Source organism: Phascolarctos cinereus, unplaced genomic scaffold (assembly GCF_003287225.1).
Source record: "Phascolarctos cinereus isolate Bilbo 61053 unplaced genomic scaffold, phaCin_HiC Scaffold_5;HRSCAF=322, whole genome shotgun sequence".
In the NCBI taxonomy this organism is placed as follows: Eukaryota; Metazoa; Chordata; class Mammalia; order Diprotodontia; family Phascolarctidae; genus Phascolarctos; species Phascolarctos cinereus.
In genome coordinates, this window is record NW_027555958.1 from 59406714 (window position 1) to 59528609 (window position 121896).

The 121896-nt window shown below is 40.2% G+C and overlaps 2 protein-coding genes across 4 annotated transcripts; both read left to right on the top strand.

Annotated features, from left to right (window-relative positions):
* The first annotated feature begins 31462 nt into the window (after positions 1-31462).
* Positions 31463-47397, top strand: PSMA5 (proteasome 20S subunit alpha 5). The gene is made up of 9 exons (XM_021000715.2): positions 31463-31611; positions 34439-34505; positions 36681-36807; positions 38678-38745; positions 39898-40005; positions 40107-40165; positions 42094-42196; positions 43562-43648; positions 47138-47397. The coding sequence occupies exons 1-9, from the start codon at positions 31583-31585 to the stop codon at positions 47213-47215; spliced, it is 726 nt and encodes a 241-aa protein (XP_020856374.1). The 5' UTR covers positions 31463-31582; the 3' UTR covers positions 47216-47397.
* Positions 47398-52512: 5115 nt separating this feature from the next.
* SORT1 (sortilin 1) lies at positions 52513-121588 on the top strand. Of its 3 annotated transcripts, none has more exons than XM_021000686.2 (20): positions 52513-52910; positions 82701-82760; positions 84035-84108; positions 88090-88192; positions 88823-88987; positions 92404-92477; positions 97905-97954; positions 100207-100337; positions 103775-103919; positions 104612-104767; positions 107670-107776; positions 109360-109462; positions 109794-109962; positions 110628-110818; positions 112408-112597; positions 114044-114160; positions 114628-114736; positions 116057-116163; positions 116801-116924; positions 117139-121588. In XM_021000686.2, the coding sequence occupies exons 1-20, from the start codon at positions 52593-52595 to the stop codon at positions 117151-117153; spliced, it is 2508 nt and encodes an 835-aa protein (XP_020856345.1). In that variant the 5' UTR covers positions 52513-52592; the 3' UTR covers positions 117154-121588. The 3 variants fall into 3 exon arrangements, with proteins under 3 accessions (XP_020856345.1, XP_020856351.1, XP_020856360.1); XM_021000692.2 differs by having other exon boundaries at positions 100210-100337; XM_021000701.2 differs by lacking the exon at positions 52513-52910 and adding an exon at positions 60080-60099.
* Positions 121589-121896: the final 308 nt, after the last annotated feature.

The window sequence follows — 121896 nt, forward strand, 5'->3', positions numbered from 1 at the left end:
TACTGCCCAGCTAAATTGGACTATTCTCTGCTCCTGAACACACCCCATGCTCTTCTACCTCTGTGCCTTGATCTACACATTGTTCTCTATGTTTGGAACGTACTCCTTCCCCATTTATGCCTGTTGAATTCTTATCCATTATTTAAAGCCAAAGCCAAATGTTTCTCCAGTGAAATCTTCCCTGATCCCATTAGTTGATAATGACTCTCACCCTCAGACTTTACAGAGCACTTTATTTTGCAACTCTTTATTTCATCTATATATAACAAATATAATTATATGGACCATAAATATATGTGTTTGTATGTTATCTCTCTGGTAAAACTATAGTTCTATGAGAGGAAGGACTATGTTTAAGATAAACTTTTTATGGCACTGAGAACTATTTTGTATATAGTAGATGATTAAGAAATGTTTGAAGACTGACTGATAAAGGCAGGAACTGTCTTATCTAAACTTTATACCTCTTCCAGAACATCAGAGGAACCAGGGTTGTTTAGCAGGGAGAAGAGAAGACTTGAGGGGACACGACAGGTGTCTTCAAGTATCTCAAGGGCTGTCACATGAAAGACGGATTAGATTTGTTCTGTTTGGCCCCAGATGGCAGACCCAGGACAGGTTGGGGGGAAGAGAGAAATATATGCTCAAAGTAAGCAAAAACTTCTTCCAACAATGAGAGCCATCTCAAAGCAGAAGGGGCTGACTCAGGAGGGGATGGATTACCATTCATTGGATGTTTTTAAGCAGAGGCCAGATGACCACTTACTGGGGATATTTTTCAGTATGGTATGGGCCAGATAGTGATCGAGGTCCCTTCCAACTCTAAAATTCTGTGATTCTATGATCTAACACAGTGTTTTGTACTTGTTTATAGACCTGTTTATAGGGAGGAGCTAGTAGAAAGGGAAAGCTGGAAGAGCCATAAGAAAGAAGGGATGATTAGTGGTACAAGGTCGTGGAGGAAACAGGATGGGAATGATGGGTTCAAGGATATAGGAGAAAACATGAGCTTTGCTGAGGTGGGGGACCCTCTCTTTCTCTGAGTCTGAAGGGGAGGAGTTAAAAACACTAGAAGGTATGGAGGAGGGGGGAATTGAAAACGTTTATATCAGTTGACCTCATTTTATTTAAGAAAGACATCTCTCTTTTTTTGTTCCCCCCCAAAATATCACCCAACTTTTTCTTCTTTGTCCATGAAACATTTTCCAAGCAGAATTTTCATTTTTGGATAATTCTACCTTGCTACTTGAGACTAAAAAACTCAAGCTTGGTAAACAATTACATTCAATTAACAGAAAGCTGGGGGAAAATTTTTACAGCCAGTGTCTCTGCTATATAGACATATATAGAGAACTGAGTCAAATTTATAAGAATACAAGTAATTCCCCAATTGATAAATGGTCAAAGGATATGAACAGGCAATTTTCAGATAAAGAAATTAAAGCCACCTATAGTCATATGGAAAAAATGTTCTAAATCACTACTGATTAAAGAAGTACAAATTAAAACAACTCTGATGTATCACATCACACCTATCAGATTGGCTAACATGACAAAACAGGAAAATGATAAATACTGGAGAAGATGTGGGAAAATTGGAACATTAATGCATTGTTGGTGGAGCTGTGAATTGATCCAACCATTCTGGAGAGCAATTTGGAACTATGCCCAAAGGACTATAAAACAGTGCATACCCTTTGACTCAGCAATACCACTTCTAGGTTTGTATCCCAAAGAGATCATAAAAATGAGGAAAGGATCCACATGTACAACAGTATTTATAGCAGCTCTTTTTGTGGTGGCCAAGAATTGGACATTGAGAGATTGCCCATCAATTCGGGAATGGCTGAGCAAGTTGTGGCATATGAATGTAATGAAGTACTATTTTTCCATAAGAAATGATGGGCAGGAGGACTTCAGAAAAATCTGGAAAGACTTACATGAACTGATGCTGAGTGAAATGAGCAGAACCAGGAAAACACTGTACACAGTAACAGCAACATTGTGAGATGACCAACTTTGATAAACTTAGTTCTTCTCAAGAATGCAATGACCTAAGACAATTCCAAGAGACTCATGATGGAAAATGTCACCCAAATCCAGAAAAAGAACTATGGGGTCTGACTGCAGATGGAAGCAGACTATTTTCTCCCTCTCTCTTTCTATTTTATTATTTTTTTAAAATTTCTTGTAGTTTTTCCCTTTCGTTCCAACTCTTCTTTACAATATAACTAATGTGGAAATAAGTTGAATATGATTGTATGTGTATAGCCTATATTAGATTGCATGCCGTCTAAGAGTAAAAGGAGGGGGAGAACATTTAAAACTCAAAATCCTATAAAAGGGAATGCTGAAAACTAAAACTAAATAAATATTAAAAAAAAAACAATTACATTCAATTCAACAGTCTATTAAGGGAACTTACCCTTTGATTCTTCACAGAACTTTGATTTCACTGGTGTGCGTAGCCCCTCCATTGTCCCATATTGCATTCTATGGACTTTGTGTCCATGATTGCTGTGGCTGAAAAAAGTCCACCATCTTTTTTGGCCATCCACCTGGAGATGATATGGCATACACAAATAACTACAATACAAAACCACATATGAGTACTATGTAAAGGAAGGAACAAAGTCTCATGTGAGATCAAAAAGGGGAAGGCCATTATTGTCTAGGGTAGAGGATCAAGGGAAATTAAGAAGACTTCATAGAGTAGGTAGCATTTGAGTTGGGCCTTAAAAGATGCATAAGAACTCAACTAAAGAGAAGAGAAGCTGATATTCCAGGTATAGAGAACAGTGTGAACAAGGGTATATAGATGGGACAAAGACAGTGGGTAGTTTACTTACAGGCTGCAGAATAGAGCAGGGACTCAATCTGGGGGCCACAGACCCCAAGGAGGTTAGTAGATAGATTTCAAGGGTTCCATGAACTTGGATATAAAACAAAATTATATCTTTATTTTCATTAACCTCTGATTTTAGCATTTCCTTTACCTATCATTATTATTTTTTAAAAATAGCATTCTTATGAGAAGAAGTCCATTGGCTTCATCAGACTACCAAAGGGGCCCATGTCAATTAAAAACGTGAAGAGCCCCTGGCACAGAGTATGTGGACATATGAGTAAAGAGGTAGGCCGGTACCAAATTACAAGAAACCCAAAATTTGAACTTTTACTTAGTAGGCAATAGGAAGACACAGAAGGTTTTTGAAACTGTAAAGAGCTTCATAGGAGATCCTATATTAAATAGTCACAGATTAATATGTTCTTATTAAATTATCATGTTGTTTAGTGGGGGAGGGGAGAGAGATTGTTTTTAACTGTGCTCTGGGTCATTGAAGCTGTTAAACATGACCTCCATACAAGTAAAGTGTTATTAGAATCTGATATCAATGAGGAATATGAGCTAAAAATTACAACTGCAGGTGCATCGTTGACAGGTGGCCTGGCTTTCCCTTATAATAATGTAGATCACTGAGGGCTGGCCATAATCAATGTTGCTCCATAACCTCATGATTCAGCTTCCCAACTGATGAAATAAGATCTGAATCATTTATTATTTTCCAAGGGAGTTATTAAAGCTGCCCAAACCTTTTAAAATACTTAAGAATATGATCCTATGATTCTATAACTTTGTTTCCTTCTTCAAATGGTTATCTCATAGAAACCTCAAGGAAATTACATAAAGTCTCCCTGTTGTATTTCACCGAAGTATTTGACAAAGCATTTCATGCCATCCTTATGGACCAAAATAGACAGATGTTGGTGAGGATAGTAACAACAACAATAACAACAACAACAACTCACTTGTGCAGTGCTTTGAGATTTGCAAAGAACTTTTCATATATTAGCTTTTTTGATCCTCACAATGATCCTGTGAATTAGGTGTTATTATTGTCTCCATTGTACAGATGAGGAAACTGAGGCTCAGAATGATTAAATTACTTGTCAATCACCATGCAGCTAGTGAGTGCCTGAGACAGGATTCACACCCAGGTCTTCCTGACTTCAAGTTCAATACCCTAGCTACTGTGCCCATGAAGCTGGTTAGATTTATTAGGAACTGTTTGAAAAAAAAAATCAGACCTAAAGAATAGTGATTAATTGGTTGATGCCAGCCTAGAGAGGTTTCTAATGGAGTGCTTCAAGGATCTATTCTTGGTCCTAATTTCTTCAAGATTTTTATCTTTGATTTGGATGAATGCATGCTTATGAAATTTGCATATAAGCTGGGAAGTCTAGTTAACACAAAGGATAATGGAACTAAGATTCAAAAAGACCTCAACAGACTAAGAATGATGGGCCAAATGAAATAAGATAAATTTTAATTAACTTAGTATAAATGTGAATAGTTCCTTATCCAGTGACCAACAAGTAGACGTACTTCTGAGGAAACTGAATCACGTTAATCATGATATTCTTCATATGAATGAAGCTAGAAGACAGAAAAAAAAGTCGTAGTTAAATGGAGGGATGGTTCACAAGTCCTCCTTAGAGGAGAAAACAGAGTAAATGGTAGCCTTGGCTTCATCATCTGTCCAGAGGTTAAAAAAAGAAATACCATTTCACTTAGTCCTCTCATATTGCAATAGTCACAATAAGCATGTGCAAAAAAACCATCAGGAATATAATTGCAGCCTCTATACCATCATCTAGTGTTAATTATAAAGACATAGAGAAATTCTAAGAATTTCTTAGAACTCAACGAAACATCCAAATTAAATCAACATACACTTTAATGCTTGGTGACTTCAATGTAAAAGCGGCATGGAGAGGATGGCCTAAAAAAATTGAAAATATGGTTCAGGAGAGAGACAGAGACAAAAACAGAGAGACATAGACAAAGACACACAGAGAGAGACAGAGAGAGGCACACACACGCATACACACACACACACACACACACACACACACACAGAGACAGAGAGATAGAGGCCAAAATCTTGCACACTATATAGAAGTCTCATGTCTATATATAAAGAACATTTCCCTTAAGAAAAGCATTGAAAAACACTGGATATGGCAAATGTCAAATAATATCACAAGTACCAACTGATTTATATTCTAAATGACAGAAAATGACCAACTATTGGCACGAGAGTAATTTCCAAATCAACTGACCTGTTGACATCTAGACCACTGACTTGTTAGAGGAAATGTCAAAAGCAATACCAAGTCAGAAGAAAGAATAAAAAATAAAGAGAATCTAATGGCTTCCAACTGTCCAACTCCAACCTGACCTAATTAAGCAAGCTGTTGTTGCAAAAATAAAAAGAGAGGGGAAATAAATAAAAGAATAGATATAAAAACAGACTAATCATCATTTCCTAAAAATGTTTAACTGATACAAATACATTACCACAATGAAGAGATAAAAACAGCTAGCAAACACTTGATCTCCTTGCTAAATGTAGAGATTTGACAGCTAAGGACAACACTAGTTTAGAATTTGTTTGTTTATGAAATCTTATAGAGAATGATGGTGGCATATTATAAGCAATATTTCTCTATAAAACAGTGCATTTGGGATCTGGAACATGCCCACACCACCCAGGACAGCCTGTCTTTATGCAGAAGATTCTAGGGAGCTGCTTCTAGTGGGGTTATGATGAGATACAAGACAGACTGTGAAGCATGTGTAGACATTCAGTAACTGATTCTGGTCAGCTAACCACATGTTGAAGAGGAAGCTCTTTGGCTGTAGAGACATTCAAAAAGACCTGTCAACATTAGCTATAGTCTCATTCACTTCTAGATCTTGGTGAGCTCTTAGTTCATGGTGTCCAGTGAAGTAATTATAGTCTCTGAAGAGAGAAAGTGGGGTTTAGGTATTTCCAGAACTCTATATTTCTCTCTTCAGGTGCTAGGATACCCCGAGGATTTGGGGCAGGATTATGCTGGTAAATGTTTAACAAGTGGTGCTCCTGAAAAGAAAAAAGTTTTCAATTTAAATCTGCTTTATTAACATTTTTCCTACCACTTTCTTAAGTCTAAAGAATCAACAAAACAATAAACAAAACAATTGACCAGGCCCTGCCTGATAATATTTACAGATGTCTGAGGCATAAATGCTCACACTGAAAATGGGTGATTTAACAATCAGCTCTTGCTCTTGAGAGCTTAACTCCAGCATGCCCCTTTTCTTTGCTGCCATTGGCTTTGACCCCCAGAGCTTACATTTCCCCCATTTGTTAGGGGACCAGGGACTAGGACTCTCAGTTCCATTTAACCACTTAATATTAGTTTTTATAAAGGGCTGTTTACATTGGATTAGCTTCTACCAAGAGATATTTACTTCAAAGATATATCAAAAACAGATATACAAACATTTCACCCAGACTTTTGGAGCATACTCTCCTTGAATGGAAGTGGAGGAAGAAGGCTCAACTTAGCTCAGTTCTTACATAGAATAGCATTGGTCCTACCAAATCCAAAGACAGCAGTCCCCTTTAATGAATCCTCATCTTGGCTTCCACTGGGCAGAGAACCTGAAGGTCTGTCCAAAGATCACTCCTTGCTCCCTGGGACATCAATACTGTGCTAGCTGAGAAACTCTGACTCCTAGATTCCCACAGCTTAGTCTCCCAACGTTCTGAAACACCTAAATTCTGAGACTCTACCCCCTTCATCAGAACCATAAGTGGAGGAATCAATAAGATCTCCCAGAAGCAAATGAGGCAAAGATCATAGCTGAAGTTTTTAACCTTTTTTGGATATTTTCTCAGTCAAATAAAATCTTCAATACGTAAAAGTAGACTGGAACCAGTAATAGAATGTCTATCCATGTTCAAAAGTCTCTCCAAGGGACTTCACAATTCTTCTAGAATCAGCTCCCTAGCAACTACACTGGAGAAATACCATCCCAGGCAGTCTGGACACACCACCATTATACTAGAAAGAAGCAGCAGAGGGCAAAACAAATTCACAGAAAAACCAAATTAAAGCATGTAATCCTGAGAGCATTTAGGGTGGAAACCAGAAGCAGGACAGCGTATCAAAAATGGATAAGACTTTGCAAAATATCTTTAACTATTTTCCCCATCAATGATGCAGTGGAAAGAGTCCTTTATTTGGATCCAGAAGATCCTAAGTTCAAATACTGACTCTGCCATTTACAACCTGTCTGATTTTGGGCAAATTATTTAACCTCTCAAGGCCTGAGTTTCCTCACCTATATCACAAATGGATCAGACCATAACAATGAAACCACTTGGACTTTAACATCACAGTACCCAATTTCTACAAACAGAAGTAGAAATGGCATGAAGCTGAACAAAATTGGTTAGCCTACAAGCATTTATTAAATTTTTCTAAGTGCTGCAAAAAATATGGTGCCTGACCTCAGGGAGCTCACCTTTTTTTTTTTTTTGGTTAGGCAATAGGGTTAAATGACTTGCTCAGGGTCACACAGCTATTAAGTGTTATGTGTCTGAGGCCAGATTTGAACTCAGGTCCTCCAGAATTCAGGACGAGTGCCCTATCCGCCGAGCCACCTAACTGCCCCAGGACCTCACCTTCTAATGAGGGAAACAACAAGCAAAGAACTAAGTACACGTGAGGCAGAGAGAAAACACCAGAAGTGGGGGCAGGGACAGAGAGCAGGAAAAAAACATTTGTATTTGACCACAGACCTGATTATTAGACTTCATGGAATTTCCTTGAAGTTTCTAAGAGATAACTTTGAAGAAGGAAACAATGTTACAGAAGCCGAGGAGGCCGGGAAGCTGAGTCAGGGAGGGAGAGGACCCCAGACAGGGGGGACAGGTAGAGTTGGAAAGAGGAGCGTTGTGTGCCGAGAACAGCCAAGAGGCCAGAACTGTAGACTAAGGGAAGTGACACGTAAGATTTGAGAGAAAGGAAGGAACCACATTGTGAAGGGCTGTAATAGCCAAGCAGATTTTATCTTTGATCCTGGATAAGGATTTGATAAGGAGCCTCTGGAGTTTATTGGGTAGAGGATGACAGGGTCAGACCTGATCTTTACAAAGATCACTTTGGCAGCCAACTGGAGGATAGACGGGAGTGGGGAAGAGACCTGACGGAGGCAGACCCACCAGCAGCTATTGCAATAGTCCAAGAAAAAAGAATTACCAACAATGAATGTTAAAGGCAGCAGAGAGATGAAGAAGGATGAAGACTGAAAAAAAGCTCATTAGATTTGGCAACTAAAAGATCATTGGTAGCTTTGGAGAGAGCAGTCTCAGTTGAATAATGAGGTTGGCAGCCAGAATGCAGAGAATAGGAAGAGTGATTCAACTGGATCAAGTATACAAAAGAAGGAAGGCCTATGCTAGAAATGATGAAATTTTGAGAGCATGGAGATATTGATTCTCAGTATCTGAAAGAGGGGAGGATATATGCTTGGGGGGAAAAAACCACCGGCCTAATTATTACTGAAAAAAGCAATTGGGTGAATATCAATAACTACCAATCAATATGCCTACTTTCCCATCTTCATAAAATCTTTAAAAAATATTAATAACTATCAACAGACAAATCCTGAAACCTACAAAGAACAAAAAAACTATATACAAAAGAGTGAACTTTTATTATGTACATGTAATGACCCCCTCTGCACCACTCCCCCAAATGTGTACAAAGGGGGGGCCATTCTAGGGATAACTCTATAGGGCTGATTTCTAACACTACCATATCTCTTTGAAGCTCCACCAAAATGCTTTTCATTAATAATCAATCAATAAGGTTAATGTATAGAACAGATAGTTCTCAAAGAAAGAAATTAAACTATCAAATGATAAAAAAATTCTCCAAATTACTAATAATTAGAGAATGCAAATTAAAGCAAGCCTGATGTTCTATCTCACATCTATCAGATAAGTAAAAATGACTCCAAAAAGGAAAATTACAAGTGTTGTAAGGAGGGGCGCAGGAAGTTGTGAATGGGTGCAGCCATTCTGAAAAGCAATTTTGAACTATACTAAAAATATCACTAAACTGTGCATACCCCATATGACCTAGAGATACCATGCTTAGGCCCATACCCCAAAGGGATCAAAGAGGAAAAGAACCCATATGTACAAACACATTTATAGCAGCACTTTATATAGCTGCAAAGAACCAGAAACTAAGAGAGTATCCATCAACTGTGGAATGGGTGAACAAGTTACAGTATACAAATTAATGGCATATTATTGCACCATAAAAATGGCAAAAGGGATGGTTTTAGACACATGTGAGATATGAACTGATACATAGCTAAATGAGCAGAACCAGAAGGGCAATTTACACAATAATGACAACAACATTGTAAAGAAAAACTACTTTGGAAAACTTAAGAACTCTGATAAATTGCAATGACCAAACATGGTTCCAGAAGACTGGTGTTAAAAAATGCCACCCATCTTCTGTCATCACATGATGAATTCAAAGTAGAGAATGAGACATGTATTTTTGGTTAGGCTCAACATGGGGATTTGTCCTGCTTGCCTATACATATTTGATACAAGGGTTTTGCTTTTCTTTCAATTTGGGGGAGTGGAGAGAGTTGGGGGAGAAAGGGGTGCAAAAAAGGAGAAAAATAAGAAAATTGAATCATTGAAACATTTTTTAAAAGAACAGAAGGAAGGTTAGTAGGAAACACAGATAAGTAGGAACAGCTCTGAAAACATGTTAAATTTGTTTATACTTGGAGGGAAAGGCAAACTATTTACATGGTGCAGATTCAGACTCATGTGCAATCCCTTTTTTTTTCATTCTGCTTTGTATGTAGAAATTTTCATCTTGTTTGATAGTTATTAAGTTCATAATTTTAAAATAGATGATTTGCTTGGGCAAAGGCATTTACTAAGATATGAGTAAGAATAATTGGTACAAAATATTCTCCTATAAACCTGGGGTGTACTCTCCTACAAATACCCAGTGTCCATGGGAAGAGTAGTGAGGTATGCATGTAAGGAATATATGAGTGGGGTACCTAGGTGGCGCAGTGGATAGAGCACTGGCCCTGAAGTCAGGAGGACCTGAGTTCAAATGTGGCCTCAGACCAAACACTTGACCCTTATTAGCTGTGTGACCCTGAGCAAGTCACTTAACCCCAATTGCCTAAAAAAATAAATGTTACCTAGGAATATATGAGGCAACTCACCACTTCTGATATTGCTTAAAGCCCTTTTTCCCTTTATGGAGTTCTCCCTCCCCTTCTTGGGTATGTCACTCTGCTAGGTAGGCCTCTCAACTAGACTGCAAGGATTGGTTCAGTTTTGGTACTTCTCTCCTCTATGGGCAGTCATATTCTCTAACTTCCCTTCATGACTCTCTCCACATCTCTCATTCCTTATTGCGCCTTTCCATGTTTGATGTAGATTTGTTCCCTGCTAGAGGATAATACAACTGCTGTCTTGCAGACCTTTCGGAATCTTTGAACCTTTTAGAACTCAAAAGATTGCCTAGAAACTCTGTTTTAAGATTCTTGTTCACCTAAAGTCAAGAAAAAAACAAACACAAAGAGACAGATGGCCATGTACTCAAAGTTGTCCTGGCTGAATAAGGAAATGGGACCAGCTGTCTCTCTCCCACCTAGCCCTTGGGAGGCAACTCAAACCAGAACTATCTTCCTTTTCTTCTTCTCATCCTCTTCCTGCCCCGCCCCCTCCCAAAAAAGAGAGAGGGGAGGGTCCAGTTGCTCTTTTTGTACATCCACTAAGTTCAGGATCAGAAGCCAATTAGGGAATTCGTTATTATCACACAGTGCAAGTCCATATACACGGCCAGAAGTAGAGTCCCCTCTGAGATTTTGCGTGGTAGATGGGAAGTAGGTAAGGAACAACTGTGCATGCTCCAAGGACTGACCCCTAGAGGCCAGTCTACCCACATTACAATTTCTTTTTCTTCTTTTTTTTAAAATCCCTATTACTTACCAGTAACTCATTATCCACACCCAAATAGAAGCCCTACCTCGTAATAAATAAGTACAGTCCAGCAAAATAAATCAACACATTGACTGTGTCTGGAAATATGTCTCATTAAACACCTCTAGTCCTTCACCTCTCTGCCAAAGAGATAGCAGGCGTGAGTGTCATCATCAGTCTTCTGAAATAATGATTGATCAGAGTTCGAAAGTCTCTCAAAATTGTTTTCCTTTTTATTTCTCTACAAAAATCTTTGTGAGAATAGTCTTCCCAGGTATTGAGTGTATGTTTGAAGAAGGGAATTGGTAGGCTTTCACAAACAATATTCTACAGCAAACCACATCTTTACAGACAGACTGAAAGGTACAGTGAACGAGGTCCCAGGGCACTTGTCATTTGCTGGCTACAAAAAAAGCAAAAAGGTAGAGCAAAATGTCTTATTAAAGGCTCTTTTCCAAGAAGGTCTCTCTCATGCAGGTACCAAAATATATAAGATTCCTTGAAAGATATGACAACAGAGATAAGTTTGTTTGGTAACTATTAATATCAAGCAAGGCATAAAACAAGGACATGTATACTTGCCAAACGTGCATGTGTGCCCCCGTTACGGAAGATGTCCAACATATTCTTAAATTAAAGAGGGATCCCTGTTGATGGTGTAGTCCTCCAGCAGCTCCTGTTGGCAAGTGACATTGCAGAGCTTTGTCAATGAGATGTGTAATTACAGAGTTTGGCTTTGAACGCCAGAGAATTTTATATCGGATCTTGGAGGTCATAGGAAACCACTGAGGTTTATTGCGTAGTGGGGCTGATACAGTCAAACATGAGGTTTACTTTGGCCAGTGATTGGGGGATGGACTGGAGCAGGGAGACCACCCAGTAGGCTGTTTCAGTAGCACAGGCATAAAGTGATGACCCGCGTTAGGATGATGGCAGCGTCAGAAGAGAAAAGGGATGTCATGAGGGTAAAACTGATAGTTCTTAGCAATAGACTGGCTATGTGGGTGAGAGGCAGTGAGGAGTTGAAGACGACACCTGGGAGGATGTGATGCCCTTAATCGTAATAGGCAAGTTTAGAAGAAGGGAAGGTTTTGAGGAAAAGATAATGATTTCAGTTTTGGATATGATGAGTTCAGGAGCAGTCTACAGAGGACATCCAGTGAGAGACATCTAATAGATAGTTGGAGATGTAAGTCTGGAGGTTAGGACCTGATAAATAGATTTGAGAATTATCAGCACAGAGACGACAATTGAACCCACGGGAACCGATGAGATCAACAAATGAAATAATAGAGAGAGAGAAAGAGAAGAGGGCCCTGGCCAGAGCCCGGTAGTACACTTACCTTTAGCAGGCATGACCTGACTGAAGAGCCAACAAAAGAAATAGCGAAGGAACAATGAGAGAGAGAGAGAAAGAGAATGAGGAGAGGAGTGTCCTGAAGATCTAAAGAGAAGAGAGCATCAAGGAGGAGAGGGTTATCAACACTGCCGAGGATTTCAGAGAGGCCAACAAGAATGACTGAGAAAAGGCCATTAGGTTTGTCAATGAAGAGGTCACTGGTAACTTTGGAGACAACAGTTTCAGTTAAAAGATGAGGTTAGGCAAAAAAAAAAAAAAGATGAGGTTAGAAGCCTCACAGAGAAGACTTGTAGAGAGTTAGGAAGAGAGTAAGAGGAAAGGAAGCAGTAGCAATGATTATGAACACTCTACTTGAGGAATTTTTAGCCACAAAAGGGAGGATTGACTTGGGATGATAGGGAGATGATAGGGTAGAGATGGATTGAGAGTTTTTTGAGGATGAAGGAGACATGTTCATATCTATAGGCAGTCAGGAAGCAGCCAGTAGACAAAGAGAGATTGAAGATAATGAGAGTGGGCACTATAGAGGGGACAATCTGCTGGAGAAGACAGGATGGAATCATTTGTGTTGGCGAGAAGGAGCGAGATGAGAAAGGGAGAAAAGAAGGCTCCCAGTGAATGGTCTCGATTTTTCAGTGACCTATGAGGCAAGGTTCTCAGTTGAGTTGGGGTGGGGGAAGAGGGAGCTATGGGAGGTTTCAGGAGAGGTGAAAAGGTTTGGAAGAGCCACTGTGGTGAATGAGATAATGAGTTAATTAGGGACATGCAAAAGTATTACCTTTCTACAGCAAGACACCAATTGAGAGTATGTAAGATGAATTTGTATTGGTCCCAGGCGGCACGGTTTTATTATTTCTCCAGCTTCATCCAATAGCATGTGAGTGAGAACGGAGGCAGCAGATGGTGGGAGTAATCCAGGGTTGCGGCTTGCCAAGGCAAGATTGGCAATAGAATAATGCAGTAATCGATAAGGGATTCGAGAGAAGAGGACAGTGTCGAGTTGAACCGGTTCACATTTTAGAAAGAAGGAATGTTGAGCCTGGAGAAGAGTGGGTTTAAGGGGAACATGAGGGCTCACTTCAAGTATCTGGAGTATTGTCATGTAGACAAGGATTACATTTCTCCTTTGGCCCCAGAGGGCACAATTAGGAGCAGTTGGAAGATCCAATTTAATTTAGTTTGGTTACTAATTAACCATTTGGTAACCGATAAGCCTCAAACTCATTGATGAGTTAGGGGGATGTTTACCCCAAGTATATGAAGACGTCCCCCATGGAGCAGGCAGATGAAAATGATTTGTTCCAACAGTGGCTGAAGCAGGTGCTGTGGAGTGCTTGGAGCTTGGTCAGACACTGAAGACACCATGTCATCCACTGCATCACAGGCCATGGCTGGTCATCCTGACTTTTGTCTTGTCACTGGATTTTAATGACTCTGGAAGAGAGAGTGAAGCTGAGGACTTTGCACAGCTCTGACTCACTTAAATCCAATTCACAAGCAAGTCAAGCCATCACTCCATGATGTAATTAGTCCTCTTCAAAAATGAAGGACAAACAACAATTACTTCAGATATATCATTCTCTCTCCCAACAGTCTTACACTGTAACAAAGGAAAAGAATTAAGCAAAACCAATTAACACAGTGATTACTTTTGATAACAAATGCACTATTCTGTACCCATAGTCCTCTGCTTCCGATGAATAACTTTTTTTTGTTTTTTTGGTTTTTGTTTTTTAGGCAATTGGGGTTAAGTGACTTGCCCAGGGTCACACAGCTAGTAAGAGAATAACTTTTTAAAAATAAGGTTTAATTGATATTTTGTTATTTACATCACCGTTTTCCCTGGCATCCCGTCCCCACCCCCAGAATATCATTTCATATAACAAATGGTATTTTTAAAAGACAAAAAAGAGGAAAAAATCAGCACAACTGATCCACACATAAAAAAGTTCTACAACATGCAATGTGAAACACCTGTGGACTTCCTACCTCTACAAAGGTATGGGTTGGGAATGTAACAAATTCTTTCTAAAATGGTTGTATCAATTCACAGTTCCACCAACAACGCATTAGTCTGTTTATCATCCCACAATTCCTCCAACATTGACTATGCCATTTTTTCCCCAATTTGCAGAATGTTGCAAAATCATATGGAATAAGCATGACTTGAAAGAAGAGATATCTTTGTGTATAAGATAGAGATATGAGTTAGGTAATGTTAGAGTCAGGTGGATTAAAAGCTGATTGAATAACTAGATTGATTAATGGATCAATGTTATCCTGGAAAAAAGTCTTTTATGAAGCGTACCAGAAAGCTGTCCTCAGCCCTATGCCGTTATATACATACATATGTTAGCAAGGATATGAATGAATTAGAGGTAATGCTTATCAAAGTTGCAAATGATACAAAAGTAGGAGGGATAGTTAACAAATTTGATGATAGTATCCAAAAAGATCTTAACATACTAGCATGATGAGCCAAATCTACTAAGATAAAAAATTTATTAAGTGCAAATGTAAAGTCCTATATTTTGGTAAACAAGATTAGAAGGAAAGCAGAAAGCTGGGAAACAATTTTTACAGCAAATATCTCTGATAAAGGCCTCATTTCTTAAATATATAGAGAAGTGAGTCAAATGTATAAGAATACAATCATTCCCTAATTGACAAATGGACAAAGATATGAACAGGCAGTTTTCAGATGAAGAAACCAAAGCTATCTATAGTCATATGAAAAATATCCTAAATCACCATTGATTAGAGAAATGCAAATTAAAACAACTCTGAGGTATTACTTCATACCTATCAGATTGGCTAATATGACAGAAAAGGAAAAGGATAAATGTTGGAGATGTGGGAAAATTGGAACACTAATGCATTGTTGGTGGAATTATGAACTCATCCAACCAACCATTCCGGAGAACAATTTGAAACTATGGCCAAAGGGCAACCAAACCACTACTGGGTCTGTATCCTAAAGAGATCATAAAAAAGGAAAAAGCACCTACATGTACAAAAATATTTATAGCAGCTATTTTTGTGGTGTCAAAGAATTAGAAATTGAGGGGATGTCCATCAATTGGTGAATGCTGAACAGTTGTGGTATATGAATATAGTGAAATACTATTGTGCTATAAGAAATGATGAGCAGGCAGATTTCAGAAAAACCTGGAAAGACTTACATGAAATGATGCTGAGTGAAGTGAGCAGAACCAGGAGAACAAGTATATAGTAACAGCAACATTGTGAGATGATTAACTATGATTGATTTAGCTCTTCCCACAATACAATGATCCAAGACAATTCCAAAGGACTATGATAGAAAATGCTATCCACATCCAGAGAAATAACTAACAGATTCTGAATACAGATCAAAACATACTATTTTCACTTTATTTTTCATAGTCTTTTTCTTTTGTTCTGTTTTTTCTTTCATAACATGACTAATATGGAAATATATTTTACATGATTGTAAAATATATTTTACATGATTGATGTTTCAAATTGCTTACCATTTTAGGGAGGGGAGAGAGAAGGGGAAAAAATTTGAAACTCAAAATTTTATTTAAAAAGGAACGTTAAAATTGTCTTCATGTGTAATTATAAAAAATTAAATGCTATTTTTAAAAAAGAAAACTCAGCATAAAAAATTTTAAAATTTGGTTAAAAAATCAAGTGGACAAAGAATAGATAGATAGATGGTGGTTTTATTAAGTGCTTATTCTGTGCCAGGCACTGTGCTAAATACTAGGGACACAAATGTAAGCAAAGAAGACAGTCCCTGTCCTCTAGGAGCTTACATTCTAATGGGAAAAGACAACACATAAAGAGGAGCTGGAAAGTACGAGGAAGTGGAGGTTACTTGGGTATGGTGTGGAAATGACCAGGAAGTGACTGGTTGATTGTTGTCCTTCATTCTTAAAGAGGACCAAAATGACATCATTATGTTGGGATCAAGGTACAGTGTGTCCAACTCTGGCTCATTAGACCAATAAAAGATCAGAAGACTCTACCACAGATCAGGCAAAAATAGTCCATATGAACATTTGGATTAGAAATGTCTTTAAATTTGCACACCTCACGTTTCTTTTGAGCTACTGCAATTCTGCATTGCTCATAGAGCACAGCACTTTCTTTGATGCAGGCACACTATTCTGGGCAGCCCTGTGCCAATGTCTCCCATGTCTCACAACCAATTCCAAAGTTCTTCAGAGAAACCTTGAGAGTGTCTTGTATTTTCTTCTGACCTCCATGTGGGCATTTACCTTGTGTAGTTTCTCTGTAAAAGTCTTTTAGGCAAAAATACATTTGCCATTCAAACCACATGGCCATTCCATCTGAGTAGTGTTCTTTGCAGTAGAGTTTGAATATTTGGCAGTTCAGGTGGAGAAAGGACCTCAGTATCTGGTATCTTATCTTGACAAGTGATCTTCAGAATCTTCCTAAGATAATTCAAATTGAAGTGATTCCATTTCCTGGCATGGTGCTAGCATACTACCCAGGTTTCACAGGCATACAACAATGAGGTCAGCACAATGGCTCTGTAGACCTTCAGTGTGGTAGGAACTCTGATACTTTTTCTCTACCCCATTTTCCCTCAGAGCCTCCCAAACACTGAGCTAGCTGTGGCAATATATGTGTCAACCTCATCATCTATGTGTACATCCCTGGAAAGTACACTACCAAGGTAAGTGAACTTATGCATGGCATTCAAAGTTTCTCTATTTGCTGTAACTAATGGTTCCATGGATGGATGGTGTGGTGTTGGTCATGGAGAAACTGTATTTTCTTGATGTTGTTAGACCAAAATCAGCACAAGCAGCAGAGAACTGATCCATACTCTTTTGTATCTCAGCGTCAGAGGCTGCATTCAGGGCATGATCATCTGCAAACAAAAAATCATGTACCAACTGTCCCTCCACTTTGTAGTCTTGGCTTGTAACCTTTTCAAGTTAAATAGTTTACCATCAGTGACGTAGCTCACCTTGATGCCATTTTAATACTCACTGAAGTGTTTGACAGCACTGCTGAAAACATGCTTACAAAGTATGTGAGTGAGCACACAACCCTGCTTCACTCTCTTGATGACTGGGAAAGTACAAGAGCATTGTACATTACCCAGAACCCGTGTAAGCATGGTATTGTGAAACTGACACAATACTGATGAACTTTTCTGGACAACCAAATTTTGCCACAATTTCCCACAAGCTCTCACAACTGATGCCATCAAAGGCTTTGCTTAGATCAACGAACATTGTGTACAGACCTCTGTTCTACTCACATTTCTCCTGCAGTTGTCAGATAACAAACACCATATTGATCATTTCTCAGCCTTTCTTGAAGTCACACTGGCTCTTGGGTAGACGACCACATTCCATATTCAGCATAATAAGTAGGCCTCTGGCCAGAATCTTGCCAGCAATGACTAAGAGAGAGGATCCCCCTCACCTTGTGATTTTCACAGGATAACCCACTTCCCTTTACTTTTTAGAAATGGACATCCTTGAACTTCTGGGGGATAATCTCCTCTTGCCATATAACCTAGAAAATTTCAGTCAGCTTTTGCATGATCAATGGACCCCTTACCTTGTAAATCTCATCTGGAACAGAATCAGCACCAGGTGCTTTGCCACACAAGAGGAGCCCAATGGCATTCAAAACCTCTTCTCCAGTTGGAAATTTAGCTAGAGGGGATTGACTTCAACCTGAGGTATATGGTCATTGACTTCGGCACTGATTGATAATGGTCTGTTGAGAACACTATATGTGTTCAGCTCATCTCTCCAGGATCATGTCCTTATCACTGATCAATGTGGTTCCACAAGGACTGGGTAGCTGAGATGCACCATAGCTCTTTGGCCCACAAATAGCCTTCAGGGAATCATAAAAGTGCTTTGGATTGTTATTGTCAGCATAACAACTGAATTCTATCTGCCTTCTTATTGAGCCAAGAATCCTGTATCTCTCTAAGCTTCAGGTGTACTTTACTTTTGATGAAGTTAAATGAAGTTAAAATCCTTCTTGGAGACAGACGAACTATCCTACTGGTAAACCCTGTGGAGTTCTCATTTTTCATTTATCAGCTTCTAAACTTCCCATCATTTTCATCAAACCAATCTTGATGTTTGCAAATGTACAGGCCCAGATGAGTAAATTTGATGCTGTACACCAAATCTCTGAAAGCTGTTCACTCCTTTTCTGCTCTACCATTGCCAATCCTATGTTGACTCAACTTTCTCTCCAAGTTAGCAATGAATTGTTCACTTTTGGAGAAGCATTCTAATCTGTTGACATTAAGTCTTCTGGAAGTCATCTTGCCTTGGAGTCAGCTGCTTTTGTTGAATCCAAATATTTAGCTTGGAGAGAAGTCTATGATTGGTCCAGCACTCTGCCCCACGTATCACCTTTGGCACTGTCACATCCTGTCTGACCCTTCTCCTTACAATGACATGGTCTATTAAACGCCAATGTTTGCTGAGAGGATGCATCCACAAAGTTTTATTGCGTTTAGGTAAACAGAAGACAGTATTGGTGATGAGAAGGTCATGAGATGCACAAGTCTTCAGTAATAAGTTGCTACTGTTGTTTCCAACTCTATTCCTCCCCAGAACTCCCTGGTACATCTGATAGTCTGTGCCTTCTCTGGAGTTAAAGTCACTCAGAATTATAAACTTGTCCTCTTTTGGCACATTGATGATAAAGGTCTCCAGGCCTTCATAAAATTTTTCGTTGATCTTATCATAATTCATCATGGTGGTGATGTGGCACTTTCCTGCAAGTGGCAATTCCATTGTCTTGAATCTGTAGTTTACTCTTTTTTGGGGAGGCATACAAGCTTGCTGAACAGATTAGGTTTTTTTTCCCCTGAGGCAATCGGGGTTAAGTGATTTGCCCAGGGTCACACAGCTAATAAGTGTCAAGTATCTGAGGCCAAATTTGAACTCAGGTCCTCCTGACTCCAAAGCCAGAGCTCTATCCGATATTCCACCTAGCTGCCCCTCAGATTAGTTTTGATTGTGAAATCTATGCCAGCTTCACAGTACTCCCCATCATTGTGGCCATTCCAGAAAAACATGTATCCAGCTCCAACTTGGGTAAACCGGCCTTCATTTGCCAGACTTGTTTCACTCAGAACTACTGTTTGGATATAATGCCTCTTGCAATAATGGTGTTCATCTTTCTGGTCTATTACATTTCATATTGTCCATAAGTGGGGGTGCATTCCACATACCAATGGTGAGTGGAATCATCTTCTCAAAAGTTTTTGTGTTTTGACCGCAGGTGGGATCTCTGCCTAACACAGAAAGCAGGCCAGGGTTGGGTGAAGCAGACAATTTTTAGAGAAACTTTTCTAGCCCCTTCCTCATGCCAGGAGGCAAGCAGTGTGGTCCTTCAAAAAGGCTGCTCAGACACCCAGGAGGCTGCCAAATCCCACTGCTCCTTCAATCATATGAGATGACCCTATTGACTGGGCCGCCTGTGTGCAGAGCTGTGACTAAAGCTCCCAGTGTATCCACACTTAATGCTTTATCACTTGCCTGCTGTCACAGGACTTTGAGGTAAGTAAAAATGGTAAAACGGTGTGGGTGGTATCTTTTGAATCAGGCATGAATTGGATTTAAGCAAGGCAGAGTTGTGGGAAGTCATTGGCCTCATTCTCTTTCAGAGTCATGGAAGTCCAGTGACAAAACAAAAGTCAAGATGGCTGGTAACAGCTCAGGACGCAGTGGATGACCTTGGTTTCTTCAGTGTCCAACCAACCTCAAAGTGCATCATAGCACCTGCTTCAGCCTCCTCCATGGCTACTGGAACAAACTGTTTTCCTCTGTCCATTTTGCTCGGGGAAGTCTTCACATGCTTTGGGTAAATAACCCCCTAACTCACTGATGGGTTTGAGACCCCTTGGGGTTACTCTCAACCTGGTATAGTTCATTTGCAGTGTGACTGCTACACATGCTATGGCTTCTTGTAGCCACAGGTGAGAGTTGGGTGAATCAGGTAGTTAGACACCAAAGGTAGAAAGTAGCCCTAAAAAGAGCTTGGCAACCCTCAGACCAGAGGTACCGGTCTTCCCTGAACATCCTACACCCAAAGATAGAATAGATAAAATGAAAGAGTGGGGAGATATAGATGGTTCTTGTGAAAAAGGTCTGGGGGTTTTGGTGGGCTACAAAGTTAATATGAATTGAAATATGAAATGACAGTCAAAAGAGCTTCCTTGATCATAAGTAGTATTGATATGGCATAATATCTGGAACAAGTGAGCTGAGAGTTTTGCTTTGTGTTAACAGTGTTGCATGGTACTTCACATCGCAAGTTTTAGGACTTTTAAAACGTGTTCCTCAGTGGCGCTGACTTTTTCCTCTTTTTTATGTAAAAGACACATAGGATGACTTTTGGGGAGATGGGGGAAAAGGGATGCTGGGATTCTGTACTCTGCTGTATTCTTTCTTAGGTTAGACCATATCTGAAGCACTGTGGTTTTTTTTTTTTTTCTGACCACCACAGTATAGAAGGATGTTTGTTAAACTGGAGTGAATCCAGAAAAGAGCAATCAATGTGGTGGGAGGACTGGAAACTATGCCATATGAGAACTGTTTGAATGAACAGGAGGTGTTTAACCTGGAGAAGATTAGACCTAAGTTGTACATTGGGCATACAGGTTTGCAAAAGGATACAACAAAATAATTGTCTTCAAGTATTTGAAAGCCTGTTAAGAAGGTGAAAGGGAGATTAGATTTGTATCTGACTGCAGAGGGCAGAACCAGGATCAATAAAAAAGAATTTGCAGAGGCAGGCTTAGGCTTGATGTAAGGAAAAACTTCCTTCAAGTTAAGAGTTGTGTAAAAAGGTGAAATGGGCTGTTTCATGAGGTAATGAGTTTCCTATCACTGTGGGTGATAGAGACTGCATGAGAATTTATAGGGAACGTTGAAGAAGGGATTGGTTTTTTTAAAAAATTCCATTATAAACTGGTACAACCATTTTGGAAAGCAATTTAAATTTTTTCTTTAAAAAAAAAGTGACTAAAATGTCCATACTCTTGGCCTAAAGATCTCACTGCTAGTCATGTAGTCCAAAGAAGTCAAAGAATGAAAGATTCCATGTATAAAAATATCCAAGGTAACTTTTTTTGTAGCAGCAAAAAACTAGAAACAAAACAGATGCCCATCAACTGGGAAATGGAAAAGCAAATTGTGGTACCTTCATATGATGGAATATTATTGTGCTGTAAGAAATGAACATGAAAAATATAGGGAGGCATGGAAAGATTTATATGAAGTGATGTAGAATGAAGTGAACAGAACCAGGAAAATAATATAAAATGACTACAATCATGTAAATGGAAAGAAAAGAATTTGAATGTTCCATAATTATAATGACCAAGAATCTTTACCATGGGAAGAAGAGTTGAGAAAATACACCCATTTCCCTTCTTTGCAAAGTGGAGCACTATGGGCATAGAATATTGCATGTATTGTCAGGCTTGGTTTTAAGTTTATAGGATCATAAATCTACAACTAGACGGGATCTCATAGGCTACCTAGTTCAGCTCTCTTATTTTACAAATAAGGAAACTGAGGTATCTGGAGTTGAGTTACTTGCCCAGAGTCATGGAGGTAGCCAATGTTAGAGGCAGGATTTGTTGGTTGGTTGGTTTTGCTGAACTCATTTTTCACTCCCTCTCTCTCCTTTATTAAAAGAGACTACTCAGTGGAAAGGGAGATGGGGAGAGAAACATTTGGAAGTGAAGGTGACATAAAAACAAAAAATATCAACATTTTTTAAAGAAATAAATTTTCATCATAATAAGACCAAAATAAAAAGCAACCCAGTCAAACTGAAAACATCCAGTTTATATAACTAATAAATCAAAATCTTGAAATAAATCTGAACAGATGGATTTGGGAAACATAATATCCAGGAAGATCAAGTGGACCTAGACTTATTTTTGGTTAATACAACATCTTATGGTTTTATTCTTCAATTGACCACCTAGATATATCTAAGGCAGCATGTTGCTGAGGTTATTACACGTGACATGGACGGCAAACCTCAGTATTTATAGGACTTTTTTGCCTATTAGGATAGCCAGATTGTTCTACCTGTTTCTGAGTTTCTTCCAACTCTAACAGTCTATAACTTTGGAAGTCAAATTGTGAAAATTCAATAGTCGATTTTGCATAGAAAATCTAAAATCAAAGTCAATCAATGGAAATGGCAAGGTGGACAATTTCTAGTTGGGAAAATGTAGTTCATTGTGATAATGGACAATACTTTGATGTTTTCTCTCTAAAATGGTTATGGCAGGAGCAGCTAGGTGGTACAGTTGATAGAGTACTGGCCCTAAAGTCAGGAGGACCTGAGTTAAATTCCAGCCTCAGACACATAATACTTATGAGCTGTTTGACTTTGAGCAAGTCACTTAACCTCAACTGCCTCACCAAAAATAAATAAATAAATAAAATGGTTAGGGCAGCTCTGTGATGAAATTAGTATGTTTCCTTTTTTTTTTTTGCAAAATTCTTTCAAAAATTATGTTTAAATTATAGCATTATAATTAAGAGGCCCAGTTCTTTAGGTAAATGTGGAATTGACTTGAATGCCAAAATGACATTTTATTCTTTCCCTTCTAATGATCTGCCCAAAAAGATTATAGTAATATAAAGGGTAAAACTTTGGGTCTGTATGATCAAATAATAATAAATAAAAATTTAAATATATTTTATGAACATATTTAAAATAAATAATAAAGTCCATAATAACCGGTATTTATATAGTGCCTTAAAGTTTATACAGTGCTTTGGAGATCACTTTTGAGCTTCATAACAACTCTACTGGGCAAGTACTACCATTATTTCTATTTTGCAACTAAGCAGCCTCAGAGTTCAAGTGACTTGTCCATGATGACACAGGTTGTAAGTATCAGAGGTAGGATTTGAACCCAGGTTTTTCTGAATTCACATTCAACACTAGATCCACCATGCTATGCTGCAGCTAGCTATTAAATATCACAATTGGGAACCTGAACTCCTGAGGTTTTTGTTGACTTTTCCCAATTGCTAATAATTTTCTTATTTCTCATGTGTGTGGCTAACCACATAACAGGCACACAACAAAACCTGTTGGTAGTTTTATCTTCAAACTGGAAGGCTCTCACTTTCACCTCTCAAAAAGGCGTCACGAAGCTTCCTAAATTAGGTTTGTGGTTCAGTATCCAGGGAAGTACAGCAGCTTTTTCATAGCTAGTTTTCTTGCCTTTGCTGCCACCACTCACAGTCCAGAGGGCTCACTTGTGGTCATGGCCTTGGGAACTAATCCACCCCACATCTTCTTTGCCATTCTGTACCGTAATCATCAAGCCAATTACCTCCACGTGGGGCACTCTCCTTGAATGTAGTAATAATTATTTTATTAGAAGTAGTGAGAATGATGCAAGGACAGACTATAAGTCTGGCAATGAAAAATTGATAGAATGGGATCAAGATCCTAGAATGGACCTTAGAGGTTATCTAATCCAAACTCCATATTTTACATGAAAATTGAAGCTTAAAGATATGTGGTGACTTGACCAAGGACATACAGACATTAACAGGCAGAGTCAAGTTCGGCACATAGGCACTCTAACTCCAAATCCAGTTCTCTTCCTCCCATACTATGAGCTGATACCTAGAGACCAAGTTTAGCTGTAGAGAAATACTTCATACTGGTTCCCTTTCTTGGGGAATACTTTCTCTAGATCCATTCCAATCCTTCCATCTAAGAATAGTATATTTTTTCAATTAAAATGTTTTTTTGAATTAACAAGAATTTTTTTTCCTCTCCCTCTCACTCTCCCCTACCACCAGAGAGGGGGAAAAAAACCCTTTACCACAAATATACATAGTCAAGCGAAACAAATTCCTACACTGGTCATGTCTGAAATATGATTCTCAGGCTGTAGATGGGATATATTTGCTGGATACTGCCAGTTTGGGAATTTGTTTTGCTTGACTGCATGTTTATTATGAGTTTTGTTTTTTCTTTTTTTTATGGAAGGGGAGTGAGAGGGAAAGAAAACTGATTTTTATTAATTGGAAAAAATAAGATTTAATTTTTAAAATGCTCCTAAAACAAAAATTGTATCTTATTGTGACTCTTGAGCCCATCACTTTTTTGTCAGGAAGTAGTCATCATTATCAGTTCTCTGGAATCATGGTTGGTTGTTACACTGATCAGAGTTCTGAAGTCTCAAAAATTTTTCATTTTACAATGTTGTTATTGTATAAATTGTTTTCTTTCTATTAATTTCACTCTGTGTCAGTTCATGTCAAGCTTCCCAGGTTTCTCTGAAATCATCCCTTTCATCATTTCTTATGGCACAACAGAATTCCATTATATTTACGTGCCATAATTTGTTTAGTGATCCTACAGTTGATGGGCACACCCTTAGTTTCCAGTGTTTTGCCACTAGAAAAGGAGCAGCTATAAATTTTTGTTCATGTAGGTCCTTTTCCTTTTATCTCTTTTTGGGATTATAGGCTTAGTGGTAGCATCTCTAGATCAAAGGGTATGTGTAGTTTGGTAACTTGGGTTCCAAGTTGCTTTCTAGAATGATCAAACCAATTCACAGCTTCACTAAGTAGCAAAACTATCTTCTGCAACCCTTCTAACATACGTCATTTTCTTTTTTTGTCAACTTTGCCAATCTGATGGACGTGAAGTGATGGTTTATTCCTGATCTAGGGTTCTTTAGCCCAGCTCTCCAAGACATCTATAGTCTATCAGTTTTTCAGTCTGACTTCTCTGGCTTGTAAAGAAATCTACCAATCATCTGCCTCATCCTAATCTTCTGGAGATCAAATAATATATGTAAAATCCTTTGCAAATCTTAAACTCCTATATAAACATATAATAATAATAATAACAGTAATCATCATCACCACCATCTCTCTTTTAAAACTATCCCACTGGCTACATTTTTGTCTTTTCTTAGTGGGATATGTGGCTTTTCTGTTCTTTATTTTGGCGGGGATTGGGAAGGTGTGCGAGGGGAGGCAATCAGGGTTAAATGACTTGCCAAGGGTCACACAGCTAGTTAAGTGTCTGAGGCCAGATTTCAATTCAGGTCCTCCTAACTCCAGGGCCAGTGCTCTATCCACTGCACCACCTAGCTGCCTTTTCTTCTTTCTTTAAATCCAAGTATCCAATCACTCTGGGGAAAGACAAAGATTCAAAATTTATTCACATATCAGACATAGAGTTGAAAAAAGTCTACCCATAAAAAATAATACCTTCAGATACATTAAATGAGGCAAACCATGAATTTTTTGTTTCCAGCATCTGTTGAGTGCCAAATTACACCCATTATGGAATGGAATTATGGAGATGAATTTCCCAATTTTTTTGTTGGTGCCATCTTCCCAGTCATATAGGCTCAAGACTTTGGAGTCACATTTGATTTTTTCTTCTCTCTTATACCTCACATCTAATTAGCTACCAAGACTAGTGAATTCATGTTATCTCTAGAACTGATTCCTTCCTTTCCATTCATACCACTATTATGCTATTTCAAGCCTTCATTTCCTCTGGCCTGAATCATTATAATAGCTTCATAACTGGTCTTCCTGACTAGTCTCGCCTCTCTCGAGTCTACCTTTCAAATAGAAGCCAAAGTAATTTTTTTAAACATACCACTAAGTTTATGTCATTCTTCTGCTCAGTAGTTCCCCCTTGTCTTCAGGATGAAATAGACTCTTTATCCTGGCATTCAAAGTCTTCTGACTCCAACTTTCTTTTCAAATCATGTGGTCCATTATTCTGTCTTTAGACAGGCAGTGTGGTATAATGAAAACAGTACTGAACCTAAAATAAGGTGAAATCCAAGTTTGAATTCTTTCTTTAACATTTACTAGAGGTGTGACCACCATGGGCAAGTAACTCAACCTCTCTGAGCTTCATTTTCCTCAACTGAAAAATGGGAGTGATAATACTTAATAATACAGATAATACAGATCTTCATAGAGTTGTTGTGAGGATCAAATGAGGATATATGTATGTAAAGTCAACCCCAAGTAAATTTTTCTTTCCTCAATCAATGAGTTCCATGCCTGACTCAGTCTCTGTCTCCATCCCAACTTCTGCTCTCATACTAGACTTCAATGCAAATATTGATGCCCTCTCAAAAATCCTAACTTTGTAGTTCCTCAATCCACTCAATTTGCACAACCTACTCTTCAAATCTTCCTCAGCTGCACAGAGACAATCATACTCTTGAACTTCTCATCACAACATGCATGAATTTAAAAATTCCTTTATCTAATCACAATCTTTCAAATGATTTTTTAAAAAATTAACAAACATTTATTTTATCTTTCATTTCCTCTCCATTGGAAAAAACCAAACCAAACCAAACCTTTTTAACAAATACATATGATCAAGCAAAACTAATTCCTACACTGACCAAGCCCAAAAATGTATGAATTGTTCTGAATATTGAGTCCACTGCTTCTCTGTTAGTAGGTGGATAATGGTCTTCATCATTAGTCCTCTGGAATCATTGTGGGTCATTGTATGGATCAATGGATCACAGCTCTTAGGTCTCTCAAAGTTGTTCATTTTATAATGTTGTTAGTATATATATATATGTATGTATATATATATATACACATATATTATATTGTTACTTTATACCCTTTATTAGTTACACTCTTTACTGTTAATACTTTTACATATATATATATATATATATGTGTGTATGTATACGTGTGTGTGTGTGTGTGTGTGTATAGTTGTCCTGATTCTGCTTACTTCTATCAATTCATACAAGTCTTTCCAGGTTTCTCTCAAATAGTCCCTTTTATAATTTCTCTCATCGCAATTGAACATAATGTTATGATTCCATCTTTCTCTATGCTTTAACCCTGATCTTCATCCTCACTATAACCTCCATTCGCAGTCTCTTCGGGTGGAAAGAGGTACCGAACCTTTCTCTGACCTCCTGTACCTCCCATATCCTTCTGAGTGCAGTCTATCTCCTGAGGGAAGATAGAAAAGGGACACATCAGGCACCTTCCATCTGTTCCAAAGCAGTGACTTTCATCTGCGCCAGCATAAGGCATCTTCCACCTCTTGTTGCCTGCCTGATCTTCTAATTAGGATGTGGAGAAGCTCAGGTGAAAGGAGGAGCAACCCTCCCTTTGATTTCAGGCTGTCCATCTCCTGTTGTGCCTGTTCTCTGAGGAAAGAGGGAAGGGAAAGTTGGTGGTGAACAGAATTTTTTTCTCCTTCCAAGCAGGTTCAACTTCCATCTCCAGCTATGCCCTGACTAATTTCCACCATTAGAGGGAAGAGTAGTGAATTGAGACCTCCCATCTGATTTTGCCATTATCCACAACTATACCACCTCTACATTCAGGAACTCTGAAATCCCCTTAACCAACCATAATCAGATGAAGCTTTTCATCTCTCCTCTGCTTTCCCTTACAAAATTCTACTCTTGATCTGCACTGTGACCTCCAATTCTTTTACCCCACCATTCTCTTTTGGGCCATTTTTTAATCTTGACCTCTTGGTGAATCAATTCAACTATGTACTGTCCTCCTTTCTTGAATCCCTAGACCCCTTATTATTTCACTGACAATTATGCCCTGCCAAGCTTTAGCCTTCATCACTCCCACCATTCTCCACCTTTACTGCTACACATGCTGCTCAACAAGGGTGACGAAAATCCTTCTGACTGGGTCGACTACAAATCTAAGTTACATAACCTTAACTGGGCCCTCATTGCTGTTAGGCAAACCTTCTAGACCTTACTTATCAACTCACTACCCTACTCTGTACAGACCTTTTCAGTCCTCCTCAAACGGTTCTCTTCTCCCTCCCCTCTCAGCTAGGAACATCTAGCAGGCAAGTTTGACTGGAAGAGGGATTGCATAAGAGGAAGTAAAAATAAAGCTGGAAATGTAAGGGGGAGCCCAGCTGTAGAGAGATTTAAATGCCAGACTGAGGATTTTGTGTTTATCCTAGAAGCATTAGGAAATCACTAAAGATTTTTCAGTTGGGGGCATGCTGGTTTGGTGGGAGGTGGGGTTGACATAGTCAGTCAGACCTGTGTTTTAAGAATATTAATTTGTCAGCTCTTTGGAGGATGGATTGGGGTAGGGAGAGACTAAAAACAGAGAGATCAGTCAGGAAACATATTAGAGTCTCAGTGAGAGGTAATGCAGAACTAAACTAGGAAAGAGGCTGCATGGGTAGAGAGACAAAGAGGTATGAACAATATTGTAGAGTTAGAATTGACAAAATTTGCAACTGACTAGGTGAGACAAGATTGAAGAATGACTCCAATATTGTGAAACTAGGCAGCTGGGAGAATGATGGTGACTTCAATAGAGAAAGAGAAATCTGGAAGAGGGATGAGTTCTATAGAAAATAAGTTCCTTTTTGGATTTGAGTTTGAGAATCTTATAGAATGGGCATCCAAGTGGAGATGCCTAGGAGGCATTTGGTAATTCAGGCCTAGAGGCTGGGAGAGATCAAGGCTAGAAGGATTTGGGAGTCATATGCACTGAGATGATAACTCAATCCTTGGGATCACCAAGTTAGGGGCAGAAAAGATGACCCAAGACAGAGCTTTCAGGGGATAGCCACACTTATTAGGCAGAAAGAGTATGGTAATCCAGTAAAAGAGACTGAGGAGCAACAGAAGAGGCAGGAAACCAAGAGAGAGCAGTGCTACAAAAGCTGAGGAGAAGAGAGTAACCAGAAACTGAAGGCAGTTAAGTGTCAAGAAGTATGTGGCCTGACAAAAGGCCACTAGATTTAGCAGTTAAAAGACTGTTGGTAACCTTCAAGAAGTTGAGGGGTATGGATGGAGGATAGATTGCAAGGGACTGAGAAGTGAGTGGAAGGTGAGGAGATGGAGGCAATAGGTGTAGACAAGCTTTCACAGGTTTGGTTGTGAAAGTAAAAGAAATAGGAGAATAGCTTGAGGGAATGTCAGGGTTTACAGTGAAGATGTTTTTGTTTATTTATTTATTTGTTTGTTTGTTTGTTTTGGTGAGGCAATTGGAGTTAAATGACTTGCCCAGAATCACACAGCTAGTCGAGTGTTATGTGTCTGAGGCCAGATTTGAATTCAGGTTCTCCTGACTTCAGGGCCAGTGCTCTATCCACTGCACCCACCTAGCTGTCCCAGATATTTTTAAAGATAGGGAAGACCTAGGTATATTTGTAAGAACCAGGGAAGGATCCAGTAGATAAGGACTGATTGATGATGAAGGGGAAAAAAGACAATTACTGAAGCTATGGAAGGGGGTAAGCTACTGAAGGAAATATAATCAAGTGAACCTGGGGGCATTAGAAAAGTCCAGTTCTTAATCAGAGACTTGAGCAAAGGAGGGGAGAATTGGGGGAGGGGGAGTTTACAATGAAGTATACATGAAGGAGAACAGACAGCTCAAAATGGATGACTTCCATCTTCTCAGTAAAGTAGGAGGTAAAATTCCCTAAGAGATATGGGTGAAGGGTGGTTTAGAAGGTCTGAGAGAAGTTTTGGAATAACCCCTCAAAGAGCTAATGAAAGAATAAAAGGATGCTAAGTATGAGTGAGGGGCTAGTCAAGATTAGATAACATGAATTTATAGTGACAAAAGTCATCGTTAGTGGATTACCAGGACCCAATCCCAGGAGGGTTCAGAAGCACATGAATGGGACCAGAGAATGCAGATGCTGGGAGTGACCAAAGTTTGGAGCATGGTAAGGCTTGATTACTGATAAGACAAGGGATTCAGGAATAACTGATAGTGTATGGTCAAACTGGTCAGCCATAGGATCAAGACTATAGAGAGAAGGGTGACTACAGCAGGGCAAAGAGGGAGTGAAAGACTGGAGGTCATGGTGAGAACAGATTTAGGAAGGCTGAGGCAGTTTTCTGAATATGACAGCGGCAGATCAAGACAGGAGAGTCACAGATAAGACATATCAGGATCTTATTTATAATAATAATAATAATTACTATTATTATTATTAATCTGGCTGCAGTGTATATGGCTCTGAGAAGGGATATCCAGTCAAAAGGCTAACGCAATGGTCTAAAACACTTCTTATCCAGTAATCTGAATACAGCAATTTTCACATTACGCCTAGGGAGTTGTTACACTATTCTCCCATTTTTCCAGGTAGGCTAAATCAAACAATCAACAAGCATTCATTAAACACACAGATATACTGGCATCTTTATCATATGTGTATGTATGAAATATGAAAATATATGTATGTGTGTATATACATAATGTATACATATATATGAAATTAAGTATTTTAATAATGTACTCAGAGCACCTGAACTGCAATCTGAAATCGGGGTGAAAGGAAAGAAAGGCAGGATATCAGCCTTAGTGGAATCTTACATAGTGGGAAAAGATATGGATTCATAGACCTAACATCTGGATTTGAGTTCAAGATCTACTACATACTTGGGGTGGGGGGAGGGGGAGACTTTGACCAAACCACTTCCTTTCTCTACCTCAGTTTCCTCACATTAATGAGAAGATTGGCGTAGATAAACCCTGAGCGTCCGGAGTACAAACTTTCCAAGCCTGTGCCCCGCGAAGTCTCTGGCCCAGGCCAAGACTGCACATGCTTTTTTCTTTAGGCTCAGGCACCCACGGGGCCCAAGCGCATGCGCCATGAGTCAGGCTGGGGCTAACGGGACTCGCCCGCCTTTAGTGACACAGCCGAGCGTCCGACTCCGTAAAGGCCCAAAGGCAGCCAGGGGCCCTTTGTCACCGCTCCCCACTGAGCCTCGTAGCCGGGAGGACCAAGGATCCCGCGGCTCGGGGAGCCTTTTCCAGGCTTCGCCGTCCAGGCCTTGTTCGACATCCCGTGGCCTGAGGAGGTGCTCCCGGAGAAGCAGAACGCAGTCGGGTTCTGGGCACGTCCCCGGGTAAGGGAGCCGCAGCAAAGCCATGGGGCCAGGAAGGCACGCGGCACTTCGCTTCTTTCCAGGCCCGGGAGTTGATCCATCTTGGGCTTCTGGGGACAGGTATCCTTCCCATCCTTCCCAGTCCGGGTGCCCCTAGCAACCACCCGCCCCTCCAAGCGGAAGAACGGTGCTTGGCCCGCCCCTCGCGTGGGCTGCTTAAGCCAATCAGAACCATGCCGGGAAGACCGGGACCCAATCACCTCTGGAAGAGCTACATTCAGCCAATGAGAGGTCGGAATTAGAGGGCGGGCTGTAGGGTTCGCAAACGCCTGCGCTGTGTGGGCCCAGGGAGCTTCGTGGGGGATTTCTCTGTACGTCCGGGGCCGGTGGAGACACGTTGGGCCCGAGGAGTGTCTGTGTGGCCGCTGACTTCTGCCCCTCACCATGTTCCTCACCCGGTCCGAATATGACAGGTTCGTGCGGGTGGAAGAGTCCCAGGGGGCAGACGGGTGGAGAGAGAGGCCCGGAGAGAGGCAGGCCCCGAGCCTGGCCGCGGTTCTGCCTTGTCATGAGGCCCTCCAGGAGCCGGCTCGGCGCGGGCCCGGGGATTTACAGGCCGCCGGCCTCGGACTCGGGGCAAGATCAGCGCATTGTGCCTACGGCCGTTGCTGAGTCATCGTAAGCGGTGCAGAAGCGAAAAGCCCGGGCTTGGGCTCTGGCACCGGGGCAGAGGGCCCGAACTTTAGCCTGTGCCCTGGAGGAGGGCATCAGGAAGTCCTCCCGGGGGCCTCGGCCCAGCGGGTAGAGCAGTGGAAGTCGAAGTGAAAATGAATGAGAACTCCATGGGGGGGGTGTCTCAAATTCCTCCTCCTTCCCTGAAAACGGCAGCGTTTTTCTTTCCTCGTAGGGTCTGAATGAGACCCTACAGCTGCAGAAGATGGAATAGTGCATTCTGGGATCTGTAGTCCTTGCAGGTTCCTAAACTTAGTCTCTCATCCGACTGATTTAATATGAGTAGTTTATTTATATAGTCTTCATTATGCCGTTCCTTCCCATTGCAACCTCTAAGAGTGGGCTTTCGTTTTAAAAAGCAATTTTTCCTATAGTGAAATTTTTCCTGTAGGTCAGATTATAAATACAACAACCAACTCACAATCCTCGTTTTTAGAATTCCACTTAACTGGGCTTGGGAAGAGGATTTTAAGAGAACAAATTACCTGGGCCACTGGAGGAAGCCAGAAATGCAACATTTATGCCACGGGCATTTTTGCTTTCGGTTTCTGGCTTTATCACTTTCGTTTTGACATAGACATGTTTTCCCTAAGTCCCTTCGAGCTTTTAAATTCTGAGTCTGTAGAGGTAGATGTTTTTCTTCTACAAGTCTGAATAACAGTAAAGTTGAGAACAAGGTTTGATGACAAATAAAGTTTGTTGTCCTGTCAGTCATAATTAAAGGAGGGTAATTTTTCCTTTCCCTTCCATATTCTATGAAAGGTTTCTGTGAATGTATAGTGTATAAATGTGAAATTTCACTGACTTAGAGGCTATCTAGACCTACTGCCTCATTTTACAGATCATGAAACTGAGACCCGGAGATGTGACCTGCCCCACGGTAGTAATAATGGTAGTGACTGGGACAAGAGTTGGACTTGGGCACTCTGGTTCCGAGGGCAGTACTCTTTCCACTGCATTTTCTTCAACTTTAAAGACTTGCCTTTGTCCAGGCTTACATCTTTTTCCCCCCAGGGTATTGAGAATGAGTGTTTCTATGGTATGACATAGCAGAGTTAGGTGAGCACATTTTAGAAAGTCATCATCTCCACTGACATTATTAAACTCCATTTGCAAATGATACATTCTTTTGTTTACTGAATATTTACTAAATGTTACGTATATCTAGGAGAATGCAATGATAAAACAATCTTATGGAAAGTAATAACTTGTGTATATACTTAACTATAATTTAGGACAGACTATTAAATGTAAGAATAGTAAGAACAAGGTGCCACTAGATTTCAAAGGGAAAAGAAACCATCTGGTTGGTAGGTTTGGGGAGAAGGTAGTATTTGACCTGGGCTTTTAAGAGTGAACATGATTTTGCTAATGGAGGTAGGAAAGTAAGGCTTTGTTTAGGAACCAAGGTAGTAGGAATTTAGGTTAGATTAAGGGAGTAATGGTGATAAAGGTAAATAAGATATTTTGAGGTGCATTCATGGAGTGCTTTCAATGCCAAATTGAGAAATTCAGGTTTTGTTTGGTAAGCAATGGAGAGCCACTGAAAGTTTTTGAGCAGGGGAATGACATGACAACAACTATGCTTTAGGAAAATTAATCTCTGGAGTGTAGGATGGATTAGGGGTAGAAAAAGACAGAAATTGGGGACATGATTTAGGAGACTATTAAAATACAGGTGAGAGGTAAATAAAAAAGTAAGGCCCTAACCTAGAATAATGGCTGTAGAAATGGAGTGAAGGTGGAGGTGAGGGGAGAGAGGGCTAAATTTAGGAAGCACATTTGTGTAATATGGTATAATAGGCCACTATTTTTAGAGTTGGGAATGCTGGTTTTTAGCTAGATTGTACCATTTATCTAACTCCTTCCATAGTTAATCTGTAAAATGGGGAGAGCAGTACTTGCAGCCTTTACCCCCACAGGGCTGTTGTGAGAAAAGTATTCTGTAACTATGAGCTACTACAAGAATGCTAGACTTAGAACTGGAGGACCTTGATTCATATCTGAGTTATGCTATTTAATATCCCTGTGAGCCTTTAGGCAAGTTATTGTTTCTCTGGGCCTCAGTTTCTCCATCCATACAGTGAAGGGGTTACTAAGATCTTTTCCATTTATAAGAATTCTGTGACCAAGATCCTGGACACAGACATATTCTTTGCCTTCTAGAAGCCTGCAATTTAAAACAAATAACATGATTGAGGCAAATAGGTAGAAGGAATAATAAAAAAGCAACATCATCAATCTATAAGGAGTAATTACAATTTAGGGAGATGGGCAAGAATAAGGTCATAACATTTGGAGATTGCCTAGAGAGATGTGGGGGCTTAGAGCAACCCAAAGAATTCTTATTCCAGTTAGGGTTAAACAGTGGAAGTCATTGGTTCAATCTGGTAAGTCTTCTCTGCTTATAGGTCCCATTCTTTTGAGAGTGTTATTTACTGTGTTGTGTGGTTGCAGTCTGTGGTAAGGTGGAAAAGAAAATAATACCATCTTAATTGAGCAACTGATGGAGAGAAAATCAACTTCATTGTCTGCTGACTCTTCTTACTGACTTATTTTTCACTGCAGGGGTGTGAATACTTTTTCTCCTGAGGGAAGATTATTCCAGGTGGAATATGCCATTGAAGCCATCAAGGTATGATAACAACTGACCTGTTTGAAACATCTCTCAGTAGTTACATTGCAGAGAATTTTGAAATTGTTCTTTGCCTAAGATCTTTTCAGAAATTCAGCTGCATGACCCAAACCCCTTATTGGAAGAGCATTTAGGATTTACTTGAGAGTCGAAGCAGCTCCCATTTATATAAATCTTTATGTCTGTTTGCCTTGATGCTTTCTCAGAATTTAGTGTTCTTTTTGTGTGCCTTGAACAACAACAAATGGGAAAAATATTTATAACCATTTCAACCCTTTAATTTTTTTTATTAGCATCAGCTTCATAATTATATTAGCATATTCTTTGTGGTATTTTGACATGTGCAATCAGGATAGATACAAGATGTTAACATTTCTGGCATTGTAATATTAGTTAACTACCTGGATGTTAGTCACTGTGGTGAGGAAAAGTACAGTTATCCCCAGACAGAAATGTCAGGATGCAGAAGAGAATGTTCTTGAACTTAGACTGGATATTTTGTGTGAAGTGAGTATTTTGTATCTATCTTTGGAGCCACCTAAGAATTGTGACTTTTTATTGAAGAGAAAACCTAGTGAAGAAACGCTATTTAGATTTTTGGCATTTTGGGGACAAAAGCACAGCCCTGTGGACTGATCATCGAATTTCTTCTCTGAAAATCAGTCATTTTGTGAGGACTTATGTCCCCAGCACTGTGCTAAGTCCTTTCAGTGGGGTGGGGAAAATAATAGGGACATGCGATACCTACAGCCTTAAAACTTAGTTGGGATTATTAATATACATTAAACAGTGAGGGGGCAGGGAAGGGGGGGTGGAGAGGGAAGGGAATAAGCATTTATTAAGCACCTGCTATATGTCAGACACTTTGCTAGGCCACTTGGATATTAAACTGTATGATGAAGACTTTTAAGTGCATTTGGAGTTGAGAAGAGAGAGAGTATAGTTAGGGAAGGCTTAATTGAAGAGATCAGACTTCAGCTGGCTTTTGAATATGAGTAGGATCTGGATAAGGTAGAATTTTCACATAGGGGAAGCAGCATTAGTGAAAACTCTTGGTACATGCAAGACAGTGAGGAAACGGCTTAGATTGGAGTTGAGCTTTTGAACTTGGGAAGAGTGGGAAAGTTTGGGTATGATACCAGAGGGAATTGAGGGTCATTGTTGGTTTTTCAGGTAGGGGAGAACATGATGAAAACAGTATTTTAGGAAGATGAGTAGAGTATCAATGTGCAGGATAGATTGAAGTGGAGAGAAACCAGAAGAATAGGCTGTTGTAGCAATCCAGTCATGAGGTGACAAGGGTCTGGACAACTATGTTTTGTTCTTGTTATCAGGTTTAAAAATCCAGTTTTAAGTGAAAAGAATTGTGTCACTATGCCCACAAACTTAGTTAATATCATTGGATCAGAATAGCAACAGCAGAGGGCAAAAACCTGTCTTAGGGAGACAGTACAGAGTTTGGCTGAGCTCTCTCGTTTGGGCTGTTTAATCCCTTTTTCTAAGCCATGTAGGGCTGGAACCTTCCAGTTCATTTTTTTAACTCAGAATCTCCCCTTAAATATTATCCTTAGAGTTGATCCCTTTTCTGGGGTTCTCCAAACAATGGTGTGGCTTTAATATATCTTAGAAATATTAAAATTAAATATAAATATAATAAATATAAATGTAATAAAATATAAATAAAAAACTAAAAAATATTTTTAAAAGTGTCCAATAATAACATAGCACTTTAGAGTTTACAAAGGGCTTTCATACATTTGCTTATTTGAGGTTCATGACAACCCTATAAGGTAGATGATTTTAGTGTTGTTCCCATTTTACGGATGAGATTTACTAAATGCAGGTTTGGTAGCATTCTTCCCATTTGACATATCTGCTTGACTTTACAAAGGTTGTGACTTGCCCAAGGCCGTCGAGCCTGTGAATGGTAGGGCCAGAACTCAGACAACAGTATCCTGATTCTAAAGTGCTCTTTTCATGACACTTATAGCAAGTATGACCAAAAGCCAGATAATCTGGAGACCTTTCCAGAGACTCTGGTTCCTGTGCGTGCAGAAGTGTATTTGGTTGAAGTGTCAGTCTTACCAGACTGTGTAAGTAGTTCTGTGCCAGCGAGTATGGTACACTGTCGGTCCTCTTTATTGTTGTTTATAACTAGAGCGTCTCTGTCCTTAGCTTGGCTCCACAGCCATTGGCATCCAGACGGCAGAGGGCGTGTGTCTCGCTGTGGAGAAGAGAATCACCTCCCCACTCATGGAACCCAGCAGCATTGAGAAAATCGTAGAGATCGATGCTCATATAGGTAAGGGATGGGGGAAGACTCTTCCATAAGATCAAGCCTGGGTTTGTCTTCCATGATGCTCCAAGGCAGATTCAGGAAATGTGGGTTCATCAGGGTAGACCTGAGAAGTATAGACATTCTCCTCTCAGAAGGCGCTGGCTTGTGATAGCTGGTTTTCCAGGCATCAGGCCAATGGGGCATAACGGGAGGAGCAGGAAGCAGCAGCTGCAGCACTCATTTGTGTTTAACGTACTCCCCAAAGTGCCCTTCCCCCTCAGATTTAGACTTGGCAGACCAGAGAGTTGTTGAAATGTGTAAAGGATTGGTTGTGGGCCAGCTCCCTACGGTGGCTGTGGCTTCATTGGTGCATAATGTTAGCCCTGGAAGGGGGCCGCCTGCTCTAAATGGAGATGATCAGATACAGGAGGCCAAGGTTGTCCCCTAGGAAAAACAGGGGCTCTTAAAACAGAACTTGTAAGTGACAAAGGTTAAGAGAGAGTATGAGCGGAGCGGAGCTTTCCACTGAAGGTGGCTTTCCTCCCTTTTCTGGTGGTTTCTCTTATTTAACCCTGTCCCTGTTACTACAGTTCCTTTTCTGTAGTTGCTGGCATCCCTGTGGCATTGCGGGGTGAACAGTGCTACTTATTTATAGCGTGGCATTTGAATTAGCTATCCAGAGTCAATTTTGTGGTGACCTCTCTATTTATTGGACTAGTGTCTCTCAGGTAGAACAGTTGGTTGCCCTGCTTGGGAAGCTTTCAGACCACAGAATGGGATTTTTCACTTGAAAAAGCTTCCCTTGAGAGATTGATACTGGGTAGTATTTATAGAAAGGGAAACTGAGCCCCAGAGAGGATGTGACCATTCAGGGTCAGCACAGTGACTCACTAACTAAATATTGTGTCCCTTTTTGTGTGGTCACCTACTTTGGAGGTGGCTCAGTGGTCACCTTTGCCTTCTATTTTGGTGTCATCTCCTGTTAGAGTTTCAGCTTATCATTTGTAACTGTTCATTTCTAATACAGACACCTGGTCTGAGTTTGGGACTGGAAAGTGGAATGAGTCTTTGCTGTAGCCATGGACAGGCCCATTTTCTCCAGTTGACATGGCAACCTTTTTTTGGGTGTAGGGAGAGAATGTTAATTAACCTCTTGTAAATGCATTGTAGTCCTCAGATTAAAAGTGCTAAAGAAATTGCTCAGGAGTGTTGTTGTATATGGAAAGTCTTCCTGATGTTTTCTATATGCACTACCACCTGGTCCCCTGTGTCATACTTGGGCAGGAACCAAGGAACCCTTCTTAGAGGGTACTCTGGCATAGTGAGTAGGTAGCATCCTGGAGTTGGAGTCAGGAAGACTTGGATTTGAATCCAGCCACTAAAACTAAATAGCTTTGTGACTATGGGCAAGTCATTTAATTTTTCTGAGCCTCAGTTTTCCTATCTGTAAAATGGGGATAAATAGTTGTTAGAGGGTTGTTGGAAGACTTACATGAAATGTCTGAAGAGCTCTTTGCAGACCCTTAAAGCATTTGATAAAATGATTGAATTATTAAAATTTGATAAAAGTAGTAATCCTTTAAGGTAGATACCATAGACGTTATTTTCAGAGCATTGTATAAATGACAACTATTACTGTTGACAGCTGTGCTTCGGTTCTCATCTCTGCTGTGGGTTTTTTCCCAGTTTTTTGCAACATGATTTCACTTGGATACAAAGTAGATAGATTGTTTATTCTCTCTGTTGGGTAGTACAGTCTGAGGGTCATTGAACAGCTGCTATTGTTCCACTCCAGAAATTGCAGCGTTTCATTAATAGATGAAATGTTATGAAGTGTCCAAGAGGGAAACCGGAGAGATTTACCCAGTGGGTCATTGTTGCTTCTGCATTGCAGGTTGTGCCATGAGTGGGTTAATTGCTGACGCAAAGACTTTGATTGATAAAGCCAGAGTGGAGACACAGGTAATGAATGCTTCTAGACATCTCTCCTCTTTAGCATGCAGCCAACATTCTTTCCCTGGTGGTGACATAGCCACCCCAGAGTGCATTGTGCTTGTTTGTGTCGATGTCAGATAACTGTGCGTGGGGGTTTTTCAGGTTTGTACCCACAGTTTTCACTGGCCTAAGGCTCAGAGCCTGACTAGCTGAACCTCCTCTCTGAAAGGGTGCCCACAGTGGAAGAGCTGATGCCTGCTTTTTGTTGGCCATGCTTTGATATGAAGCAAGAAACTGAGTTGTGTTCTGTACCGAAGGGAACTTTCTCTTGGAGTTCAACAACAGGAGGTGGTTGTGAGCTGAAGGGCTTGCTTCCTGGGAGCTAGGTGCAGGCTTAGATTCCAGTTGGGACTCTTCTATTTACTGGCTGGGTGCCCTGTGCAAAATAATGATCCTTTCTAGACTTTGGGTTTCTACATCTGTTAAATGAGTAGGATCTCCAAGGTCTCTTTCATTTCTAACACTTTTTTGTTCAGCCTTACAAATAACACTTTTCTTATGGTGAATAAAATGATTTGTATTGAGTGTCTGATTGGAAATACTGATTTTGTTGAGATTTTTTGGTTGTGTCACGAGATAATTATGTAAAATGCTGCATAGACCTTAAAGTGTTATGTGTCAGTTGCCATTATTTTCATTATTTTGTTGTTATTATCTGAAGGACGGGTTAGTAAGAAAAAAGTCATGAGCTAGAAAATTCTTTGAACTTATTTATAAGGTTGCTTTCAGTACCTTGGTAAATAAAGGTAAATTTTGATTTTAATACTAAAAGAAGGGTAATGTGAGGACCTCGAGGGAAGTTTTTGCATTCATTCTCTAAAAGTGAAGAGTTTAGTTTTCTGAGATTAGCTCTTTATAAATGGATTGGGATGAACCATCACTCATTGCTTGGAGTCTTGATACAGTTTCTTAAACTCTACTAAGATTTTTGGGACACTTCATATTGAAGGGTTATTTCCAGAACAGTTTTCTTCATTTTCACAAAATCCCAAGAAATGTATATTATCTTTCTCTTCCTGGTTCCATCGGCCAAAGGTACTTAAGTCTTCCATTTACCACCATAGCCATCCAACAGTACGGTTCAAACAAAGGTTATACTATATTTTGCTGTTTTCTTAGAACCACTGGTTCACTTACAATGAGACAATGACAGTGGAGAGTGTGACCCAGGCAGTTTCCAACCTGGCTTTGCAGTTTGGGGAAGAGGATGCAGATCCTGGTGCTATGGTAAGTATGTTGTGGGTGTTGTTTTCTTACTGTTCTATATGATTTAGGACTAGAGTCACAAATTTCTTACTTCTGTCATACCTCCTGCTCTCTCATTCTAGTCTCGTCCATTTGGAGTGGCACTATTATTTGGAGGAGTTGATGAAAAAGGACCACAGCTGTAAGTAGTTTCTTTTGGTTCCCTTTAAGGAATTCTTTTTGTTTGGCAAAGTAGCAGTGGCTTTCAATCACTAGAAAGAGACGTTTTTTAAGCCACTTACAGAAGTTATTCTGGTTTCTCAGACCACAAAAAAACCCGCTGCTATTGTCTAACCTACCTTAGTTGTCATGTCTTTCTTCTCAGGACTTAAAATGAATTATGAGAAAAATCTCACTCAATTAACAAGTCAGTGAGAAAGTGAGGAATTAATCCCTGGGGTGGGATCATTTTAAACCTAGGAAGGTACCTGGGGATGTTTGTTTTTGTTTTTGTTTTTGTTTTTTTGTGCTGCTAGCTAATATCTTCATAATACTGGTGTCAGGAAGATAGTACAAACACATAGGCTAATGGTGTTATATCAAGCTTTTCCTCTATGCAGTTATGTTTTGGAAAGCATAATTTGACCCCTGGTATATGAGAGTCAGTATTATAATTGGGTCCTAGTCTGATGTCATAGCCACAGCACTATATGTGTCAGCGAAAACCCTGATGGCATACTTGGGCATAGCTGGAAGATAGGTTTGTGGCAACAGAATTCCAGCAGCTTTTGGATTTGAGAGCACCCACCCCAAGGGGCTGCATGGTAGAGCAGCAAGAGCACTGGACTTTCCTGAGCGTTGGGAGAAACTGATATTCTGGTGTTTGTTTTGCTGCAAATTAGGGGTGACTTTGGTCAAGTTATGTAACTTCTGTAGCTCTCAGAAGGGTTTTGCCTGGTTTATCTCTCCCTTTCTCTGTCTCCCCCCAGTCCCTTACACACACACACACACACACACACACACACACACACAAAAGAGAATTGGGAAGGCTTCTGTGCAGAGCACTATTACTGGGATCAATCCTGTTTGGAAAGAGATTATATTTCAATTTAGTTGTATGTTTAGGCAGCATGATGCAGTGTATAGGGAGCCAGATTCTTGCTCTAGAGAAAGATAGTTTTGTATCCCAGTAGGTTTCACATGGACCCTTTGGAACCTTTGCACAGGGTGCAACTGCTTGGGCAGTTGACTTTACTTCAGAAGGTACCCAGAGCTCCTTGCAGGAAGTCTATCACAAGAGAACTAGAAGCCAGGACTAGTTGGGGTCAAGTCCTGCCTCCAGCCTATACTGTGACTCCAATCAACTGATATCCCCTCTCAGTGCTTGAGGCCAGTGGTGTCAACTCGGAGAGAACTAGGGATCACCATATCATACATGAGGATCCCTATAGGCCACATTGACTTAAAAAGGCACATATTAGTATTATCTATGCTTTATTGTACTTCTTATCTGGTTCAGGTTGCACTTGGGAATATAGTAGGCCACATGTTTGACTCCTCTGTTCCGGACAACTCCGTAAGACTGTTCTAAGTGGCAGAGAAAGTACCGACCTGAATTGGTAGAGACATTTCCCTTTACAGGTGAAATCATAGGTCTAGTCTTTCTTGCTATTTCTTTGTATCTTTAAAACAGAATTTCAGAGCTTCTCTTTAAAATGACTACATTTGGAGTCAAAGGCCCTAGATTTAAATACTAGCTCTGTGACTTTGGGGTAGTCATTTCATAGGGCCCCATATTTTTCATGTGAAAAATTAAATTAGATTATCTCTAAGGTCCTTTTGTTCTTAATACTATGATCAGATATGATTTGCTGAGCACCTTCAAATATTACAAATACATGAAGATTTCTCTCTTCTAATTGCCAGCCACTGCTGTTTGTTTTCTTAAGCACCTTAACTAGCTTTGTTCACTCACCTAAATCTGTGTCCCACTGTGTCATTTGGACTTTCTTTTCCCTTTATTGTTGGACCAGGTGTTTAAGAAATTGCGCTTGAATCCCATAGAGTTGTGTGATGTCAAATGCTTATCCAGGTGATGCATTTTAATTCTCATCTTTTTACCACTGGTAGGTTTCATATGGACCCTTCAGGAACTTTTGTACAGTGTGATGCTCGAGCAATTGGCTCTGCTTCAGAAGGTGCCCAGAGCTCCTTGCAGGAAGTTTATCACAAGGTATTCAGACCAGATCAGAGTGTTTCTGTGTAGGTGGAAGCTGACTCTTAAAACAGTTGGGTATTCAATCCAAACACTCTAGGGTTGTAAGATTATTTGAGATTTCTCAGTCTCAGCCCTAAAAGACTAACCAAATTAAAAGCCTTACACTGTGGGAAAGAAACACCTAATGTCTGTGCTTCTCTGTCTTTTTTCTCTGCTCTGTCACTCAGAAGGGAAGGGCAGCTATCATCTCACAAAATCCCCAGCAGTATCACTGAATTCCATGCATGTCAAGTAGGCTTTATTTTATAGTTGGACAAATTTAGGTTACAGAGATAGAACACAGGAAAGTAGGGGATATACTTTGTGTTCTGAATCCTGAGGCTCTTTCTTAGACTTAATGGATGTAGCCTATTAGAGCTCATCAGGAGTTCATAATCTTCTTTTTGAGGTGAACCTAAGTAACTAAAGAGATAAAACCATTTTCTAAAACTTCCTCTCAGGTAAGGAACCATAGAGGAGCTATCGGTAATTGTTCTGGTGCCGTAGATTAAAGTCCCATTTTGTGAATCTGTATGTATATGCTTAAATGTTCACTGATTCATTTCACTTGTTATCCTGTCTAGGTTTTGAAATTATTAATACTTGGAGAAATGACCAGGGATTTTTTGTGGGTTTTGTTTGTTTATTTTCCTTAAAGATGGGACAGATTTTCAAAGCCAGCTTTCCCACTGATTCTTTAGGGTTTTTTTCATCATTGTCACTTCCAAGTTTCCACCTCTTGTACTTGATAGAATCCTGTTTTTGTGATAAAGACATGGGCCAGCATGATGAACATGTATGAAAACACAGGACTCATGCCTCACCTTTAGTCCCGTACCCTCCTCCTAGAGGAGAGAAGCGCGCTTCATCTTCTGTCCCCCAGAACCAAGGCTGCGCTGGTCTGAATTCATCTGTCCTCTAGTGCTGCTTGCCCTCATCCTAAGGGGGTTGCTGGGTTCCTTTGGTCTTGCTTATTTCACTGTGTGTCAGTTCAAATAAATCTTACCAGGCTCCTGTGAACTCCTTATATTCGTCACTTATGTGATACAATATTATTTCATTATATTCAAAACCCACTATTGGTCCATTTTCCAACTTATGGGTACCCACCTTCTTTCTGGTTTTTTGCCATGTTGTCGTCATGTTTATTTGGTGCCTTTCTTCTGTCTTTAATGTCCTTGGAGTATGCATGTAGTGATAGCTTCCACAGCAGGTGGTCCAGTTCACAGTTCCTAGTAGTGTGTTAGTACAACCTTTTTAAGGGGAGGGTGATTTGCTTCCTAAGTAGTACCTTATCCACAACCCTTCCTCTCCCCCTCCCCCCTTTTTTTTTTCCCCAAGGCTATGACCCTGAAAGAAGCAATCAAGTCATCACTCATAATTCTCAAGCAAGTGATGGAGGAAAAGCTGAATGCAACTAACATAGAGGTACCTTGGCAGCTCATTTCTTCTTCCTGTGCAATAGCTCTGTAGGCCCTATTGAGAACTTGATGAATATCATGGGCTGGCCCTGCTTTTCACCTCCACATTTCTCCACTATACTCATTCAACATGCCTAATTTAACAGAGCTTCAAATATAGGAATAATGAACTCCTGACCAAGGATAGACTATACTTACCAAAGGCTTCTAAGAATGTATTTGTCTAAAGTCTTTCAAATATAATCAAAGAGTGTTTAAACTGAAAAGGAAGCAGGGTTGGGGAGGCTGCCTACATATCTCTGACAAGCTAGACGTTGAATAGTTACAGTGTAGGAAGAATGCCCCCAAATTCACAGATGAGATCCAAGAAAGGAGCTAAGCATAAACAGGTGGCTTCAGTTATCTCAGCCCAAATGCAGAGTATGGGTAACAAACAAAGTGACCTAGATAGCCTAAGGCAAGGAGGCAAATTTGACCTCCTAGGTATCATTGAGACCCGGTGGGATAAGGCCAGTGAATGAAATATGGTTCCGGGCTATTGTACTTCATTTAACAGAAAAAGCACAGGTTGAAACAGGGTGAATATGGAATAGTCTCGTATATGGGGAAGATATAATCATGAGAGTCAAGTCCTGGCAACTAGCATTTATCAGATGCCTGCTCTAAGCCAGGCACTGTGCTAAGCACTGAGGAATCAGAGAAGGAAGCATTTGGGTAAAGGCCAACAGAGATGAAAAAGAAACAATATTGTCATTGGAATCTACTTCAGACTGCTTGGACAAAAAGAGGAAATAGAAGAGAAGTTCAGGGAATGTGTCATAAACTCAACCCAGAGGTGTGTTATAGTAGGGGGTCTGTATGGGGATCTAAGGTGATCCATATATCTGTAAGAGTACTCTCACTACTCAAAACAAAACAACTAATAATTCTTAGCTAAGAGGATAGCTTAGGTGGGCCATGGATAGAGCTGGGGAGGGGAACCTGCAGCCCTGAGACCACACGTGGCCTTTTAGGTCCTTCTGGGTCCTTGGGTGAGGCCTTTTGACTGAGTTCAAGTTTTACAGAACAAATTCTTTTATTAAGGGGATTTGTTCTGTGAAGTTTGGAGTCAGTCAGAGGGCTGCGCTTGAGAACCTTGTTCCCCACCCCTGAGATAGAGTGCTGGCCCTGGAATCTGGAGGACCTGCGTTTAAAGCCAGCCTCAGACATGAGCTACCTGTGTGAGCCTGGATAATTCATTTAACCCTGTTTGCCTCCATTTCCTCCTCATCTGTAAAGTGAGTTGGAGAAAGAAATGGCAAACCAGTTAATGACTCCTCGACAACAGCAAAAGGATAATTTCACCCTCCAAAGGTTTTGGTAAACCTGACTGGCAGTTTCTCTTCTGGATCTAATTCTCACCAGCAGATTCTTTAGGGAAAAATCACACGGTCGTGGGACATCCCAGGAGGGGTGAGAAGCTGCCAAGAATGAAATACTGACAAAAAGAGAAACCATTCTGATGAGGAGCAATAGGAAAAGGTGGCTGGAGAGACTAATGTGGATACTGAGGGAATTTATTGACCATCTTAAAGTTTTAAAAAATACCTCTATGAAAAATAGAAGCAAAGAAAGTAACAAAAGAAAAATGCAGAAGCAAAATTTTGACCTGTGATACTAGGAATGCTGAAGCTCAGAATAAGCTGAGACTGACAAGGGTAGATAAGAACAGAAAAGGTTTGTTTGATTTGGATTTTAGCTCCATTGAGGCCAAAGTGTCTCAAAGAAGGGATAGGGCTGCTTTGGGCACATATGGAACAATAACATGAAGAGAAGACAGAGAAACTTAACTTTTTTTTTCCTATTGATTCCATTTTCTTATCAAAGGAGAGTGATCTTTGGACTAGAAAGATCAGAACAAAAATGATTAATAGGGAGTCAAGAAAAGTAGAGAGATATAGCACACCAAGTTTCCTTGGATCAGATTGCCAGGCCCAGATGAACTACACCCCAAGATAATGAAAGAACTGGCAGGTATGATTGTTCAGTCACAGTCATCTTTGGAAGATCATGGATAGGAGAGAAGAGTCAATGTTCCAGTTTTCAAAAAAAGAAAGAGAGTGGACTGACGTGGGAATTGTTTGAAAGAACTGGACAAGTTTAGTCTGGAGAAAAGACCAGGTGTGTTCAAGTGATGTGATGATGCACATGTTCAAATCTGGAGGAGTGATGAGATCCATTCTGTTAGTCCTCAGAGTGTCAAACCAGGAGCAATAGGTGTGTTGTGCAGGGGATTCCTGTCCAGGTCTAGTAGGCGGCAATGGCAACTCTTCCAATTCTGAGTCTGTGATTCTGTGAGTATCAAGTGAAGTGATAGATTTGAGAACACTTTTTTTTTGTTTTTGTTTTGTTTTTGATTTGGCTAGGCAATGGGGTTAAGTGACTTGCCTAGGGTCACACAGCTAGTAAGTGTTATGTGTCTGAGGCTGAATTTGAACTCAGGTCCTCCTGAATCCAGGGCCTGTGCTTTATCCACTGTGCCACCTAGCTGCCTCCAGATTTGCGAACACTTTGAAAAAGTTTATTACCCAACAGTGTACAAATGTGACAGTACAAATGTTTGTTGCATTACATTAATGTTACATTTTTAGCATACAAAAGTAAAAAATTTTTATTTTTACCAATTCATGTTCATTTCAACAAACAAGCATCAACTATGCAGAACATTGCCAAACTCTAGAGAAGATACAAAGTATAGGTAAGATGTGATCCCTGCCCTCATGGAGCTTAAATCAAACATGGAGAGATGATGTGTAGACTAGTAAACATACTGCTGAACATGGAAATGGTACTATAGCATTTGTCCCTAGGTACTGAAGAACTTGGTGCTTATGAAACTAAGGAACTAGTACTGAAAGCTCCAGTAGTCTTAGCCATAAGAACATCTTCTTACCTCCCTCACTTGTGCCTTGACGGGCAGAAGGGATCATGACTGCTCATTATTACTGATTTCCTGTTTCATTGGTTAAATGACATCTTTTTATTATTTGTGTTTTAAAAAGAAAAAAATAGATTTTAGCGCTGGTGAAGTTGCCACTTGGTCCATAATCTTCAAAAACCACAAAAGAAGCACTATATGTAAATATGTAGACATTCTTCAAACCTACCAGAGCCATGTTCTCATGCTGCTGGCTTTTCAGTATTTTTCGTGTAGATGCATGGAATCAGACTCCCCCTTAGTATTTCCACAAGCTCCTAGTCAACCAGCAAGTGGTGAATTCATTTTAAAGGAAGAGATTTGGACAATAAAAAGTTTTATTTTGGAGGCCAGAGCTATTTTAGTGACCTGCAGAGCACTGTTCCAGCCTGGAAAAGATATTCTTGGGACAGCAGATCTGTTAGCCCCCAGTGAACAGCTGCACTGGCAGAGGCCCCCCCTCCTTATCATGCTGTCTGTGCCCTGTGCTCAGCAGGGTAACCAGCCCCACTCTCTAATGCTGGCCCTTTTCTCTTCTAGCTGGCCACAGTGGAGCCTGGCCTGAAATTCCATATGTTCACGAAGGAGGAACTTGAAGAGGTAATCAAGGATATTTGAAGGAAGAGGGACTCTCAAGAGTTTCGACATGGCTCTCTTTAACTTTCAACTTTCCTGATTGCAATTTTTATTTCTGCTCTACTCCCTGGGAAAAAGAGTTTCCCGTGGTAATTGATGTATGTGTGTTTTTTACACTTTATGTACATAAAGGAAGACTGAAATAAAGAGAAACTGAAAATTAATTTGTTGTACTGTATCTTATAATGTTGTCCTGAGTGTGTGTGTGAAGTGCTTTTATTAGGAAGTAAAAGAAAAAAATGATATTAATTTTCCCGTGTTGTGACTTTTTGCTTAAAGTACTGTGCTCTCTTAAGTCTATTGAGTCTTCTGGCACTTAAAACCACCTTTGGAGTTTGTAAATGAATTCAAACCATCAAAGCTCCCCCCTGTGGCCTACAGGGGACAGTGCCACAGAACACCCTTGTCAATCAAACCACTTCCATTTAATGGATTTTAGAAAAATGATAATACTGATCTCCCTTTCACCTCTCCTCTACACCCCCAATTAACCCAGTTGATCATAATGGATAGTGATTAGCCATTTGCTACTTTGGAGCTTGTTTTCCCTCCTGACCAACAACATAGGGTGGCTGGCTAGTGAAAGTACCTGGTAGCTATTTCTGTGAAATACTAATTGAGTCCTGAGATAACATTCATGATTCTGGTCTTGCCAGCATTGGAATCTAATCAAATTATGAAGTATAGAACTAGGTCATTTTTCAGATCTTAACTATTAGAGCAGAGCCATGTATATCCAAAAGTTATCTGGAGGGGACCCTTGCATTTGGTAGAAAATAGGATGAAAGGATGAAAAATTAACCTGAGTTACTGTGGATAATGAAGAGTTGAGTGCAATTCACCTCTGGGAACCTCAGAATTATTTCCTTGGCTCTGAGATAGATATTAGTGTTTAAAGAAGGAAGCATCAATGAAGAATGTTAGACCAGTAGGAGAATGGTATATTGAATTAAGAGCTGATCAGAGTCCTGCCTCTAATATATACTGGCTTTGGGCAAGTCTGTCACCCACGACTAAGTGTTGCATCAAACGGAGGAGTGTGCAATGAAGAAATGTGGGCCAGGTGGGTCAGTGAAAGACTGAGCTGTTTATTATTTGGAGGGTCCTGGTTATATAGTGACAGCTAACAATCATCCCCGAGGCATTCTGATCATTCTTAATGTGACTAATTCCAGCCCTTATGTGCATCCTTAATTGTTCACACCTGCTTGCTATCAAGGTTCAAGGGGCAGAGTATTCTAACACCTAGGTGGGGAATTGGTGAGCCAAATATTCTGAATAAATAAGCCCTTACTAGTAGGAAAAGGAAAGAATCAAGCTCTAACCCAAATTCCTTATCCCATATTAGACTCTTCAGCTCTGGCCCTCAACACAAGTCACTTAAACTCAGTGCCCTAGGCAACTCTTAAGACCATAAAATTACTAAACAATTGTTGCTGTGCATTGGTAGTCAAAGTTTTCTCACTGGGGAATACTATACACTGATGATGAAATCATAGTCCTGGGGAAAATAATCAGTAAATAAATGTTAAAAGTTGGTTCGGATTGTTGGAAGAAACAACCTGAATGATTTCTAGCATAAAATTATAATAGGTTACAGAAAGGCCCTTACAGATCATTCAGTCTAACCTTTTTACAATTTAGGGAGATGGGGCCTAGAGAGGTTTACTTGCCAAAGTTCACACAACAATTAATAACAGAAACCAAGTTGTTATATACAGGGACTTTTATTACATTTGGAAACTAAAGGTATTGAACTAATTTGGAACCGAAAGCATCGAATTCTAAAGAGATACTTTACTATGTCATTTACCTTCTGGATTGATTTCTCTCTTCCTGTTCACCTTCCTTTCCTGGTGAATGACAAAAGTTGGAACCTTTAGGTTATCTTAATATCTGTATTCTTCTTTGGTTGGGAATTTATTGCTTACTGTTCAGTGATTTATATAATGCAAATGTTTATTCAATGACTTGCCTTTAAAGAATGTGAAATCCCTAGCTGTAAACTCCATGAGGGCAGGAATCCTGGCTTAACTAAACTCGGTCTCTCAGGACCTAGCTCAGCTAGCTAGGCTGATGAATGAATGAATGAATCCAGCCCGTTGTAAAATGCTGTGAGCAATTCCAGATGAATGAAAGCCAGCATAGAGATTATCAAAGTCATCTCACTCCTCTGAGGAGAGGTGAGAAATTTTGAGAGTGTCTGTGATCTTGTGCTTTAATTTGGGAAGAAAACAGTGAGCTAGGAGTAGCACTTAGCCCAAAGCTCTAAACAGTATGTAGCTCATGTTTTACGAGTTCCCTTTGAATGCCTGGTGCTTCATTTTTATTAGAGTGCAAGCACTAAATCCAAAGTGAACTTTATACCTTAAATAATTATATGGGCTTTTTGAATAGGACAAACTTTGATGCATTGTCAAGGAATTCCATATTTAGGATTTTCTCTTATGTAGACTCTTGGAACTACTGGGTTGACAGAACTATACAATATCCATTAGCTTTAAGTGTTTTAAGGCTTTTTATTACCCACATCTACCCATTCACCTGGCAAAATTATTTTGGAGAAAGTATGTTTGAATAGAGAATAAAATATTTTTGTATCTTTTGACCAGGCAAATAAGGAAACTTACTGGATACTGGATAAAAGTGTAATTAATTTCTGACTCTCCAACTTTTGTATTAAATAAATGTTGAAAAGAAAAATGTAATATTTACAAATTGTTACAAAAATGTTGTTGTTGTTTGTCCTTCATTCTCAAAGAAGACCACAGTATCCGTAAGATGATGCCATGACTCAAAAGTAAATTGGATTTAAGTGAGGGGATCTGTGCATGGTCACCAGCCTCACTTTCTCCTCCAGAGCCATCTGGGTCTGGTAGCAAGATATAGATTGATTGAGAGGGCTGAAAATGGCCCCAGATGCAGTGGGGGGATCTTGGCCTTTTCAAGCTGAGATCTTCCCCAGGTCTCAGTTGGACTGAGGCAAAGCTCATTCAGTGATTAAGACTAGGTAAGAAATCACAAAAATGTAGTAAATATTTATTAAGTACCTACTCTGTAAGGCATTGTGGGGGAGACAAAGAAGTAGATGATGACCTTGCCCTTGAAGAGTTTAAAATCCAGCTGAAGGGACAAGTCATATACTACTGTTGTTATCTTTTTATATGTATTTTAGCCATATGTATATTTACATACATATAAAGCTGGAAGGGATCCCAGAGGCCTTCTAATCTAACCCTCTTATTTATAACCGAGGCAACTGAAGCCAAGGAAGGTTAAGTGACTCTGTCAAAGTCTAAGCATCAGAGGCAGGATCTGAAATGTCTCCACAGCCTGCCTACCCTTCATCTCCCTCTTTTCTCTCCTTCCTTTCCCTTCCTTCTTTCTCCTTTCTTCTTCTCACTATTTCTCTTTCCATTGTACCATGCTGCTTGGTAAATGCCAAATAAAGGTACACATAACTGTAAGATTCTTGAATTTTAAGGTAAATACCTGCTAAATTTGTGCAGAACAAATTAATTCCTGACTTTAAAATTATCTTTAATAAAAGGTAAGCATGTACTTTGGTGATCTCTCCAGGAGGTGGCACTGTTTTTTCCCCCAAGACAGACAATAGCCCATTCATCCTTGAGTGTCACCCAAACAAAGAAATAATCCTTTATACCCTCCATTAATCACATGGCTACTAGTACTGGCTGGCTTGTATCCTACTTCATAGTTGGTACAGATTAAAAGTGGTAGATGGGGGGAGGGGAGGATAAGAAACAGTCAAATCACAGTGGTGTTATGGAAAGGGACAAAGTGTTCTGTTTTTCAAGGAGTCTCTTGTCAACAGGCATTATCTTTTTGTGCCTAGCAACTGGAGACTTTGATTCAGTTTTCTTCAGTTCTCGGTTTGAAATTATTAATGTCTTCACATTAATATTCCATTTCTGTTATTTTGGGAAATTCCCGCTTAGTTTTTGTTTTCTAGTTAAACTACCCCAAAGAGTTTTTTTTACAAACATCAGGATGATATATTATACATTCTGTAATATGCTTATATTAACTGTTTATTATTTAGATTTACTGCAAATGTGTGTGGGGAGGGGGAGTCACCTTTCGCCAACAAATCCCCTTTTCCTAGATGAGAGTTAGTATGGTTGATATGCTCTTGCATATTTTCCATCATGATGCACTTTTCCTATTGGGTTCTTTACATCAGGAAAGAGGGAAGGCTCTGCAACTTTCTCACGGTAAGGGTGGAGTCGGTAGAGAGAATGACCAAGAACTGGTTCTACCTGAGATGCACCTCTGAGCATCTTGCTCATATGAATAATTCCTGACTTGAAGGAAGTAGTGCGTTTTTTTGTTCTGCAGTGCCCTAGAAATCAAACTCAAACGTGGACATGGAGGACTACAGGATGGACAGGGTATCACATTTGTAAGCCAGTGTGTAGACATGAAGTTGTTCACCCAGAAGCGAAAAATGCAGGCGATCCCTTTTCCCCAGTCGTACCCCGAAGCGCCATTCCCTCACTTGAGTAGAGCCAGAGTTCGGGCTTCCCCCTGCCTCCCTGCAGGGAAGGAAGGCAACCATGGAGTCTCGGGGCTTGCTCCGCTGTCTGGGTTGTTCTGATCGCTCTCTGGCTGGGCAGGTAGGCTCAGGCCTACCCAGCGCTCCTTTACCCCCTTAGGCAGCCCGGACTGCGGCGCAGCAGCAAGGAGGACTAGGCTGGGGTTCAAGTGCGCGGGGGTGGAACCTGAGGCACAGGTCGTGAGCTGGACGCCCCCTCCAGCCCATTGCCGGCTACTAGATTACATTCCCCAGGGAGAGTTTTGTCGGTTGCGTTAACAGCCCCCACCCCATCTTCCCACACACCCCCAATTCCCTGCCAGACTTTGCCCGAGAAGGAAGTTCGAGATAATCCGGGCGGGCGCGGGGCTTGGCTCCCAAGTTGAGGGGGGGCAAGGTGAGGGGGAAGAGCCGCCACGGCAAAGTCCTGCTGTACGCACTGCAGCCTTCCCCAGGTCTCCTCCAGCGCTAACTCGGCGAGCCTGGCCACGAATACGCTGGGCAGGGGGAGCGATGACCTCAACCACTCTCGACCAATCAGAAAAGCCCCTGGAAAAGCCTCGCTGCTTGGCCAATCAGCTCCGTGCCTCGGCGTCCGAATCGAAGACGCCCGAAGCTGGAGGCGATGCCGGCCAATGGGGAGTGGCACCGGTGAGACGGACTTGCAGGCTAACCTAAGGGGCTGGAGAGGCCTGGCAGGCAGCAGCCAATGAGGACGAGGATCAGCGGAGGGGGTGTGGCGGACCGCCGAAGAGGGGAGCGGGCGTTTGAGGTTGCAGGTGTCGGCGTCGGCGTCCGGCAGCGATGGAGCCGCCCCGGGGAGCTGCTGCAGCCGCCGTCGGTGGTCTCTCGCTCTGGATCCGTGGCCTCGGTCTCCTCCTCCTGCTGCCCGCGGTCCCAGCCGGCCCCGGCCAAGACCGGCTGGACGCTCCGCAGCCGCTGGCTGCCGGGACTCGGACTGCCCTGCTGACCGGCCCGCCGGGCCCCTCGCCGGGGAGCCGGCTGTGGGGAGCCGAGGTCGGCCCGGGCGGCGGCCGGAGGCGGCGTAGCCCGAGCGGGGAGGATGAGGGCTGCAGCCCGCTACAGGGCATCGAGGCCAGTCTGGACAACAACACGCACCAGGTGAGCCCCCTCCCTCGACCCCCAGCATTCTTTTCTGCCGCCCCCGCGACGCCTCTCGCAAGCCGGGGCGGGGGGGACGCTTGACGTGTCAGCTTGGGGCCCTCCCTGCCTCTCCCCAGGTTGGGAGGCCCTGGGCCTTTAAACTCCCCCTCCTTTCCCCCGCCTCCCCCCCACGCCCCGAGACTTTGGAGGAGGGAGCACCGAATTCCGGAGGCTTTCCTCCTCTTCCTCCCTCCTGCCCCGACAAACCACAGAACCCCCAGACGTCTCGTCGGGCCTCCCACGTTGGTACCCACCTCCTTCTGCGGTACACTACCGAACCTTGAACTGGGCATTACCGGGTGTGGGGGGTGGAGGTGTATGTGGGGGGGTGCGAGCAGTTTCTGGTTTCATTGGTTTTGTGTTTCGCCATTGGGGTGTCATCCTGTGTCTTTATTTTCTCATGTGACCTTTTGGTAATTTGTGCGAATCTTGCGGGGGAGGGGATCGGGAAGCATATTTTTTCTCTCCTCCATCCCGCCCCCCCAAGTAAATTGAAGCCGAATAATGCACTTCACCATCCTTCCCCCCCCCCCCGCCCCCATAAGGAATCATTATCACACACCCCAAGTTGGGAGTAATAGTACTCTTTAAGTACTGAATCCTAGGTGAAAAAAGCTTCGGGGGAACAAAACTGTTTTGTCAATTTGCTGGCATTATTATTGTGATGGTCCTTTTAAGTGTCTTTACTTGGGTATTCAGAAGTTAAGAGTAGTCATTTGAAGTTATTTTGAAACTTTTTTTAAACAGAAAAACAAAATTACTTAGAAGTGAAAGGATGGTGCCTTTACTCTGTTCTATGATGTCTGATCTCCCAGAATACTAGGAGCTTTGACCAATATGTGCAGAGTTGGGTTGAAAATCTTTTACACAACAGTTTTGCAAATAAGATACATGCAAAACGTCAGTTCCTGGTAGTGCAAAGATTCCTAGATTGTGCCAATTACTGTGTTGAGTAGGCAAGGGTTATACAATTTCCTTTAAATACATTTATACAGTGTTTTACAATTTACAAAGTCTTTTTCCTCACAATTCCATGAAGTGAGTAGTTTACAGATGAGGCAGGGGTGGGGATCCTTAGCCCTCCAGGCCACATGTGGCCCTTTAGGTACTCCAGCAAGGTCCTTTGACTGAATCCAAACAAAGCCCCTTAATTAGTTCTGTGAAGTTTGGATTCAGTCAAAGGGCCTCACTTGAGGACCTAGAGGACCATATGTGGCCTGGAAGCCACAGGTTCCCCACCCCTAAGGAAACTTGGGCTGAGAATTTAACTAATCACACACTAGTGGCGGAATAACTCAAATCCAGGTCCTTTGATTCCAAGGTCTATGTGTTTGCCACCATATCACGCTGTCCTTCCAATAACACAGCTTTTTCTGTGGGAGCCTAATCATCATCTGGCCTTTGCCTACTTCTGATTCTGTACAACTTAGGCATCCCTAGCTTGTATAGTTAAAAAATATTAATGAAGCCAGTAATGCTACTTTCAGTATTTTCATTTGTTATTTTCTTGACTTTCTTTGGTATTCTTTATTATCTTATTGCCTAATATCATTTTCACTCATTTTGGAGAAAGACTCATGTTTACTGCTTCTTTCTTTCCTCTATACCCATCTTCCATGTATCCGAATTCCAAAATCAGAACCTACAGTGTTCTCTATTAATGCTATGCTGTTTATCTAACCATTTACATGCCATTTGGCTCACTATTTCCCTGTGTTGTGGGTGGGGAAAAGAGGAAACTGAAGGTCTAGAAGATTAAGAGATTTGTCTCACACTAATAAGGGTCAGAAGCAGAACTCAGTTACAATACCATTGCTTTTTTCCATTATGTCATGTTGCCCTCACATGTCTTTCTGAGCCAGAAGACTCAGAGCATTCACAAATTTTACCTGCAGAGACAATCTGACTTAATATACAGTCTATATGCACCTGGTTGCTTGAAAGTATTTAAACTGAGCATTTAAGAAGGCTGTTGATTTTATATTTGGGAGTGGTTGACAGCGGATGATATTACTGTTGGAGATGTAGAATGTCTCCCTGGCCAAAGAGAGGGGGAAAAAATTGTTTAAGTTATCCTTTTCCTGCTTAGGGTCTGCTGAGAACTATGGTTTACTAAACATCTTTTCTACTCTTCCCCTTCATAGCTTCTTTCCTTGGGTCAGCTAGTCTTATGCATTCCTATTCCACATTCCTTATTCCTCCCTTGGTGGTTACCCCGCCTTCAGGTCGGTGGCGGGGGCGGCGGCTGCTGCTGCTGCTGCTGGATACACTCCTTCAGTCAAGGATTTCCCTTTTCCAAACCACACTACCTGTAAAAATGTCTGGCTGAGGCAGCTTTTTGTTTGTTCACGTTTATTTGCCTGTGGTGAAAGGACCATTTTATCAACACTGCCCCTTAAAGCAACAGGTAAAGAATTAAGAAAACTGTTCTAAGAGAATCTGGAATCTGTTATACCAAATTAATTGAATAGGAGATGTAAGAATGTGAGGATAGGCCATGAAATTCAGCTGTTAATATACATTCCTTTTAGTTTAATTTAATCATTATAGTCTTACTATGGTCTTATCCCTTCTCAATATCTTAATTTATTATTGTTGTTTTATACTTATTGTCCTTGGTTTGTCTTCAAGGATCTTCTCTTCAACTTATTTCCTATTTACATGCTTTGTTAAATAGTAGATTTTGTTAGTCCGATGCTACTTTCAACTTAGGGATATTTGAGCTGGGCAGCTCCTAAACAGCTACCTTTGTAGCCAAGAGCTGCTGTCTAACAATCATTCCTTTTCTACCTTTCAGTATCCCTAGATTTCATAAGATAGATTTCAAGTTCATTAAAGTGAGTGGGTGCTCGGACATCATTGTAACAACAGCTGTTAAATAAAAACATTATTGTAGTGGTAGAGCAGAGGAGTCAACTCCAGTAGAGGCAAAAATGGCAAAATTGTGAGTGAGAGTAGAGCCCAAACCAAATGAAAATGTAATTGGGAAATGTTTAACAAAATAAATAAAAATTCAATGCAACATTGGTAATGTTAATTTGTGGTTTTCTAAGTTAATATGCACCCCTAGGGATCTGTTTCTTTTTGACTTCTGACACTGCTGGCTTAGAGCAATTTTGAATTGTATCACCAATTATATAGATGAAAGAGGACGGAGAAAATTTTTCTTATCTAAGATCAGATTGATTCTTTGGTAGAAATGGGAATTGAATCTTGGAGGCAGTCTTAGAGATCATATAGTCCAACCCCATTCTCTTACAGAAAACTGAGTTAAGGTCCAAGGTCACATCCGTAGTAGGTCTCCGAGCCACATTTCAAGTTCAGGTTAACTGACAACAAAGCCAGTGCACTGTCCAGTATACCATTCTGTATCTGAATTCCATGATTTAATGTAGATCAGTACTTCTTGTGATTTCTTACTGTTTACCATGAAAAAGAATAAAATAATGTAGAAACAAAAAAATAATTTAAACCCCAGAGGGTCTTATCAAGTTATATACCTTTAAATTGTTTATTTTTAGTGATTATTAATAATGGTACTATACATCATAAGACTGATTTTGCTTTTTAGAATCTGACAAATATTGAACTCCATCTTTTCATAAAAGTAAAACCAAATGAAGTATTGTGATATATTCTAAAGAACTGATATCTAATATTCCAGATTTTTAGAAGACTTGTGGATATATTTTATAACTTGTCTTCCCTGGGGGAAATTTTTCCTGAACTTTTACTCAAGATACTATTTAAATGTATATAAAGTATATTTGGTAAATTGGAATTAATATTCATCTTTCCCATGGAGGAATCAATATAAATTTCCTATGTAGAGAAATAAACATCTTGAGTCCTACTAAGAACAAGGGGAGAGTTGCCAAAAAACAAACCGAAATGATCTCTAACTAAAATTTCTTAAGTGAAAAGCAAAAAAAAAAATTCGTGTTTAAATGTGGGAATCCTATTCTTTACATGCTGTTCTCCTGAGCCTAATAACTTGTTTTCTTACTAGGCTTTTAACAGATTCTCTTTCAGATGATTGATAGGGGAATGGCTGAAGGAGTTATAGTATTTGATTGTGATAGAATTCTATTGTGCTATAAAAAATGACAAGTAGGATGGTTTTGGAAAAACCCAGAAAGAGTCATATGAACTGATGCAAAGTGAATTAGAACCAGGAGAACATTGTACACAGTAACAGCAATATTGTATGATCATCTGCTGTGAATGACTTAGCTATTTTGATCAATGAAGTAATCCAAGACAATTCCGAAGGACTTATGATAAAAAATGCTGTCCATCTCCAGAGGAAGAACTGATGGAGTTTGAATGCAGATTGAAACATAATATTTTCATTTTATTTTTCTTGTTTTCAACATGGCTAATATGGAAATATGTTTTGCATGATTTCACATGTATAATTGAGATCACATTTCTTGCCTTCACAATGGGTGGGGAGAAGGAATGGGGGGAAAGAAGAGAATTCGAAACTCAAATTTTTTTTAAAACAAACACTAAAAATAAATAAATACATATATTTAGAAAATGATAGCAAAAGTTACATTCATGGTATGTATAATCTTTGTACATATGAAAGAAAAATTGAGTAAGTTTCAGATAACTTATTAATATCTGCTGCTTAAGTTGTGTTGCTTCAAAACATTCTTTTTTCCTTTAAGAATTCCTTTGGAGACAGGTATTCATCCCACCTTAAAACAGTGAAATGTCTTGTCCAAAGCTATTGCATTATCTGAAATATATTTTCTTAATTTCTGAATCTGCACTCAGATTATTGGACAATTTCTGTGGTACTTTTTGAACCTCTGATTCATGTAGCTATGAGTTGTTCCTTATTTTGTTTTTTTACCTCCTCCCCCTAGTGTCTGTCACTGACTTCTTCCTTACACATAACTCCACAACTTCTACAAAAACATCAAAGCATTTGGTTTCTTAAATAAACAGGCCCTGGAGAGAAGCTGTGTTGTGTGGCGTGTCAGCACAGAGAAGAATGTGTGTTTGTTTGCTGGTGCTGGCAGAGCTGAACCCCAGCCCATTCAGGGACTGAAGGTGCCTGTTGGAGACTTCTGGGATCCTCGGCACTCGGCCTTTTACCCTGGATCATCCGACTGCCTTCCGGGTTGGGAAACCTGAAGGTCTTTGCTGTCTTGAACTGTTTTGGTCTTCAAATAAATAGTTCTTAAATTTTTTGTAGTGGAAAAACTCTATATTTTAAATAAATCTTTAGTGTCACCTTGTAGTAAAATCTTTGAAATTAATGTATGCTTACTATTAATGGTCCCATATAACATAAGAATACTTTTTTTAGCTCTGTATTTTCCGTATTTTCTTCAAAATAGCTGGGTTCAGTGGAAAGAGTACTGACTGGAGACCAGGAACTAGGGTTCAAATCCTGAACCTGCCATATAATAGACTTTCTATCTGTTATGCCCCAGGCAGGTTACCTAACCTTCCCCAGCTTCTCTTTCCTCCAGAAATGAGGAGGTTGGGCTGGCTGGGCTCCTTCCAGCCCGAGATCTAAGATCCTGTGCAAGTTTGACAAGTGTTAGAAACAAAATGAAGCAAAGTGTTATGGCCTCCTCATTATTAATAATTTTTTTGTAATTGGGAGCAACTTTCCTGGGTGGTAGCTCACCCAGGAAAACATTTGACAACAATTTTAATTTTTCCTTTACGTAAACAGATCTTTTAGGGAATGCTTTGAAAAAACACATTTTTCCCTTATGATTTTGCTTGTAAATTTACTTTTCTGTAGGTAAATGCATCTTATAACTTTGCCAGAACTTTGGGAAAGGTTTGTGACAATGTATCCATATCAGACTCACTAGAAGTAAATCCATATTGGAGTTAACTATCATGTTTGTGTTTCTTTTGTGTTTGTGATTTGGTATTTGACCAAGATTTATGAATGTTTGTTTTACCATCAAGAGTAGGGGTTTAATAACACTTTTTTTTGCCTCTTCAAACTTTCTCATTTTATTTACTTAATCACAATGAGCACTAATATAAAAAAATTTACTAATGAAATTAAGAACGTAAATGGATATATATTAACTTTACACATACTCTGATAAGAATTGTCAACTCTGCCTTATCAAATGTTATTGGGAACTTTCAGTCACTCAAGGCCAACTTTTGGCCCCATATATTTAGATCAATTTCTTATCAATCTCTGCGTGACTAACAGTGCTTTATATTGGTTTTTGGCATGTGGGTTTGTCTTTTAATTTTTTTTTTCTTCACAGAAACACTGTGACTGTTCTGCAGAACTGTTCTGCAGAACACTGTAGGGTTCTGTGGAACATAGATTGAGAAATATTGGCTTAAATTATTGAAATACTTAGCTTCTCTTTTTTTAAGGCTCTTATCTTGAGAGGTAGCTCCTCCACTAATCTTTTGGCAGAGTAGAGCTCATACAGAACCAGCCTGATCATTTTTTCCTTGTTGAGCAAAGCAGTCCCTGCTGACCCATCTTTATGACTCCCCAAACCTGTGCTAAGTGCAGTCCTCCCTAAGCAGTTCTCCTCACCATGATTCTGACTGTATTTTTAGTGGTACCAGAGGACCTGTGAAGTGACTTATTTAAGGATAAAGCTTCAGCAGACCTGCAGAAGTAGAATGTAGTTTATTTGTGAAAAGAAAATCTTAGCAAGGAAATTGGGGGTGAGGATGTAGAGCTAACCTCTAGTGGTGAAACCAATGACTATAAATTTCTGCTTTGTGGTTTGGGGCTAGGCGTTTTGTTTTGTTTTTGGTAACTTGGTAACTATCAGCTTTGCACATGATAACTTTAACTCTTTTGGCTTCTGATTAATTAGCAAGCCCCTTCTGAGTATGGATTTACAGGCCTTTTTATGTTCCAGAAATACTTATGTTAAGATCATTGTCCTGTTCACAAAGTGGCATTCCTTTCCATTTTTCTATTTTGGGATTACCATCTCTGTGCCCCATTTTTTTCCCCACTCACCTTGTATTTCAAGTTCAAAAGCTAACAGAATTGTTTTCACATTCTGTTAATTCTGCTCTAACCTACTAGGTTCTTGATGGGAGTCTGCAGAAATTTTTTGCTGCCCAATCTAGTTTTCTGTTTGCTTCTGCTGTCAGATCCAGGCTTAAGTTGGCCACACCAAGGGTAATATTCTCTTGTTGCAATATTCTTTTCTACTCAATCTTTTAGGAAGGAAAATCTGAGAAATTGCATTCCTTGTTGACTTAACATGATCAAGAGTTAATATCAGGGCAGGCAAAAACACCTACCTGGATGTGTAATTAAACTCAAGATGCAACAAAGATAGAGCTTTGTCTGAAGACGTCTGTGTCTCTCTCTGCTGACCTCAGCGCCTAGAGGACTGAGCTGGAAGGGTGAGGAATTACCTGCTGGTGAGATCCTGGTTATGAGGAGCTTTCACATGTTATTCTCCAGGCCTCTCTCTGTCCTTAAATGAAAGTAGCTCAGTATTTAGATGTCTGTTGTGTCTTTCTTCTAGCACAATGACAGCTTCTTAGGCAGCTGTGGCGTCTGTAGGTACTGGGGGTCTCCAAACTTGCTTGTTGTTATTTTGATAACTGTTTTAATAGAACTGGTTTCCTTTGTAATCTTATATATTTTATTTTATGCCTTCTTCTGAGAAGGGGGTCCATAAGTGTCACCATCTGCCAAAGGGGCCCATGACGCAGAAAAGATTAAGAACTCCAGAGTAAAGGAATAAACTGACCAGTTTGATTAGTTCTTGGCACAGTTATTTGTTAATGCAGTCATTACCACATTCAGTGTCAGATAGTTAGATTCAGTGTGGCTTAAAACTATCTGGGCTGAATGCTTCATCATGACAAATACTTCATACCCATAAAAGCTTATTAGATGAATGCTGGAAACGTGACTTTTTTAAAGTTTGAGGTTGGGAGTCTTCTCTTTTTCCAAGAAACCCACAGTAAATACTAAATTATCCTTGCATTCATGCTTGTGGTGTTCAACTAGAAAGGTTATTTTTTGTGTGTAAGTTTTATTTTGCTTTTCATTATCCTTATGGGGAACAAAAAAGAAACCAAAGGTTGCTATCACACATGTTTAATGGCTGATCCAGCATTAGAAGGGAATTGCAGCTGGTCTCCTTTCCAAGTTGCTGAACTTGAACCTAGTGCAGATTTTCACATCTGGTGTCATTTGTTGCCACCTCCTGATCTTGCTTCAGTGAAATCTGAGTGTTTTAAAAAATAGAAATATTCCTTTTACTGTACAAAAGAATACTTGACTTTAAAAAAAAAGTAGGTGATTCTTCAGTCCTTTTTGGATGAAATTAATTTAATGCTACTAATAAAAGCTATTAAGTTTGACAGTCCACAAGCTTCACACACTTAGTATAAGTAGCAGTACGTTTGGGGTTTTGTTTTATTTTTTTCTTTTCATACAGACTTCTGCCAAAACTGAGGATCTTTTCTTCCTGGCTGCCTGTATGTCTGAAAATAGGATGAGGAACACATAGTAGTAGGGTGTAGTAGCATCTGTACACTTAGGGCCCCTTACTGGGACTTACTTGTAAACTGATTGGCTCAGTTTGTTCCCATAGGAAGAGCATTATGCTTTCTCCCATTCCGAGGTTTAAGACTGCTGTCGTTTCTGCATTTGTTTTTGTTTTGTTTTGCATTTTGTTTTAGTTTTATTTTTTTCCTCACTTCTGAAAACTAAAGTATAATTTTCCCTTTAAGTGCTAACTTGCAAGTTTGATACATTGTTAAGACATACCTGAGGAAAGGAGAAGAGAGAAGGGACTAAGCGTTTACATAGTACCTATTATGTGTCAGTGACTGTGCTAAATAAGTAGTTTTTACAAATATTATTTCATTTGATCCTCCCCACAACCCTATGAGGTAGGTGCTAGTAATAGGAAGATAAATGAAGTTATATTTTGTTAAGCTGATATTTAGCAACCAAGATAAATCAATGTATTAAGCACCTACTTTGCAGAAAGTACTATAGTGGATATAAATAGGAGACTCTGACTTGTTAATAATTTTAAAATTGAGATTCCTATAATTTTAGAGCTAGAAGGGAGCTTAAAGATAATCTAGTTCATCCTAATTTTACAGATAAGGAATCCTAGGCGCAGAAAATGAAGTAACTGCTTCTGGTCACACAGAGAACAGAAGCAGATTCAAATCCAGGTCCTCAAACTCAAAATCCTGTGTTTTTCTAATAAATAGTGCCACTATTTTAAGAGGCAGCATGGTATGATGGGTAGAGTAGTTGGAGTCAAAATGGCTGTGTTACTACAGGCAAGTTACTTGATTTGGTTGAATCCCAGATTCCTCACCTGTAAAATGTGGCTAATTATTTCCTTGCACCTACCACACTGAGTTGTTGTGACGATCAAGTTAGATTATGTATTTCAAACCCTTTCCGAAATGTACAAACAGAACAAATCTAATCCCTTTTCCACATGACAGCTACCATGTCTCCCCGTAAGTTTTCTCATCTTTAGGCTAAACGTACCTGGTTTCTTTAACTGCTCCTCATGCACCATGGTCTCCTGGTCTGTCATTTCTGGATGCTCTAGCCGCTTTTCAGGGCTCCCAACTGAACACCGTTCCTTACATGTGCCCTGCCCTTCCCCCCCCCCCCCCCCCCCCCGGGCATAGTCCAGTGGTTCATCATCTCTCTTCAGGACTGTTATAACAACTGACCTCCCTGTGTCCAGGCTGTCCTTCCATAAAGCTGTGAAAAATCTTCCCAGTGCACAATTCTGACTGTCTCAGTCCTTTGCTGAAAAATCTTTAATGCTTCCCAATTACCTGTGAGATGAAATGCACACTCTTTATCCTACCTTTCTATTCTAGCCTTCTTTCATATTACTTCTTTTCACATAGTCTATAATAGCTGGACTAGGTTACTAGTTTTTCTTTGTATTGATCTGTTTCCTTCTTTTTCCATGCATCTGAGCCCGCCTTCCCCCCACCTGCTGACCTCCTTTTTTCAGGGTTCAGTTCAGTCGCTGCCTCCTCTCTGATACCTCTAGCTGAAATTATTCTTTCCTCAAAGATTCCTATTGATCTTGATTATTTATCTCTATCACACTGTACTTTGTATTATGTGTATTTTCTTAGCAGACCATAAGTTGCTTGAGGGCAAGGACTGTTACGTTGCATCTTTATATCTGCTATGCTGCTGAGCATGAGGCCACATGCCCTTAGCCCTTTTTAATAAAGCCAGTTTTTTCACTGTTCTGCAAACATCCCATTCACGTTCAGGTCCCTGACTCCATTCATGCTGTTTTCCCCACCTGGAATTAACTTTTATACCTCTCCAAATCCTACCCCTCCTTGAGGGCCTAGCTCAAGGCCCACCTCATTTATGAAGCCTTCCTTAACTATTCTACCTATGATTGATCTATCTCCCTTTCATCTCAGCTCCTTGGGCCTCTTATCTGTATCCTAACATCCAGCACCTTAGTTATATATTGTTTTATTTTCTGTTCTTTCATGTGTGTAAATTTTAGTTCTCCCAGTCAGGGTCTTAGACTACTTCTGCGCTCCTCTGGTACTCATTAAATACTTGATTGGATTGCAGACCTTTAATAGATCTGTAATTCACCCAGACACTCCTCTCTAGATTCATAGGTCCGAGAGCTGTAGTGAGAAGGGACTCCTGAGGTGGGCTAATCCAGCTTCCTCATTTTTATATGAGGAAACTGAGGTTAATGGAACTTAAATGAATTTACCCAAGGTCACATAGTTAATAATCATCAGAGATGGGACGTGAACCCAACTCCTGTTTCCAGAGCCAGTGTTCTTTCTTTCCACTGTCTCTTATTTTCCCTCCCATAAAATAGAGTTAAGATGCAAAAGTTAAAGCTGATATAACATTTCAAGACCAAGGTGATTGAAAAATAGAATACATCAGTCCCCTTTTATGTAGCATTGTAGGGGAGTATAATAGCTATTTCTGATAACTGAAATATAGCCTTTTAAGTACCAAAACTTGTTTTTACTTTAACTATTTTATTGAGATCTTCTAAAACAATATACTGAACCATTTATGCTGAATACCATTTAACTTATTCTTGTTAACTCTCAGTCATTATTTTTAACTTTCAACATTTATTAAGATCCTAGTGTGTCCAGCAGCAACTGTGCTGTATGCTTGGGGAATTAACATAGGTTATGTTACAGTGTCCTTACCCCTCATGTAACTTTTAGTGTAAGGAATAATATACATATTCTCTGTAATGTTATGTGCTATGGAAGTATTAAAAAAAAGTGTTATTAGGTATAGGGGTGGGTAGGAGGGCTGTTACCAAGAGGGTAATGAGGAAAAGCATCCTAGAGGAAGCAGTATTTGAGCTAAGCTTTAAAGGTTCATTGGGAACTCAGCAAGTAAAGAAAGGGACACAGAACACATTGAGACTAAAATTGTGGGCAGAAAAGTGTAGTGTGCATGGTGCAACATAATAAGAGAAAAGTATGGGGAAAAAAAACCCTGAGGTGTTTCTGTATTTAGAAGAGTTTGAATTTTATTCAGACTTAATGGAGCCACTAAAAGGTTAAACTCAGCCAGATATTGTGTAATATCTGGCTGTTATAATATATCTGGACATCATATTAGATATCATAAAGTCATAGGATTTAGAGCTGGAAGGGACCTTAGCACCAAATCAAACTACTTATTTTACAGTTGTCTTGTAACTGAAGGGGGACAGCTAGGTGGTTCAGTGGATAGAGCACTGGCCCTGGAGTCAGGAGGACCTGAGTTCAAATCCAGCTTCGGACACATAACACTCATTAGCTGTGTGACTCTGGGTGAGTCATTTAACCCCAATTGCCTCATCAAAAATAAATAAACAATTAAACTGAAGCCCAAATGTGGGTAGTGGCTTTCCCAAGGTCACTCTCATATTAATGATGGGGAAATGGAGACCTAAAGAAGTTAATTAAGTGACCTGTCCAAGGTCACATAGGTAAGGTATCAGAACCAGAATTTGAACCAGGGCCTGTGACTCTAAATCTAGACCCCAATCTCAATTTAAGGCTCTCTAATTCCAAATCCACTGTTCTTTGAAATCACAGAATCTAGAGTTATTAAACTGACTATACCCTTTGACCCAGCAATACTACTATTAGGTCCATTTCCCAAGATGATTAGGGAAAAAGGAAAAGAATGTCTATGTTCTAAAATATTTATAATACCTGTCTTTGTGTGGACAAAGAGAAGGAAGTTGAAGGGATCCCCATCAATTGGGGATGGCTAAACAAATTGTGGTATATGTTTGTGATGGAATATTACTCTGCTATAAGAAGTGATGAGTTCAGTGATTTTAGAAAAACATGGAAAGACTTGCACAAAATAATGACGAGCAAAATGAACAGAACCAAGAGAATGTTGTATATAGTAACAGCGATATTATTTTAACAATAACTTTGAGCTAATAAGTCACTCTATCATAAATATCCAAATTAACTGCAAAGGTCCTATGAAGGAAGGTGCTGTTTGCATCCAGAGAAAGAACTGACATTTACAGTTATCCCTTCCATATCATGACTTTCCCCATCACACTTTCGATATATCAGAGGTTGGCATAAGAAATTAAGTGGGCATTTGGGGGGGGGGGGTTGTGGAAGCTCCAGATGGCATTCGAAGGCCGGCAGATGACACAGAAAAAGTTCAGAAACTCATAAATGCATAAAATATATGTGCAGTGTTATATAAAATCAACATATTTTATCTTTTAATACCATGATAATTCAGACATCTCTGGTATGAAGAGAGGGCCAAAAAATTTTATGCAGATTTTCCAGATCTAGGGAGTGCCGTGCCCCTAATCCCCGCAATGTGGAAGGGATAACTGTGTATATGCATATTTGTGTCTAATGGTAGCCATCTCTGAGAGAGGGGAAGGGGAAAAAAAGAAAGTTCTATGATAAGTTTGTTGTATATTTAAAAGGAATAGCAAGTTGTATGTAATAGATCTGCAGTTTCAAGTGCAATGTTCTTTTTTTCTATTCCACTGTTATGACAATGCTTGTTTTATTTCTCAAGTTCAGAATAATAAAAAAATATTTTAAAAAATGAAATCACAGAATTAGATATTAATCAGAAAGGGACCTTAATGGTCACGTAGTCTAATCTTCTTTATGGATAAGGAAACTGAGGCAGCAAGATGTAAGTGACATGCTCATGGTCACACAAGTAGGAAGCTGGGATTCAGACCCAGGTTGTCTTGTGATTCAGTGCAGCTCTGGAAATCAGAAAAAGGACAGGGCTGGAGATTTAGATTTGTAAGTTGAAGCTGTAGGAGTGAACGAGATCATAGAGAGGGAGGCTAAGGACACAACTTGAGGGAGTATCCATGTTAAGGATCAGAGAATCATAGGTTTAGAGATGGAAGGGAATTTAAAAGAAATCTAAGCCAATACCCTCTTTACAGACAAGGAAACCAAGGTGTAGCCACAGAAGTTAGTTGACTTGTACAAGGTCACACAGGTGACAAAATCAGGATTTGAACCCAGGCTCTGACTTCAAATCCAGGACACTCTTCACTGTGTCATAAGGTAATAACAGCCAAGGGAAGAGGAACAGACTTGTCTGCAAAATATTTTACAGAGAAAGATGGCAGTGGAAAGAAGCCTGCAGAAAGCTTGGCCTGGTATGGACCCTGATGTGATCATGAATTAGTCACTACTGAGGTTATCCGCCCTGCACAGTTAGTAAATATCATAGGCCAGATTCAAACCCAAGGGTATCCTGTTAAGTCCAGAGCTCTTTCCAGTACATCACAATCAGCTAAGTCATTTAGTATAACTGCTTTGTTGATTCATTTCAGTCATGTCCAACTCTTTGTGGGGTTTTCTTGGCAAAGATACTGGAGTATCCTTCTCCAGCTCATTTTACAGATGAAGAAACTGAGGCAAACAGGGTTAAGTGACTTGCCCAGGGTCACACAGGTAATAAGTGTCTGAGGCCAGATTTGAACCCAGGTCTTCCTGACTCCAGGTTGGGTGCTCTATCCACTATGCCATCTAGCTGCCCAGTATAACTATAAGATATGTAAAAGTTCCAGGGAAATGAAATTGGGAGTTCATAGAATTTCACAGATGGAGGGGACCTCAGTGGCTATGTATAGAGTTCAACTCATGCCGGAAAAAAAAAAAAAGAATTCCCACCACAACCGATTTTGAAAAGTGGTCATCTAATATAAGCTGGATGAAGAACTGCATTGAGTGGGGGAGACCCTGTGACCTCCCAAAGGACTCAGTCCCACTTTCAGATAACTCTCATTAGAGTTTTGTTGTTACTGGTTGTCCCCTGACGTCAAGCCTAAATTTGCATCTTTGCCACTTAATTCTGTTGCTTCTTATTCTGCCTGTGGGACTAAACAGAACAAGTGGAACCCTCTTCCTCTTTTTTATTTTTTATTTTCTTATTTTTTTTTCTCTTCCTCTTGACAGCCTTTTCTTTATATACTTGGAAAAAAACCTCTCCTGTCCTCCCCACCCCCACCCCTGGTTTCTCTAGGCTTAGCATCCATGCTTAATGTCCAGAACTCCAGGACCTTTGGCGTTCTGATTGTTCTCTGAATGCTCTCCGTCTTATTATTATTGTCTTTCTTAAAATATGATGGGCAGAACCAAGTATCATGGATCACAATATGTGATCCATGCACACAAGAAGTTCCTTAACCAAGGCAAAATATAATGAAATTATCACCTTCTCATTCCTGGAAGCTGCCTCTCAATGTTGTCTGAGAACACGTTAAAGTTATCAGCACACTACTAACTGACACTGAACTTGCAGTCCACTAAAACCCCGACATCTTTTTCAAGCAAACTGCTCTCTAGTAGAGTGGAAAGAGCAGGGACTCTGAAGTCAGAAGACCTTGGTTCAAACCCTACCTCTGATGTTTACTGTTTTCATGACCTTGGGTAAGTCATTTAAATTCCGTGGATCTCAGTGTTCTGCATTGGAGAACCCAACTGATATAATAGTCTCATCATCTAACCTGGTGTCAAATAGAAATAGATCCCTGCAGGTAGCATATTGACTTAGGAAACCACAAATTAACATTATCCATGATCTATTTTTATTTATTTTGTTAAACATTTCCTAATTACATTTTAATCTGGTTTGGCCCTACTTAATGGACTGGGAGTTTGATGCTTCTGCTGTAGCCCACATCCCTCCATCTTTTCCATGAGAACAGTATGAGTCTTTATCAGATGTTTTGCTAACATTTAATTAAGTGGTGTCTATAGCAGTCCACTGATGATAATAATAATTGTCATAATGACCTTGGCCTAGTCTGACATGAACTGTTCTTGATACCTCTTTTTCTAGATCGGTTAGTAAAGAGAATAAGAATACAGGACATGGATTGTCAGACAGCCGTGGGGGCCTAATTGAGGTTATGTCTTTAACTCAGTTTCGTGACTTTTTCCAATGAAGTGATGGCTAAGTAGCCTGGAAACTATCCAGGAAAAGTTGGGGTTGCCTAAGAAGAAAGATTGGCGGGTAAGGAATGGTTGGAAGGTAGGGAGAGGAAGAGGAAGAGATTCTAGGCTAGGGAGACATCCAAGTGACAGCACTTGGGTTGAAGTCAAGCCTAGGTATTGGGAGGGGGGATTGGGTGGGGAGGATATTTCATTCATGGCTTGTGTTTTGTTTTATTTTAAAAGTCATGTTCTCATCTAATAAAGGTGTGCAAGGCTGTTCGCCCGAAACAAAATGGCTTTGTGGTTCTCCTGCCTGCTTTTAGAATATTTTTATTTCTTCTCTTGTTGTTTCTATTAATATAGAAATTTCTCTTTTCTTGGATTTATTTCTTTTGATATCTTGTGAACTAGGGATCCAAGTAACTAAGCTTATTAGAATGGTGTCTAAAATAAGAGTCAGTAGGCTCTAAGTGAGAGCCTGAAGTGTTTCCTGTTGAGCCAAAGTTCTGCTTGGAGGTTTTTTGGTATGTGGATTGAAATAATTCATTTTAGCTGCTTTTAATTTTTGCTTCTTTTCAAATTTTTGGCTATGTTCAGATGAAGATGAATTAGGTTGGAGTAGCTGGATAAGTGTAAACTTAGGAACTTTTTTTTTACAGGGAACACTGGATAATCAAACTCCTCACTGATTAAATGACTGAAAAATCCAACAAGTTTAGAGCTAGTAGGTACCTTAGGCATAATCTGTTCCAACTCACTCATTTCACACATAAAACTAGGGCCTTAAGAAGTTAATTGAATTGTAGTGCTCCCTCTAGAATCCAGATCTCCTGACTCCCAGTTCAGGGCTCTTTCTGTGGTTGAGGACTTTGTCTCCTATGAAAAACATTACTTCAAATGTTTTGTATTTGGCTTTTGAGTTTCTAAAAATAGTCTCTATGAGAGCTGGAACATTGTGGTCTTATTTTTAGCTCTTGTTTTATGAACCTAGCAGTGCCTTGTCATTTAACAGAACTGTATTCTAATATTAAAAACCACATTGCTGCATTTTTTCCCCACTTGCAGGAATCCCGCATCCACCATGCTTCAGGTCTCTTCTTTGCCTGCTATCCTGTCCATCTCCTAGACTTTCCGGCTGAAATTGTAAAATCATAACCTAAAAGTCCTATCCTGGCACTCCTGGAATTACATTATTGAACATCTTTATGGTGCTTTGCAAAGTATAGAGTATATTCACTTATGTTATCTTGCCCTAACCTAAATATCCCTTTTAAGTATATAGAGCAAGTAGTAGGATCCCTATTTTACAAATGAGGAATTGAGGCCCAGAGAGGTTGACTTAACCCAGCTTATTCAGCCAGTTAATGTCAAGCCAGGACCAGAACTTGAGCCCTTTGACCTCCTAGCACCCTCTCCACCTAAGCCATCTGCCTCCTCCAGATCAAGTCATGGGAGGATAAAGCATCAGCTTGCTATCTCTGCTTTCACACTATTTAACAAAAGAAGTTCCCCTTCTGTATTCAGTGATGGCAGCCAGTCACTGAATTTAACCACTAGTTTGCTTGTCAGTCATGTTATTTCTGATGCCATATTGATCTGGCCATCTGCTGGCTTTAAACAAGTGCTACCACTTTTACTTACTCTAGCCTGAACTCTTTCAGGGGTTTTATTTTAGGTTTCAGGTATATAACTAAAGATAGATAGGATGTCTCATTACTAGGTTTTTTCAAGCTACGGTTGCTCCAGGGACCAACTCCCAGGTTCTCCAAAATATAGTAGCACTTATTTAGTTAGACCTCTAGTTTAATTAGATGTGAAGCTCAATTAAGTGTGTATGGCAGTTCTACATTTATTAACACTTAGGAATTGTCTGTGCTGTTACATTAGATGCCTCAGTTAATTCATAGTCCACAAAAATGTATATCCTTATTGCTTCTCATGTTGTGCTGTAAGATGGCGATAAGAGGGTAATTATAGAGTCTTGTACCATGACCTGTTGTGTTTCACAAACAAATCTCAAAGGATTCCGTGTGCCCTCATTTATTGGGTCATAGACAATCACTGACCCATCTGTAACCTTGGGTAGTCTATCGGTAATAATAAATTATTTATTAAGTACTTGTCTACGTATAGTACTGTACAAACAACTGTTAAAATATGGTTTATGTGTAGTGTTTGAACTGTGCTACTTTACAGTTGCTTACGTATTACTTTAGAATTTTTTGTTGTTATTGTTTGATGTACCCACTACAGCTCTTTTCCCAACTTGGTTCTAAGTACTGCAAGGGCAGGAACTATGTCTTCCCCCATCCCTCATTTTAGGTTTTTAATAAATACATTTTGATTGAATGATTCTAGAGGTTACCAGTCTAAGGTTCTTTTATATGATATAGGACTTCATGATTCTTATCAAGCTATATATTTATCTTTTGATAGAGAAACTTTAAAATATTTAACAGATGTGGGGAGTGTCTTTATAAATAGTGTGATTAGATAACTGAGCCAAGTTTCTTCAGCTCTGTGTACTCAGAATAATGAATCACCTTGTTAGACCAGGGCCATAGGTGGCAGTGGATTGCAGAAACAGGGAAGAAAGACAGGTTGTTGAATCAAGATAAAGCCAGGAATAAAAACTTAAGGGCCAGGCGTATGTAAAGGACTGGAAGTTATAGGTAAAGATGGTGGGGGTAAGTGGTCAGAAACTAGATAAAATCAGAAAGATGGGAGCACATTAGGTACCAGGAATCTAGGCAAAGCAAAAGACCAGAAACTATGCACGGTGGCAGAACAGCAGATACAAGGTGCCATCCGTAAGGAGAGACTGGAACAAAAGTAGATTCTGTCTATTTCTATTTTGCCCTTTGGCTCTAAGAGATCTAGGCAGTTTTTTTGGGTTTTTTTAAAGATTTCTTGAAATATGATTGCAAGGCTCTCTTTGGGAGGGAAGGGTCATGGCATTCAAGTAACCTAGTGATTTTTAATTTTTTTTTTGATCTGTTTTTTCAGTCAGTTGTTTTTACTATGAGATACCTACATGTGTTTTTTTTTTATTTTAGTCTTTTGACTTTGTTGTAATATTTCTTGTCTCATAGAATCATTGGCTTCTATTTGGTCCATTCCAATTTTCAGAGTTTGTTCTGGGGCAAGATTTTGTCCTTCTTGTACCAAGCTGTTAATTCCCTTTCCAGTTCTTTTCTTCTGTAGCTCTCATTTCTTTTCCAATTTTTTTTCCTCTTGCACTTTAATTGCATTGTTAAAACAGTTAGGACTTTTTTTTCCCTTTAACTCCACTTCTTTCAGGAATTCTAATTGAATTTATGCCCAGTAGGTATTTTTCTTTGAGGCTTTGCTTATTGATGCTTTGGAGTCGTTCTTTTCTGGGTTTGTGTCTTCAGCTTCCCTGCCACCATAATAGCTTTTTATGATGGGGTTCTTTTTTTTGTTTGTTCATTCTTCCAGTCTACTTCCTGCCTAATTTAGACTTGATAGGGTTGGGCTCTGCAGTACTTTTGGAGGGAAGGTCTGGGCTGCTCCTTTTGAGGCTTTTGTAGGATTGTTGAATGGTATGTTGTTCTAGGCCCTTGGGGACCCCAAGCTTTCAGTATTTCTGTGGTCAGATGCAAAATGGTCAGATCCAGGCAAAGTCTGGTTGCTGCTCCACCCTTTCCCCCATCCTCAGAGCCTAGGTGGATTGCTGCTTGGCTCACCCTAAGCCAGCTAGAATGCTCTGCTGTGCTCCTAGGTGCTCTGAAGTCACCCTGCTACTGCTGGTTTCTTAGCCTGCTCCTCTCAGTATGCCATCTCTGGGTGCAGGGGAGACCCTCCTCAGTCTCTCCTGGATCTGTGACCTCTGACAAAGCTGCCAGGTGGCCCATACTCCAATTGTGAGGCCCTGGTATGGGTCTGGGACTTTCTCTGGCCCTGCCATTCTCTCGCTCTGCTCCTGGCCACACCCTGTGCCCAGCAGCTGCAGAGCTCTCTGTCTCCCTGGGCTGAGAAAATGACACCCTGTGACTTTTTCTTCCTTGAATTTTCCCATTAGTATTCAGGTCTGGTGCATTTTCTAGATCTGTTTGGGGAATCTAGAGGAGAGCTCCCCATGTCTTTCTGCTGTTCCACACTCCTGGTTTCCCCTCTGCTGATTCCCTTTTAGTTCAGTAAACATTAAGTGCCTACTGTGTACAAGGCACCATGCAAGGATCTGGAAAGAAATCACAAGCATAGCATCCCTGTGTTTGAAGAGCTTATGTTCTCTGAGGTAGATAAAAGAGGGACCAATGAATATTAACAACTGGGGACTGGGACTCGTGCAGTGAAGGCTTCAGATCAAGCATTTCTGGCTTGAAATCCCAGCTCTGGCTCTTCCCAGCCTCCATCCAGTTTTCCCACCCAGAAAAGGATTCTCCTTCTTTAGGCAGGTGTTGGTTTCCTCCCCCATACCCTCCCCATGGGTTACTAGAGACCTAGACACTGATACATTTGGTTCCAAACTGTGATTTAGGAGCAGGCCACCTTCGAGTGTAGTTCACTTATCTGAGGTAGTCGCCTACTATCTATTACAATAAGAACTGGCTTTTGGTTGGCTGGCCATGAAAACCGCAAAATCACCTCTTCTGTCTTAGCAAACCTGATGGACCTGTTTCTTCATCGCAGCTTTGGTAAGCTCTGTGTTAGTGAATTAGGATTGTGCCTTCAAAGCTGACACAGGCATTAGTTTACGAAGTAAAGACACATTGTGGTAGATTTCGACCAGCTCAGTGCTTACCACCTGGGTAAGCCTCAGTCCGTCCCTTCACGTACCTGGTTCTCAGTTCTCATCTATAAAATAAGCTGCTTGGGCTAGATGATGTATAGAATTCCTTTTGCCTCTAGCTCAGTGATCAAGGATCCTTTAAAATCTTTCTCCCTTGAAGGAGAATTTTGGTCCCAGCTAATGAATGAGAGTGACAACTCCAAGCTGTCATTTATAAAACTGACAGAAACTAACTTTCCTGAATAAACAGTTACCTTCACCCATGCTGGGAACCTATTTATTCTTATTTCACTTTTGTAAGTTTCTTAGTTATAGTATTTGATATCATGGACTCTTTGACAGTAACATTGTGTATGAGGTTTGGGTTTCAGTTTTATCAAGAGAACTGCTATGCCTTCCGGTCCATCTTTTCAAGTTCCAAAAATATCTCTTCCCCCTTATTTAGATTTCTCTTATTCAGTTCATTCTACCTTGAGTAGATCAATTGAACCGTGACTTGTTTGCTAATTATATACAGCTGTATATTATTTGAAACCTTTTCTGCTCCAATTGAGTAATCTTGTGGTTTCAGCTCAGCTTTGTTTACTTCCTGGCAGGCAGAAGTAATTTTCTTGAACTAGAGGTAGGGCAAAACATAGACTTAGAACCTATATTCCCACAAGGTTATCTCCCATTCATGTAAAGTTATGTAAGATTTCTTGAGAAATACAGTGACAGATAAGTTTGTTCAGCGGTCCCCTGATTTAACAGCATCAGATGAGACTCGCAATGTATCCTAGGCAAAGTTATTTGCATAATTCAGGAGGTTGTCCTGTGTAGCCTCCAGAGAGAAGAGGGATCTGCTAGAGATGGTGAGGGCCTCCAGATGCTCCTGTTTACAGATGGCACTGAAGTAGTATCATGAAGCTCCTGAATGTTACAGGGCCTCCTTAATAAAATTCATGACCACTTGAAAAGAGATTGACCCGATAAAAAGAGAGACCTCATATACTCCAGAATATTCAGAATTGCATATTTTATAGTTAAGAAGGAACTGGAACCAGGAGATGTCCATCGGCTGGGGAATAGCTAACCAGTTATGGTACATGAATGTAAGAAATGATGGACATTATGAACTCGGAAAAGCATGGGAAGACATATAATGCAAGTATGATCCCAGAGAAAAGATAACAGACGATCCCATACTGTCTCTTGACTACTAGTGCTTGACTTTGCCTAAGAGGCCCCCTTGTCCCATTGCCCATGGTCTTCTGGCTGACTTTGTGTGTATTTCTGGGGGAAAAGAAATTGATCTTTAGTTTTCTTGATCATTATTTGGTTTGGTGGAAACTTGAGGGTTTTATTATTATTAATAATAGCATTTCTGTAGTGCTCTAAAATTTGCAAAGTGCTTTACAAATATTTCATTTTATATTCACAACCCTGTGAGGTAGGTGCTATTATTATTTCCTTTTTACAGATAAAGAGACTGAGGCAGGCAGTAAAGAGTCATACAGATAGATTTGACACATAATTCAGTCACACAGACCAGATTTGAACTTGGGTCTTCCTGACTCCAGGTTCAGTGTTGTGTCCACTGCACCATCTAACTGCCTATGTGTTTTGTTAGCGTCAGTACAGGGAAACTGAGCAGCCCGTCTCCTATTTAGGTACCCATTTTGGCAGGAGGCAGAGACAGTTAATCTTGTAGATATGTGACATTTGTAAAATTAGCCACAGTACAAAGCAATGTATTATGTATCTGGAATGGATGATAGATGTTATACGAATTAAAGGATGAGAGTATGAAATGAGACATTCTAGTTAAGCTAATCAGAGGACACTGTGCAGGAGTTAGGATCTTAGCTGGACTTTGTAGTTGGATTTTTGATAGGTGAAGCAGGAAGGGAAAGGTATTCAACCTGATGAAATGACAAGAGCCAAATACCTACAGATCAGAAAACACAAGGTATGTTAGACTAATAGACATCAACTAAAGGGTGGGAGATAAGACTGAAAAAGTAAACTGAGGCCAAACCATAAAGGATCTTGAATGCTGCCCTAAGGAGTTGAATTTTATTCTAGGTATCGTAGAAATTGTTTGAACAGAAGAGTAACTTGATCAAAGCAGTGCTTTGGAAAGATAACATTTGGTGGTAGTACATAAAATGGTTTGTATGGAAGAAGGGAACTTAGAAACCTAATGTAAATAGATAAGGTGTAATTGAGATTATAAAGACTTAAACTAAGGTGGTAGAGACAATGGTAATAGGCACTAGATTTGAGAAACATTCTTAATGGACAATAGATTTAATTTTTTTATAGCCTCAAAAGAAAATTATATTTTATAGGATCAAATTTAGATTTGAAGGAAGGAGCTTTAAAGATCTAACTTGCCAAATAAGTTTTTATTGATAGAATTTGTTTTTATATCTCCTACATTTTCCCCAAGGTATCCTCTCCTTCTAGAGAGCCATCCCTAATAACAAAGAACTAAAAAAAAAAAACAGCTCAGCAAAACTATTCAATACATTACAAATATCTTACCATAATAGCAATATTCCACATTCATTGTCCCCTACGTCTGGAAAGAAGAAAAGGAACTGGCTTCTCATCTCTTCTTTAGGGCTAACTTGGTCGTTATAATTTTACAGCATTCACTTTCAGTTGTTTTGCTACTATTCTTTCCATTTACATTGTTGTTGTCTGTTGTTTAATTGTTTTTTAGTTGTATCCAACACTTTGTGACCCCTTTTGGAGTTTTCTTGGCAGACATACTGGAGGGGTTTGCCATTTCTTTCTCCAGCTCATTTTACAGATGAGGAAACTGAGGCAAATGTGACTTGCCCAGGGTCAGCCAGCCAGTAAGTCTCTGAGGCGGCATTTGAACTCAGATCTTCCTGACTGCAGGCCCAGTTGCCAGCTCTGCTTACTTCATTTTCTATTGTGTAAATTCACCTAAGGCTTCCTGTACTTCTCTGAATTTATCACATTCTTTGTTTCTTATAGCATGATATTATCACATTCTTTGTTTCTTATAGCATGATATTCTTCCGTTACATTATTTATTACAACGTATTTAATTGTAACCCACTCAGTGGACATCTCCTAAAGTAACTGAGTTGGAAGAGACAGTGAATGGTGAATACAGAGAAGCAAGAGAAGTCTTAGGAATTTTCAAGATGCAAAATGAAGGGAACAACATACACAGTGACTACAACAATGTAGATGGAAAGAGCAATCACCAAAAGAAAAAAATTAGAAGTGAACATTGCCAGATAATAAAGAGCTCCACCACTTTGCACAAGTGGAAGGTCAGCAAGTATTGCATGTGGCATTTTCAGATCTTTTTTTTTTTTTGGTGTATTGATGCTATGTTGGGTTTTTTTCCCCTTTTTCTTTTTGTTGTCTTTAAAAAATATTATTTGTTATGTGGAAGAATACTAGGGAAACTATGGTGATAAAAAAAAGCAAAACCAGAAAATCAATAAAAATGTATTTTTAAAAAAATGCATTGTAAATATTTTGGTGTGTAGGATAACCTTTTTTTTTATCATTGACTTAATAATAATAGCTAGCATTTATGTAGTTGCTTTGAGGTTTAAAAAGCACTATTTATATACTAACTTATTTGATTCTCATCACAACCCTATGAGGTAGGTTCTATTATTATCACCCTTATTTTGTAGATGAGGAAACTAAGGTCTAGAGGGGTTACTTAGCCAGGGTCACCCAAACTAGTGTCTGAGTCAGGATTTAAGCCAAAGTCTTCCTGACTCCAAGTCCTGAGCTCTAGCCACTGTGCCACTTAGCTCTCTCCACTTCCTTGAGATATATACCTAGCAGTGTAATCTCTGAGTCATATAGGGCATGAACATTTCCATTTAGTCACTCTTAACAGTAATGCCAGGGCTTAACACAGTACCTGGCCTAAAGCAAGCACTTAGCAGATCTTTATGGATTGATTAATAATTGCAAATTACTTTCCAGAATGGCTGCACTAATTCCCAGGTCCACCAACATTGGTTTGCTGATTATTGCCTTTTGTTATTTGCCAATTTGTTGAGTACCAAGTGAGACCTTAGAGTTGTTTTGATTTGTATTTCATTTCATTTTGACCATTTATTTATTGGGCAATGGCTTTTTGGCTAAAATATATGGGTTAGTTACCTATATTTCTTGCATATTGAATCCTTGTTAGTGATATTTTATGCAGATTTCCCCCCAGTCAATAGATTCTCTTCTTATAGTAATTTAATTTTGCTTATAGAAGTTTTTAAATTTTGTATAATTGCAATTATCTATTTTATCTTTTGTAATCACTTTTGATTAGTTACGAATTCATCCTCTTACCATCGCTGGAAAAGATATGTTTCTGGTTCTTTTCCAATTTTTTAAATTATATGATTCTTAATATTCAAATTTTACAACAGCCAATATTTATATAGTATATTAAGACTTACAGAGCGTCTTATATGCCTCATATCATTTGATCATATCCATTCATATATTTGTAAAGCACTTAGCTGGCACATAGTAGGGGCTTAATAAGTACTTGTTTACTTCTTTCCTTCCATGTGGAATTTGTGGTGGTATGTTAGTCTAAACCTAATTTCTGCCATACTGTCTTACAGTTTTCCCATCAGTTCTTGTCACAGAGGGAGTTCTTACCTGTGTAATTTGTTTTGGGGTTTATTGTACATTGCCTTATTGAGTTGATTTCAAATTGTTCCTTGTCTGTTTGAGTTTCATTAACCCACTTTCCTATTTTTTTAGCTGGTACTAAATAGTTTTGATTGTTGCTTTATAATGTAGTTTGACATCTGTAAGTTGTATTCTCTCCTTATTCCTATTTTTTTTGTTTTCCTTGATAATCTGGATTTTTTTTTGTTTCTCCAAATTTTGGGGGGTTTTTTGTCTCACTTAATAAAATATTCCCTTGGTAGTTTGGTATAGCACTAAATCTGTATATTACTCTAGGTATTATTTTCATTTTTATCACATTGCTATGGTATCTTTTAAAATCATATTGACATGGTTATATTTTTTAAAGTATTCCATAATTCCCAAGAAATATGAGAAAACATATATACAAAGCGAATTAAGAAGAATCAGCAATAATATTATTCTCAATGACTTGCAATAATGTAAGTGGAAAGAAAAACAAAGACTGGATGCTGTGTAATTACATAATGACTGCTCAGCCTCTGAGAAGGGTTGAGAAAATGTCTCTCTTTTCCTTCTTGGCAGAGGAGGGATGGACTTTAGGGGTGTGAACACTGTGATAGTGATTGATGCACTTTTTAGTTTTTCTGAACTGCATTTTTTTCTCTTTCTTTTTTAATCTTATATTACAAATGATGGTTCCCAAAGGAGGGGATAAGGGTGTATTTGGAAATTAAATTTTAAAAATTCGGTTAAGAAAAGCGTTCTTTCTGTTATTTGGATCGGCCTTAACCCTAGATTAGTGATGTTTTGCTATGTGTTGTACAGAATCACCTAAGAAGCCATGAGCCTTTTCCATAAGGCAGCTCAAGTTTATTTTCCATCCTTGCAAATTAACAAGACTGGAGCTCAGTAGATTTGGGTTTTTTTTGTTCTTGACTTCACTGCTTCAAACATTCCCATGCCCACTGTTCTGTACAAGAACTGTGTAACTTTTAAAAGCATAAAGATAGCCCCCTACCCTTAAAAAACTTATTCTTTTTGGGGGGGGGCAGGGACAAGGCAGTTGGGGTTAAGTGACTTCCCCAGAGTCACACAGCTAGTAACTGTTATGTGTCTTGAGTTCACATTTGAACTTCCTGACTCCAGGGCTGGTGCTCTATGCACTGTGCCACCTAGTTGCTCCCCGGAACTTATTCTTTAAAAAAAAAAAAGGGGGGGGTTGTTTTTTTTTTTTAAAGAGTAGGCAAAGATAGATTATACAATATTCCCTCACCATCTTGTGTTAATTTTTTATGGTTGTTAGACACCAGGAAGGCTTGTAGAAAGGTGGGGAACATATGGTGAATTAAAGGTTGAAGAAGTAAAGACAAGACTGAAGAGAGCTAGGTGGATGGACAGTAGCTAGACACAAAAGATGGAGAAGCTGTAAAGGGGGTGGAAGGAAGCAATAAATGGAGGAATGGCTATGGAGCCTACAGAATGTGTTTTTAAAAAGATAACTTACCTAAAAAAAAAAGATAGGCACCCCCCCCTTGTTCTAGGTCAGAGATGGCCTAAAGAAAAATGTATCATAATTAATGGTGCTGATATATTTAAAGTAATTTTCCATTCTTTGAAAGCTTTTTTTAAATGTTAATATACAGATAGGAAATGTTACTTCTGATCAACATAATAAACCCTAGGTGTTAGAATTTTTTAAAACATGATTGCAGACCTTTGTCAGTGACACTTTGGAAAGTAGGTTGACTACCTTTTCTCCTAGGTAGTCTGTATTTCTTCTGCTCTTGAAGACCTGGAGTAGAGGTATACCCCTAACATAGTTCTTCCTAGGAATCTGACCCTTCTTTCCTCACAGACCTTTAGTCACTTATTAGAATTAGCTTTCATTTTCACTTTTGTCCTGTTGGGATGAAATAAAAATACAGATGAGTTATATTTGCCGTGAAAACCAGATTTACCTCATTTATGGCTTTGTGTTTTAAAAAAGAAAATAGTAAGAGGTATTGAAGTTGAGAAAAATAATGTGAGGGCAGAATGAAAGAACAAAAATAATTGTCTGTAAATTCAGTCTGTTTCCAAGGTGACTCTTTGGATGTTGCTTTCTTTCCTGTATAATCAATGAACAGAATTTGGTTTCGAACTGTTTAGATGCAATTGAGAGCTTCTAACTCCAGAAGTGCTTATAAGGCAGCTCTCTAGGGTATTTACATGATTTAGTAATAGCAACAATGAGTGCTTTGGGGCTACATTGGCCTTGTCTGAATGTGGAAGCTGTGTAGGAATGAGATAAGCTGTCGGGCGTTGTCTAAAAATGGAAGGCTATATTGATCTGGCAGCATCCTGACTGACAGTGAGTATTACAGCCAGACCAAGGCAACCACAAATCAGAGAGCTACCATTTGGGGAATTCTTTTCTTCTCTCTTAGTCAGTTGTTGTTAGTAAGACCCTCCTTGGAAAGAGAGCCTGGGTTTTAAATCAGTGCTAACCCATGTGGTTTGTATTTCAGTTTCTGTGGTAGCCTCTGCATATTCCCATTGTTGAGTCTCAAGTGACTGCTTCAGATGATTTCAGTGGCTTTGGGACTGATGAAGTGAGCGTCTGGCCTTGCTGTGTATGTAGCCAATGTAAATTGCTGTGCAAGTTTCAAGACTTTAGATCTAGATAAACCAGTCAGGCCTCACTTTTCTTTTAGACGAGTAGTTCATAAGCAAAACTGAGCTGTGTTTCCTGAAATTCCTGAGATTCACTCACAGCATTCACTGATAGTTGGCCAACAGTAGTTCTTGGGAAACCACTGTGTGCAAGGCATTGACCGTGCTGCTTAAAGCATATAGAAGACAAAAGGAAAAAAAGTCTAAGCTCATAATCATAGGATCATAGGATGAAGAGTCAGAAGGGCCCTTAGAGATCATATAGTCTTCTTAAAAAATTTATTATCTTTTGTTTTTATATTACTTTTATTTCTGAATGCATATCTCTCCCTTACCTAGAGAATGATCTCTTAAAGAATTTTTAAAAGAAGGGGGGGAAAGCCATTTAGCATACCCAAGCAGAACATCAGCCTAGCCTAACAATGTACATAGTGTTCCACACCCATGCCCCACCCCCACCCCAAGGGAAGGCTGTGCACTTTCCCTTGGGCACTGTAACTAATGCATTCATTTTCTTTTGGTGGTGTTCTTTCCATTTATGTTGATGTAGTCATGGCATAGGGGGTCATCCCAATTCCTTTTATTTCACTTTGCATCTTTCATAGAATTGCTTTCTTGCTCCTCAGCATTCTTGATGGTTATGGTTTCTTAGAGCACTGTAATATTCCATTATATCTCATGTAGCACAGTTTGTTTAGTCATTCCCCAATTTGTGGTTATCTACTTTATTTCCAGTTCATTTCCGCCACCAAAAAAAAAAAAGGAACTGTGGATATTTTGGTATATATGAGACCTTTCTTTCTTTGACCTTCTTAAGCTATATGCCTAGCAGTGGGATCTCTGATTCAAGGGAAATAGGCATTTTAGTCACATCTTATGCATAATTCAGAATTGCTTTTCAGCACCAATTCACTGCTCCCCCAACATAGTATTAGTGTGTCTGTGTTTTTGGAACTCCAATATTGAGACCATCTAGTCTTAATGTGATTAAATAAAAGCCCTCACTTTACAAATGAGGAAACTGAGACCATGTGAGAGAAATGACTTGTCCAAGGTCATGTAGGTTATTAAGTAGCAGAGTAGGATTCATCTTCTGAAAGACCAGGTCTCCTAACTGTAAGATCTTAAAGCAAAGAATATAGGAATGTGAAGGAGGAGGGAGTGTAGTATTGATAAATCTAGGGTCGTCTCTTCTCAAGAGTAAGCTCAGGATAATGAAGAGAGTGAACTAGATAGATTCTGCCTTCAGTTCTGTTGTTTCAGACTTTTGGAGGTGGTGGTCTTGAGTCAGCATTGTTGGCAGATCTTACCTTTTGTAGGTGAAGTATTTGGGAATTAGAATAGGAAGTAAGTATATTTTCGTCATCATGTATTGCAGTCCTGCTGTGTGCAGGACACTTTAGGCATTGAAGGTAAGAAGTTAAGAGAGATGGTTCCTGAGTAGCCGAGGGGTTAGTTGAGGAGTCAGGAAACCTACTTAAATAGTAACACCTAAATTTCTAGTTTAAAGAGATAAAAGAATATTGAGCAAAACCAAAAATAGCCAGCTTATTATTCCCACATTTCACATGCAGACCGCACTTTGAGACAGGTGAATGATCATTAATTTCTTTCCCTTCCATTAGCAGTCTACAGTATACTAAGTTTCTATGGTTTATTTTGACCCTATATTAAAAGTTTTAGCCATAAATGTTTTTATATCTGCTAAGGACCACTGTCACCTTAAGTCAAGCAGAAGGCAGAAGGAATCCAAAGACTATTTAATTGCATATCCTAGAAAGACTGGGAAGATGAAAATTGTTCTCATTGTCTTAATAGGCTAATCAGGATTAGGTGCAATAGGTTAATTTTTTTTTAGATTAATCAAGCTTTACTGCTTGATTACCAGTGTAGACCTTTTTAAAGTATCTTCGAAATACTTTGCTATCTCTATCTTTTAAGATGATTGAATAAAAGCAACTAAGTTCCCCCAGCTGTTACAGGCAGAGGGCTCACCTGCATGGCTTATTTGAGGAAGAGAATGGAATGGCGAAATGGAGAGAAGCTTAAATTTTCCAGGCCACTGAATATCAGAATTAACCAGTTAAATCCCGTGATCCCCATATTCTGTTCTAGGAGTCAAGGTGTTTTTCCCTATTGGCATTCCTTTAATTCTTGATAAGGGAAGAATTTTTTTGAATTGTTTGAGTAGGTCAAGGACTGGTATGGCCTTGGTGTAATTCTTAAATAGATTCATTTTCTTTTCATTTTATTTCTTGCAGCATGTATTTGATGATCTCAGTGGCTCAGTATCTCTGTCATGGGTTGGCGATAGCACTGGGGTAAGTAACCTAGTGGTCCCTTGTACAGTGTGGTTAGAAAACATGTTCAGTTTTAGGATTTTAAATCTTGTATGTCATTTTGTGGCACTGTTTTTAGAATTTTTCCTTATTTGTGGAAAATTCATTTTGTCTAAAGTACAAAATAACAGGGAGCTATAGTATTTATTGTCTCTGTAGAAATGGAAGAATGGAGGATCAGTTACTCAATTCTTCTGCCTTCAGGATGACCTTACCTAAACCAACTTTCTGCCTAACATTTAAAAAAAAACACTAAAGGTTTCCAACTTCAAAAATGCTTTCTTGAGAACTTATTATATATTTTGAGACTACTTTATTCCTGGAAGATGGTGACTTTAGCAAACTCAAGGTCTATGTCTAACAAACCTGCAGCTGGTTATCTTCTGGGTCCTGGAGACTACTTAAAATTAAAATTAAAATGAGTAGGCAGAAAGGGAAACAGTACATTGGGGGACCTCCAGAGAAATGTGGATGTTGGGAAAGATGGTGACATGGAATACCTGGGTCCCACTTGTCATATCCTCTGTCTGAATACAGCACTCTTCCTCATAGTAGGTTATTACTCAACCTCTTCTGCTGAATAGCTGTTGCTACCTGTTTGCAGTCCGGTCATCAGATGCTGCTTGATATCCCTATCTCAAGCATCATGGGGATTTTCCAATACATCCATTGTTGTTAGACACTGGGAGCAGAGAAGTAATTAGAAGTACTTCCTCATTCAAAAGACCAATACTAGTGTCCCCGTTTTCTCAGTGCAGTGGTAAACTGACCTTCCCCAGTGATTCCAGGTTTCCCAACCTGCCTAATACCTATCCTAAAGTTGTAGCACTCTCAGTGCCCACTGTAGGTACATTGGCTGCATTATTACCCTGTCTGCTGAGAGTAATGCCCCTGTCGAAGCAGTGGTACATCCCATCAACAACGTGATGGTGACATGGAATACCTGTACTCTGCAGTACAGTAGTACTCTGCAGAAATACAGTAGTATTTATCTATAAAGTAAATAAATATTTCCTATATTGAAATCCATGAGTAACCCCAATATCTCCTGTGTAGAAGCTGGAAGCTAGTCTAGCTTCATGATTTAAAGTGATCTTAAATTTTGGCGAGGCCCCATGTTTGGCTCAGAGTAGCTCTTGACATGGTGATAATTTAAGGTTTAACTATTAACATGTATTATTTACCAGTAACTGATTTATTTCTGTAATAAATCCATCCAAATGAAGTGTTGATAGCTTGCTTTTGTCTCTCTCCAGGTCATTCTAGTCTTGACCACATTTCATGTCCCATTGGTAATCATGACTTTTGGACAGTCTAAGCTTTATCGAAGGTGAGACTTGTAAGTGTATTTGAGAAGTGAGTACTCATTTGAACATTGGCTGTCTTGTAACTAAAAAGGACCTATTTGGTGCTCAAATCTTCACAAGTCTGTGCACACCCCCACGCTGATTATGGTTGCCTCCCTGACAGCTTGAGAGTAGTTTTAATATCATTGAAAGAAAGAACTCCTTCCAAGGGGACTGGCTAATCTTATGGGAATTGGTGAGCTTGAGTCAGGAACAGAACAATAAAGATCTTATGTCTCTGGGAACTATGCTAATATGTGTAAAGCCTAGTATGCTTTTGTATGTGAAATTCCATTCATGCAGGGTATCCCAAAAGTCTTAGAGCAGGTTTAAGCTACTAAAGCTATTCTAGCTTCAGCATGCTGCAGAAACTTTTGCCTTTCAGCCATGAATGGCAGTGTTGGCTCCCACCAAGGAATCAAAGAGATGTAGCCCCACAGATGTTTAGAGGCTATCTCCATCAAAAAATCCTTAAAAAGTCATTGTGACTTCCTCGAAGTCCTATCCCCGATTAACGGTGTCAGGTCTTATGTGAAGCTCAATTCCAGCCTTCTGGGATCCTGGAGAGTCTAAGTGTTAGACTTGGACCCCAACCAATGGCTCTTGAGTAGATAGATGAGAACCTCCATTTCATATTCACTCTAGAACTGTTGTTTCAGGGCCAGAAGTCTTCTTTCATAGTGTCCCTTCCAGCAGAGTGATACTAGTTTGCAAATAATAAATACCAGTGTAAGATCAAGAAAGGATTATTAAGAATTCTTAGCAATTTACAGGAAGACAGCCTGTTTTGTTTTGGAGAGCAAATTATTGGTTCTTGGGTCTAGAAGAGGACTTTTAGGATCATTTAGTTTGCTTTCCTAAATTCTAACCAATGTGGTACAAAGGGATGAGCGCAGCATTTGAGGTTTGAAGACCTGGGTGTATAGATCTGAGCCCTGCCCCTGTCACATCCCTGGACTCTCAGATCCATTATCTGTAAAATGAAAATTTGACCTACATAACTTCTAAGATCCCTTCTATAAATCTTTGGTCCTATGAATCTTCCTAAACACAGACAATCTATATTGCTTTTTGAGAGGGTAAAGGATGGGGTTGGAGATTCTGTAACCACTCATCTCATTCTAGTGGATAACAGACCTTTACTGTCAAGAAATTTTCCCTCATGTCCATCTAAATTTCTTATCTTAATTTAGTTTTAAATTATGCAGTTTCTATTGGTAATTGAAAACATTCTCTATATAAATGACCTTCATGTTTGTGAAAATTAGTAAATTCTATTTCAGCATTCTCCAAATTGAGTTATCCTAATTCATCTTTATGTTGAATTGAAAATTTCAGTATTTTAAATTATTTTTTAAGAATAAATAAACAGATATTAAGTACTTGCTGTCTATCCGGTACTGCTAGGCACAGGGAAATGAGAAAGTCCTTGCCCTCAATGAATTTATGTTCCGTGAGGGAGAAGATACAACATAATCACAGAGAAGTAAATGTAGAATAGATGCAAATAAATAGGAATAGATTTGGGGGCCTGGGTGCATTCATAGCAGTGGGAATTTGAAAGCTCTTCCTGAGCTGGAATGAGAGGTTCCGGGGCCTGAAGGGGAGCACATCAGGCACGGGAGGCAGCCTGTTGGAAGGCTCAGAGACAGCAGGTGGAACCTCGTGTACGGCCAGCAGCAAGGAGCCAGTCTGGCCAGAGTGTTGAGTTCGTGATGGGCGGTAACATGGGATCGGCCTGGAGGGATGGGCTGGAGCAGATGCCAGAGGGCTTTCAGTTCTAAAGGAAGAGCTTATCCAGAGGCAGCAGGGAGTGACTGAAATTTGTGTAGGAGAATGACATATCAGGCTTGTACCAAAGGAAGATCATTTTGGTAATTCTGAGAAGCAGGGATTGGAGTACAAGGGTACTTAAGCCAGGTGGACCCAGAAGAGTCAGGCAGCTGCTTTAGCTGAGACAAGAGGTGACAAAGGCCAGAGCTGAGATTGATGCCACGGGTAAGGAAGGGAGACCAAACCAGCGAGACTTGGCAAATGACTGGCTGTGTAGAGTGAGAGTAGGTGAGGGCAGCATGGCAGTCATGTGCCTAGTGCTCTCAGCGGAAGCGGGAAGGAGACTGAGCTCCTCCTGAGGGAGGTTGGGCTTTACCTGGCAGCAGCACAGCCTGTTTTAAGCTTACACTTTAAGTGTAGGACTTCCCTGATTTGAAATTCAGTGCTCTTGCCACATATACCACTTGGCACTATGCCTCCACTGCCTCGTACAAGGTTGCTTTGCCGACTGGGGCGCCATTTGTTACATAGGACTGATATTAAGGTGTGGCAGATGAAGGCAAGGGGATGAGTTCTCTCGTTCTTTTTAGAAATGATTTTTAAATTTAGTAACCAAGCTCAGAAATATTTGAATAAATACAAACCACATATATGAATTATTTATAATTTTTTGGTTTTTACAAAAAAGTTCTATTTCTTATGGCCCTTTCTGTTTTTTTCTTCTGTGTATTTCCCCTCCAAGCACCTTTTATCTTATCCTTATGTTATATTGATAACAAAGACAATTTCGGATCTCTGTCTGCTCCGAAGGAAAGAGAAAAGAAGTATAGATAATACCCAGGCATGTGTACGTGTAGACTGGTAGTTTTGCCTATTAGAAGGTAAAATGATTCCATTTCTGTCTTTGTATCCTCTGTGGCAGGCAGTTTTTCTTTTGGGAGGGGTCTACATCTGTGATTCCATCAGTGTGGGGAACTGCTATAGGAACTTCCTTCCCCTGACACAGATCAGCAACTCATCTATAACTTAGAGTCTCAGAGAATTGCTTAGAGTACTGAGAGGTTAAACGATGGGATCGCTGTAACCCAAGCACCACAGAGCAGTGGCCACGTCCTTGTGACTCTCAGGCCCAGCCTTAGTGCACCAAGAGAGCTGCCTTTTCAGGTGCGTAATAAGAGATGTTGAATGGTGTCTAGAGTCAGAAATCAGCCACATAAATGCACAGATTCCCGTTTTTCTTTCCATGCAATTCAACATATATTTTTATAGATCCTGCCCAGGTAGAAGAAGACCTCAAGTTGTAATAAATGATCTCACAAAAATTAAGACAAGGCAAGTTCTGGATTGAAAGTCTTCCATTTAGTTAGAAATTTGATATTTAGTAAATGACTCGACCTTTCTGTTTCTCAGTTTCATGATCTGTAAAATTAGGAGATAGAACTGAATTTTTAAGGTCCCTTATAGCACTGTTATTTTATAAGTCTTTGCCTGTAATGTCATTCATAGAATATTTACTTCTGTGCCTAGGGTTGTACTATTAAGCCACTGAAAACTACTTCTTAATTACAGACTGTTTACCCATTGGTAAAGCCTAAACTTTCCACCAAAAGCTTAAATTCTATGAAAATTAGTGATCTAATGTTTTGTAGCAAGACTTGAACTAAAGTGGTAGTTGTGTTAATAAAAATAACCTATCTTTATAGCTACTTTTCATATTGCTTTTATCATAACCTTCTGAGCAAGTATTTACTTCCCAATTTTACATAGGAGGCTCGGAGAGGTTAGGTGATTTGCATAAGATCACTCACTGGCTTTTTATTTTCCCTACTTATCTGCTGGGAAAGTTGTCAGAATGAATATCTAACTTTTTTTTTTAAGGCAATTGGGGGGTTAAGTGACTTGCCCAGGGTCACACAGCTACTAAGTGTCAAGTGTTTGGTCTGAGTCCGAATTTGAACTCAGGTCGTCCTGACTTCAGGGCTGGTGCTCTGTCCACTGTGCCACCTAGCTGCCCCAAATATCTAACGTTTTTAAGTATTTTCAAAGTTAGCATGAAGAACTTTTGTTTCTCTAGCTGTGTTCTTTCTGCATTATAGAATCGTAAAAGCCTTTCAGAGGACTTCTACCTTGGTTTGGAAAGAAGCTGTTCTAAATGATTTTGTTTTCTATCTCTTTTTCTCCTCCTCATTCAGTGAGGACTATGGAAAGAACTTTAAGGATATCACAAATCTCATCAATAACACCTTCATTCGGACTGAATTCGGAATGGCTATTGGACCTGAAAACTCTGGGAAGGTTTGAGTCTTTGCTTTCTAATACTAAAGAATACACCTTATAGACTAAGGTGGCAAGTTTAGTTATTGTAGAAATCCATTAATACAACAGAAAACTTTTATATAAAGAGTAAAATGTCTGATTTTATAGTGAGTTTAATACTATATGAATACAGTTGAACCTCAATATAATACTGTTCTCTTTGTAGTTGGTTTCAGAATAAAGAAGGCTCTGTCTAGGATGAAATTCCATCCTAGTGGGTTTAATTATTGAAGTACCAAAAGACTTTTATTGCAAGGCAGTTTTGGCTATAAGTTGGTGCCACCACATGAACCCACCATAGACAGCCTTTTAGTGAGAATTCAATGTAACATCTGAAGACTGACGTGACTTAATTCATATTTATGGAATGCTTAGAAATCATCCAAGTAGTTCTTGATAGTCTCAAGTTTGTAGATGCACACATATTGTAGCTTAAGAACATAAAGGAGCAAGCATATGGATTTAAACCTGTTGCTTTTTAGCTTTCTTCAAGGTGTTTTCTAATGCTTGCTTGTGAACTCAGATTGTTCTCAGCTAAACTCTGCTGGAGGTTCTCATTGTGTTCTTATCAGATTTTATCCTGATCTGATGATTCATCTTCTCTTCCAGGTGATTTTGACAGGGGACGTATCTGGAGGAAGTCATGGAGGAAGAATCTTTAGATCATCTGACTTTGCAAAGAATTTTGTTCAGACAGATCTACCTTTTCATCCTCTGACTCAAATGACCTATAACCCCCAGAATTCTGATTACCTTTTGGTGGTCAGCTCTGAAGTAAGTCCAGCCAAGTTTTACATGTTTATGGGCTCAACGCAGATAAACTGAAAAGGGTTTTCTGTATTTAAGTATTGCTCTTGTGCTGAACGGAATTCCTACCGCTGACACCTGGGGTCTGAAATAATGTAGTTCTACCTTCCTCCTTTCTCATGAAAGACACAGTTACTGAGTGCCCCATTTCCCCTGATTCGGGACAGAAAATGAAGATGTCTCTTAAACTGTGTTTTAGAGTATGTCATGGTGGATTGGCTTTTTAAAAATTTCTGTAAGTATGGTATTTACTGTTACATTCTTAAATCAAGAAAGAACTGTGTTTTATTAACAAAGAAATTAAATTCATTCAATCAAGCATTTATTAAGTACCTATTATCTGCCAGGTTTTATACTAGGCTTTGGGGATACAAAGACAGAGATGAAGTAGTCCTGCCTTCATGGAGTTTATATTCTATTGGAGAAGACAAAATGTGCGTATAAGTATGTACAAAAGAAAAGGTAATTTCTGAGGGGAAAGGCACCAGCAGCTGGAGGGAGTCAGGAAAAGCTTCATCTAGAGTAGAGGATTTTCACTTTGTTTGTGCCATGGCCCCCTCGGGCAGTCTGCTGTAATCTGTGGACCTTTTCTCAGGATTACGTTTTAAAATGCATAAAATAAAATACATGAGATTAAAAAAGAAGTCAGTTCAATTGAAATAATTATAAAAAAAATTTTAAAAATAAATTTACTTGTTCCAAATTAAGAACTGCTCATTTAGAAAGTTAGCATTTTAACTGAGTTTTCAAGAAAACTAGGGATTCCAAGAAGCAGCTATGAAGGAGGACCATATTCCAGACGTAGGGTACCTACAGCCTGGCCAAAGACTGAAAGGCAAGCGATGAGAGCCCTGTGTGTGAGGAGCAGCAGGAAGGCTGCTTGGGCTGGAGCATAAAGTACTTGGAGGGCAGTAACGTACAATGAGGCTGGAAGGGGGCTGGGGCCTGGTCGTGAAGGGCTTGAAAGTCAGAGTTTGTGTCTCATTGCAGAGATAATGGGGAGCTACTAGGAATTATGGAACAAGGGAGGGAGACGGTCAGATGTGCACCAATGTGATGGCTTGAAGGGATAATACCTGAAGCAAGGACACCGTTTAGGAGGCAACAGTCTAAGTGAGAGGTCCTGAGAGCCTGACCTAGGGTGAGGACCAAAGACGGAAGGAGACAGATACATGAGGGGTTGTGAGGGCAGCTGATTAGCTATGAAGGATGAAGAAGGTCAAAGTTTTTGACTCAGATTATACAGCTGAGTGACTTCATGGATGGTTGGTGCCCTCAACAGAAATAAGAAAGTTAGGAAAAGGGAGGGATGTAAGGGGGGTGGGGTGGATAATGACTTATGCTTGCAGAACACCTAGTTCAACATTTCCGATACTTGATAATAGAGAGTTGAGCTCATGAGATACTGGAGCTGAGTACATGAAGCCAGTGAGGTTCTTGAGAGTATGGAGAGAAAAGAGAAGGCCCCAGGCTCTGGCCTTGAGGCACGTGCACAGCCAGGGGCCTGATGATTGCTCAGGGTAGACCAAGAAGGGGTGGTCATACGGGTAGGACAGGGGTGGTCATACGGGTAGGAAGAGAAAACCAAAAGAAAGCAGCATCGAAACATGGAGGCAGTGAGAGCAGAGAGTTTTCCTAGGAGTTTTATCGTTTACAAAAATAGTGGAGTTAAGCAATGCTTTTCTTTTAAATATGGGGAGATAGAAAGAGGAAATCGATGATTGCGGGAGTGTGAGAAGGTGAGGAGACCAAGGGTACGTGTAGATGGGCTGTCAAGGAGAAGGATCAGCTCTTTGTCAGAGACTGCCGTATATAATGGAGAGGGTGGATGTTAAGGTAGGGAAAAGAGGGAGCAAATAGCCACTGTTCTCACAGCAGAGGAGTGGAGGGGGTGCTGTGGAAGGCTTGAGGAGAGAAAGAGTTTGGAGAGAGGCAGAAGAGAATTGCCTTGCTCCAGGAAGTACCCAGTTGAGATTAGTTAACATCATTCTGTAGTGGACCCACTTGGCCGAGTTGCATGACTTCCTTCAGCTGTGTTTGCCACTCTCTCTAGGGGATCTTATTAGCTCCTATAAGTTCAGTTGTCTCTGTGCTGATGACTCCCAAATCTGTATATTATACTCTTAAGATCTTCCCTCAACTCCAGTTACAAATCCCCAGCTGCCTGCCAGATACCTTCACCTGAGGTAGGTGAATTTGTTTTTCTTCTTCCCTAAACCTGCACTCCTCCAGACTTTCTAACACCCTTCCATTCACCCAGGTAAACTATCTCTGAGTCATCCCTGACTCTTCCTTCTCCGATATCCCCCATAACTGATCAGTTGCCTGGTCTTGTGGATTCTGCATCTTTCCTATCTTGTCCCTTTCTCTACAACTCCAGGTAGTTCAGTTTCTCCTTATCTCTTACCCCCTTATTACTGTGGCAGTTTCTTCCTTGGTCTCCCTTCTTCTCATCACTCCGCTCTGATGGGTTCTCCACAGCTGTCAGAATTGTCTTCTTATGGCCCAGGTCTGACCCATCAGCCACTCAAAACCCTGCCGTTTTCCTTTTCTGGGGATATAAGATACAGGCTGCTTAGCATGGCACACAAGGATCCCCCAAACCTGGCTGCCATCTGTACTTCTAGCCTTAGTCCATTCATACTGCTCCCCTTTATGCCCTCCACATTCCAGCCATATTGGACCCCTAGATGCATTCTCTAAACTTTGTCCTTTTATCTGCCACCTCCCTAGATGCTCATCCTTTGTGCTCCAGGCCTCAAAATCCCTGTCTTCCTTCAAGGCTTAACCCTGGTGCCACACCTCAGGACTAACTAGGCCTTTCCATCTGCCCTGCAGGGAAAGCCTCCTATAGATATGTATTATCCCCCCTCGTTAGAATGTGAACTTCCTGTGAACAGGGACTTGTCTGTCTGTAAGTGTCCCCATTGCTTACCGTAGCACTTGGCAGGCACATAGTGCTGAGTAATTGCTTTTGCATTCCATTCTCTTCCTCCCCACCCAAAGTTCCTTGAGGGTAGAAACTCTCATTTTTGTGTTTATATTCTCGATGTCTAGTGCAGTATCTTGTGCAGAAGAGGTGTTTAATAAATGCTTGCTGAAGCCCTCAGTGAGAGAATACTTCAAATGCGGAGAGTCTACAGAAGTTCATACCAGTTAATGAATTGGGGTAGAGGGGAGGAAGGCAAAAAAAAAAAAGGAAGCTGGAGTCACTGAAGATGTTCTGCCTGTGGCTGGTTCAGATGTCGAGAGGCACAGGAAAACCAAACAGCTTGTCCTCTTAGCCACAGTCCAGTGCTGGGCTTTCTGACCAAAGGTTGTGCCTCCAGCTAGCTGCCTGGGTAGACCTTGGATTGGGCTAACAGTCATTTGTCATCTTTCAGAATGGCCTGTGGGTATCGAGGAACTTTGGGGGGAAATGGGAAGAAATCCACAAAGCAGTATGTTTGGCCAAGTGGTGAGTAACTAACTGAGGGTGACATCTCTGTGTGCGTGTGTGCGTGCACGTGCATGTTTGTGTATGATACAGAAATGGCATATAACTAATCCATCCTTTGGAGTGGGCTTATGATCTGGTGAGGGCAACTATATTCATTATTTTGACTTATACAGCAGACGATAAACTATTCCAAATGCTTCACTGAGCATGTGAGTGTAAAGTGGAAGAAGTCAATGGGTGGTCAGCCTCTGTTTCTTGGTGCTCTTCATACCACTGACAGTGAGGCTAGAGCCTCATCTTCATCACGCCCACAGAGATTCTACTTAGGCTGGTAAAGCTAAGAAGACAGACAGCCTCAGTCAGCCTTCCTAACATCCCTGGTCAGTGGAGGACCCTGCTATGTCCCCTTTGACTTTCTCTGCTCTCTCTTCTTGATGAAGCAGAAAGTTCTGTAGTCATGGGATCACCCAGCATGCAGAAGCCCCTGTAAGAGCACCTTTTCTGTAGTCCTCAATATCCTGTCAGGCAAGTCTTACCTGTTCTATTTGACTAGAGGTCCTGCTTCCTATCTGTTCCACTTAGCTGGGATCATGAAAAATAAAATAACAGCTTGTCTCACACAAAGCGATACAAACTACCTTTTAAAGAAACTCTGATCTCTTTCTAGCTGCAAGTGTGTAAAGGTACAATACTGTGCTTTAGGTACAACTAAAGAGATTTTCAAGGGTAATTTTCTGTAACACCTAATCTTCACATAAAATGCAAATCCGCTGCACACTAAACCATACTTCCATCACTCATAACCAGTGAAATGAAAAGAGCACCAGATTGGGATTCAAGAGACCTGGGTTCTAATCCCAGTTCTGCCATGAGCTATCGAACCATGAGCAAATGACTTTATATTTGGGGAACCTCACTTTCCTCTTCTGTAAAGTGAGGGAAGATTAAATTGAGTTGAAGATACTGGACTAGATAGCTAGCATTCAGTCAGCTCTTTGAATCTTATATCATTTAATCTCTCTGGGCCTCAGGTTTCTCATCTGTCAAGTGAGGGGTTTGTATTAGAGTCTAGTCTTTTTCAACTTTTCTGATTCTCTGGCAGGAGAGCCTTCAGGACCTTGCTAAAACTGTTTATACCCATTTCTTCTAGTTATCAGATTTCCCAGCCACAGTAGGTTGAAAGAGAATGGTCTATGAGAGGCAAGTATACTGACAATAAGAAAATGTGATAATTGTTATATAACTTAAGAGATAGAAAAAAGCAAATACAGGAACTCAAAAAGTATAGCAATCAGGGATCATATAGTATAAGGGTGAACAGCTTTATACAACTCAGTAACCAGTAAAACCATCAGTGTTTCTGCAACATGTTACAAGAATTGAACATGTCAAAGAAGACATTTTCTGCCTATTATTTTAGAAGACAAGGATATGTATTAATACATTTTAGTAAGATTTTGATTAAGCAGGGCTATAGACGCAAAAGACATTGATATGAACTTTAGTTTCTGGAAAATACACTTATAGACCATCAAATTCCTTTATGATGCTAAATAAGAATTAGTGTATGCACATTCTTCTTACTCTTGTAGTGTAACCCTAACCCTAATTCCAAGTAATTTTAAAAACTAACAAGTAGTAGACATTTCTATTTATTTATTTGTTTGTTTGTTTATTTATTTTTGAGGCAATTGGGGTTAAGTGACTTGTCCAGGGTCACACAGCTAGTAAATGTCAAGTGTTTGGTCTGAGGTCAGATTTGAACTCAGGTCCTCCTGACTTCAGGGCCGGTGCTCTATCCACTGCACCACCTAGGTGCCCCCATAGTAGACATTTTTAAAAGCAGCTAAATGATGAGGAAAGGGATTATCCCTTCAAGTTAAATCAGATTCTGGCATGCTTGTTCATTCCTAATCTTTAAAACCAAAGTGCTTTGTGTAATAAATAAAATGAAATCCATTAAATCTTGTATCCAGTGCAAGGATTTCTCTCTTTTGTAGTAATTTCTAAGTTCAGTATTCCAAACTTGTGAATGCCTCATACACTGATGATAACTGCTTGCTAACTTCTTGTGGTGATGTTTTTGTTATTAATTTTGTTTTATTATGAACCTAGCCTAAGCAACAAATACAGGTAAATAGAATATGTAGTATAACTGTAAAATGCAAACTGCTAACATTTTGATGAAAATAGAAAATTTATTTAACAAACACTTTGAACAAACCACAGCTGGTATGCTTTTTTTTTTCCTGACCTCTCTTGTGTTTGCATATTTATAAAGTTTTATCGCTATTTTTGTATGGTCATAGTAAATGTATATGTTCCCATTCTTTCTTTGCTTTGTTTGATTTTCTTTCCTAATTTTTAAAATGTACTTCATATTTGCCATTTTTTAATGACTTTGTAGTACTTGAAATCAGCACTTATCAAACATCATCTAAAGATACTGAATTATGGAAAGGTGACAATCTCTGCCAATGGAGATAGTACCCACACCACCTAAATGACAGATTCTTTAGGCACTAAAGTATTTCATTAATGTTGATGTGCCGCAGTTTATTTAGCCATACTCCAGTGCTTAGACTAGTCTGTTTCCAGTTTTTCACTCTTTCTGGGCAGAGTTTCTATGAATATTTTTGTATGGATAGGCAGTTTTTCCCTTTTAATAATGTGATATGATAATCATATGGTTAATTATTGTACCTTTGGTCACTCTGGCCACATTGCTCTTGCCATAAATCAATTTATAGCCCTAAGATATGATAATCATATGGTTAATTATTGTACCTTTGGTCACTCTGGCCACATTGCTCTTGCCATAAATCAACTTATAGCCCTACCAAGACTGTAGTAGATAGCCTGTTTCCCTGTAACCCTGCTCAAAAGAATTTTTTGTTACTTTACTAGTTTAGTGAATATAGGATGGGATCTTAAAGCTGTTTTAATTTACGTTTCTATGACTCCTACAGGGTTTGAACATTTCTTGAGTGTTTTTTTTTAATATTTCCACCTTCAAAAATTGCCCTTTGATCATTTTTCTATTGGAAAATGGAAGTTGTTTTTATGGATTTGTATCCTCACTGGCTCTTTAGAGTTGAGATGTCAAATTTTGGTCAGCTTTATTTACCACAAAAATTTCTTTACTCACTTTCCTCTGTTCATTTTCAGAACATGCACTTTTTGTCAGTACTTCTTGCTGTTTAGTTGTTTCTGCCATGTCTGACTCTTGGTGAGTCAGGGGTTTTTTTGGCAAAGGTCCTGGAGTAGTTTGCCATTTTTCTTCTCCAGCTCATTTTACAGATGAGGAGACTAAGGCAAACAGACTTAAGTGGCTTGTTCAGGCTCACACAGCTAGTAAGGGTCTGAGGGCAGATTTGAACTTGGTTCTTCCTGACCCCAGGTGCAGTGCTCTATCCACTGTACCGCCCAGGTGCTCGTGCCAGAACTTACTAACCTAGCTTTGTCTGCTAGAAATTATATAGCTTTTATTCCCAAGTAGACAGGCTCAGATCTAACACCCTCTTTTCTATGATGGTCTCTAAGTGGACAAGCTGGATTTCAGTCTTGCCCCTGTAAACTGAAAATCCAGGTAATTGGTAAAAGCCTTAGATTGAAGTCACATTAACACTACTTGTTAATGAGCAATTCTGCTCAGTCTTGCAGCAAAAGATTTATGTGGACATAAAATTACAATTTCCAATAATTCATTAATTATAAAGTCCTTATTCAACCTTACACTGCCACCCTCAAAATATTTGTTCATCCCTTTACGTGCACTAGCTTTTGTTGAAGTAGGGTCATCAACGTGTACCCTTGGCTAAAGTCTTTGTTTCAGTATAGAAAGACAGATCTTCTGTTCTCATAATCAGCATGTGACTAATGCTGGTTTGCTATCTTTGGTGGTCCCAGAACATCTGGGGCTACATTTTGCATCCTGATATTTTGACACAGGGTCTAATTTTTAGCTCAAGGAGGCATGACCTTGCATGACATTTCCTCCAGATAATCTCAGTAGCTTCCCACGCAGGCTACCATACATAAAATTCAAATACTATTTCAACACTGTAGCTAACTTCCACATTCCTCTAAATTTTCACCTTTCTGGTTAGATACATTGGGCTCATGCTCAGTGTTACTAATATCCAGCATTAATATCTCTTGACACTGTTCTTTGCAAAAGAAGAATCTCTTGATCATGGACATGGGCGACTATTGTTTAAGATGGGAAAGTTAATGGATCCTTTTTTGAGGCCTAAGTATGTGCATAGGTCCATATGGGGCACAGCAAGGGGTTCAAAGAGGTGGCACCCATGTTCTGGAAACTTAGTGTACTTGGGGAGAAAACATGAGGATATGAAAAAGATGCCAGGCTCTGGAAATACAGACACAAAAATAAACAACAACCTTGCTCTTGAGAAGCAGTTCTATCAGTGATCAAGAACAGATCTATGGATCTGTGGAACAGATAGATTTCAGCTGGTTTTTTGAGATTAGACTTTAATGCTTAGGAAAGGACATTTCAGGGAAGCAAACAGGATAAATAAAAAAAGTATGCCAGCTACAGTGAGTTGATTAAATTTAACTACAAAAGAGGTTTCCTGAGGAGGAAGAGTTAGAGATAAAGCCAAATAATAGCTTCAAGCTATTAACATCTTTAAGGTTCAAAAATAGAGGCAGTCTTATATGTATAGTGGCCACTGGAGTTTGGAGTCTAGAAACCTGGGTTCAAATCCTTCCTACCTGTTTGCTATGTGACACTGGACTAGTCACTTAATTTTAAGTGCCTCAGGCCTCTCCCAAGGATTTATCTACTGCCTTAGAATTGCCTTGGTGAAAGGAGCCCCCCATATGAATGAAATCATAGATCCTTTTTAAGATTTGAAAAACTCTTCAATCTGTTATTTAATTGGATAGGTAGGTTGGGACCATTTTTGGTGGTCACTGAATGAATTGGTAAGATATATTGATCATATGATCCTAGATTTTTAGTTGGAAGAGGGGTCTGAGAACTTATCAAGGCCAAGCCCCTCATTGTATGATTGAGGAAACTGAAACACAGGATGGGAAGCAATTTGTTCAGGGTCACATGACTAATGCATGTCAATGGCAGGATTCCAACCCAAGGCTTCTTGACTCCAAGTCCAGTGCCCTCGCTACTCTATTCTGATTTTAGAGTTGAAGGAACCTTAGAGATATGTCCAGACTCCCTTGTTTTACAGATGAGGAAGCTGAGAACCTAAGATATTAAATGACTTTCTCAAGGTCACATTAATGGAAAGGCTGGGATGAGCCCATTGAAGAGGTGGCTTTGGAGAAGCTGTTCTACCTGAGATGGGACCTGTTAAACTTGCATCAGCTTTTTCATAAAACAAACATAACTGAACTGCAATCAAAGTGGGCAGTGGATTTGAACTGCAATATTTTTCTGTCTTTGCCTTGTTCTAGGGGATCACAAAACACCATCTTCTTCACTACCTATGTGAATGGCTCCTGCAGTAAGTATGTTTCATTTCTGGAGAAGGGTATCACAATAGTGCATGCTGTTCAGTCCTCAGCCCCAGGAAGTCTGGGTTCTCATCTAGGCTCTTTTACTAGCTGGTTGTGTGACCTTGACTAAATCACTCAACTTGCCTGGCCCTTCTTTTCCTCATCAGTTAAATGAGGGAGTTGTACTAGCCAGTCTATGTGATTCTTTGTCCAGTGGGAACCATTTGGACTGTGGGAGACAGAAACTTGGAAGAGACCTTAAGTCAATTTGACAAACACACATTTTTATGTGCCGGGCCCCAAAAAGAAAGCAGTATTGGCCAGAAAGCAAACCTAGGTTTCCCATGTTGCAGGCAAGAATTTTACCACAAATATACTGGTGTAAAATTAAGCTTAATATATTAGAAAGCCTTAAGCCAAATTATGGTATAGTTAAAATACTTTTTGCTGTAACATGTAGACCAAGTAATTTTTTGTCGTTTTTGGAAATGTTTTTTAAAAAGTTTGGCATTTTCTATGTTTATTAATAAGAACAAATTGAATTATGTGGAAGGGCATTTTTATAGTTTTGTAATAGTGTAGTTCCTTTTTAAAACATTTTATGGATGTTTTTATATCTCCTTCATTTCCAAATATATCCCTTTCCCCTCCTCACAGAGCAATTCCATGTAACAAAAAATAAAAAAGAGAGAAAGAAAATCCAGGCCAGCAAAACTAGCTGTCACTATCTCCTGGATCTGAGAGTGTAAACGATGTTCCAAACCTGGAGATCCCTCCCTCTGTAAAGAAGGGAAGGAGGCCCCAAGTTCTCTTCTTCAAGGCCGTGATTGATCACTGTCACCATGCAGAAGTTCATTTTGTTTTGGTTTTTCCACGTGTATTGTTGTAGCCATTGTCTGTCTCGTTCTCTTAGTTCTATTGACTTACTTACTCAATGTAAGTTCACTTCAGGCTTCCCACAATGACTTTTGCCCACATACTATTGCCAGTGCAAGCCATTCTCCAGTGATTGGCAAATGTTCAGGTGGAAGTAGAGCCTCTGTCGCTGATCTCCTTAGAGCAGGTGTCTAGCTGTGGGATCGCAGGAAGAAAAGGTGGCCCCTGTAGTCGTCTTGAAATGGTCAGACCGCTGCTCAGCTTTACCAGCATCAAACTGGCATGCCCTTTTCCCACAGTTATTCCACCTTTGACTGTCAAACCTTCTGTTGTCTCTGCCAGTTTGCTGAGTAGGAAGTGAAACTTCAGAAGTGGTTTTGATTTGCATTTTTCTTCATAATTATCTAGTTTCAGAAGCAGAAGCCAAACTTTGCTGTAACTTTGAAGGATAGGGTACTTCTTATTTTGTTTTGTTTTCTTTTTAAACGTTTTAAATACTCTTCTCTCTTTTTATATCAGATCACTTCCCAAAGGCATCTTTAACCCCTGCCACTCTCCCTTGTAGCAAATAAGTAAAGTCAAGCAAAACAAACTGACATATTGGGGACGCCTGAAAAGTATGCCTCCTTCCACACACTTCCCACAAGAGGGAGAAAGACATATTTTCCCATCAGTCCTCTAAAGTCACTATTGGCCAGGGCCTTAATTCAAATTCTGAAGTCTTTCACTGTTGTTTTCCTAGACCCTATGGTATGGTTGTCATGTAAATTGTTCTCCTGATTCTGCTTCAATTCATACAAGTCATCCCAAGTTCTTCCTAATTCTTCATATTCTTCATTTAATATGGTACAATAATACTCCATTACATTGATATACTACAGTTTGTTTAGCCATTCCCTAATAGACAAGCATCTGTTGTCTTTTGAGTCCTTTGCTGCTTCAAAAGGTACAGCTATAAATATTTTTTATATGTAGGAATTTTCTGTCTTTGACCCCCTTGAGATCTATGCCTCATTAGTGGTATTGCTGAGACAGTATTTTTTAGTCCAGTTCCAAACTGTTTTCCAGAAAGGTTGGACCAGTTGAGAGTTCTACCAACAGTGCATTAGTGTGTGCAAGGTACTTTTGTGACAAATATCAAACATTTATTAATAAAAATAAGCACACATGAAATGTCCCTCCTGTGTGATAATATGTCACCTCAGTATAATCACTTGATCAATTTGTATGTAGCCACAATGGGTGTTCGTAGCTACGTCTAAGCTCGGAGCAGCCCAATAGGAGTTATTTTTTACTACAAATTGTTGCCTGTAAGAAGAATTCAAAACCACTTGAACGTGTGTCATTTTGCAAGAATGTTAATTCACATTTTGTTTTCTTTAAGAAGCTGATCTTGGAGTATTGGAATTAAGAAGAACCTCTGATTTTGGTAAAAGCATCAAGACCATTGGAGTAAAAATCTATTCTTTTGGCTTGGGGGGACGATTCCTCTTTGCTTCAGTAATGGCTGATAAGGTAGATCTTTTTTTTTTCTCTCTTTTTGAGCTTACCATATGAGGATATTATCTCGAAAACCTTTTCTCTTTAAGGTACAGAGACTTCCTTGTCCTGTTTACATTCAAAGTCATTTAAAAGCTTAAGAGTGCATAGAAAAGTCTTTTAGAGTTTAATTCCTCCTAGACCCTATACTTTCACTTTAGGTAATTGCCACCAAGTCAGTTGTGCCATTTTGCAATTTATAAACCCAATATTCTTCAAATATGGATAACTGAAAATAGCAGATATGTAATATATCAATTCAATTTGTTGCCTACAAAAATAATTTTGTTGTTGTTGTTACTACACTAATAGCATATATTTTGATCTCTAGATTCTGTTTTCAAACCAAAATAAAATTTAGAGCAAGGTTCAAAATGCTTCAGTGCCTGAGTATAAGTTATTAACTCTTTGTCGCTAAACTTGCTGTTACTTGTCAACTAATAATAATATAGACAGCGCTTTAAGGTTCACAAGATGTTTACCATGTGTTAACTTATTGGATTTAACCAAGGCTTACCTAAAATTTTCCTTGGTGTACTGATCTGCCTCAAGGCTTATTTTTGGTCCTGTCTCATTGTACCTCATAAATAATGTTTGTTGCATGAGTGAATGTCTACTCCAAGATCTTTACTGGAATATAGGTATTGATGACTTCTTTAACACTATCCTCTTAGCAATCAAAGCACACTGTGCTTTTCATTTCTATCAGCAGCTACTATAGTTAGGCAGCTCTTCTGAACTCACAGCCTCTCTATTATCCAGAAGGATTCTCAAAATGGAGACCTGTCCCATTTTTTACTTCTTTTGGTTTTTCCAGTAAGAGAATGGGGAAAGAAAGGTTATCTTTTTGTAACCAGGCCTCTGAGGAAACTTCCAAAGAAAAATTTAAAGGTTTAGCCCTCCTTTAAGATAATTTACATTTGGCTTTTTTAATTACTGTGTTCTACTGAAACAGTAGAAATTAATTACATCAAATTAAGAATGGTGTCTTCACAATTTTAAATATGCTTCGCTTAGCTGAAATGTAGGTCAAGAAAAAGAAGTAGCAAAGTGGATCCTAAGGGTAATGAGCTTGAGGCAACATATCTTGGGGACTGTAGAGCTGTCCTTGGAGTCAGGAGGACTTGGATTCATGCTCTGCCTCCAACCCCTACTGGCTCTGTGGCTTTAGCCAAGTCACTTCATCTCTCTGTGATCTAAGCCAGGGGTGGGGATCCTGCGGCCATAAATCCCAATAAAAGGATTGGTTCTGTGAAAGTTTAGATTCAGTCAGAGGGCTGCAGTTGAAGACCGACCTAGAGGGCCACATGTGGCTTCAGGTTCCCCACCCCTGATCTAAGCAATCCTCTGAGATTACAGGCTGCAGATAAGTTGCTGACAAATAATAGGTACAGTACAAAAAGTTTAAAAAAAAGGCCCTCCCTCCCAAAAAAAGTGGATGCATTAAATATAGAAACCAAACTTACTATTAAAAAAATTAACATTAAGTTGCCATATTTTTTGTATGAGAACTGCAGCTGATAAGTGTTATGTGGATTGTGCTCAAAGAGTACTGTCCCAAAAAGGTAATTAGGAATTTAAGTGGATACAAACCTCTGCCTCATCATGTCATGTTGACCCAGAAGAGCACAATGTATGGCAGATCGCAGAATGTGAGAATTAGAAGGGATTTCAGTGGCAATCTAGTCCAGCGAATCCTCGGAAGAATTCCTTCTACAACGTATCCAACATGTTGTCATCCAGCCTTTGTTTAAAGACTTCCAGTGGGAGGGAGGAGGGAGTGGAGCTGCTGCTTCCCAAGACAATCCATTCCAGTTTTGGACAGCTCTCATTATTAGGCAGTTTTTCCTTACAACCAGCCTAAACCTAGCACTGTACTAAGTGCCAGTGATTCAAAGACAAAGCAAACAGTTCCTGTCTCAAGGAGCTTATAGGTGGAATACTACATTTACACAGATAAATAAGTTTAAAACTAACATTAGAGAAGCTGAAGAGCTGTAACAGCTTGGGGACTCAGGAAAAGCTCCTGCAGAAAATACTGTCAGAATTGAACCTTGGGGGCAAGTGAAATATTCCCAGAGGTTTAGGGGCCAGGGATTGCAGTAGAGGAGGATGAGGTAGGAGAGAAGATATGATCTGGAGGAATTTCAGAGTTGCCAACATAAATCATTCACAGGCAAATGATAAGATCAAGGGTGTGACTGTCTCTGTGCAAGGCTGAGTTTGAATTAGCATGTGTCAGTGAGGATAAGGAAGTTGATGAACTGAAATGCCAGAGTGTTGAGGTGATGCCAACATGATATAAAATTCCCAAGTGCAAAAGTAGAATTTGAGGAAGAGAGGAAAACTCTGTGCTGAACTTGAGAAAGGAGAGAGAGCAACCCCAAGGGCTGGGACATTATTGTAGTGAAGATCTCAATAGGTTTTGTAGAAGGGCAGGGTGTACCTCAAAGAAGGAAAGATTGCTGAGTGTTGATGGCAGAAGGAATGTCTAGAAGTCCACGAGGAGCTAAAAGTATGTCTGTTCCTTCTGGTCCAGTGGGTTGAGGTTATGAGAAAAAACATACCTGATAGCAGAGAAGGAAACCAGATGCCCTGTTTTCTTGTATGCATAGAAACCTGACCACCGCAAAAGGCGAAAGTAGTGTGAGAGGACATGGTCTAAGATAAAGAAAAGTGTGTTAACAATAGAATGGGAGTTGGAGAGGCCATAAGAAAGGAAAAGGCAGAATGGGGGGCGGGGGAGGTAGGGCTGAGATGAATAGAAATGAAATAACGGAGCATAACAAGAGATGTGGATTTCATGTTGAGTTTGGGCTCCAAACCACAGGCATTAGGAGAAGAGGGAGGTGGGTACTTGCTAACCATAGGATAGGGGATTAGTATTGTTTGATTGATAAGGAAGATCTCCTGGACATCCTGCTCTGGATGCTCTCCAGCTTGTCAGAATCCTTCCTAAAACGTGGCACCACAGATTGAACACAGGGCTCTAGATGTCGTCTGACCAGTAAAAAGTACAACAGAACTCAGCTTCTCTCTTCATAGGCTTTGCCTGCCTTCTTGAGTGCATGAGCATTTTTGTCTACCATGTCACCCTGTTGACTTATATTGAGCCACAGTTTACCAAACCCCCCAGATCTTCTTTTCCGAAACATGAAACCCATGATGGTATGGGTTACTGTGTTACCCACATTTCCACTACTCCTTTTTCTGATTGCTGATTTTTCAGATTACTTTTTCCCTTGGGCCATTAATTGTTCATCTGAATGAATGAGACAGTGTTCACTTTATTGTCTGTGTCTATATACATACATACATACACAAATGTGTGTGTGTGTGTGAGTATGTGAGTGAGTGAGTGTGTGAGTGTGATCTGAGCAAGGTTGAAGAATAAATAACTCCCTTTTTTGCAGGGTGCAACAAGAAGGATTCATGTGTCCACAGATGAAGGAGAGACCTGGAGTATGGCCCAGCTGCCTTCTGTGGGACAGGAGCAGTTCTATTCTATTTTAGCAGCTAATGATGATATGGTGTTCATGCATGTTGATGAGCCTGGAGGTAAGCTCATTTTCATTGCATCCTCTTCAATATATTGCCATCTCTGTTCAAAGCCAGCATTTTTCATAACTTCTTGGGGGGGTGATGGGGATGGCTACAGTATATGTATATGGGTCTGTGATTTTGTTGGTCTAGGGAACTTCTTTGTGAAATGTGGCCTTAGAGGGCTGCCTGGAGTGCAAGGCCATTGAGTCACTTGCCTGCAGTCACGTGGCTTATGTGTGTCAGAAACAGAGCTTGAGCCCATTTTGTGTGAATTCTGAGGCCAGCTGTCCATGTCCCTGTTCATGCTGCCTCTTAGATTCTCAAGTGTTGATTTGTTCTTTCCTACTCATATCCCATCAGAGAAACATACTAGCTTCTCTTTTAAAAATAACCCGACACTTAATATGATGCTATGATGTGCTTGAGGTGTGTGTGTTCATTTCTTGGGGAATATAAAAGCTTACAGACGGGAATGAGGCTTCCTAAGCCTAGTGCTATGTGGTACCAAAATATGTATATGTATATTTTGTAGGGCCTTTTTACATCATATCTGATGGAAAGGAATGTGTAAAGGTTTCATGAGTGTTGAACTTCTTCATTGTCATTGCTCTGCCTCTCCATCAGCAAGAGGAAGGATTCTTTAGTGTTTGCAATTAATGGTATTTTTTCTTTAACATTTCCTTCTAAGAGATGGTTCTGTTTTTCAGATACTGGATTTGGCACAATCTATATCTCAGATGATCGAGGCATTGTTTATTCCAAATCTTTGGAGCGGCATCTTTATACTACAACAGGAGGGGACACAGACTTCACCAATGTGACTTCCCTTCGAGGGGTTTACATGACCAGCGTCCTCTCTGAAGGTGGGTTATCTGCATGAACATGAACACCTTCATGTACTAATTGAAAGCCTAGGCTTTCAAGGGATGGACTCTTTAATACCTTCAATTCTGAAGAATCTTAGCTGACATGATAAGACTCTACAGGGCGAGGTCTTATCTTTAGTTCAGGTTTATAAGTCTTTCCTCCCTTGTCCTTATTCCCATGTGTACTCTAGGCCTCTGTTTGAAATAGGTTGTGCCGGAGACGCCGAGGTGGATGGGGGAGGGGGCGGAGCTGGACCGAAGGAAGAGGCTTGGCCGTGGTTGTCCCATTGAGAGCCTCTAGGCCTTAGGACTGAACCAGCCTGACTAACCCCACTACTGTCTCTTTGAAGATGGCTGTGGGATGGAGGGGAGACAATAGCGGTGGCCCAGAGGGTTATTGTACAAGGCAGCATAGTACCATAAAACTCAGTGACTCCTAGAGGTTTATTTATTTGAAATCTTAAAATCTTTCAACTTGCAAATTTGTATATAGTAAAAATTAAAAACTAGGGAAGCCAGTGGGCTGTTATTTGTTAAGTTGTTTCAGTTGTGTCGACTTTCCATGACCCCATTTGGGGTTTTCTTGGCAAAGATACTGGGGTGGTTTGCCATTTCCTTCTCCAGCCCATTTTACAGATGAGGAAACTGAGGCAAACAAGGTTAAGGGACTTGCCCAGGCTCACACAGCTAATAAGTGTATGAGGCCAGATTCGAACTCATGAAAATGAGTCTTCCTGACTCCAGGCCTGGCCTTCTATCCATTGCACTACCTAGGTGCCCCTCAGCCGTTATTAGGCACTTACTATTTGCCCAGCAAAATGATAGACACTTGCGGTACAAAGACAAAAATAAAATTGACCCTGCTGTTGAGGAACTTAAATTGTATTGGCAGAAACAGCATGTGCCCATATAAATATGACATATGAACATAGTAAGTTTAATGGAATGGCGGTAGCACTTGGGGGATTATGAAAAGCCCTACATAGGAGGTGGCATCTGAGGGGTGTGTGCCCTGAAGGATTCTCAGAAGTGGAGGTGAGTAGAAATGGCCCCAGGCTTGGGGGGAGATGGCTCGGTGTGTTTGAGGAGGCCCAAGTTGGCTAATCTAGCTTGGAAGGTGGAGTACATGAAGAAGAAGAATTTGAAATAAGCCTGCAAGGATGTACTGAAGTCAGCTTGTGCAATGCCAGGAGAAGGATTTTGTAGGTTACCCCGGAGGCAGTAGGGACTCACTGGAGCTTTGTGTATAGGGGAGTGACATAGTCGAACCTGTGCTTTAGCAATACCACTGGCATGCACCTCCCTCCCTCCTTTGCCAAATAGGGAAAACTATGAATGTGGGACACGCAGTGTGCCATCAGGCTCAGTCGATGTATTAGTTTTGCTGAACTGTTTTTTCCTCCTTCTTTTAATCTTCGTCACAAGGGATTGGTTCCTCAGTAGAAAGAGAGAGAAGAGGAATATATTTGGGAATAAAGGTGATGTCAAGAGAGAAGACATCAATAAGAATTGTAAAAAGAAAAAAAAGGAAAGTCATCGGCAGCTGGGTGTGTGTAGGACAGATTGGAAAGGGGAGACAGACCAGTTAAGAGGGTGTTAACACTAACTGGGGTGAAAGGTGATAAGGCCAGACCTTAGGGCAATGATCGTATGGGTGAAAGGGGAACAGATGGGAGAGAGATGGCTGAATGGAAAAGATTGTACAACTGATTAGATTTGAGGGGTGATAGAAAATGAAGAGGAGTAATTCAGAGGGTCCTGGTGACAGAGGATGCAGGCACCCACATCAGAAATAGGGGAATCTATTCATCCTCTCTGCTCTCTGCTCACAAGGCCTCCACCTCTCTAACTCTTAAAGTATCACAGCTAGCTTCCCAGTGTACTTCCTTGTTTCAAGTGTCTGCTAACTCTGATCCACACACAGTTAATAACATGGTTTCATTAAAGTACAGTTTTGACCTTGGCTGTCGGCAAACTTCAGTGATCCCTGTTAAGATCAGATGGAAAGTTCTTTCTGGCACTTACAGCCTTTCACAACTTGTCACCAACCTGCTTTTCCAGCCTTAATCTCCTTACTCCTCTTCTTGAACTCTGTGCTTTCCCCATCTGGCCTTCCTCCATGACTCACTCACTCTCTCATTTCTCCTTCTTAGAATCCCTTGTTTCCTTTCTACATAAAGCCTTTTCCTGTTCCCCAAGCTGCCTTCTCCCCTTCAAAAACAGATTGCCTTCTATGTAATCTGTACGTTTTGTGTGTGTTTATACCTTGTGCACATTGTCTCTGCAAGGAGAACAGAAAGTAAGGGTCTCATTTTATCTCTGTATCCTCAGTGCTGGTGCGTAGTAGGAGTTTACTGTGTGCTTACTGATTGATTAATGAAGGTAAAAAGCAGGAGAGTTTTAATAGAGAGGACAAGGGGCAACAGAAGGAGAAGACTGCAATTTGTTTAATTTGTAAATTGGAAATTGTGACTAGTCCTAGGGAATCTTTGGAGCCCGTCCCACAAATCTGTTTGAATAAAGGTGGTTCCCCTGGATGACTTCACCTCCAAGACAAGCATGAAGAGAGGCTGTATATCTGTTTGTTTATTCAGGGGTTCAAGATTTTCAATTTAAGGTCTTTTGGAGATCTTTCCACTACCCCAGTTGATTTCCTTTGCAAATTCATCATTTTGTAGTATTGAATAGTAGTTCAATAACTAACATGGAACTATGTTCACTTCCTAGTGAACATTTAACTAGTTGACAAATATTTGTTGGGATCTGGAGTTTAATGTACTTCAGAAGATAGAAGGCCTCCATAAAACTGTATTCTTTTTTTAGAGGAAGAGTTATAAAATGAATAAATTAATTCACACACTTTGGTCTGTGCATACTAAGTGTCTCTTTTCCCAATCAGATAATTCTATCCAGTCCATGATAACTTTTGACCAAGGAGGAAGGTGGAAACTTCTAAGGAAGCCTGAAAACAGCAAGTGTGACTCGACGGCTAAAAATAAAGAGGAGGTTTGTTTAAAGAGTTTCTTTGCTCCCCTGGTATATATCACAGGCTGATCTCATCATACTGAGACTAGCAGAAGACTCTTGAAATCATTATCTTTGATATCTAATTAGTTAGGATCCACAACTTAAGATGGAGAATTTGGAGGTGAAATTACCTTAGCTGATGGAGAACAGGAACCCTGAAGAATGACTAAAGCACTTGCAATTATTCATCTCAGAAGGCATATTGGTCTAATGATAGTCTGTTTCTTTTTTGAGTCTGGCTTATATCTTTTTTCCTTTAAATCTGCGTCATTTTGGGGTATAGACATGTTCAGGTGCTGGTTTACTTGAGTCAGTACAACTTACATTCTGTTCCTGTGGTGAATGGACAAGTGTGTTAGAACATTGATGACAACAAGGTCAAGTGTTCTGGCAAGATTGCCCAAGGTTCTGTGAAATGTAAGAATATTTTGTCAAGTAAGAGTAGAATAAAAGTTACTTCTCTGCTTTACCATTAGTAGCTGATGATACAGGGGAAATCAGTCAATAAGTATTTATTAAGCACCTACTTACTGTGGGCTTTCAAGAGTAGTAAACAGAACAGACAGTCTTAGGAAAGAAGTCTAGAAATACAGCATGGCTAACTACCTGCAATCCCAGAAGTGGACTCTTTGGCGCTGAGAGATAAGAAAAGGAAAAGACAGACATCTGGTTTTTGATTCTTAAGATCTGAGTGAAGTTTTTTATGACTTTATGAGATTTTTCTTCAAAAATGACCAGTTAAATGGTTTTTATGGGGAGTCGCTAGAATTTATTGCACAGGCAGTGAAATGGTCAGACCTTCCCTTGAAGAAGATTATTTTAGCAGCTGAGCAGAGGAAGGCCTGGGGAGAGACTTGGGGCAGGGAGACCAGGTGATGGCAATCATAGCATAGACACAGGTGAGAGATGTTGTAAAAGTAGGATTGACAGGCGTTGGCAGCATCTTCTCTATGGAGAATGAGCAGCAAAGGATGACACTGAGGTTGTGAGCCCAAGGGACTCAGGGTGCTGCCCTTGACAGTAACAGAGAAGTTAATAAGATGTAGGTTTTGCAGAAGAAAGATTGCTAACTGCATTTTGGGGCATAGTGAGTGTTTATGTTTGTGGGACATCCAGTTTGAGATGTCCAGTAGACAGTTGGAGATGTGCGACTGGAGGTCAGGAAAGAGGATGGATGAGTTACCATGGTCATATAGCAGCTAGTAAATGTCTGAGGCAAGAACCCAGATCTTCCTGACCCCAAGTCCAGCATCGTCCTGCCTTTTGTGAGCTGCCTCAGGATATTTGATTATTGCCTGGCTACATAATTGTTGTCACTTTACATATAAGTTTTCATGTAATGCAGGAGCAAAATATAACATACCTCACCTTTAAGCCCTAAAATGGCAAATTATATGCTTCGGAATCAGGGATATTTTATTGAAGGCTAAGTTAAATTCAAAGTTTTATTGAAAAAGCTGTTGAAAAAATATTTTTTAAAAATTAAAAAAGAAAAAGCTGTTGATACAAGATAGCCCTTTGAGCTCAAATTAAACCTAGTCTTTGGGGGTTTCTGTTTACAGTGCAGTCTTCACATACATGCCTCCTACAGTATTTCCCAGAAGCTGAACGTTCCAATGGCACCCCTGTCTGAGCCCAATGCTGTGGGTATAGTCATCGCTCATGGTAAGGAGGCAGCTACAGGTACTGGACCAAACACTTTTCTAGGTTACGTTTTCCTTCTTTGCATTGCCTTGAGAAATACAGCTCTTTAGAATGATTTTTGCCTCTATTCAGAGGAATTTCTAGCATAGTATTTCACACAGTTTGTAGAGAACCTGGCTAGAGAGCACTGTACTTTTCTACCATTACCTATCTCTTAAATCACCTACTATTCTTTCTGATCTCTTCCTTTCTGAGAAGAGGTCAGATTAAATTCATTCAGAATTGCTGGCAGTAGTCTCCTCTCTATTCCCTGCTAGCATATGCTAATGAGAAGTGGTGGGTTGTGTTGCAGGTAGTGTGGGAGATGCCATCTCAGTGATGATCCCAGACGTTTACATTACCGATGATGGGGGCTACTCCTGGACAAAGATGCTAGAAGGACCTCACTATTATACCATCCTGGATTCGGGGGGCCTTATCGTGGCCATTGAGCACAGCGGCCAACCTATCAATGTGATTAAGTATGCATGAGCTCAACTCCACTCACACTGTCCCCATCCAGGGCAAATATGGGGATAGTCTCCAGTCTGGAAACGGGAGGACAGAGGAGGGTGTGGAGTAGATTAATGATAGGACTTCGGACCCTACAGAACAGCAGGGAGGATTCCTTGAAGGCATTGCTGGCATATCTACTCAGAATGGAAGTCATTGCTTGTCTTCCTTTCTCATTCTAATTCCGTAAGAGTTTTTACCAGTTTTCCTTAACGTCCTTACCCTTCTGCCTCAGAGTGTTGTAAAGATATTCAGACAATCTAGATTGAAAATAACTTTTCCAAGTGCTAAGTTACAATGGAATATTTTATATTTGTTTTTGGAGCCTATCCTTACCTTAGGCCATGGCCACCCGCCCTTACCCTCCCTTTCCATTAAGAGAATTTTTCTGGACCTTCTCCACTCTAACCTTATTTGTAGATGAATCACTGAATGAACCCCCTGTTCCTCTCCCATTAACTGTGGGCAAGAAGAGTGAAGTTGGCAGACCAGCAAGCCTCTGCCCAGCTTGAGCAACTTCCTCCAGCTTGGGGCCTGCCAGCCTAAGGTGGCTCCTCAGTGTTACCCATCTATACTGGATTCTGCTGTTAACTTTCAGAACCTCTGTTGTAATTCTCAACTAATGTATGTTTAGGTTCTCCACGGATGAAGGACAGTGCTGGAACACATACACATTTTCCAAGGAACCCATTTATTTCACTGGCCTAGCATCAGAGCCAGGAGCTAAGTCCATGAATATCAGTATCTGGGGTTTCACGGAATATTTCTTGTCCCGGAAATGGGTCTCCTACACCATCGATTTTAAAGACATCCTTGTCAGGAACTGTGAGTGTTTCCTATTCCTTCTCTGTCCAGCAACAACCTGTGAGCCCAACTGGGCAGGGAAGTATGGGGGGGGGGGGAATCATAAGTAACCAATGAGGGTTAGCCTCTTTTAGCAGAAGTAAGCCATTGCAGAAAAAAAGCCCCTGAAGTTTGCAAGCAGTGTTTCCCAAATCCAAGGTAGAAGACAGTTTCAAAGTGAATTCTTAGAGCATGTCAGAAGAAATTGCTTATCTCTTGAAGCTTTTTGGAGACTTGTTTATAGTCGTTTGTGGGACTCTCACACAATTAGTTGTGAGAAGAGAGTCCAAACATTTCAGTCACTGTCTTTTTTTTTTAATTTTTAACTAATTTATTTTGAAATTATCAACAATCACTTCCATAAGCTTTTGAGTTTAAAATTTTTCTCTCTGTCCCTCCCCAAGATGGCATACAATCTGATATAGGCTATACATATACATTCCTATTAAACGTATTTTCACATTAGTGATGTTGTAGGTAAGAATTAGAACCAATAGGAGGAACCACTAGAAAGAGGAAACAACAATTTCAGTCACTTTCCCAGAGAGCTTTGCTGTAGTTGCTCAGTCCACAGCATGGACCCCGGACAGGAGATGGGCAGGCTCAGAGCTTCCTGGCTTAGGATCATTTTTAGATCGCTCTCCAAGGGTTGTTTCTTCAGGCAGGTGACAGGCCCAGAGTAGGGCGTCAAGAATGAAAATGATCCACAAGTGACACGGATGGTTGGCAGGACATGAAACAGCTAGATAGAGAGCTGGCAGCCGAGTCCTTGGGCAAGAGGAGTCAGTCCGACCCCAGTTTTGATCCAGTCTCTCAGAATCTTGGTTCAGTGACTCTATGGAGACAGAAGACACTCTCGTTTGGTTGTTGCCTAAAAATTGATTTAGCACCCATGAGTCATTCTGATCTAAATTCATTAAATAGACTGTGGGAGGTGACTTAGAAGCTTTTCCAGAAATAGATAGCTCTCCTGTTTTCCTTAAAATGTGACCATCCTACAAAGCATTTAAGTTAAATTGGTGCTAAATTAGCAATGTTCATGTACAAGCTGATCACACTAACCCACTGTCATCAGGACATGACCTTTGGAGTTGGTTTTTTAGATTATTTTGAGCCTTGGATTGTCCCTTGCCCAATCCCCTTGTGATCTGCAGCACACATTTGCAGAATGATCGGCTAAGGTTAGGCTTATAGGCTGTGAACACAGCCAAGCTCTTGCTCTGCACCCCAACCCCCTCTGTTGGAAGCTAACTGACATATACTAAGATTGAACTCACAGTCTTTGTCTTATTTACACTTTGCTCTAACAACCAAGGTACCTGCCCCTGAAGTGAAAAGAGAATTAACTCCTGTACTCCAGGTGCTTACCTTACCCCACATTAGGGGCAGATATAGACATTTTACAAATAAATGGAAATTCAGTGAGCTCCATTTATCACATGGTTCTGTTTCCCAAAGAGAAACTAAGGTAGTATAGCTTCCTCCATTCCCCCTTCTGATGTCTCTTGCTACTTCACATTACAAGGTTCTGTCATGTGTTTTCCTTTCCAACTCTTCTGTCCTTTCCTCAGGTGAAGAGAAGGACTATACCATATGGCTGGCTCACTCCACAGACCCTGGAGACCATGATGATGGGTGTATACTGGGCTACAAGGAAGAGTACCTGCGACTACGAAAGTCTTCAGTCTGTCATAATGGTCGAGACTACATGGTGACCAAGCAGCCATCCGTTTGCACCTGCACCCTTGAGGACTTTCTCTGGTAGACAACATCCTTCATATTTGTCTTGTCTGCCCTTGCCCCTTTTTAGCGTGTAAACTGAGGAAGGGGTTGCTTCCCCATTGCTGTCTTTCATTTAATAGACCTATTTGTATCTGAGAAAATTTAAATATTTTTCAAATGTTTGTGTTTCTTCCCTAGAGTAGGCGAATAGCTATTTGTAGAGGAGATGCCTCATAGAGACAGGAAATAGAGAGATAGAGGAAGAAGATGTTTCCATCATCTGAGTAAAGTTGAGGCAGGGCCAGGAACTTAACTCAGTAATTCTGGCTTGGAAAAAGTGAGAAGAGAATGAAACTGAAAATCTGTAGAAAACACCAAGAAAAAATCCCTAAGAAAACGGGCCTGTGGCATATGTGACTCAGACAGAAGGAACTGCAGAGGCCTGACATTCAGAGGTAGAACACTGGGTCATGGAAGCCTCCCACAGAAGGGGGAGTAGTCGAGTCCCTGCTGTTAGATGGGCCAGGGAGGCAGCAGCACCTTATGAGGTGGCTCTGAAAAGCCTTTTCTTTGGTAGAGTTTTCACTTGAAGTCGCTGGAAACTGCAGGAAATCCATAGTCGTGTTGGATCGGTCACTTCCTGTGCTAACATGGGGAGTGCCCGTGGGACTCTGGAGCAGGATTGTTTTAGGACACACACACAAGGGAGGACCCCTTCACACACAGTAGGTGGTGAACCTCCTGAGCTCAGGCCCCCCGATATGGACAGGAAGTGTGAGGAGATTCAGTAAAGGTTTGGAGGAAGAGCAACAGCTCCTACAAAGAAAACCAAAGCTCCTCAGGGCTTTAAAGCAGTCACGGGGAGGGTAGTTCTTTCCTTCTGTGTAGGTGCCATTGGACAGACTATGGAAATTACTGTTAACATTGGTAAGAATACTCTTCTAAAATATTTTCTCAGAAGCCTAAAAGTTCCAGCTATGCTGTTGGAAAGGAAACATTCTTTTTTGAAAATTTTGTCATAGAAATGTGGATATATGTAGCCAACATCCTGCTTTAAAATACCGGTTTTACATAGAACTCATGCTCCTTAGTGAAGATTTCCTCCTCAGCTATTTCTTTCTTGTGTGAGTACCCCTATCATAATTCAGAATTGACAGGCTCAGTCCCTGTGCCTGTAAAATACCTTTCCAGCTCACCCTGAGGAACTTGGCTAGGGTGGTGTATGTGTTTTATTTTGGTGCCTGACGTCCATTCCAGTCTTGTCTTTTGTAGAGGCCAAACTCTTCCTTTATTTTGTTTTATTTTATTTTTTGTTAAGGAAAGTGATTGCAGATCTTCTCCCAGATTCTTCTTCTAGTGAAGCAGGAATAGGGTGTTACTCTGCCCCCCTCCCCCACCAAAAACAACAACAACAAACTGTTGATAACTACTTCCTCCCTTCCGTAGAGCTTGGGGTGACGCTCTTATTTATTCTGTCTCGTATAGTGATTTTGGCTACTTCCGTCCAGAAAATGATTCCAAGTGTGTGGAACAGCCTGAGCTGAAGGGCCATGACCTCGAGTTCTGTCTGTTTGGGAGAGAAGAGCATTTGACAACCAAAGGGTAAGGCTCATTCTGGCCAGATCCAAAGCTCCACAGTAGAGTGCTGGGGTTGAACCCCTGATCGTAGTCTCACTTACACCTGCTCTGACAGCTGAGTTACCTGTCTAATGAGTGAAGAGAGTTTGAGCCCTGTCATCCATAGAACTGTTCTGAACTTTTTAGCGCTCCCTACTCCAGGAGAGACCTTCCTTCCTTCAGTTTTCCTGGTATTTGTGTTTTCCCCAGGGTGACAGGTCTTTGCACAGGTGGGTGAGCACCGAACATTCCAGGATTCTGGTTCTTCATAGGCTTGAAAGTGAACAATCCAAGCCAGTGTTTCTCCTCTCATGATGCTGGAACCAAAGGATTATGTGGGACTCTAAAACTTTAGGATGGCTGCTAAGATTTTAACCTCCCTTGAATGAGTAAGAGCACCAGGAACATGTCCTTTGTTTCTTTCTATAAGAGCTCCTCTTTTGAAATTTCAGGTACCGAAAAATTCCTGGAGACAAATGTCAAGGAGGTATGAGTCCAGACCGACAGGAAAAAGACTTGAAAAAGAAATGTACAAGCAGTTACTTGAGTCCGGACAAGCAGGTACCAGTGGGATACTATCTTCTCCTGGGAAGGTCAGCTGTCCACTGGGTTGGGAGTGCCCTTTAGCCAGGCATTTTGCCCAGCAGCTAAAGGACTAGATTGTGTAATACATTGAACTCCCTTTACAGCAGGAAAAAAAAGCATTGGTTAGTAAAGTCAAAGTACTGGAAGCATAGAGATTAGTAAATTTATGGAACTCATTTGGGAAAAAGGAAGGCCCAAGGACGGGGGTCATAGAGGATCAAGTTACAAGACATAGTAAGCTGGTGAGGGCTAGCTGTAGAATGGTCTGTTCTGGATTTAGGGTTAACTTCCAGTGTTAATGTAGAACTGTACATTTACAGAGGAATTTTTTGACTAAAGATTGTGGGACCGTGAGAAGGTCAGGTAATATAAAGCCAGACAAGGCAGTATGGTGATTCAGAAGGCAAAGGGAGGGAGTGGCAGCAGTAAGAACTATCAAAAATTTATATAGTGGCGAGACTGCCATCCACAGGAAAAGCTTGTCCCTGAATCACCTAATGAGTATGTGGAAAATACACACTCCCAGTCAGGTCCTGGGAAACAGGTAGGTCAGACACCAACTCTGACGTTAAGAAGTTACAAAATACAGCAGACGGGGAGAAAACAAAATCAGTTCCTATTTCATATTACACAGGACAGCATGGTATTCCTACTTCCCAAGTAGCATTTGAGGATAGATCTAGCCTAAATATAGAATTCTTAGCCTCAGAGATTATCTCATCAAACTCCGTCATTTTACACATGAAGATATTGAAAAGTTAAAAATATTTGTCCAGTGTCACATAGATTGAAAATAATACCACTAATAATAGTTGACGTTTTTATAACACAAAATGGGAGAGGGGGACATTGTAGCCATTTGTTTATTATACTGATGGGTTCTCTAGATCTTAATCTTGATAGTAGAACCATGATTCAAACTGGGGTCCTCAGTCTTGATGGGCTCTTTCCTTGATGTTACCTTGTAATGCAGTCCCAAATCCCACCTACTTCCATGTCACAGATTCTCTGACTTCTTCACTTCAGGCCGCTGTGCCAACAGCTGGAAACTGGCAGGGGTAGTTCTTGTCTTGCTGCAGCTTGACCTAAGACACTGTTGTTACAGGAATGTAACTTGCACATTGCAGCTGCTGAGTTTGTGGGGCAGTAGGGAATGTCCCTTCTGTTTAGCATAGGTTTAGTAACTGGGAGATTACTTTACAAAAGTAAAGAGGGGAACATGCATCATTGTTGGAATTCTACTCAAGATTATGCATGACTACCAAAAGCATTTGTGTGTGTTTTCTATTTACCAAGAAATCTTCATCAAATTCTGCTCCAATTATCCTGGCCATTGTGGGACTGATGTTGATCACAATCATAGCTGGAGTTCTCATTGTAAAGAAATACGTCTGTGGGGGCAGGTAAGGACCATGGAGCAAAGAAAAGATGCTAATTCAAATGGAAAAAATAGCCAGAATATGGTGTATGGGCCATGAATAACCTGAGTCCATCGCTGAAACCAACACACGTAGAGTTATCTTGTTGAATCACAGCCAAATCTTTTCATGATTTGCTGAAGTATTATCAGTCAGTTATCATGATTTTATGATCTGTTGAAGTATTATCAGTCAATCAATCATCAAGAATTTATTACACACCCATGGTGTTCTAGGCAGTGTGCTAGCCAGTGGGGATACGAAAACATAAATGAAACTGCCAGCCCTCTAAGAGTTTACATTCTAAGCATCTGCAAAATAGATACAAAATAAGTCATTGTAGGGTGGACTGTGTTCCCTGTATGTTTTTGTTTTTGTTTTTGTTTTAATATATGAGGCATTCAGGGTTAAGTGACTTGCCCAGAGTCACACAGCTGGTGTTATGTGTCTGAGATCACATTTGAACTCAGATGCTCCTGACTCCAGGGCCGGTGCTCTATGCACTGTGCCACCTAGTGGCCCATTCCCCGTATGTTTGACCCATCTCTCTTCAGGTCCATGAACACTTAAGGAATCATGTCCCTACCTTAGCAGAAGGTTGACAGGAGCTTTTTATTTGCAGGTTTTTGGTGCATAGATATTCAATTCTACAGCAGCATGCAGAGGCCAATGGTATTGATGGAGTAGATACTTTGGACACAGTCTCCCATAACAATAAAAGTAGTTACCACGATGACTCAGATGAGGTAAGGCCGTCTCTTGCTTACCTAACTAATGGGGTCATGGGAGAGATGGGCCAAGGTAGAGACAGAGTGGCTACCAAACACCAGACATGGCTCTTGCTCTCCTGTTCAGTAGTAGTATAAGCCGGGAAGTGCCTAGGGTTTGCAATATTTGGTGTACCCAGAAAGTGAATGAGTGGTCTTAAGACATGAAGTCTTGGTTTCTCTTTTTCCTCAGGACCTCCTAGAATAGTCATTTGAAGGAGTTGGGACAGACAGGCTCAAGTGCTGGTGATGAATCTTCATTGCTTCTCATGACGCCTGTTTCTCTGATCTGGGGAACATCTTTCCCAATATGAGGAACCCAGCTCCATTTTCTGCTGCTTCCATCCAGACCCAAAGGATCTTCACAACAGAAAGGCAAGATGGGGATGGGAAGCCCCTAAGACTCTTCAGGATCTGATGCCTCTGAGAAGAGAAGCAACTCTTCAACGATTTCTCTTTATTTTAATTTGTCCTTCTGCTAAGTGTGGTGGGGATTTAAAAAAAAAAAAAGGGAAATGACATGGAATTTGAAGGGAACATTTCACTAATGCTATTATTGCTGTATTTTTACGTGGCGCCTACCTCAGGGTGGCTGCCAGCTCTAGCATAAACTCTCACATCGTGCTCCCTGCCGTCACTGAGCTCTTACACGAAGCAGCTGCAAGAAGGAGGATGGAGGCGGCAAAGACTGACATAGGCCTGACAGGTTTTCTCCATCTGGGGATGACGCTGATCCGAGAACAGCAGGGACTAGCCCAGCACACGACTCCCCCAAGTATTTTACAGGGGCCATAGACCACAGTGGTTTTTATTTCCCCCATCTTCATCAGGCAATACCCTTATTTGTTGCCCTCTGAGTTTAAACTGAGCCATGAGCTTCTGAAGTACTAAAACAAGAAAACTTAAAGGGGGATATTCTTAGCTGGTGGGGAGGGCAGGGAGGGGGGAGAATAGAGGGGAATTTATTAGATTTAGAATCAAGTACAGAAGAAATGATTGCCCCTTTTGAGGCATTTGTCAGACATGCTTTGTGTGTATGTGTGCTAATGGACTTGCTACAAAGTATGTCCTTGATATGGATGCTTGACTAGGTTAAATGATTTCTTCAAGAGCTAATGTTTTGAGTGAGCCATGCAGCCTCTATGGGGCTAGGCATTGCTGTATTCCATTTCTTTCGTTTTTTGGCCCTTTGGTACCTCACTGAACCATTCATTGAATTATAAAAACAGACGCCTATTTTTGCCTCTTTCGAGTTGCTGTTATCTATCCGTCAAGTTAGGACCACGATTTTCAAACTTACAGGCTGTTTTTTTTTTAATGAATTTTATTCCTGGGTTGCCTTCCTCATCTCTGTTCCCTGTTCTGCCAAGCAATTTGTTAGCTCAAAGGTTTGGCTTTAACCTTGCCCATCTGGAGCCATGTTGCTTGGAAAACATCTTCCAGCCTAGATGACAGAAGCTTTATGTTACATTTAAAAATTGGGAGGGCAGGGGTACCCTTCATTTGACATTTTTTCCTTAGTAAATGAATTATGGAATTAGGGATGGATTTTTTTTTTCATGTAGTAATGAAAAGTTGCAATCATTAGTTATGCTATAGCTTAAATATTTGCTGCACATGATACAGTATAGTAAGGTCAGTTTATGTATACTGTGCCGGTCACAGTTTCTCAGTTTCCTCATTTTCCCCAGTAACCATGATTTGGGACGTTTCTGTCCTTAGGAGCTGCTGTTTTACTGCTAGGTCAGATTGTGGTTAGGAAGTCAGTAAAGATCAAATGTGCCAAATTAACTTTTGTTGACACGCATGAACAGATGGCTAAGTTTTCCATCACCGGCCTGGATTAACAACAGCAGGGAAAGTAGGGAAGAAAAAATCTAGGAGACTTTGCAACTGCAGTAAATTAAATGAGTCAGGATGACTTAGGGAGAAGATGAGACAAAAAGTTACCAGCTTTTATAAAGGGAGCTAGCATATGTTAAGGCTAGAGAGCACCAGACTTTTAGAATGGAAAGGGTTTTTAAATAATTTCAACTCTTAAATCACTCCAAAAATATACCGGATCCCAGTTTACAATATTTTCAACAGCTCATCTCCTTCCTTCCTTCTGCTCAAAACTGATGCTCAGAAAAGACTTATTTATATCACATCCCCCCATCTCCTCATTATATATTAAGTTAGGAACTGGCACTATCTTCCCTTCAGTGGAAACGTTAGAAAATAATACACAGAATAATTAGAACAAATACATATGATGGGGAAGTTAATATTTTTACTAGACTACTGCCCAAATGTAAGCATTTTCGTATGCAGAGCACTTCTGAGTATATTCACATTTCAAACTCTGTAGGCCTGGGATTTATCCCCATTTTGCAGGTGATAAAATTGAGACACAGCGGAGTGACTTGCCCAAGGTTACACAGCTGTTTGGGGCAGAGCTTGTTGCAGCCGTCTTGAGGCAGCCTTGGACATTTTACTTCGTGTAGTCCTATCCCGAACCCTTGTTTGATCTTCAGCTTCAAATGACTAACTCCAGGTCTCCAGAAAAGAGCTTGAGAGTACTTCTTTTTGTGCCTGTGGGTAGAGGATAACCTAGTGATCCGTCCCTCAACGTCCTTCTCCCATTCTGTTTCTCTAACTGCTCAGGCCAGTTGGTCAGAGAACGATATTAGTGAAACCTAGCTCATGGATGTATTTCCCCTATGGACTATTTCACTGCTGTTCTGTAGTTCCAAACTTCTAGCCTCTTTCAATGCTCTTTGATAGATGTAGATCCTTTAGAGTTGGTCCATTAGCAGAATTCTGTTACGGCTTCTAGAACAAAAAGGAACTTAAAACTTAGAACCTCCTGATGCTGGCTCAGCATTATTTTCCTTCCTGGACATTGTGGTAGCAGGAGTTGTGGTTTCTGGAACTTTCATTTGTAGCATTTGTTGAAGTAAAGATGTGCTGGAAGTACGTAGGACCAACCCCAAGGTAAACTGAGCCCTTTGGTCTTGGTGGAAAAGTTGCCCTCCCCCAAGAACTGGAAGCATCGTACACTTTAAGGAGGCATGTGAGGTTCCCATATCCCAGGGCCAGTACGTGGATACATGGGAGATGGGTTGAGGTTCAGCTATTTTAGAAAAGCTGCTGGTAGAATGAAGCACCTTGAAAAGAGTTCTAGCAGCCTTGTTGTCTTCCACGAGCCCTCCTCGTCTCCCAGGTGGCCCCAGAAAATGTTTTTGGTCGGCTGGAGCTTTTATAACTATTCCATGTAACCTTGATTCACCTCGAGGTTCCCTAATCTTCCTAAGCTGGTCTCTCCGTCCAGTGATAGGGTGAACTAGAGACTTTGTGTAGGTAAGAAGTGCTGCCCCATCCTGCTGCAGATACTAGCCTCTAAACCGTGATTTGTTCTCCAATAACTTTAGAAGAGTACAGGAAGCCTCATTGCTTCCCACTCAACCTGCTGCCAGGCTGGGCTAGCCTGGGCCCAGACAGGGGGAGAGAGCAGCTGTCTCCTGTCAGGAGAACCTGACAAAGCAATAAAGCAGGTCGCTTAAGCCAGTCTGTGGAACACCAGCACCTCAAGTGAGTGAACACATGCTTTAGCATCTTTCGAACAGAAGCAAAGTTAAGATGTGCTGTGTCTGTCAGCACTTGCGTGGCTCACAGTCCCATGCTACCGCTGGCTCACCCACGTCCAGCCAGCCAGCTTGAGGAGTGCTGCCCTGTCGTAGTCAGTTGATAGCCATACCTGCCAGTGCTCCAGGGCTTCCTTCGCTGTGGAGGATGGCTGTCATAACAGGGTCTTCTTGATTTGTCTTAAGTTACAATGAAACCATCAGAATTGAAATACTAACTTGGAATTAGCCACAACAGCTTTCTATGTGCATTTTTTCAAACTGGTACGTTCTTAATGGTCCTTGTTTATACATAGGTCATAAAGCTAATCTGTACCTTTTACATATATATATATATATACATAAATGTGTGTGTGTATATATGTGTGTGTGTGTGTGTGTATATATATACATATAAAAAACTGTATATTCTACATAATGATTTATTGATATGCCCCAGAATTTTAATGAAACTTCTATCCTCAGTTTTCTGTCTGGTAACATGAACAAACTCCCTGGAAATTCAGTTCACTTACCTTCTTTGGAAAGTCTAGGAAGACGCCTCTTTAGTTAGACTCTCCTTTTGTCCTAGTGGACAGAAATGATGAGAGTCTCCCTGTGTCTGATGCCTGTACCTATTCCTTGTCCCTTCCTAAGCAAATGGTCCTAGTGCTTCCCCAGCTGCAAAGCAGCTGCTTTCCCCCTAAGGCAGAAAGCAATACTGGAGATGTTGTCACTGCACGTACTCCAATATTCATTTTCTCTTCTCTTGACGCAGCCAATTCATGTAGGGCAGGAAAATTATGTTCAGTAACCCATGTTAGTTATGCAATAAAGCCATTATACACACACACACACCCCAACTCTCTTCCATATTTAGTATCTCCCAAGAAAGGGTCAAAATAATTGAAATGAAACTCAAATTTCTTTAGCATTATGTAAATAAATCTGGATGTGTTTAACTTTGTACTGGTATTTTTCTGTATATTTGCAATATTTGGGTTAGAAATAAAACAGAATGGACTTTGTGTTACCCGATCTATTGAGACGACTGGGCTATGGTTTGTCAAGATGACTGTTTTTCTAGTTTTCTCATCTTCAAAAAATTTTTTGAAAAAGCTGGCTGCCTTAGGGGAGGTTAACTAAAGAATCAGATCAGTGCAAACATAGATTTGTCTCAGCTGAAATATGAGAATAGGCACATTCAGGGATTCCTTTGCTCTGGCCTGCTGAATGGCATTGGATGGTGTGTATAGAAGCTTCCTTTAGCATTTGGTTGATGTCTCCAAGCTGGGCCCTATCCCCAGGCAATGAGTCCAGCTGCTGTCCTATTCCACCCAAGAGGC

Bases quoted from the DNA above. Each gene is read 5' to 3' on its own strand.
- PSMA5 (XM_021000715.2), top strand. From the start codon at position 31,583: ATGTTCCTCACCCGGTCCGAATATGACAG. The intron at 40,006-40,106 runs GTAAGTATGTTG...CTCTCATTCTAG, and splicing joins ATGCAGATCCTGGTGCTATG to TCTCGTCCATTTGGAGTGGC. The intron at 40,166-42,093 runs GTAAGTAGTTTC...TACCACTGGTAG, and splicing joins GATGAAAAAGGACCACAGCT to GTTTCATATGGACCCTTCAG.
- SORT1 (XM_021000686.2), top strand. From the start codon at position 52,593: ATGGAGCCGCCCCGGGGAGCTGCTGCAGCCGCCGTCGGTGGTCTCTCG. The intron at 88,193-88,822 runs GTTTGAGTCTTT...CTTCTCTTCCAG, and splicing joins GACCTGAAAACTCTGGGAAG to GTGATTTTGACAGGGGACGT. The intron at 100,338-103,774 runs GTAGATCTTTTT...CCTTTTTTGCAG, and splicing joins CTTCAGTAATGGCTGATAAG to GGTGCAACAAGAAGGATTCA.